We start from the raw sequence: 121896 nt of genomic DNA, 5'->3' as shown, positions 1-121896 counted from the left end.
GAAGTGAGGAGAAGTGAAGAAGAATTTAGAAAGGATAATTACAACACACCTAATCATTAAATAATATCTTTTGAGAAGAAAATGTTTCAATTGTTTTAGTATAACAAAAGGAGGTGTTTAGAATAACATACATTCATTTTAGGACATGAACATCCTTTTACATTTTGTTCAGAATTACTAAATTATCCCTTAGTCCATACGTGTGATAGTGCACTTTTTGAGATCTTTATTTAAAAATCTCAGAAAACGTTCCCCCTCCCATTTTGCACTGTTTCTAGCTAACTAGTAATTCTGTGTAGATAATAAGGATTACAGTTAAAAATAGAATAAAAGAAGAACAGAGCTGATCATTCAAATAATTACATTTGATCATTCAAATAATTACATTGTGCTCAACTGGACAAAAAAAAACCCAGCACATGATTTAGAAGAATTCACAAGTCAGTGTTTAAATAAGCATTTTAGGGGTAAGCCTCCATCATTCTAAATATTTATGTTACAGAAAACATCTATGATTACACCACAGGGAAGATTTCTCTTGCATATCCTTTAATTCCTTTAACATTTTTGTAAGTTTGAAACAAGCTGAACTATTTGAAGTCTTATAGACTTTGGGTCCAATTCCAATCAATCAGATTGAGAGTGCTGGCAATCATATTTTGGGGAACAGGTAGAAAAAAACAAAACAAGACAAAACAAAACATTGGATTGAGTAACTTGGTTACTGTACAGATACTCCCACATAGTTTAATGAAGACGTAACTTTCCTATGAAGCCTACTTAAAAATGACCTTTAAAATCCATTCAAGATAAATAATAAATAAAAAATACTGGGCTTTACAAACTTAGAGACAGGCAAGCACTCATACATGCACATGAATGTACATATACCCCTTCGTCTATCTTTCTGATTTCTCTTTCCAGACTCAATCTTTTTGAAAGGAAAAAAAAAGAAGTCCTAGAAGAACATATTCCAGTGTTTGACCATATTTTACAATGACTTCGTCTCTCCTTTAAAATGCTTCATGCTGAAGACACACTCATTTTGAAAAACTAAATCCCCCATGGAGTACGTAAGATATTAACAAAATCTTCGTCACTTACTATCCCTATACTTAGACCTTCATAGTAATCTTCAAATTCACCATATGACACTTCATCAGACTTGCTGCAGGCATCTTTTAGTGTTTCTAGAAAAGATAATTTGATTTCTTCCTCTGTGGAATGGCCTGTAAAATAGTACTGACTGTGAAACATTCTCCTTAAAAGACTAGTGAAGTGACTGATGATGATAAAGAAATACTTAATCACCTTAGGAAATCTCTTCACAATTTGAAATCTTAGGTCAAACTATCCCCAAAATTATTTAAACATTTTGTTTCATGAATTAGAATTTAATGGTGATGAGTTTAGTACACATTTCAGGCCTTTTTAAGCCTCTGATATGATGTATCTAATACATATAAGCAAAATAAGAGTCACTACTTTAGATATTCTTAGATTTCTTTTTTTAAAATTTTTTTTAATGTTTTATTTATTTCTAGGAGATAGAGAGAGAGACAGCGTGAGCAGGGGAGGATCAGAGAGAGAGGGAGTCACAGACTCTGAAACAGGCTTCAGGCTCTGAGCTGGTAGTCAGCACAGAGCCCGACGCGGGGCTCGAACCCACGAACCGCGAAATCATGACCTAAGCGAAAGTCGGACACTTAACCGACTAAGCCACCCAGGCGCCCCTAGATTTCTTAATATCTTAGAGGACTTGGCTTTATTTCCATTAGAAATGAGAAAAGAAGAAAACAAATAATTTCTAAGATTTATAGGCTGTTAATGCAGTAATGCAATGTGTGAAAAACATCCCTGTATTCAGGCATTAGTTATTTTATGAATCATTTACTCATAATCGCAGTCAGAAAATATTACTGCGAACATAGGATTCAGAGGCCTATGAAAATCTTTGCTGGAAGAACTTTTGCTGGATTAAATCACTATTTTAATCTCTGACATTAAGTAGACTATTTCCACTAAGTTATCTTAAATATGATTAATTTCATTCTACAGGAAGATGCTACTGAGAATCACATCTGTAAAAAAATCATAATTTTTTAGTTTGTTATTTAAGAGAGAACATAAAACATCTGATTCAGTCTGTTCACTCATTTGCTTTTTTTTAATTCATTAAGAGAACAATAAGCTATTTAAATAAGTAGCTTGAATTGTATTGTGGTCAAAGGGAAGAAATGATCTCAGCCACTACCCTCCTTCCTCCACAGATCTACTCCCAGGGTCCCAGCACAGAACAGGGAGAAACACAGTCATTAAGTTTTTAATGAGAGGAGTTGAAAGATGGAAGTAAGCTATAGAAGTGGTCAGGTAATACTCAAAGAAAATAGAGGCCCATTAATACAGGCAAGAAAGGGTCAGAGAAATCTATGTGACTCTCTAAATAATTTTGAAGTCATAATATGTTTCAAAATAACAACCTTCAGTGGAAATACCATTTTAATTGTCTAATGAGATGGGCAAAATTAGGCAAGAGTTGGATCTTTTTCAAACACCAGAGGTTCTCTAAGGGACTTGGTAATAGTTCATTGTAAAGTGCCTTTCACTCTGAAAGTGCTTAGGATACGATGTTTGCTGTCTTTTCTTTTTTATTATTATTTTTTTAATGTTTATTTATTTACTTATTTTTATTTATTTATTTTTTTTCTNCAGGGGAGGGGCAGAGAGAGAGGGAGACACAGACTTAGAAGCAGGCTCCAGGCTCTGAGCTAGCTGTCAGCACAGAGCCCAATGTAGGGCTCGAACCCACAGACCATGAGATCATGTCCTGAGCCGAAGTTGGACACTCAACGAACTGAGCCAGCCAGGTGCCCCATTTGCTATCTTTTAAAAACATGCATGCGAGGGGTGCCTGGGTGGCTCTGTTGGTTGAGTATTGGACTCGGTTTTGGCTCAGATCATGATCTCACAACTAGTGAGTCCTAGAACCCCCAACAGACTTTGCTCACAGAGTGGAGCCTGCTTGGGATTCTGTCTACCTTTCTTTCTGCCCCTTCCTTGTGTTCTCTCTCTCTCTGTAAAAAATAAACAAACAAACAAATAAATAAATAAAAAATAAATAAAAACATGCATGAGAAATAGAGAACAAGTGATCCTTCTATTTTAAAAACAGACTGAGTGAACAAGGACTAAATAAGTATGTTCTGCAGAAATGGTAATATAAAACAATAAAGTGAATTTGTGATTGAATGTTAGTCAAGGATTAAAATTAATCAAGATCTAATATACATAAACATTAATACTTGTTGGCAGTAGAGATTTCCTCCTCTGTTTACCATCTGTACTTTGGGATAAATGAGTTTTAACAGTACTTTTTTAAATAAAAATATTATTTACTTTGTTAATTGTTTTAAAGTTTTTATTTATCAATTTATTTTGAGAGAGAGAGTGCGAGCAGGGGAGGGGCAGAGAGAGACACACACACGCAAAGAACCCAAGCAGGCTCTGCACTGTCAGCACAGAGCCCAAGGCAGAGCTCAAACTGAAGACCATGAGATCATGGCCTGAGCCAAAATAAAAAATCAGATGTTTAACCAGCTACTGAGCCACCTTTGTGTCTCAACATTTTTAAATTTAAATTTGTGTTTCAAATACTCAAGAATTTTATACCTCCTTAATACTCCCACCCAGGAAATACATAACTCATTTGTAACTAACTTTTCTTTTTCTCCTCTTAGAGACCATGAAATATTTTAATGAACAATGTTAAGTTTCTATTATTTTTACAAGAAATATATTTGGGACACCTTATTTCTATTAAAGCTGAAAAATAGCTTTTTCTAATAAATTATTTATGCAAAGTAAAAAAAAGTATTTTCTATAGTTAGGTTGTGCTACAAAAGCCTTAATTTAAAATTATTTATAAATTGTAAACAATCTATATTCCTGAGATGGGTATGTGAATAGATTATAATTTGTAATAAAAGATAACAATAAAGGTTTTTTGTTTCCCTTCCTTAAAAAACAGTAATGGGAGCGCCTGGGTGGCTCAGTCGGTTAAGCGTCCAACTTCAGCTCAGGTCATGATCTCACGCCTCCTGGGTTTGAGTCCCGCGTCAGGCTCTGTACCAACAGCTAGTTTAGAGCCTGGAGCTTGTCTTTGGATTCTGTATCTCCCTCTTTCTCTGACCCTCCCCTGCTCTCTCTGTCTCTCAAAAATAAATAAAAAACATAAGAATATATAAAAATAAAAAAAAGTAATGGGTTTTCCTTTTTTAAAGGCTTTTTATGCCCTGTTAGATCTCCTTAATGAGAATATAAAGACAAGGTATGGTATTTCTTAAACTAATGAAGGCTTACCCAAAAACAAAAACAAAAACAAAACCCTTACCAACAATTCCATGACACCTAACAAAACTAAAGCTACTTAATTAAGATTATTAGAGGGGGGTAAACAAAGAGAAAAACAGTATAGGGTGTTGAAATCACCTAATTTTGAAATAAGTAAAGTATCTTGTTCTTATATTCAGTAAGACTAATTAAAGGAGAAAAGCAGAAAATGACATAGGTTTAAAAGAAAAGATATGCTAAATCCAATTAAATAAGGCTAGAAATTTTCTTATGGCAACTGCAGTTCACTTAAAGTCATTGATAAGCAAATTAAACTATCTTGATTTAAAATGGATTGTTAGAAATTCTTTTAATATTAGAAAAAGGGAAAGTTTAGAATGATAGTATTCTATAGTATTTAACAGTAGATGATCAAAATTATAAGTTAGAAAGAAACTATTCATAAGACATAAATTATACATGGTCCAAAAATATACAAAAATATGTTTAGCCTCTCAAGTAACCAGGGAAATGCAAATAAAATTTGTTTTAGTCTATCAGATTGGCAAAAATTTGTGGTGTTAGCATGGAGGTAAGGTAACTGAATTCTGCAACTAATGGCAATATAATCTGATATAGCCATCTTACAGTGCAATTTGGAAGTATTCATTAAAATTTGAAATGTAGGGGTGCCTGGGTGGCTCAGTCAGTTAAGTGTCTGACTTCAGCTCAGGTCATGATCTCACAGTTTGTGGGTTCGAGCCCCATGTCAGGCTCTGTGCTGATGGCTACCTCAGAGCCTGGAGGCTGTTTCAGATTCTGTATCTCCCTCTCTCTCTGACTCTCCCCTGTTCATGCTGTCTCTCTCTCTCTCTCAGAAATAAATAAAACATAAAAAAAAATTTATAAAAATAAAATTTGAAATGTAGATATTCTAGGTCTTAAAACTACCCCCTCCACCCTGGAAACAACAGAAAATGAGCCTATGCAATCACAAATATGCCTATTGATTTCGTCATTGTTTAGAAATTTAAAGTCTACCAGTAGAAGACTAGCTAGGTAAACTGTAGTATATTGATTTTTAAAAAGAATAACATACAGCAAATAAAAACAAGGTGGCTCAGTGGGGATTAATATGTAAAGGGCTCCAAAAGTAAATTACATAGCAGTGTGTTTAGTGTGCCTTTCATGTTTAAAAAAAAAAACCCCTTCAAGAAGTATTAGATATTTATAGATTTATAGTACATATACAGCTATGAAAATTCATAGAGTAAGGATTTAAATGTATACACATTAAATGATCATAACTGTTACCTCTAGAGAAGAAAGTATAATGAAAAGAGGAGAGTGACTCTGGCCAAATGCTTTCATTATAATAAGAATTCATTTATAAATCAATTATGTAAAATTATAAATCAATTATGTAAAAATTAAAGTCAGAAGAAATATAGTAGGCAATACATCTCTAAAATTACAGATCTTCCCTGACTTATGATAAAGTTATGTCTGATAAACTCATCAGTTGTAAATTGAAACAATCCTAAGCCAAAGATGCATTTAATTCACCTAGTCTACTGAACATTATAGCTTAGCCTCACCTACCTTACATGTGCTCAGAACACTTACATTAGCCTACAGCTGCATAAAATCACCTGATGCCTATTTTACAATACAGTGTTGAGTATCTCAAGTAACTGACTGAATACTGTACTGAAAGCGAATGGCTGTAAGCGTGTGGGTTGTTGACCCTAATCGCATGGCTGACTGGGAACTACAGGTTGTCGCCATTGCGCAACAGCACCAGAGAGTAGTGTGCCGCACGGCGTTAGCCAGGGGAAAAGATCAAAATCCAAAATTCGAAGTAGTTTCTACTAAATGCTTATTGTTTTCACACTGTCATAAAGTAAGAATATCATTAAGTTGAACCATCTGAAGTCGGGGACCACCTGGATGCATGCATGTATTTTCTAGATCCTCAAATTTGGACAGACATATTTGCTCATTACCTGTATACCTCTGTTCCTAGAGATAGACATTCACTTTCTGCTTTAAATCTTCACATGTAAGCAAATACAGTAAAACCAACTCAGAGAACTTGCACATGTAATTACCTGTCCCCTAAATCTATTCTGTTCCAACTCAAATTCCTCACCATCTCCTTAGTAAGAAATAAAAGTTCAATCTCAGTTTATGAAAATCAAAGAAAAAAAATAAGCAGACAATAGACCTATGAATTTTTTTTTTATATTTTTATTTATTTCTAGGAGAGAGAGAGAGACAGCGTGAGCAGGGGAGTGACGGTCAGAGAGAGAGGGAGTCACAGACTGAAACAGGCTCCAGGCTCTGTGCTGGCAGTCAGCACAGAGCCCGACGCGGGGCTCGAACCCACGAACCGCGAGATCATGGCCTAAGCGAAAGCCAGCCGCTTAACCGACTAAGCCACCCAGGCGCCCCTAGACCTATGAATTTTTAAATGAAGGTCAAATGGCTCTTATGTTTCTAGTTTAAAAAATAACTGTTTATTTCCTCCCTTAATAGCCTCAAGTCCACACTTTAAGTTAATATAATTTAAAGATATTACTTTCATTAACATTTTAGAAATGTGATGCATTTATACTCATAATAATTACCTGAAATTACTTGAGGATGCTTCTTTGCACAATAACATTTTCTTATATCTATAAGAGGCACACAGCCAGTTTTGTTGAAATCCAGTTTCATAAAGGCCTAAATAAAGAGAGATGTTATTTTTTTTTCCTATGAACTCATTAGACATGAGAACCTAACTCCCTATTCGGAAGAAAGTTATTTATGAGCTCTAAACAAGCCAGTTTAAAAGTACTAAACTGGTATATGAAGGAAAAAGCATCACGAATCCAGAAAGATATTAGAGCAAGATGTTAGGTAACCTACACTCCAGTATTATTTCTACTACTTCCTGGAATCCTGACATTGAGAAAGTAACCTGACCTCTGTTGCCCTGGCTTTCCTCTCACACTTTAGAGTTGAATACCTTTCTGGTAACTTCCTGCTCCAGAATTTACAGGAAACTGGTAAATGGCCAAGACAAATTACTTTGATTCAAAAAGTAAACATGTAAATATTCATCACTAAAACCAGTGAGAAATTACAATACTTTTTAAATGGCCTGTGTTACTCCATTTTCTAAAATTTAACACTACCTTTTGATATGCCAGTTGTTTTATTGCTCTGCTAATTCAATACAATTTTTAGTATCATAAAATTTAAAATTTATGGAGAAGAGAAGTGGGCATATAGAAACACAAAACCAACTCGAAACAACAGCCCACATTTGCAAGAGTCAAAACTAGAATCAAGTTTGTTTATTCATGATAATGTGTTCACAGAAATATGGTACCTATAATGGGCTGATGATCCGTTTTCCCCTAATTCATGTGTTGAAGCCCTAACCCATCCTATACCTCAGAATATGACTGTTATTTGGAGATGGGGCCTTTAAAGAAGTAATTAGTTGAAATGAAATCACTAGGATGAGCCCTAATCCAGTATAACTGGTGTCAGTATACGACCCAGACAACCAGACTAAGGGTATGAGCACATAGAGAAAAGACAGTCAATCACAAGCCAAGGACAGAGGCCTCAAGGGAAACCAAACCTGCTGACATCTTGATCCTGGACTTCTAACCTTCAAAAGTATGAGACAATAAATTTCTGTTATTTAAGTCACCAGGTCTGTAGTATTTGTTACGCAGCCCTGGAGAATTAATATAGTACTTTATAACTCTACTTTTGTCCTTTATTCACAGCATCAAGATTTAGGAAAGAGACAGCCCTCTAGTTTCTACTCCTGATATTCAAACCTGTCACCAGGACATGTAAAGCACAAATAAATGCACATTTATAAATATTATGTGGCAAATTCACTTAACATAAAGTTTTTGGGTCTTTTGGCCAGCAAATATAAAGATTTTGATATTTTCTATTTCCGATTTATACCTAATGTAATTATTTATATTTTTCTGTACACAATAGCTTTGTTTCTAATATTAGATACATACACATTTTCTATTAGGTACATATACAAAATAAAAAGAAACTATGTTGCTCAAAAGTATGCTCTGAAAATGGCTCCAAGAACCTGAGTAATACTACCTTCTATAAAAATCAAGGTTTCTGTTTTGTTTTGTTAAGTTTTATTTCTTTATTTTGAGAGAGAAAGAGTGTGAGCAGGGGAGGAGCAGAGAGAGAGAGCATTCCAAGCAGGCTCCATGCTGGAATCATTGAGTCTGATGTGGGGTTCAATTCCATGAACCATGAGACCATGACCTGAGCTGAAATCAAGAGTCAGACATTTAACCAACTGAGACACCCAAGCACCCCAGGGGTCCTGTTTTTAATTCCAATTTAACACAGTCATTTTAATCTTCATTTGAATAGCTAAGAGTCATATTATAAAAACCAGAGAAACATCTCTGGTCATCATCCTCAGATAACACGTATTGAACCTTGACAATGGAATAGACATAATGCTAAAACTTTACATGTTTAATCCTTATACTAAGTCTATGAGACAAAACTAAGGCTCAAAGATATTTGATAATAGTCATATAACTAGTCATTTATGGAGCCAACAATTTATGGGACTATTAATTTGTGAACCAAAATTTAATTTCATGTTTTATTTTCCTTTTAAAATCTGTTCCTGGGGCGTCTGGGTAGCTAGTCAGTTAAGCGTCTGACTTGGGCTCAGGTCATGAGTTCAAGCCCCACCTTGAGTTCTGTGCTGACAGCTCAGAGCCTGGAGCCCGCTTCATTCAAATTCTCTCTCTCTCTCTCTCTCTGCCCCTCTCCCACTCATACTCTTTCTGTTTCTCAAAAATAAATAAATGTTTGGGGTGCCTGGGTGGCTTAGTCGGTTAAGCGTCCGACTTTCGCTTAGGTCATGATCTCATGGTTCGTAGGTTCGAGCCCCGCGTCGGGCTCTGTGCTGACTGCCGGCTCAGAGCCTGGAGCCTATTTCAGAGTCTGTATCTCCCTCTCTCTCTGACCCTTCCCTGCTCACGCTGTCTCTCTCTCTCCTAGAAATAAATAAAAATATTAATAAATAAATAAATAAATGTTAAAAAAAATTTTAAATAAAATAAAATCTGTTCCTAAAACATATGTATAAATTATTTTGCTTTATCCTGGTAGATTTGCATTATGTATACGTGGTTGTATTTTGCTAAACCCAAAACAAATGACAGATAAAGAGATTTAAAACATGTTCAATGGTGGGGCGCCTGGGTGGCCCAGTCACTTAAGGGTCTGACTCTTGATTTAGGCTCAGGTCATGATCTCATGGTTCACGGGATCAAACTCCAGGTCAGGATCTGTGCTGTCAGCACAGAGCCTCCTTGGGATTCTCTCTCCCTCTCTCTCTGCTCCTCCCCTGCTTGCACACACTCTAAATACATATATACATAAATACATAAATGTGTTCAATAGTAATTCAATGAAGTTTTAAAATAATGAGCCCTAGGGTGCCTAGGTGGCTCAGTTGGTTGAGAGTCTGACTCAGGTCATGATCTCATGAGTTTGAGCCCCACATCTGTGTTGACAGCTCAGAGCCTGAAGCCTGCTTTGTATTGTGTCTCCCTCTCTCTCTGCCCCTCCTCCACTTGCATGCTCTTTCTCACTCTCTCTCTCATATATAAACATTAAATTTTTTTTTAAAAATGAGCCCAACACCTTATTAAGAGTAACTATTTAAAAGATTTGCTTAACAAAGTTACCTTTCGAACAAATGATTTCCTGTACTCATTCATTTCCCCAATAATGGCACGTTTGAATTCTCCGTAATCAACCTTGCCACTGCCATTGCCATTCAGAATTTGCCATGCAGACTCAAAATCCTAGAAATATTCACACAGATACCACTGTTTCACCTTAAAATTGTATATGACCACAATAAAATTCATCTTAATATATTTTGTTACTACTTTAGCCCCAGGCAAGGTAACAGACTTAATTTAAAACTTCCAAAAAGTTATATATAAACCCAAACAAAAGCACTAAGAAAGCTTGCAAAGGGACTGAGAAAGCTATTTAAAGGAACTCTGTGGTGAACAGTTCTGAAAGTTGCGCACCATTTAGCAGTGGCAATGTCACAAAATTATATTTTAAGTTCAAATCCTCTCTGTACAAAAATGCTTACCATTTACTTGAATTTGAGCATTTGATTATGTTTGATGTATTGTATCTGTGACAATTAAAAAATCACTTCAGGTTCTGCAATGCTTCAAAAGCATTAGGACCACTAACAGTATTTCTAGTCTTCATGTTTCAAAGTACAAAAGATTTGAATGGCTCCAATATTATTCCATTATTCACACTGAAAGGTGTTATTTTCAGTAAAACCTTATGCCAGTTGGTTCATTTTACCGTTGCCACTTACTCCGCTGCAAATGCACAACTTACTAGAATGTTCTATTCACAAAGTTCCTAACATCAAAGAGATTACAGCATGAGGTTTTCTTAAACTGAGGTAAATATACTTTCAATGTTTCAGTCAAGTTGTTAGCTTTAAGTGAGAATGTAAATAAGGTATCTAGCAAGGTGACTGACAAATACGTACTCAAATAGTTCTCTTCCGCTTCCTCCTACATTTTTCAATTAAAAATTCTAATAAGAGAACTACATCTTAAGATGCCCTGTCACCACCACCCCCACACTTTTCAACAACTCCTAATTTGTCTGTCATAATGCCCAGTACATGGCTGACTTTAAGTGTCTGTAAAATGTGCTCCTGAGTTTTAAAATGAGCTTGATGGGGCACCTGGGTGGCTCAGTCTGTTAAGTGTCTGACTCTTGGTTCAGCTCAAGTCATGACTTCACGATTTCATGGGGTTGAGCCCTGCATCTGGCTCTGCGCTGGCAGCGAGGAGCCTGCTTGGAATTCTGTGTCTCTCTGTGTCTCTCTACCTCTTCCCTACTCGCTCTCTCTGTATCTCAAAATAAATAAATAAACTTTTTAAAAATTAATAAAAATAAGATATATTCCCATGTAATTTTCTCATCTAAGGTTCAAACCAACTCTGACTATAGGTACCATCTGTGGATTGTCCAGGCAAAGCCCGTCCATTAGAAAAGTTAAAAGACCTATTCAAAATCACACAGTTGAAGTAGTAACGCCAGAACTTGAATCTGTGTCTCATAAGTCTTGTGACAAGATCATGTGAAGCAAGAGAGAACAATGCAAGAGACTCTTTTATCTGAAACCCTTGAGGTACATGTGTTTCAAATTCACTGTTAAAATAAAACCCAAGTGTAGCATGGCATGCAAGGCTTTAATGTAACAGAACTTTGCTAGGCTTATTTCTCTCCATTCTCTTTTCCTTCCTTCCATACACCTACCCATGTAAACTAATGCATCATCTGTTTACTCGGCACCTGCATATGCAAGGGTCTACTTGAGGTGTTACAGCAGGAAGCTTGAAGCACCTTGGTCTCTTCCCTGATGCAACTCACACCCTGGTTGGCCAGAAAAGCCAGAGAAGACTTCCAAGGTGGCATAAAGAAAATAAAATGGTAAATGGTATAGAGAGGACCGGGGATCACATGGGGAACTCCTTTAGACAGAACTGTCAGTGTCGTGCTCCCAGTAGACAGAATGATGGAAAATCAGCGATGCAAAGGTCCAGTGCGAGACTGCGCCCAGCACAGAGAACGGGATGTGTAACGGCTCTGGTAGGGGTAGGGGGTGTGAGGGTGACCTCTGCGATTCCTAGAACAGACTACACTCCGTCTCCCCTTCATGCCTTTACATGTGCTTCTCCTGTTGCGAAGCCTCGCTGTCTGATCCACACTCCTCCTCCCCTCTTATCTGTTCAGTTCCTCCTCATCCTTCAAAAGGCAGCTCGGCTATACCTTCCTCCAGGAATCCTGTGATCTTCCCTCTCCTTCCCCATAAGCTGGCTTGGAATATGTCCCGTGTGTTCTGAAAGCATTCTCTACTTAACACATACAGTGTTTTGTAATCTTTTTATCTTTCTTTTCCTTTGATTATGAAGACCTTAAGAGTACGGAGTATGTGTTCTCGGAGCGGAGAACAATGCTTACTCATTAGGCTCTTGTTAAATGCAAGAGGGAGGAATGAATATTGAAATTTTTTAAAAATCAACAGGACTTGTAGCTTGATGGCTAACACTGATTATGACACATGAACTACTAAAATCTCACTAGAATAAGAAATAATATCACATAAGAATACTGTTACTCATTGCAGCACATACGTCTTCAGACACTTCTAAGTGGAATATTTTTAGAGCTTGCTTAAAATCTGCCTTATCTAAAAGTCCAGTTCCTTCCTTGTCCAACTGTTGAAGGTATTTTCCCAGTCCAGTCAAAATACGAACACCTCTTTTGTGTAGCTGCTCCTTTAGCGCATCTGTTTAGGAAGAAGAGAGATGGAAACCAATTGTTCCAATAAACAAATGTATCAAATTACAATTGTCTCTCTTGTAAGAAAACTAAAGCTGATGTAAGTGATCTGAGCTATGTGAATATGCAACTAGAGTGTGTGTATGACTGACAAAAGAATTTGGAAAATAGAATGCTTTTAGTACAGTGTTAGATACAAAATCACATGTAAATATACTAGAACTATAGCACCACTGTGTGGTGGAAGTGCTGTATTTTAAGTACACAAAAATAATGGATCACTTTATCAGGATAAAAATAATCCAAATGTTACAAATAAAATCTTAGTTTTTACTTCACAGGTTTCCTCTTCATTTAATGATTCCACATCTTAAGTCTCTTTCCTCTTTCCTATAATTAAAATTGATGCCAAGGCAGGTCACTCAAAAATAACAAGTTCAAAATTTCTAAAATAGTTTGAAATTGTCAAAGCATAACTTACATTTTAAATAGCATCAAGGCTTTGGAATGTTGTCTTATACTTACACATCTCAAGTAGCCCTTTCTTCTAGGAATTTTTGCATTATATTCTCAAGCTCCTCGCATTCTCTTTGTGGGTCAGTGATTACATTTAACATAGTTTGTGCCATCATTAGTTAAGAAAATATAGTTAACTTTACAGAGCAGTTATTAAATACAATAAAACACACAGGTCACTGGATTCAACAGTGACAAATATTGTACTGACCATGTGAGAACAGAGAAAATAATTTACTAACAATAACATCAAGAATATTGGACAGTTCAAACACCAATCCAAGACAACTTTTTTGTAAAATGTTTGTTTATTTTAAGAGAGAGAGCAAGCAGGGGAAGGGCAGAGAGAGAAGGAAAGAATCCCAAGCAGGCTCCATACAGTCAGCACAGAGCCTGGAGCAGGGCTCAAATCCACAACTCTAAGATTAAGACCTGAGCCAAAATCAAGAGTCAGACACTCAACTGACTGAGCCACCCAGGCACATCAAATTTAAGAATTTTAGAAAGTACTAGATAGTATGGGTTTTATCCATGAAATGAATAAAATGTGATTTTTGTAATATACTTGTCTTATGCATTAGATGATAACCTAAAGAGATTTATAGTAGCCTCTTGTAAAAGAAAAAGTGCTAGACTGGGAATGAGATTCATGTTGGGATTCTCTCTCTCTCTCTCTCTCTCTCTTCTCCCTCACCCCTACCCCCCACTACAATCCCTGCCCCATTCCCCTGCTCATGTGTGCTCTCATTCTAAAATAAAAAAATAAAACAAAATAAAATTCTTAAATTCATAATTCATATAATATTATTCAATTAAACAGAATCATTAAAATAGAAGAAATCTTAAAAATATTTTTAAATACATACGTAAACTGCTAAAAATAAGCAAATAAGAAATATAAATCAAGTGCCTTTGTTATAAAATTAAGAAATGTCTGGAAAATACTTTACTGCTTGCAAAGAAAATGGTTGAAGACTTGAGACTGTGGTAATGACCCATACCTTGGATGGCGTTTAAGACAAGCCTGTCATTGGCTTCTTGGCTGGCTATATCCTCAAGTTCCACAGAATCAGCTCTGCAATTGACATGTTCATGATGATAAAAATATATTGTTTTGCAGTTTTGAGAATGGAAACTCTAAGCTCTTCCCTGTTCCAGACTCAAGGAAACTCTCAGAGTTGGAAGAGTGCTCAGATCAAGTCCCACCTCTGCTTGCTGTTTTAATCCCCAGAAGATAAATATGCTAAATCAAGACCTAAAATCCTTAAGCCTCCCAAGAACTACCTTTAAACATTATATTCATTTTGTAGTTACTTCAATGTTCTTTTAAAATAATTAAAACTATAAAACTTAAAATCAGTTTTAACTTTCAAAGTACAAAACGTAAACGTGTGATCTTAAAAGGCCAAAAAAAAAAAAATGCATGCATTTGAGCAATACAGGCATATAACAAAGAAACAGATTTCCTTTAGCCAATTTATGGGATGTGGTCTCTAATGCACATACAGTACAACAATTATTGTCATTCTCATATGCATATAGCACCGAGAAATAATCAGGAAGAATAGCATATATACAGATATATTCTGTGACTTAAAAAATATATTTTATTATATATNGGGGCACCTAGGTGGCTCTGTTGGTGGAGTGTCTGATCTTCATTTTGGCTCAGGTCATGATCCCAGGGTCATGGGATCAAGCCCCAAGTTGGGCTCTTTGCTGAGTGTGGAGCCTGCTTAAGATCCTCACTCTCTTCCTCTGCCTTTCTACCCCTCTTGCTCGCTCTCCCTTTCTCTTTCTCTAAAATAAAATCTGTTTAAAATGTATGTTTTATATAATAAATATTCTGTGATTAAAAAAACTCAAATTCATTTAAAAGCACTTTTTGATTCATAACCCTTTTATTTTCTTTATGTATACCATCAATCCATGAATACTATAAAAGTGTTTAAAAAAAGCATTACATTAAAAATGTGGGAAACACCATAATATTGTACTATAGCCTACCTTTTAAAATTGATCACTTTGGTGGCATTTGGTAAAATAAAGATGATACAGTGCAGGCAAATTAATAAAATACCTTTAACAGGAAATGGGACATTTGATGTCCATTTAACTATTCCCACACATGAAGTGTATTTGAGTACAATATAGCACATAAAGGAGACAAATCTATGCTTTGTTTTTCAAAATATAAACCTTATCTTAAATCAAAATGCTCTAGGATAGAATATCATTTTAAGATCATACAAAATAGTATTTTCACTTACTTTCAAAATGACAAATGCATATTTTACTTACTTGAGAGAATCCAAAGCTTTATGATCAATATTAGTGATTCGAAGTATAAGTAATGTGTTTTCTTTTATGCTTTCTGGAAGTCTGGGATGATCAGAACTCAAAAATGTCAAGTTTGCACCCTAAAGAAATTAACAGATGAATTTTTAAAATGTTTTTACTGTTTATTTATATTTGAGAAAGAGACAAAGAGAGAGACAGAGCAGAAGCCAGGGAGGGGGCAGAGAGAGGGAGACACAGAATCTGAAGCAGGTTCCAGGCTCTCAGTTGTCAGCACAGAGCCCAACGTGGAGCTGGAACTCACAAGCTTTGAGATAATGACCTGAGCTGAAGTCAGACGCTCTACCGACTGAGCCACCCAGATGAATTATTTAAAGCTAGAAAGTATATAAGAAGTAAAATACAACTGATACTAATTTTAAATATTCAATTCTGATTGTATGTGGCATAGCGTACTTTTATACTATAAGAAAGTATGTTTAAAGAATATTTAGAAACCACACAGGCTTCAGTTAATAATATTGGAAATGAAGGAAATAATTTCCCAATCAATCTCTCAATTAGAACAATCTTTGATTTAACACCTAACGTGAAAAAAGAAGAACTCCAACTTTTTATAAGAGTGAGAGGGAGAAAGGACGGGTATTTAATTATGACATCCCTAAATTCAGAAATAGGACTCTTGATTCACAGAACGATGTACTGCAAACTGATGAACTGTCATGGATCCATCACCCTCCTTCACCTGGTCTTTTGGAACAAACACTACATAAATGTAAAACTAATTGTAATCTAACTGGAGCAGCAAGGCTTTGGTGAAAAAATTCTTGCCAAAAATCTCTAATCCTAACTGAGAAAATTATTATTTTAATTTCTGAGTTGCTCAAATAAATATGGTCAAATATGGACAAACACAAATTAAAATAAGGGGCTTAATCACCTCTCTTGCAAGTAAAGGAAGAGATTTCTTTCCTTTTTCCTGGAGTATTTACTTTAAAAACTTGTAACTACGGTATTTTCTCTATTCTTTAAAATGTATATAAATTCTCTTGAAATGATTATATTAAGCAATGAAAGAGACTATATGATATGTGTAGTAGGGTAATGCCTATAAGCATATGTATGTATACATATACGTGTGCATGTACTTCTATGTGTTCTAAGTCAGGACATCCAAAGCACACTTGTGAGTTAACGTATGTGGGTGCACTTTTTATGCGTGTGCGTCTGGGCACATGTGCATGCTTATATGAGTATTATCTTAACAGCTAGCATTAAAATTTCTTTCAGGGAGTGTCTGGGAAAGGACCTTGATGAAGCACACAGAAGTGAAAAGGTAAGTTTCAGAATAACACCTGGAAGACAGACAAGACCTGCCCCTACTCTCTCAAAAAAGGAAGATAAACCCAATATTCCTGCATACAGAAATGGAAGATTCTCAGAAGAGCAAGAGGTGGAAGGAGTCAGAAAATGGAGAGGACCTATACCATGGGAAATAGTTAAGGGACCTATTTTTAAGAATAAGAATATCTATTGTAAGTTGCTTACACTGACGAAATATAAATCTCCCTCTATTAGGCCCTTCAAAATGTCTGCCACACTAAGGATCATACACACACACACACACACACACGGTTTGTGTGTGGGTTCCCTCCCTTTCTTTCCTACTTTCTTTCCTACATCCTTCCATTCCTCTCTCTCTCTCTCCCTTTATTCTTTTATCTTTCTTCCTTCTCCTCTCCACCCCATTTGTTTCTTGGAAATCATAAAAAGGAGCAGAGTTCTACATCTGGCTCAAGTAATACAGAACACGGATAGTGGGGATAAATCATACACTACACTAAATCATTAGAGCATCAGCAGCTCAGAGCAAGAGGTAACTTTAATTCTGGGATAAACATGAAACGTTCTTTCTGCAGGTTGTGAAATGGGAGTTGGAGCTGATGTTCTCTAGATATCAAGAGGCAAGCTACACTGACATGTTTAGTATATTTATTTAATCCAAGTTTAAGATGTAAAGTTTTTCCTCACCTCAACTCCTCATGTAACTAGTCACAACATCTTACTGATTCTGCCTCCTGGAGACTTTAAATTTTTTTTCTAACTAGCTTCATAGCCACAGCCACTTGTCTCATTCAGATTGCTACTACCTCCTTCTTAATTAACATTATTCAATCCAATATGGTTCTTTCTACTAGTCTTCAATCCATTCCCATATTGTAAGTAGAAAGATCTTTCTAAATCACAAACTGAATAATGTCAGCTCTCCTCATTACCATCACCTCTCATCTTTCAGTGACTCCCCAATATATTTTAGATAACTCTTTGATATAAGGCTGCTCTCAGGTGCCTGGGTGGCTCAGTCAGTTAAGGGTCTGACTTCAGCTCAGGTCATGATCTCATGGTTCGTGGGTTCAAGCCCCATGTCAGGCTCTGTGCTGACAGCCAGCTCGGAGCCTGGAGACTGTTTCAGATTATGCATCTCCCTCTCTCTCTGACCCTCCCCTGCTCACGCTGTCTCTCTCTCTCTCTCAGAAATAAAGCATTTAAAAATTTTTTTTAAATTTAAAAAAGGCTACTCTTAGCAAGCTCTGATTCATCTTGTGTCAACTCTTACATCGAACTAAAGTTCAGCCAGACTAACTACTTCCAGGTCTCCAAATAAACCACATTCTCTCATGCTTTTGTTCTTCGCATGAGCCGTCTCAACCCAGAAGTCTGTCCCTATCCTCCCCTATCTACTTATCCCAGCCCAGCTAACTCCTTTTCTAGGTCAGTTTTGGGTTTCCCTCCATGCAAGTCAGGAACGGACTTAACTCATTCACTGTTGTATCTCCAATGCTTATACTAGGAGTATATATGTGTTATGTGGATGGTCACTGTCGGTCGTGCTACATTTGAGATACTATAAACTTAGTAATTTAAAATTTAAGAGCACTAGGGGTACCTGGCTGGCTCAGTCCATAGAGTGTGTGACTCCTGATCTCAAGGTCATGAGTTCAAGCCCCATGTTTGGCGTAGAGCTTACTTAAAAATAAATAAATAAATAAATAAATAAAATTTAAGAGCACTATGCAAATTGTACTATTACCTAAGACGAACCTATTCTAGGGAACCCTTGTTATATGCCGTAAGTCAGTAGTTGTGTGAAGTGGGGAAATCACAAGGAGGGTAAGCTAACCACCAGATATATGACATGGAGAAAAACATGCATCTTCAGGAGACAAGCCTACATTATGTGGAGCATTATTCCTGGTACTACTGAAGTAGCCACTTACCTAGTGGTACATCCTGAGGGCTTTTAAAAGTACCAAGAGACAAGCTCTCCCAAACTTGTATTGCAGATGTGTGGAAATGGTATCGTGTTACAGGGAATAAATGCTATGCTTACATTCAGGCCACTGGGATCTGGACCTGAGAGGCAGAACCTCCTGGGAAAAGATCAACCATTAGCCACTCTCACAAATACCCCTGCTCTGTAAGGAATAGAGGTAATAAACTGAAAGCCAGAAACTCCGTTCCTCCACCCCCACAGAATCCCACAAAATTCAACATCTGATATTAAAACATTTGCATACACACACACTCAACTTACAATATAGAAATCACCAAGTTGGTATTGTTTTCCTTTTCTTCGTCCACACTGATGACTATAAATGTTTTTTTGAATGAAAGGAAGCACATTTGTCCTAGAAGTTAAATGACAAAAATGTAAAGTTAGTCAGCTTCTCTCAGAAGTCATCATCTTGAGAGTTGTAACAATGTTTTATCGCATACCTATTTTTCCCAAATTGCCGATATTCATAAACTGTTAGGGACTGGTCGTGAGTAAAAAAGAACCCAATCAGCTCTCTGCAAGCATCATGTCCATTTCTAGAAAAACAGAATGATATTAAAGATTTTCAAATAGGCTCATTTTCAAATTAAACAATAAACCAGAATTTTGTATGTTAAAGAAGAGCATAACTCTCTTGAACGTGTGGCAATGCGCAAGGGTTATGGACAGCTACAGGCGAAACACGGCCTGGCTTGCTGAAGTGTCAAGTAAGATTTGGATGGGGAAAAAGCTTTACCTTACACTGATGTGATTATAGATCCATTACAATGTAGATTACTATTTTGACAAAGACTTTTAAGATAAAGTGAAAGACCTTAAAATATGTTGAACTTGCAAGAAGCCACTCAAGGATAGACACTTATCATTTTTGTCATTGATAGAAAGCTTAAGGGGCACGTGGTGGCTCACTCATTTAAGCATCCAACTTTGGCTCAGATCATGATCTCACGGTTTGTGAGTTCAAGCCCCTCATTGGGCTCTGTGCTGACAGCACAGAGCCTGGAGCCTATGTCTCTTTTTCTCTCTGCCCTCCCTCTCTTGCTCATGCTCTGTCTCTCTCTCTCTCAAAAATAAACATTAAAAAAAAAACTTTAAGAATAGAAAAAAGCTTAAAATCACTAAACAAACATGATAAATTTTAAAAACACACTTCACCTTTAATATACACAAAGAACATCAGCATGACGTATGATTGGAAGTTTATAAGACAGAGATATTTGAGAATCATCTTCCTTCTCACTTTCCTGTATCTATCAATAATCTACTAGTAATTTAAGCCATTAGGAGAAAATAAAATAAAGCAGCTTACATAAAGGTTAATCTTTAAATGGCCTACTACCCTCTACTCGTAGTATACATCTTCAAAAAATTCACTTCTCAGTTCCTTTTTGAAAGACATTTAAAAATCACTTTTTAAGTAACTTCTAATTAAAATGTCTTATTTACATGTTCCTCATTCCTATAATTTTTGCAACATATTAATATATATTACCTAAAATGTTCATTCTAAATTCACATTTTTCATTTAAATGTGACAAATCTCTAACTAATCTCATTATTCTTATTCCTATTTGAAGAGAATATTGTTTTTATAAATGTAGAATTATAAGTTTAATAAAATCACAATTACCTTGATACGATCCTACCATCAAACTGTACTTTGTGAGAAAGCACGGTTTCAGTTAATGTAGAATGGGTTCTTATCCTGTTAAGAAATACATTGGTCAATAATTATTTTAAAGTTACCTACACTTAATGTAAATGATGAAGTACAAAAAAAAAAGTTATGTTGGTATTTTGAAATGCACACAATGAAGATGAAGTTATAAACCTCCCCCCCTTTTTCTGAGTGCTCACTGAGGCTTACTCAGAGGAAATAACCCGGAGAGACAGTGTACAACACGTGAGTGATTTCTGTGTTGAACTATTGTACCAAAGTGTGACACAAATAAACAGAACATTTGTAACTGGTCCTACCTGCAGCTATTTCTAACCCTGTTCTCATATGCCTCCCTCCAACCATATAAGTTGCTTTTTTACCTTATTTCCATTAGAGGTAAGTAAGGGACAAAGCTCTGCCAGTAACTTCCAGGAAAGACTTTCTTTTATCCTGGTAAGAAAGTTGCATAGGAACCGTTCCTGCCTGTGAACGCGGCAGGGATGAGATGCTAGGAGCCGCTGTAGCATCAGGCAAGCACGTCAGAAAGGCCAATAATCTCTTGAGGAAGCCAGCCCAGAGCTGCGTCATCACTGAGCCACTGAACTGAAACCAGCCACTACCTCCAGGCTACTGGTTATGTAAGAAAAATAAATCCTGACTTACTTAAGTCACTATCAGTCAGGTTTTCAGTCACGGGCAGCTGAAAACATTCCTTACCAACATAACAGAAGAGTGTAAAGAGTGCTGGAGGTGGCTCCAGCCTTGGGAGAGGTCTTGCTCTGGGGCCTCAGGCTGCTCATTTAATCTTATGGCCTTCGGGTAGCACAAAATGACCTCAGGGAGATTGCTAGTCCTAAAATTCTGTTTAATAATATGAAATAAAACACAAATGTCCACACATTGGCACCCTACAACTAGTAATCTCCTTTATATTAAGAAATTTGAAGATTTGGTGATGTGTCTTTACTCTCTTTCCTAAATTATTTTATGGCACTCCAATAAAGCTGCAGGTATAATGAAACTGCAATAATGTAAACAGTAAGTAAGTATATGGGTCATCAGAATCTTGCAAAGTAATGCTTCTATAAAATCTAAGTCTCTGTGAAAGGCAAACAGGATACAGACAACGAGAGCTTACGGACCGAAGGATTTTGTGAACACAGAGTGGAGCCATGAAAGATTGTCATCTCAATTCAATTTAATCCATTAGTAGTAATGTGTATATTGAATGCTCACTACAGGCCTAAAAAAATTCTAAAAGTCGAGAAAATAACAGCAATAACAGCCACTATTTATTGAGAACTTCCCAGACATCAGTCATTATTAAATGTACTTAAATGTGCATTGGTCCATTCAATGCTTGCAATAACTCCATGAAGTAAATACTATTATCCCATCTTACAAATAAATTTTACAGAGTCATATAATTAGTGTATGACAGAGCCCAACCTTGCTCATAACCGTTATATTGTATTGCTTCTCAAAGAGGAATAGATTTCGATTTAACAGTGACAGGTTGAAGTAATAGCTTCATGGAGTCTAGAGTGTCCATGAAACGATAAAAGAGGTAAATAAGACATTTATATTATAAATGCAAAGTTCTATTTTAGGGTTTTAGGTATCCAGTAAGTAGTACCAAACACTTCCCTCTACCCAAGTTCTTCACCAATACAAAAAAAGAATCAGGCAGATGCAGATCAAAATATGAATTTTATTACTGATATAAAGCTATTGGAAACCATGGTTTAGGAATGAAGCAACAAGCTAACATCCTTAACACTAGAATGAAAAACCCACTCATTCCAACTAGGGATCCTGCAAAATGTAATGCCTTGAGCAGCATCTGCAGGCAGCTGGCTCCCAAGGAAAAGGGATGAGGAAGGGCTGCCCTACACCTGTCTATCCCCCCGTCCAACTCTGTGAGGCAGAATCCTCTTCTCCTTCTCCAGGAAGAATGAATGACGGAGGATGAAATCCATAAATTCAGTAATTCTAACTAATACCCCCATAGTACTTTTCACTGATCTAGGCTCAATCTAAAATTTATATTGAAGGGGGGTGCCTGGGTAGCTCAATTGGTTAAGCATACAACTTCAAGCTCAGGTCATGATCTTGCAGTTCATGAGTTCAAGCCCAAGTCGGGCTCTGTGCTGACAGCTCAGACTAAAGGCTGCTTCAGATTCTGTGTCTCCCTCTCTCTCTGTCCCTCACCCACTCGTGCTCTCTCTCTCTTTCGCCAAAAATAAACATTAAAAAATAAATTAAAAAAATAAATTAAATAAAGTTTATATATATTGAAGAGGAAAGGGCATAGTATATCAAGCCAATATTGAGGGTTAACAACATACAGGTATTTACTCTAATAGAAAGCAATACCAATTAAGACAAGATGATATTGGTGCAGGAATACACAACAGGGAGATGAGACTGAAGGAAAAGTCTAGATACCAACCATGCATTTATAATAATTTGATATATTAGGATATAAGCAGCATTACAAGTCAGAGGGACAGTGAGTTTGTGATAGGCAGAAATGTCCTAAAGATACACAGTACACTAACAATAAATGGAAAGATCGATGAACTGGTCTACATAAAATTAGGAACTCCTATTCAACAAAAGACACAATCAAGAAGATGAAAAGGTGACCACAGAGGAGGAAAAGATCTGTCCAACAAATATTAACTGAAAAAGGACTTGTAACAAGAATATATAGGTAAGTTCCACAGATCAATGCGAAAAAGATAACCCAAAAGACTCAAAGGAAAGTTTCATGTAAAAGGATCTCTATTTCACATCAGAGGATACCGATACACACCCATAAGAACTAAGATGAGGGGCGCCTGGGTGGCTTAGTCGGTTAAGCGTCCGACTTTCGCTTAGGTCATGATCTCACAGTTCGTGGGTTCAAGCCCCGCGTCAGGCTCTGTGCTGACTGTCAGCTCAGAGCCTGGAGCCTATTTCAGAGTCTGTGCCTCCCTCTCTCTCTGACCCTCCCCTGCTCACGCTCTCTCTCTCTCTCTCTCTCTCTCTCTCTCCTAGAAATAAATTTTTTAAAAAAAGAAGAACTAAGATGAAAAACACTGACAATACTGAGCACCAGTAAAGATGTAGTGAACTAGCATCCTCTTACTGCTATGGGTAAGAGTGCTAACTGCAGCCACCACTCTGAAAAACTATTCAGCGGTAGTTTTTAAAGCTATGCATACTGGATGGTCCAGCAATTCCACTTCTAAGTATGTACTGAGCAGAAATGAGTACATATGTTCATCAAAAGGCATGCACCAAAGTTCATATAAGCACCACTGTGGAACAGCCAAATGTCCTTCTACATCGTGAATAAATAAATTGTGGCATATTTATATACAATGAAATACTGTACAGTGAGAATAAAAGACAACTACAAATAACAACATGGATAAACTCATAAACATGTTGAGTAAGAAAAGCCAGATACATAGTATCTAAATTTTGTGACTTCAGTAAGGTTATAAAAGGGCAGTTACCATCTATGATACCAAAACAGAGACGTTACCCTGTTATGGCAGAGGAAGTGGATAGTAACTGGGAGGCAGCACAAGGGAGTTTCTGGGATGCTCGTAATGTTCTATTTCTTGATGTAGGAATTTGGGACGTGAGTACTGTTCAGGTTGTGGAAATTCCTATGCTGTACACTTAAACTGTATACACTTCATGGACATATACTTCATTTCAATAAAAGTTTACTTTAAAAAAAATAAAACGTTGAGGGGCACCTGGGCGGCTCAGATGGTTAAGCATCTAACTCTTAATTTCAGCTCAGTTTATGATCTCACAGTTCGTGCGTTCAAGCCTCGAGTCGGGCTCTGTGCCCACAGTGTGGAGCCTGCTTGGAATTCTCCCTGTCTCCCTCTCTCTGTGACCCCCACCCCCCTCTCAAAATAAATTAATAAACTTTAAAAACAAAAAGAGAAATTTAGATGTGTTAGCTGAATAATGACCCTCCAGAGTTGTTCATACCCTGCACCTCAGAATATGTAAATATGTTACAATTACATGATTTGATAAAAGGGACTTTGCATGTGTGATTCCAGATCTTGAGATGAGGAGATTATCTGAAATTATCCAGCTGGATTCAAGGCTATTTCCTTTATGAGAGGAAAGCAGAGGGATATTGTGACGGCAGAAGGGGAATGTCAGAGGGATAAAACCCAAGGACAAGCAGCCATTGCTGCCTTTGAACACGGAGGAAGAGACCATTAGCCAAGGACTAACGGCAGCCTCTGGAAGCTGAAAGAGACAAGGAAATGGATTCTCTCCCGAAGCCTCCAGAAGGAAGCCCCGTCAACACCTTGCTTTTAGGCTTCCGACCTCAAGAACTGTAAGAGGATGAATTTAAGTTGCCTTAAAAGATTGTCTGTGGCAATTTGTCACAGCAGCCACAGGAAATTAGTACACAATACCTTTGAGTATTTAAAGGTATGGAAACAGAGTCTTCCAGAAAATAAGAATGAAACAAAAGACAACAGTTCTAAAGAAGTACTTCTTGGCATGTCTAGCAGTCAGAAAATATGGAAGCATTGCTGCAGGGACTGGTGGATTTTGTGTCTCTTGACACTGAGGCAAACCATCACCCATCAGTGAAGCTGCTGACAAATTTAAGTGGACTGCACCCCAAAACTGTGAAAGGTCAAAGATTTCATAAGCTACAACGTAAAAGGCAAAATAATAATAATAAACTTTTGAACAATACTAGCTTTGAATACATTTTATCAATGAGATTCAGCACATACAAATGTCTCAGTTATGATATTGTATATTGTCACATATACTATCTCCTAAGGTTGTAGAGCTTATTCCTAAATTACTAATAAGGAACCTGGAGTGCAAAGTATACCCCAATATGTTAAAGTGGCAGAACTCCAAAAATTCCACTTCTCTTTATATAGAAAAACGCAAAAGTAAGCCAATAAAAAGGTCTTTTCAGTTAGACACACAAGGACATTTAAAAAAAATTCATTTATGGGCCACCTGGGTGGCTCAGTCGGTTGGGCGTCCAACTTTGGCTCAGGTCATGATCTCACGGTTGGTGCGTTTGAGCCCCGCGTCAGGTTCTGTGCTGACAGCTAGCTTATAAGCAGTGGAGCCTGTTTCAGATTCTGTGTCTCCCTCTCTCTCTGACCCTCCCCTGCTCATACTGTCTCTCTCTCTCTCTCTCTCTCTCAGAAATAAATAAATTTAAAAATTTTTTTAATTTTTTTAAAAAATTCATTTATAACATACTACATCCTCATTTGATATAAGTGAAGTCTTCTTACTTAGTTTCATGTAGCGTTCTTTTCCTAAACCGAAGAGGTGTTATCTTTGAATCTGGAACGATACGAACACTTTCTTGACTCTCAGAGGTTAAGTTTTGTTCTGGATCACTGATTACAGCCCTATACAGGAAAATACAAAGTCTGACAATTCAGTGTGAAAACACACCACTCTACCATTCACATATGTGTAAGCAGCTGGAAAAGCTCAACTACAAATGCAAACTTACACTGCTATCAGAATTATAGATTTGCCAAGTACTGAACGAATAAATTTAATAATTAAAAAATACTAGCCATAAAAATGCGAACACTACTATCAATCCTTTTTCCATAAATATTACCTAAAAATACACTGAAAATTTTGAGAAAACTCTGGGCTTCGTGTCTCTATGTTTATTTATTTATTTTGAGAGAGAGAGAGTATGCACAAGCAGGAGGAAGGGCAGAGAAAGAGAGAGATAAAGAGAATCTCAAGCAGGCTTTATGCTATCAGCACAGAACCCAACTTGGGCCTCGAGCCCATGAACCATGAGATCGTGACCTGAGCTGAAATCAAGAGTCAGATGCTTGGGGTGCCTGGGTGGCCCAGTCAGTTGAGCATCTGACTTTGGCTCAAGTTATGATCTCATGGTTTGTGAGTTCAAGCCCTTGCTCAGGCTCTGTGCTGGCAGCTCAGAGCCTGGAGCCTGCTTCGGATTCTGTCTGTCTGTCTCTCTCTCTTTCTCTCTCTCTCAAAAATAAATAAACATAAAAAAATTATTTTTAAAGTTAAACATAAGTCTTCTTCCTTGAAGACTTCCTAGACTATTCCAGCCTTTTCTGAAATCCTGCCATATGTACATATTATGATGCAATTTGGCACAGCAGGTATTTAAGTTTTACACAGTTTTCTAAGAGTTATGAAACCGGAGATTAAGTTTAAAGTTTTTAACAGTCTCACAGTTCCCACACTGTGCACCAAGTTACCCTAGGGTGCCGCAGGGAATTCACTGGGACTATGTGGGATATTTTTAATTCTTGAGGGAAACAGTGATACTTGATATTTGCTGGATATTACCTGAGCCACTGGCTCAAGGTAATTCAGTCTCAATAAGAGATCACGCTACAATGATGTCAAAACGTTGCAAAGCAGGGTTTTCTACAGTTGCTGTGATAATAGCAAGTGCCATTTTTAATCAATAGTGAAGGTGACAACATCCTACCCATTTCTAAGGTTTGAGGGATCAGGCAGTGCCCCAAAAGTTGCAAACAAGTAACTGCGGCTATCTAAGAATGAAATAAAAATACTTTCTCTTTCAATTTATGTGTGTTACTTTTTCAAATGGCCATTAAGTTGTGATGAAGTAAATACTTAAGTCATTTAGACAAAAATACTTAAAAATAGAACTGTTGGGTATTTCTACTGGCCTAGGAATGCTATGAAAAAAAATCACTAGCATACTATGAGTGCAGTCAACAGAGAAAGTTTGAGAACCTCTGAGTTAGCCACTTGTTGACTAAGGATAAAAAAAATTAATGAAAACTTTCTGAATAGATTTCTATTACTCATGACTAACTCTCACCTAGATAAGTGGTCTATCATCACTTGCTCTGCAACAGTCTGTTTCTTCTTCTCTGCAGCCACAATTTCCTGAGAAGAGAAAATTTTTTTTAATTTTGTGGTCCATAAAGTAGAACAATACTATAGTTAAGACAAGCTTCCAAAATATACATTAAATTTCCAACTTCTTTCTTAAATATAGATTACTATATCCATCACTAATAAAAAAAAATCTCAATTATTTAATCTAAAAATACCTTTTATTTCCTAAAAAGTAATGCACTTAAATTTCGGTAGAAATCATCAGAGATTTCCATGCACAGCCTCTGGGTTTCACGGAAGCTAGAATAAAGGAGGAAGAGATCATGGTGTCCCTCTCCTTGATGGATGCCCTTTAACCTGCTCCAAGAATAATGCCAACCCTGACACAAAAAGAGTTTGTTCTAAAACTATATGTAGTAGTTGAAGTTAAAACTGATTTGGGATCATTCAACACTATATCAAAAATCTAAAAGTAAATATTTTTAAAAAGTCTCCCATCATTAAAAGGATAATAATGTGTCTGTGCATATAATCCATTACTCAATTACTGGTTTGATTAAACTATCTTCACACTATCTTTTGTTTTTCCAACTCATTTGAAAATATTTTTACTATATGTTAGGATATATCAAATTGAAAGGTTACTAATCATTCAATTCCAAACAGATTATAATGTAACTATATTCACTAAAAAGTTTCTTTTGAAGAGTAAAGAAAATAAGTTAAAAAATTAAGGAGTCAAAATAAAGCTTGTTCTATTTTTACACTGTAAATTACTGTCATCTCCCTTGATCACTCTAGTAAATGGAATCAAGTACAATAACATTGTTTATGATAGAGGCTTCGTAACCTTAGGGAGAGCACTGCTCCATTTGAAACTAACACAAAATTTAAATAGAATGACTAAAGGCATATCATAAAAACTACTAAGAAACTTGGAAATTTGGGCACAACTATTTAAATATTAGTTTATAGTTAAATTTCTTTTTTTTTTTTTTTGGTTTAGTAGAACTTAAGATACAATTTATATATCCAAATATGCCCGATATAAAGTTCACGTCATTTAACATAATGGCATCTGGTGTTATTAAGCTCATAACAATTTATAATGACTTCTGTTTAGTAATAAGTGTTAAACAGCAGTTAAAAAGTTAGAACGCTTGTGGTAACTTACAGCTACAGCAAAGTATGTTTTATGTCTAAGGGGGAAGAAAGTGAACACTGACTAAAACATGAAACTATATACAGAAGAGGTCAGCCAGAACAGAGGTATAAAACCCAGCAAGTAAAAGAGGTGAGATTAATGAACAAGAAGTCCAAGCAGAAAGCCCACCTTGAGTGTTGACTTTTATGGTGGCTTTTAGTAGGAAAGGTTAGAATCCCCCTCAGGCACACTGATTTAGAGGTCTGTGTAAATAAAAAGCAGATCAGAAGCAGAAGCCACACTGATTCAAAGGATCTGATAATGTTGAAAAATGACTAGCAAACTAGAAGAGATGGATATAAAAACCATACATAGGCTCATTGTTTCTGTTATTCAATTATGTAGTTACAAATTTAAAAGTTTCCACCTAGATTTTAAAAATAAATCAGTACAAATGTCAAATGCATTCAAAGTTTACTCACACAAATATTTCCTTGGGGGGAAAACAGGTAAATGAGCACTACTACAATAAAGTAAAATGTACTTGATGCTGAATTTAGTGAATTGAAGTGATTGTGAGTCAAAGAAATCCATTAACATCCAGATGACTTTGGATGAAACCAAACACAACACTCAATAGGCTTTAAGTGTCTGTAACATCCAAGTACAACTTCAGGAACAAATCAAAGCAAGCCTTATCTGGGCTACCATTTTACCTTATAAAGTAGCTTTTTTAATTTTAGGATAATCCTGGTAAGATTCCTTATTCTATTAAGCATAAATATCACAATAATAATAGGCATATAAAATACTGTTTATGTTGTTTTAGTAAAAAAACTATAACAAAGTAGTAACTTGGACATCCACAGAAAATCAGTACATAGTCCAGAGACTGATTACACATTGCTGTCCATTCAGAACATATTAATTTTGGATGATTGTAATCCAAATAAAATATGTATTCACGTCCCTTTCAATGATAATGATAATGTAACTGGCTAAACCTGTAATGTTTCATTACTACTTAGGTTATCTAAACCAGAGTTTTCCCAATTTTGGAGCACCACACACTGGTATTTCATCAATTCATTACTAATATGTCTAAGATATTAAGCACCTCGAGGTGTCTGGGGTAGCCAGTGGACTCCAAGTTCAAGTAGCTTGGTCTGATTACCTCAGGACAGTATAGAAATGTAATCATCTATTTGTACCAGATCTGGCCTAAGCAACACTCATCCAATTGATTTTAAAGAAGATGCAATTTAGAGCTAATATTGAGTGCTCGCTTCGGCAGCACATATACTAGAGTTAATATTGAGAATCTAGAGTTTTGCTTCCCTTTTCCTTAAAAAAATAACTTTATTTCTACACTTTACCTTAACTTGCTGGAATTTCTCTAGCCTTATTTGCTTATCACTTTCAAAAAACTAACTAGGTTACTTTGAAGGCAGGGGTGATGCTAAATAAACCCACTGACAAAACAGCAGCCAACCAACATTTTTAATAGTATAAACTAAATTTTTACAAACTCTCAAAGATTCAAGGCTATTTTTCCACAATAAATATACCACACAGCAACCATTTGTAAAAATGAAGACTCAATTTACACATTAGTAAACATCCACAGCAGTCCAAAATCAATTGTTGCAATTATTTATTCAGTTTTAAGCCTGGAAAATCTTGGAAGGCAAATTAACTTAATGGGTTAACAAGTAAGTAAAAATACTGATAACTTACGGCATCAGATTTTTTCATACTCCGTTGTGCATTGTAAGGGATGTCTGCATAACCCTCCTGTAAGAGGGCTTTCCTATCCAGAGTTGTAAGGTCATCAATGATGGCTTCTTCACCTTGTACACACTGTAAGTGAAAGCAATAAATTAACTCTGGAGAGTTTATACTCAGTTCACATACTTAGCATATTTGTTTTTAACAAAATAGAGTATTAAGTAACCTCTGAACATGTCAATAGTTATTTATGTAGCGGTTAAGAGTATAATCTCTTGACAATCAGATTGCCTATTTGAATCTAGTTCTTCCACCTTCTAGCTAGATGACCTCTCTGCCTTGGCTTACTCGTGTTAATGGGAATTAAAATGGGAATTAATAATAGTAACTACTTCACACACAGATACACACACACAAAGACTAAATGCCCAACACCTATACAAGTATCTGCTATACAGTAAGCATTAGATAAAAGATAGCAACTATTACAACTATTATTGTCCATTTGAGTCTTTGTAAAGTTAATAAAAATGGGCATGTCCACTCTTTCATAAAATGAAATTCAGAAGTACTAAAAGATGGGGTTTATCCTTTAAGGTAAAAGATTCTCTGGGATCCAAAATATAAACACTAAACTTTTCTCTGATAATAAGATGTAATTTTATTCCCTTCACAACCAGCACAAAAATGCCCCAGTAGGCTAGCAACTGCTAAAAATGTAATAGATTTCAAGAGTTTTCCCCTGAGCCACCCAGGCACCCCTACATGTAGATTTAAAAAAATCAAAGCAAAACAGAATTTTTTTTCCAGAAGAAAATACACATATTCTGGCTTCTTCTAAAACTCTTTATTCATATTATAAAAGTATTTACCAAACTTACGGGAAGCTTCGCAAGAAATGCTTGCCAAAAATAAACAAATGCCCTCATCTGAACTTACATTCAAGAAAATCAAAGCTTTACTTTCAAAATATTTTAAACCACTTTGTTGCAGCAAGTAAAGCTTGAGCTTATAGAAATCTTCAATCTATTTTCCCAACATTATTATAGTGATCTAAATATCACATAGTAGGACTTACAAATATATGGCCGGATGCTATAGGGCTGTGGAATTATCCTGCCTATGATTATAGACATTAGATTATTATATTTGTATACATCTGTTTGGATCTTGGAAATGTGTCTTAACATAAAAAAAGACAAATAATCCCATAACTTCTGTTACTCTTTCCACCAAACACCATGTGATGTTTTTAGTTCAAGATAGTTCCTACATGGATAGCTGATATGCCATATCTACTTATAATTTAATCAATTCTTTTTTACCTATAAAAAATGTTAAGCTAATAGAACCATCAAACTTCCCTGAAAATATATTATTCTTAAAAAGTTAACTATTATATCCAACTATTCTCTCTTTTATGGCCAGTAGTATCATAAACAATGTTTCAAAAGCTTTCTTTCCACAATACAAGGTTGACCTTTCCAATATGCTTATGAATAGCCATTAAATATATGATGGTTAGTTTGCTCTCATATTCATGAATGTTGAATTTACACCTAATTAATATTAAATAAAAACATAATGTTAACAATTCATGATGTTAAAAAACACCTCCCAACATGAGGCAGAAGAAAATCATGGAGTGAGGACAGTTTTAGAGTAAAATGGGGTCACTGCAACAGCTGTAATCATTTTTCAACTTTAAAATTTAGACCGTGAGGGCCACTTGGGTGGCTCAGTCGTTTGAAGCACCCGACTCCAACTCAGGTCACGATCTCACATTTCGGTTCGTAGTTTCGAGCCCCGTGTTGGGTCTCTGTGTTGACAGCTGGGAGCCTGGAGCCTGCTTCAGATTCTGTGTCTCCCTCTCTCTCTGCTCCTCCTCCTCTCGTGTTCTGTCTGTCTGTCTGTCTCTCTCTCTCTCAAAAATAAATAATTTAAAAAATTTTTTCTTAGACTATGAGACCAAGAGAGTTCAAGTTAGCCACATCAAAAACAGATTTAATATTGTCTTATCTCCAATCCCAAATTAATGAAAAACTAACAGAGAAAAGATGACTAGGTCATATGGCTAGAGATTTCACATCTGAAAATAATAATAAACCTTTAGAGTTGTTCTTAAGAATAAAGTAGTTAATGCAAGCAAAATACTTAAAAAATAGTTCCTAGGACACAGAAACAAATGCTGGCTAATATACTGACTATGACTAACAGCAAGACATACCAGACAAAAAGATTTCTCTGATACATGGAATTTCTTTCTTTTTTTTATTTCATCAGAACTTCATGAAGTCTCATACATTACCTTGTCATCTACCTTGTTTCTTGGAGACTGTTGTGTGATATCTGGTATTGTCTTTTCTGCATTTCTCTGACTATACTGTTCATATCCTTTTTTCATTTCAGTTTTATGTTGCTGATATTTTAGTTTATGTTTGCTTGTTGCTTCTGGCAAGTTTTCAGGTATTATGTCTTGCTCCTAGATATAAAAATAAAAAGTATGTTATCCACCAGAAAAAAAAAACAGAAAGAAATAAAAATAATTATTAATTTTCCTTATTAACATGAACAGGTTTATCATTTACCTTAACATTTATGTTTAAGAAACAGACCATTATGATCCATGTGCTAAACAGAGGTAATATTTAAAACATGTAGCTCATACAGCATCACTGAGAAATCAAAGCAGGTAGAACTGCTCCGAATGGGCATTGGTCATAAATACCAGGAAGCCTGTCCCTTGTTTCCCAGCTGAAGATCAGTTCTGGTTCTAAAATAATTTGAGAAGACACAAATTAACTTTCCTTTCTTCTTAGGAGTTTTAGGTAAGCCTTTTTCTTCTGCCTGAGAAAAATTCCACTGACAGTCCTTTCTTCCAGAATAATCCTAGGCATTAGAGATCACTAACACTAAGAAGCACTGTTTGCCGTTTGTAGAATTTCCAATTTTCTACCTGCTGCTATTGCTTGGTTCCCGGCCATATACCATGGGAGTAAGCAATAACAGAGTCAGTGGATAAGAGAAATCTAAAAGGAGTACTAAGCAAACACAAGGACATACATATTGGCCCAAAGAGGGATAGCCACTGCAAAAGGAGGCTAAAGCCAGCACAACCCTTAGCAAGTGTTGACAATATACAAGTCTAACCTAGAGGATAAAACAAAGTTTCAGGGTAAAAACTGTAGCAGGGTACAGACCAGGATACTATTGGTGTAATTTATCCAAAATGAGACTGAAGAAGACATGAATAGAACCAGCCACAAGAGAAAGACTAACCAAGAGAGAGAAGCAAGTCTTCCTCATAGAAAACCGGCCAGAACTTGTGTTCATAACGTGAAATACAACACTAAATACTGTTTGAAGTATAAATATGTCCCAAGGAGATACCTTGGAATAAGAATAGTTTCTTTATTTTTTAAAAATTTTTTTAATGTTTTATTTATTTCTAGGAGAGAGAGAGAGAGAGAGACAGCGTGAGCAGGGGAGGGTCAGAGAGAGGGAGATACAGACTCTGAAATAGGCTCCAGGCTCCGAGCTGGCAGTCAGCACAGAGCTCGACGCGGGGCTTGAATCCACAAACTGCAAGATCATGACCTAAGCGAAAGTCGGTCGCTTAACCGACTAAGCCACCCAGGCGCCCCGGAATAAGAATAGTTTCTTACAGTTACTCCACAGCATACTAGTTGTCCAAAGTAGGAATCCATTTCCAAGAGACAAATCACATTGTTAAACGAGCAAGATCTGATCTAATATTCTACCGTATTTTTTAAATTCCTGGATTCTCTATTAGGATAAACTTGTACTTCACTAACTTTCATAAGACATTTTAAAAATATCATTTCCACGTGAAAAAAAAAATGCAAAACAAAGTAAAATTATTTCAGCAACATGATCGTTGGGGATGTTAGTATATCAAATATTTAAACTGGACAAAATGTAGACTGAACATAATGAAATTTCCGGACTAAATACAGTGCTTAAATGCACATTATAATTCTGAGGGTTCGTAATAAGAAATAAACACTAACCAGTTCATTTAGATGATGCTGAGTATGTGGTATTTGACATGGTGTGACCCAACTAAGAGCAGAAGATGAATCTGGTGGGTTAAAATGAATATGCGCAGTACTAAGTGGGATAAATGAAAAACCATCCTAAAATAAAATTAAATAACATTTATTATGCGCTATGTGCAACATTGTGTTCAAATGTTTATTATAGTAAATACAAAGTAAAAATTACCTCCTCGTCAGAGTCAACAAGGCTTCCCAAATCAAGTCGTGGAACCCTGAAAGAAATAACCAATGCATCCCATAACTTTTTAAAATGAGGCTTTAATAGTTGCAAATCACATATGCTACATCTTATTTAAAAAGGTACACTAAAGCCAGTGGTGGGCTGTACCTACCAGCTGTGAAAGGCTTTTGTTAAATAAATGTTCAGTAGTTTTTGAGCTAGTGGCTAACAAAGCATTATTAAAAATAAAATTATAGGGGTGCCTGGTTGGCTCAGTCAGTTAAGCATCCGACTTCAGCTCAGGTCATGATCTCACGGTTCATGGGTTCCAGCTCCACATTGGGCTCTGTGCTGACAGCCAGCTCAGAGCCTGGAGCCTGTTTCGGATTCTGTGTCTCCCGCTCTTTCTGACCCTCCCGTGCTCATGCTGTCTCTCTCTCTCCCTCTCTCAGAAATAAATAAAACATTTAAAAAATTAAAAAACAAAATAAAAAATAAAAACAGAATTATAAGGGCGCCTAAGTGGCTCAGTCAGTTAAGAGTCCAACTTCAGCTAAGGTCATGATCTCATGGTTCGTGAGTTCGAGCCCTGCGTCAGGCTCTGTGCTGACAGCTCGAAGCCTGGAGCCTGCTTCAGATTCTGTATCTCCCTCTCTCTCTGACCCTCCCCTGCCCATACTCGGTCTCTGTCTCTGTCTCTCTCTCTCAAAAATAAGTAAAACATCAAAAAAATCCTTTTTTTAAAAATAAAATTATGAAAACTTATGATTAAATAAGCTATATTAAAAACAAAGGTAATAAATATTTGAAGTCGTCACTTCTTAATGACTTTACTGTACTTCACTATTATCTATGTTCTAGAAGTTTACACCTATGGTATTTGTGTGGTAGTATAATGGTGTGCATCTCTTTCCAAGTCTGTGTTCAGTGATACTACACATAACTTGAAATCAGCCACAGTGGAATGACTGACACAGAAATTGGCAAATGTTATCAATCAGGACCTAACTTATTATTTTGTTGATTTCTAAGACTAAAAACAATAGTGGAGAAGACATTAATGGTACAGGTTAAACTTAAAAAGTGTATCATACCTGCAACTGGCCATTGCGAATCAAAAAAAATTGAGGAAATACTGTCCCAGTATTCAAAACTATTACTTAAGTCAAGAAATAAATCACTCACGTCATGTTACAATAAATGAAAATATCAACCGTATTCACAATGGAACTATACTGGTTCATCAGCTGCAGACACAAGAGTTCAGCAGAAAACAAAGAAAGCATTCTGTGAGAATCAATTGGCTACATGGAATTTCCAAAAGAGAGTTTATATATTTTATTGGTATTTGTAAATTGCTTGCTATATATCCTCCATAGTGGTAAAATTTATAACCAACTTAAAATATGCTTAAGTTTATTTAATTTATTAAGTTCTATTTTCTAATAAACCCTGTAGTTTAAAATACTTGAAAGAATATAAAACTCATATTCTTCCAAATTTTAAAAGGTAAAAATGTACACTATAAAACATAAATTAATGTTGTCCAGTCCAAAACTAAAATCATTTAAATAAGATGAATAAATTGTCGTATTTCTTAAGATAAGGTTTAAGCCACAGACACTTCTCATTAAATTCATTTTGACTATCCCAGTTTTGAAATTCAGAACTTCATATATTTCTTTAATAAATTCATTTAACTGAAGTTTCTAAATAAAACAACAGTTTAACTTTTTCAGGAAAATGTAAAAATATTAGAGAAAATAAAAAACAAGAGAAGTTTTACCTTCAATCCTATCATCCTACCTTCATTTTGGCACAGAAATTTTCAGGTCATCTACATGCATATCAATTTTTTTTGTGGTTCACAATCACAGCTACATATAAAATTTTGTATTTTTTTTTCCTTGTTAACATATTATAAGAGTTCACCCATTGAATAGCTCAAATGTGAAGAAATGTGACTTACACAGGTAGGCAAGGATTCTGGATTGCCCATGATTTGGAAGTGCGTCCTTGCTTTAATTAAAAGAAGAAAAAATCAGTATGTATATACATTTTATTTCTATTTTAAAAGATAAGCAATGAGTCAATTCAGTAAGGCCGATTATTATTTTCTCAGAAACTTCACAGAAGAAATATTTATTAAGGCTTTCCCCACTATGCTTGAGACACAGAGATAGATGATAAGCAACATAGACATTACATTCAAGGGTCACATGGGTGGCTCAGTCTGTTAAGCATCCACCTCTTGATTTTGGCTCAGGTCATGATCTCACAGTTCGTGGGTTTGAGCCTCACATTGTGTTCTGCACTGACAGCACGGAGCTTGTTTGGGATTCTCTCTGTCCCTATCTCTGCCCCTCCTCCACATTCCTTCTTTCTCTCAAAATAAATAAATTTTAAAAAATTACATTCAGGACTGAGCTTCATCACTCTAATTGACCAAGAAAGAGAAAATAAATTCAATTCAGTATAAACTTTACAAATATGGCATTGTTTCAAATACTATTCTAATAAAAAGCTAACATGTAGAAACTGAAAATCACAAAATTATCAGTTAATTAGAATACATATGTATATATAAAATACAGGTGACCCTTGAGCAATGCTGGGGTTAAAGGTACTAACTACTTACCCCCACCATACAGTCAAAAATCCACATATAACTTTTGACTCCCCAAAAACTTAACTACTACTAGCCTACTGTTGACTGGGAATATAAACAGTTAATTGACACATATTTTGTATGCTATATGTACTATACACTGCATTCTTACAATAAAGAAAGCTATGGAAAATAAAATGTTCTTAAGAAAACCATAAGGAAGAGAAAATACATTTATAGTACTATACTGTATTTATTGAAAAAAATCTGCATATAAGTGTACCTGTGCAGTTCAAATGAGTTAAGGGTCAACTGTATATCTATAACACATACATCATAGCCTAAAGTAGCAACACACTTCTATCACATATCAAAGATTGTCTTAATTGTACTTGGGAAACATCATGATATCATCTAACTTAGGAAGAAAATCTAAATAGGATATAACTATAGTTGTGTCATAATCATCACCATGATTATCCCCCAGAAAGTCTTTTATTTTGAGAAATAGAGAGAGAGTGCACAAGAGCAGGGGAGGGACAGAGAAAGGAGAGAGAGAATCCCAAGCAGGCTCTTTGCTGTCAGCACAGAGCCTGATGCAGGGCTCGATCTCAGAAACATGAGATTATAACCTGAGCCAAAATTAAGACTTGGGCACTTAAACGACTGAGGCACACAAGCACTCCTGCCCACTGCAGAAAGTGTTTTAATGGACCCCAGAAAGTGTTTACACTTAAAGACAGTCTTTTAAAGTCATAGGCCAAAGGGCACCTGGGTGGCTCAGTCGGTTAAGTATCCAACTTCAGCTGAGGTCATGATCTCATAGTTTATGGGTTTGAGCCCTGCATCGGGCTCTGTGCTGACAGCTCAGAGCCTGGAGCCTGTTTGGATTCTGTCTCCCTGTCTCTCTGCCCCTCGCAGCTTGCACTTTGTCTTTCTCTCTCTCTCAAAAATAAACATTAAAAAATTTGTTTAAGAAAACAAAACAAAACAAAAGTCATGGGCCTATTTTACAATGGCAGGTTACCTTTCTTGTCTAATTCCAACAAAACTGTGCTAGCCATTCCAGAATAAAGATAAATTACAGTTTATAAGTCCCTGGACCAGGGATTGGCAAACTATGGCCCACCTCTGTCTTATAAATAAAGTTTTACTGAAACACAACCACATTCATTTATTTATGAACTGTGTTCTCATTACAACAACAGAGTTAAGTGATTGCAACAGACAACAGCCCATAAAGGCAAAATTATTTACTAGCTGGCCCTTTATGTACTTTTTTAAAAAAATTTATTTATTTATTTTGAGAGAGGGAGACAGAGAATCTCAAGCAGGCTTTGCACTGTCAGCGCAGAGCCCAACACAGGGCTTGAACCCATGAACCACAAGATCATAGCCTGAGCCAAAATCAAGTCGGAGGCTCAACTGACTGAGCCACCCAGGAGCCTCTAGCTGACCCTTTATTTAAAAAGCTGAGTAACTCTGTTATCTTGTCCTTTTTAAAAATACTTTCTTTTTTTAGAAGCTTTAGGTTCATAGCAAAATTAAGTGGAAGGTACAGACATTTCCTACATATCCCCTGTGATATGATGATTTGTAAGAAATATACATATGACAAAAACAGATTTCCCGTATATATTTGGGGTTGCTCAATTCCTTGGCTTACAGCTCCGAAAACCTTTGGAATTTTCTCAATGTTGACAGAAATACATGTCTTTTGTTATGCTAATTAAGTGACTTTTGGAAAACTCCCAAAGATGAGGGCTGGTCACCAATAAAGCCAACCTTGTGATTGGTGGTTGGACTTTCAGTCCAGACTTCCAAGGAGTGGAGAAGAGGGCTAGAGGTTTAATCACCAATGGCCAATGATTTAATTCATCCTGTCTATGTAATGAAACCTCCATAAAAACCCAAAAAGACAGGATTCAGAGAGCTTCCAGGTTGGTGAACATGGAGAGGGCATGGAAGCTTCATGCCCCTTCTCCCATACCTTGCCATACACATCTCTTCTATCTGGCTATTCCTGAGTTACATATTTTTATAATAAACTGGCAATCTAGTAAATAAAAGGTTTCTCTGAGTTCTCTGAGCCCCTCTAGCAAATTCATCAAACCCAAGGAGGAGGCTGTGGGAACCTCTGACTTACATAGCCTGTAGGTCAGAACTACCAGTATCTGAGCATCAACATGGACTCGGCATTGGCATCCTGAGTCGGTGGAAGTCATTGGAACTCCCAACCTATAGTCAGTCAGTCAGAAGCACAAGTAACAACCTGGGCTTGTCTGAAGTTGGGGGAGGTGTGCAGCCTTTAAAACTGAGCCCTTAACCTGTGAAACCTAGTGCTATGTCTGGGTTGATAAGTGTCAAAATTGAGTTGACTTGTAGGACACCCAACTGCTGTCAGAGCATTGCTAGTTGAAGGTGCTGGAATTGAAACTGGGAGCTCATACACCAAAAAAACATATGCAGAGCCTTCCCCATTATTAATGTCTCTCACCAGAGAGGTACATTTTTTACAACTGATAAACCAACATTCACAAATTATTATCACTCAAAATCCATTGCATTAGAGCTCCCTCTTAGTGTATATTCTATAGATTTAGACAAATTTGTAATAACTTGTATACTGTCTTTTTCACCTTTTATTTTAAGGTACTTCTATATTACCCCTTAAAATCATGTTTAAATCAATAGAATAGTCCATCTAAAGGTTGTGCCATAATTTATCTAGTATTTCTCAATTGCTACATACTTTTCCAATATTTTTTCATTATTTAAAATAACACACCCTTTAAAAAATAACTTTTTTGTGTGTGAGTTTTTCTATATATCAGATTATTTCCATAGAATAGATTCCAGGAATGCTAGTATTTACATCAAATCTTTTGAAAAAAATTATAGGTTAATACACACCGCCAATCTTGTTTCCAGAAATGTGGCACCAGGGTTTTTTTGGTTTTGGGTTTTTTTTTATGTTTGATTCTACAGAATTTCAATTTAGACTGGTCATTTTCTAAAGAACTTAATATATACATTTCAATCAAATGCCTCTGCATTCCAGAGTTCAATTCCTAAAAGTTTTGCAAAGACGTGATGATTCCTATGTAATATCCTGCTTTTCTAATTACTTCAAAAGCAAACAAATTAACAAAGTAGATTTTAAAATGGCAGCATGAGTCAATATCAATAAAGAAACTTTTGTATTTTTGAAACGCTATACACCTTGGGCTAATTTTTCTAATGTCACTATTACAGTGTAAATTGAAATCAATTAATATAAATGATAATTAATACTGTGAATTATCATTGATGTTTTGGTCAGGAGTATCTTTTTATTTTATTTAGTCTTTATTTCAATTCCAGTATAGTTAGCATACAGTGTTATATTAGCTTCAGGTATAATATAGTGATTCAACAATTCCATACATCACTCTGTGCTCATCAAAAGTGCTCGCCTTAATCCTCATCACCTGTTTCAGCCATCTTCCCATCCACTTCACCTCGTGTTACCAGTTTAGAATGCACCAATTCTAAATCTGAGTATTTCAATATTATATTTTTCCTCTAATTTAATAGAGGCATAAAAGTATATCATGATGTTAATTTTCATTCCCCTGGTTATTAGTAGGGCTGAACAAGTCCTTATATCCTTATCTCCTACACATATTTATCAGTTGTTGGTGCTTGTAATGATATTTGTTTTTTGTGTTTTTTTAATGTTTTTGTTTATTTTTGAGAGAGAAAGACAGAGCATGAGTAGGGGAGGGGCAAAGAGAGGGAGACACAGAATTTGAAGCAGGCTCCAGGCTCTGAGCTATCAGCACAGATCCCAACATGGAGCTTGAACTTGTGAACCGTGAGATCATGACCTGAGCCGAAGTCAGATACCTAACCGACTGAGCCACCCAGGAGCCCCTGTAATGATATTTGAAGCATTAAGTACTCTTTTTTTTTTTTTAAGTATACGTCATTTCTCACTTTTAATTCTAGCTTTTAGAGCACTCCAGAAATGGTAGCTAATAGCTACAAAATTAAACCTGTGCTGATAAACCTGAAGAGACAATAACCTGGATATCTAGGATTATTTTTTCCTTCAGGAACAAGAACTCTGAGATAAATATAAACTTGTTCCCTAAGTCCACCACTAGCTGGACCTTCCTAACATAAAGATTAAAAGAAGGTATAATTTGAGCAGAAAATAGGCATCCAACTCTTGATTTTGGCTCAGGTCATGACCTCATGGTTCATAGATTCAAACCCCACAACGGGCTCTGTGCTGATAGTATGGAGCCTGCTTTGGATTCTCTCTCCCCTCTTTCTGTCCCTACTCTGCTTGCTCTCTCCCTCAAAATAAATAAATAGAGTTACAAAAAAATTTTTAAAGAACTTAAATCTTGAGCTTTTCTTAACAACCAGGGAAAAAGCTGAAGCCTCCATAATATGGTTATCAGTGAGAAAGGCAGAAATACTTGCTATTTTGACAAGAAGAGCTGCTTTGATTCAAATTATCAAATAATTCAGATTTAACTCATATTGTGATGAATCATAAGAAACCCCAAAGCACTATCTCATTCATATAAGGGAGACAGCTAAACGCAGAGTAAAGAGCACAGATCCTGAAGTCAGAACTGAAGTTCAAAATCTTGGCAACTCACTTAATCTCCAGGATCCACAATTCTTCCACTTCTAAACGCAGGTTAGTAACAATATATACCTCAATAGTGTGTTATAAGAATTAAGTGATAAGTTATTGAAAGATTTATTATGGTGTCTGGACAAGCAGTAGGCATTCAATATTTCGAATAATAAGAATAGCAAGGAAATATAAATATACATCACTTTTTCATATTTCTAAACTAAAATTTATATTTGCCCAATTCTGTGGTGAAAACAAGAACAAAGCAGCTGTAAATGTGTGCTTAATCAATGATTTATATACACAATGGTGATATTATGAAGGTTTACAAACAAAAGTTTTCATAGACGCCCAGATTCTCTTCTTACCTAACACAAAATGTATGCTGATATTCTCTTCTTCTTTCTACTAATATTATTTCTTATATTTTCTATAGATACACAGATAATTTTTAAGATAATGACATGAAAACAATAATAAACTTGATTTTTAAAAATAAAACAAATTCAAGCAATGACCAACTTTTCAATTGAATTCTTCAAATCTAGAAAATATGGACCGTAAATATTTCTAAGTATAAGTAGTCATAAAAACATGAAGAAAGGAGGCAGAAAATTATTTAATGAATCATCCTACAAGAGGAAAACTTTATAGCACACGTACTGGCAGCGGCTTCTTTCTTCCAGGGAATGGCTGAATTTGACTCGTAGGAGAAGCAGCACCTCCTTTAACCTCTAAATCCATTCAAGTTCACGTATTTATCCTGCAGTATACTTTGAAAAGGGCAAAACGCATACAAAATGATAATTCTTACTTTAATTTTAAACAAGACATGCAAATTGCATACTATTACTACTACATGGAAAGAAATCATGTGGTTAATCATTCTTACTTCTTTCACTCAAATCAACTTTTTCTGGGGTGATTACATTATGTGGGGCAAATGCTAGTCCAAATAGTGTTCCCCCAAAGAGGCCCATGCCCTAATCAGTGGACCCTGTGAATACGTTTACCTTATATAACAAGTAGGACTTTTCCGGTGTGATTTTGTAAAGGATTTTGAGATGTGCAAATTATCTTGGATTATCTGGAAGGCCCAATTAATCATCAGCATCCTTAGAAGAGGGAGACAAGATGATCAGAGTAAGAAAGAGAAGGTGTAAGAAAGACAGCACAGCTCAGAGAGGAGTGAAGATGCTACAGAGCTGGCTTTGCCAATGGAGGGAGAGGTCAAGAGTAGTCTCTGCAAGTCTGAAGAGGCAAGGAATGAATTTTCCTCTGGAGCCTTCAGGAGGATCCAGCCCTCCTGGCATCTTAATTTTAGCTCTGTGGAGCTCATTTTGTACTTCTGACCTCCAGAATTGTAACGTAATTAATGTATGTTGTTTCAGACCACTAAGTTTGCGGTAATTTTTCACAGTAGTAATAGAAAACTAATGTGTGTACTAATGCATCTACCAGAAAGTGATTTAAATTCATCTTCTTTACTCTTTTCCTAAACCTTTAGGAAGGAGTTTTAATTTTGCCAGACCAAGCTCATGGAAAACCTTGTTATGCAAACAGTATTCTTTAATACAAAGAACAAAACAGAGTGGATGGTCCAATTAGTAATTATGAGACAACAGGTAAAAATGCATGTAAGAAAATGTTGAAAATCATCAACTTGCAAAGTTGTGCAAAACAAAAATCAGATGGATAGCTCAGTCATCCAAATTTTGAGTATTTTATTTCATATTTCAACCTTAATAATACTGAGGATATGTTGTTTAACAATTCATACTTTCTTTTTCTATTATTAGACTTGGATATATTTTAATAGTAATTTTTAAGGAAAGATAGCATGGCATAATGCCAGCATAGAGGTAGACAGACTGACATTAAAATCCTCATGTTTTGATACTTTCCCATAATGTAAGCTTGGTTATGAATTTTATCTTTCTGAGCCAATATTTCTAATATGTAAAATGAGTTCAATGTTAGCACTTTTCTCATCTTCCTATATATGGAACACGGTTACTCAATTCATGGTATATTCAATTCATGGCCATCATTAGTATTATTATTAAAATGTAGTTTTACTGCACACCCATTGAAATCCTCTTACTGAAAGATATCCCAGTTCTTCACTAATTTATCTACAAGGCTTCCTTTACCCCATTTCCATAGCCCCCTCCCCTAAGACCCCATGCCCTAAGGCTAGATTTCTAATGTAAGAGTAAAATCAGGAAGACTATTAACCAACAGTAGACATATTCTGAAAACATCACAATATTAGATTTGATAATAATTTGGCTTTTTTGCCTGAGTTATCTTTCACAAGTAAGCAACTTTTTTAAAAATGGTTATTGCTTTGGTGGGGGGAAAGAAGGCTGTTATTTGCTTTTAACCACATCACAAAGGCTGTTGTATCTACCATGATGATTAGCAACCAACAAACTCAAATTAAAACAGGAGTGCTAAGCAGTCAGCTAAGTAATTTTGTCCACACATCAACCACACAGTTATCTATACCTTAGAAACCATCATAGCCAGGAGGATTAGGAGGAACTTGACGGAGGAACAAGGGGGAGAAGAAGGGAGGAAATGGTGGGGGAAAGGGAGAGAGGCAAACCATGAGAGACTCTTGAATGCTGACAAAAACTGAGGACTGATGGATGTGGGGGGGAGGGGGGTATGGGCATGGAGGAGGACACTTGTGGGGTTGAGCACTGAGTGTTATGTGGAAACTAATTTGACAATAAACTATTTGTAAAAAAAAAAAAATAAAAAAAATAAAGTTTATCGCTTGAAGGCAAAAAAAAAAAAAAAGAAACCATCATAGCCATTTCAAATCACTATAGGTCACCTTACATCACCATAATTCATTTGCAAATAACAAAAACTACAAACTTCAAATACTCCCTGTATTTCCCCAGGCTTACAGTCATTACTCTTGACTGTAATGAACTCTTTTCATGCCTCTAATAAAATGTCAAGACCACGAAGTTGGATCTCATACCCCTAATATAGCAGATACATAATAAATATTTATTTAGTCAATAAATTAATGCATAGTCAAATACCTGTTCACATTTTAAACTATTCTTAGTTTCCCTTCTCTGCACCTAAGTGACATAATCACAATGCCACATATAAATGCCACATATAAATATGACATGATCACAATGCCACATATAAATTCTGTCTTCAAACAATATATACAACATTCAAGGCATGCATGGTGGTTATTATTCTTTACACTATACTGTAAGACTCATAAAGGCAAGACTATGGCTTTGCTCACCTTGCACTTAGCAGAAAGCCAAGAAAGCAGTAGGAACTTAATAAATATTTGTTGAATAGATGAATGCAGTCAATTCACATGAGAGTTATTTCAGAATTAGGTAGCATACAAATGGTTCATTCAGATATAACAGGAGTATTGAAGGGCCAAGCCATCATATGGGGAACACTCCAGAATCTACAGAATTAGAGCAGTCAAGCTCTTGACACCTTATGTCAAAGAATCTTAAGATTTAGACAGGACTGCAGAGATGAAATAGCTCAGTCTTCTGATTTTCAGACTGAGGGATCAGAGACCCAAAAATGGGGAATTTTACTTTGCCAAATTTATTTGCCAGGTATTACTGAGTATGAATTTATACCGGTTTCAGACCTCTTTCTAATACTACCCCCTTGCTGGTACAGGTGGGAAGAAAGAGAGGAGAATTAGCCACAGAGACTGAAGAAGATCAGAAACCTAAACCTGGTGGCAAAAGAATCAGAATTTCAAATAAATGGGCTGTGAACCGATCTTTAGAATGCACACCAAAGTCTGTCCAAACCGATCTTTGGAATGGGAATACCCAGTTGGGGTATATTGGGGAGGAGAGGTGGCAGGAGCAGAGAAAAGCACTTCTGAATGGCTCCCCGGAATTGCTGCAAGTCAGGAGATCCTAGAGCTGGCATGTCATGGATGTTGCTGACAGACCCAAGTCTTGCCATATTATCTTTAGTGCTACCAAAAAGAACAGAACTCACCTCCCACTCTTCTCATTTTTTAAGGATAATTATTTCCAGTTGCAGTTATCACCAATTCTCTCTTGGTTAGTGATATCAGTGACTATAACTTGCTTCTACCAAATCAGAACATAACGGAGAGCGAAGCATAAATTGATCAAATCCATCCCATAATCAAAGAGAGCGGAAGATTTAGTATTTAACCTCCATGCAGGTGAGGACCAAGTTTATCTAGGCGCCCAGGCGATAAGAGACCGAAGTACCTGAATGAACCTCGCGTCATTCTTCAGTTCAAACATAGTAATTGTCCGTACACCACTCCCCCTCACCCCCCGCCCCCACAAAGGTTAAGATTATGCATTAACACAAAGTACCAGAACTAATGCTCCGCCCTCTCCCTACTCGAGATTCAAGGACTGGGGTGGGACACTCCGGACAGCCAACCTGACTTGACCCAACAAGTTAGGTAAAGAGCAGGTCCGGGGTGGAAAGGCTGGAAGAGGTATCACCTGGGGCGAGTCCACCGAGAACTCTCCTGAGACAGCGCCAGACAGGACAACTGGAAAGGCACAGCTCCGGATAGACTCCAGCAAGCCCGGGCCCGCGTCTGCAGGTTGCCTAGCAACCGGCGTCCCCGTGCTGGGCTTCCAAACCCTGTCTCAAGTCCAAGGAAAAGACCATCGGCCCAAATTCCTCGCTCCTTCCACGCCACCTCTTGCCCTATACTGAGTGGGGTAGTTTCTCGGCCAACCCGGCCAGCGAAGCAAGCAAACAAGCAGAGGTACTCACCAAAGCAAGGTGCCGAAATCCTTGCGGCGGCCCCCGAGTCGCATCCGGGGACCCGTTCCGGGGTGCCTCTAAATCCCGGCGGGGAGCTGGAAGAGGATTCACTCACACGGGCTCTTCCGGCGCAAAGACAGGACCAAAGCCCGGCCGGGATTCACCACTGCCCTGGTATAATTCTTTTAAGTGAGTTGTTTAACATATTTTATCCAGCATCTGCCAGGAGTTCAGATCCCAGAGAGATATTATGGGGGGCTGGGGGGAATTATGTTGTAATGCTCACTGTCAAGGAACTTGCAATTATTTATTTTTTTTTATTTAAAAAATGTTTTTAATGTTGATTTATTTTTGAGAGAGAGAGAAACAGAGCATGAGCAGGGAAGGGGCAGGGAGAGAGGGAGACACAGAATGTGAAGCACGCTCCAGGCTCTGAGCTTTCAAGCATAGAGCCTGACATGGGGCTGGAACTCATAAACCAAGATGAGAGATCTTGACCTGAGCCACAGTCAGCTCTTTAACGACTGAGCCACCCAGGCGCGCTGGAACTTACAGTTATTTAAAAAGACAAGATGCAATATAGTATTATACAGAGATACATAGATATAGGTACATAGACATTTGGATATCTAGAGATATAAATTAAAATACTGATACAATAGAAAGGGAACAAGACTAGGAATCAGGAAATTTTCATTTACTCTTTGCTCTGCACACAATATCTTTGGGCATCAACTCCTCATCAATAAAAGGAAAGTTCTGATTTGAGAGATTTGTTGGGTTCCAAACAAGATAGGTGCACATAGGGGTCCAAAATAAAACTGAAACCTAAAGAAATGACCAAAACAAGCAGTTTTTATACTTTTTGGGGGGGGAAAGAAACAAATCTGAGGAACTGACAAAACAAAGAAAACTTAATTTGGGGAGTTTAGTAAATTATCATTCTAAACAGAATTTGGGCTGGAGTAGTAAATTAATAAATAAAAAGTAACAAGCGTTGTTTATATGCCCTTCTTGGCTTTTCATTTCTTTTTAATTTCTTCTCTGAGGATAAGAATGTCTCCTTATATCCTGGGATAGAAACGGTACCTTTCACATGGGAGATTTATTTTTTGCTTAGTGGAGACAAAGCAGGGAGCAAGTCAGAGCATTGACTGTTTCTTAAGTAACTTTTATTTAAAATAATTAATATAACAAAGTTGCACGTTTTGGGGTGGCTTGCCTTTGGCCCCTACATATAAATTGTACTTTTTTTTGCCAGTTTTCAAAACAGTTCTTCACAAAAGTTCTGTTGCTATTACATCCAGTTAATATCCTTATACACAAAACAATACTAAGTTAGCCATGTGTTAACCTATATTGACAGATCCAAAGTAACCTGCATTTGAAGATCAGCAAACATCCATTGAACACCTACTATCTGCAAATATATCCAGTGTTAGAAAGAGTAGAGTGTATAAGCCAACCTAGTATTGCTTTTTTAATTGAGTCTAAAATATTTATTGAGCCTTTATTTATTATGCATCTGATGAATAAGATAGTTCCTAAAGAAGCTTACATTGTATACACCATTATTAGAAAGTTAAGGAGTGCTCATTTCCTCATTAACTCAGTCAATAAATATTTATTGAAAGCATAAGTGTTCAGCAGCTGCTCTAGGTGCTATAGACATAGCAACAAAGCAAATAAAACCACTGTTTTAGTGAAAGTTAAAATCTGAGGCGATAAACATTAAATAAATGAAGACTATCATCTCAGGTAGCAATTAATGTGATGAAAAAAATTTAACATGTTACTGGGATAGACATTGACAGAGTTGTAGGATCATGTATGGCTTCATTGAGGGGAATTCTGCAGACAAATGTAACAGCATGTGCAAAATGCTTGCAGATAGAGCATCCTTGACAAGCTGATGGATGTGGCTGAGGCCAAGTGAACCAATGGAGAATGTAGATCAGGGGGCAGAGAATAGCCATGGTCAGATTACATAGTGCCTTTTGAACCAAACCTAGAATTTTGGATTTTATAAATGTGACTAGAATCATTAGAGGATTTTGAAAAGAGGGGAGGCTGTGATACTATGATTTATGGTAAGAAATATATATTTGATCTTCCTCCAGGTTTCTGGCACAGAGCTCCTAAAACCCTCGGTATCTTCTTAAATGCTGAGAACAATGAAACTTATTTTGTTATGATGATGAGGTGACTCTTGGAAAGTACCTAAGTAAAGAGGCCAGTTGCCTAAGGAGCCAACCATGTTATTAGAGTTGGAAGTTTCCGTCCCATCCTCAAGCCTCCTAAGGTGGAACAGGGGCTACAGGTTGAATTAGTCATCCATGATGAAGGAGTTAATCAATCATGCCTCTTTGGATAAGCCTCCATTAGTGCCTAAAAGAAGAAGCTTCCCAGAGCATTCTGCTTCCAGAGTGCAACATAGAAATTCTTCCTGAGTTTCTAGCCCTCAGACTCAAGACTCCAACATCAACTCTTACCTGAATCTTCAGCTTGTCAGCTTGCCTTAAAGATTTTAGGCTTTCTAGCACCCATAATTGTATGAGCCAATTTCATTAAAATCTATGTGTGTACGTGTGTGTGTAAAAGAGAGTGGGTGGGAATATATGTCTATTAGTTTTGTTTCTCTAGTAACCCTGACTATCATAGAGGGGAAAATAGAAATAAAGTAATAAAATATAGGATCATGAGGTGATTTAATGACACACAATTCCTTCTCATTGGAGTACTTCATAAAAGGAGCTAATGATTAGACTCTTAAAGGATTCACTTATTAATTTGTTCATTAAATATGGAACTTTGTGGAGATGCTGGGGATACAGTAGTAAAAATAATAATAAGCAATTCCTGGCTTTTGGGGCTTACATTCAATTGCGGGAAGAAATGCTAATGTAAATAAGTAAGTTACATGTGATATGAGGATAAGGGTTATGGGGAAATATAAGGCAGAAAAACAAACCAATAGGGAGTGATAGGTATAGGCTGGGTAAGGGAAAATACCACTGTGAGGTATTTTGAAAAGATGAAATTTGAGAAAATACTTGAAAGAGGCTGTAAACAATTCCTGTAACTTTCTGGGGGAAAGAGTTCTAAGCAAAAGAAATGAGCAAATGCCCTGAGGCATCAATACCTTTTTTTTTTTGGAGAGAAAAGGAAGGGAAGAGAAGCAGGAGATGAGATAAGAAAAGGTCTCCTTGTTTAGGGCCCTGAAGGCTATAGTGAGTGCTATGGTTTCAGGGTGGTGGGTGCTGCCTTGAGAATAAATTATGGGAGGTTAGGAGCAGGGGCAAGAAGCCCCACCAGGAAGCCGTTGCAATTATCCATGAAATCAAGGAGTACCCTTTCAAATGCTGCGCAGTAGTCAAGTTCTGAAAATATAAAGACAAAGACAGCAGAATTTGTCAAGGGACCAAGCCTGGCTCCAAAGTGGGGGTCTGAGCAATCAGAAGAATGAAACTGTCATTAACTGCGATTAGGGAAGATTGTGGAAGGATCCCTTTTTAGGGTGTGGGATGTAGGAAGCTCAGTTTGGACTGTGTAAGTAATGCTAGTCCCATATATTACAATTCTCCATCAGCAGAGATAGACGAGACATATTTTCTCTACTGCTAGGTAGAATTTCCATTAGGATCCTTGTATTTTTTTCCCCATTTTATATTTTAATTTTCTACTTTTTTATTAAAGATTTTATTTTTGAGTAATCTCTACACCCAGAGTGGGGCTTGAACTCACGACCCCGAGATCCATGGACTGACCCAGCCAGGCACCCCCTAATTTTTTACTTTTTACTTTAAAAAAGTTTATTTATTTTTGAGAGAGAGAGTGCAAGCAGGGGAGGCACAGAAAGGGGGAGACAGAGGATTCGAAGCAGCTCTGTTCTGACAGCAATGAGCCCAAAGTGGAGTGCAAGACCATGACCTGAGCCAAAGTCACTCAACCAACTGAGCCACCCAGGCATCCCTACTTTTTACTTATTAAAAATGGTAAATGGAGCACCTGTGTGTCTCAGTCAGTTAAGCCTCCAACTTCAGCTCACGTCATGATTTCACAGCTCCTGAGTTCAAGTCCCACGTGGGACCCTCTGCTGACAGCTCAGAGACTGCATCTTGTTTTGGATTCTGTGTATCCCTCTCTCTCTGCCCCTCCCCAGCTCATGCTCTGTCTCTCTCAAAAAAAATTTAATTTTTTAGAAAAATGGCAACTAGTTACATCAAAGTGTTTTTTTTAGTGGCAAGATCTATCGACTAGAATAGTCAGTAGATATAAATATGTATTTATGTGAATTAAATGCCACTATAAACAACTTCAAATCATCAAATAAAGATATTTATTTGAACACAGAAATACTGGGAAATGCCATTTTGTTGTCACACAAAAAAATGCTGGTTTCTTATTGAATAACAAATGATATAATGGATTTAAAATATTAAGTCAAATGATGCCAACTAAAGCGGTCCTTTATCTGAAGTTTACTAGTAACCAAACCATAGGTCTGTTTCAAACTCAAATATCAAGAATGTAAGAGGAACTACTTAGCCACACCTCTCTATTTTTATCTCTCTAGGCAGTCAGTCAGCAAATGAGAAAACAAATGCAAATTATTAAATGTTTGACAAAGAAATAATTTAGGATCACACTGTGTGCAGTATACAAGCTGCCTATTCTTGACTTATTCCCTCTTTCAGGAGATATAGGCAGTATGATGCTGCAGTTTATTTAAAACAATAAAAAAAGCTATACCTGAAAAACGAGTCTGTATAACTAATACAGACTTTATTTAATTTAAGATAGGGTTTGGAATGGTCCTGGTCCATTGTGAGCATCTAATACATACTGTCTTTTTACATAACACCGGGCCGCCTACATGTTGCCATCTGGATCGAAACTGAGGCGCTCACCGCAGTGACTCTGGATTGGGTCCGCAGAAAGCGTTCTGGTTAAAACTATGCACCAGACGGCGACTCAAGGCTTTCTCCTGTAGCGAAGCGCTTTGACAAAGGCTACTCCTGCTGCCTGCCATGCCCCGCGCTCTGGCTCTGCCCTCGGGGAGTAGCCGGCCGAGCATCCCCGCGCTGAGCTCGAGCTTGTGCTGGAGGATGGAGCCACCGCAGAGCGTGGTCCCCACGGGGCCAGGGAAGACTGGCCGAGCCGTTACTGGTCCACGCAGTCAGAGCATCTTCTGCATCCCGCTATGGTTCTGCGGAAGAAATTGAGTTGCTTATGGACGTTAGGTCTCTGCCTGGTAGCCAGTAAATCGTCTGCCAAAGTCCCCTCCATCACAGACCAGAAATTTAAAGACAACAGTGTCGAGGCTCACAACGAAATGCGCGGCAAAGTCTGGCCCCCCGCGGCGGACATGAAACACATGGTGAGAAAGAACCCCGGGCTGGGATCTTATTTCCCTGGTTCATCCTAAGGTAACTGGGGGATAAATGTGATGGACCGATTTATATGAGTTCAGAGTGGACCTTCAGGATGCAGTTAAGAATCATACCTTGGCTGGGCTATCCTCCAGGGTAGTGATAGGGGTGAATGAGAAGGGAAAACTTAAAGCTGTATCTTGCCCAGGNGGGGGGGGAAGGGGGGGCGGGAAGAGGGGAAAGGATTAGGGTGGAGGAAGGGGAATGGGGCGTGAGGGTGGAGGATGAAGGGTGGTGAGTTAGGAAAGATGGTGCTGGGAGTTGCTTGGTCTTCATCGCTAGGGCTTAATCCATGTACTTGGCAACTTCGCACGGGTTTCCCCACCCGACCCGTTATTTTGGCTAGCACTTCCCAAAACGTATAACCAAGATATAAAAGAACACAGGTATGGAGATTCCCTTGTCCTCTTACCTGTTTTTATATTTTATGAACTCAAGGATGAAACATCACTACATGAGTAGTATTCATTTTTAAGAAATGTTTTACAAGGATGTAAATAATGAAGTCAGCAGTTGAACAATATCAGATTGTCATTTCCATGAAAAATATTATGTGAGGTTTAATTCCAAAAGCATCGAACTGATGGTGTCTTTTGTAGACTTCCATCATGTAGACATTAAGGCAAAAAGAGTACTCTGTTGAAGAATGAGCATCATGAACATTGAATTATTAAAATAATTAATAGAATTTACAATTTTTAAACAAATGCCAGACTATAAATTTTATTACTGGAAATTTTTCTTGCATTGTAACTTTTTCTTACATGTAAATGTCATTATGAAACCATGAATATAAGTCGTGACAGCATAGTTTTGCTTATGTGCTATGCAGATGTAGCTGCATTGTAAAACATAACTATTCCAGCTTTCTTCCTTTCTATCCAACAGATAATAAAATGGAAGTAGGGGCTCCTGGTTGGCTCAGTCCATTAAGTGTCTGACTTTGGCTCAGGTTATGATCTCCCAGTCCATGGGTTCAAGCCTGGCTTCGGGCTCTGTGCTGACAGTTCAGAACCTGGAGCCTGCTTTGGATTCTCTCTCTCTCTCTCTCTCTCTCTCTCTGCCCTTTCCCTGCTCATGCCTCTGTGTCTCTCTCGATCTCTCTCAAAAGTAAATAAACATTAAAATTTTTTTAATAAATAAATACATAAAATGCAAGTATTATAAAATCACAATTCAGGAAATAGCATAATTCAAAACTGCATTATTCATGGGAAAGGATTTTCTGAGCAGGAAGAGGTTCAAATAGGTTTAGGAAACACTGGATTAAAACAAAAAACTGATCTCTTTAATACAGAATTGTTACAATATTTTAATATGTAATATGTACTTTAATCTCTAATAGGTTGGGGTGATCAATGACATGGATTTACTATACAGTATTTTCTCCATACTTACTTGAATATCTTTTTTTAAGGAATATCATGCCATTAAGATGCTATTTAAATATATGTGTATATATTTACATATATGTTCATTCTATAAACACATATATAGGCTTTGTTTTCCAAAAGAAACAATAAAAGGATATACATAAAATTAATTTAAATGTAAAGAGGTAGCTGAAGGAGAAGGGAAGAAAGGAAGAGGGTGGAGAAGACCTGAATGGAAACAAGCCTTCTTTGCGTTTACCTTGTTTTATAGTTTGAGTTTGTAAACACGTAAAAGTTTTTGTTATTTTAACCCTTTACATTTTCTTGTGCTCTTCATTTCTTTGTTTAGGTCCATATTTCCACTTGGTATCATTTTTCTTCTGCCTAAAGGACATTAACATTTCTTATACCTTGCTCTTTTGGTTTTTAATAACATCAGCTTTTTATGTTATAAAAGTATTTCTCCTTACTTTTTTCTCTATCATGCAATTGTATTAACTATATATTTTTTCCAGTTGACCTGAGAAATAACTGGCATACATCACAGTATAAATTTAAGGCATGCAGCATGAGGGTTTGCTTTACATGTCATGTGAAATCATTGCCACAAGAGATTGACCTAATGTCCATTTTCTCACACAGAGACAATTAAAAAGAAGAAGGGGCACCTGGGTGGTACAGTCCATTAAGCGTCTGACTTTGACTTGGGTCATGATCTCATGGTTCTTGGGTTCGAGCCCAGCATCTGGCTCTGTGCTGACGGCTCAGAGCTTGGAGCCTGCTTCAGATTCTGTCTCCCTCTCTCTCTGCCCCATCCCCTGCTCACACTCTGTCTCTCACTCTCTTTCAAAAATAAATAAACATTAAAATAATTTTAAAAAAGAAGAAGAAAGGATAAAACTTTCTCCTTGTGACAAGAACTCAAAGGATTTACTCTCTTAACTTTTCTGTATATCATACAGCAGTGTTAGCTATAATCATCATGATGTGATGTGGGCCAGGAGCAAATAGTCAAGAAAGAATTCTTGAGATGTTTTCAGTGCAAAAAGGTGTTTTTATTAAATCACAGGGACAGGACCCAGGGGCAGAAAGAGCAGGACTAGGATTGTAATACATCTAGATTGTATACATCTAAATGGGGGGAGGGAGGGAGTGGTAAAGACAAAGGAAGTTTCCGAAAGGATTTTCATTTGTTAAAGAAGATTTCCAAGATCCTGGAGATCTGGCTATTGTCAAGCTAAGGTTGCTTTCTGCCTCTAGCAAAGCATTAATATTAAGACAGTTTGAGTTCTTAGAGGAATCTCATACTCTGTCTCAAGTATTTATTGATGGGCTGCAAATCATAAGGAAATTTAAATTTATCTACATTTCTTTTGCCTTTGTTCTCCTCATCAATCATGTTGTACATTATGTGGATAGTGCTTATTTATCTTATAACTGGAAGTTAGCATCTTTCGATACCTTTCGGTCTCCTTAATTTTTGCTAGATATTATCACTATGTGTAGGTTTCTAAGTTGAACTTTAAAGGTGTTGCTGTACCGTCTTCTATCTCCTTACACATTGTTTGTGATGAGAAATCTACTGGATCATTTTCTTGGTTCCCATGTACATCATATGTATTTTTCCTTTGGCTGCTTTTAAGAATTTCTCTTTAAACTTGGTTTTGAGCAATTTGATGCGCCCTAGTGTCTCATGGTTCATGTTTCCTAAGGTTCATTGAACTTTTTGTATCTGCAGATTTTAATTAAAATAGAAAAATTTTACCCATTGTCTATTAATAATATTAGAGACTCCAATTACATGTACATTATACCATTTGAAGTTTCCCACAGTTCACTGATGTTTTTTTTATTTTTTTTCTCATTCTTGCTTTTTCTACTAATTTTAACATCTGTGTCAGTTCTGGTTGGACTTCCATTAATTGATTTTTTCTGCTCATTTTGGGCTGTATTTTCTTGCATCTCTCTATGCATATAATTTCTTACCAGGTACCAGATACTGCTAATTTTACCTTGTTGGGTGATGGTTATTTTTGTATTTCTATAAATATTCTGGACATTTTTCCTGGTATTCATTCATGTTACTTGGAATTTTGATCCATTTGAGCCTTGTTTTTAAGATTTGTTGGACTGGATAAAAGCAGTAGTTTAGGCTAGGAATAAATATCTCCTACAATTAAGCCAAGATCCTTCTGACTACTCTACACAATTCCCAAGATTATGAGGTTTTTCTAGTCTGGCTAGTGAGAAGAGGCACTATTCCCAGGACTGGGTGAGCATTAGGTAATATTTCCCTTATCTTTTTGAGTGATTCGTTCCCTGGTCTTGGGTAGGTTCCTCACATGCATGTGCTAATTACTACTCTGTCAAATATCCAAGCAGGACCCTTTGAACATCTTTGGATTTCTTTTTTTATACAAATCTCTCTCACCTGCTACTCTTTTATAGACTGAAAATTCTCTCAAGGAAGTAAGCTGAGGCTTACCTTAGTGGTTGCCCCTATCAGGAGCACTGGTCTTTCTTTGCCTGATGTTATGTGTGCTCACACCTGCTTTTTCACATATTTTGTTTTTATTGTTTTAAGAGGGAAGGTAAATCTGGTCTTTTGACTCCATCTTGGGCAGAAGCGGAAGTGCTAACTACTGGCTGAGTCTTTAATAGGAGCTTCTCCAGTGTTCAACTACTGAATCATTGAGGAAAATTAAATTCCTCATTTCACACGTCAATTTCTATATTTATCAGAAAATGATAGACTATTATATTGTGTTAACAAACAAATCTTCAAAGCTCAGAGGCAGGCTTTTTTTTCCCATTTTTTTTATTGACATGGCACTGTATTAAAATATACAACATGATTCAGTATATGCATACATTGTGAATTGATTACCACAAATTTAGTTAATGTCCATCACCTCACATAGTTACAATTTCTCTTTCTCGTGATGAGAATGTTTAAGATCTAATAGCTTAGCCACTTCAAATATACAATACAGTATGGTTACATATAGTCACATCATCATGCTTTACTGTACATCCCTCAGAACTTATTTACCTTAAAACTGGAAGTTTGCACCTTTTAACCTCCTTCACCAATTTCAGCCCCCCATCTCTATCAACCACCAATCTATTCTCTGTGTCTATGAGTTTTTTTTTTTTTAGATTCCACATATAAGCAATATCATACAGTATTTTTCTTTGTTTCATTTCACTTAGCATAACTCTTTAAATAATACAGGTTCAGTATCTCACTCACACAAAGTTAATACTGGCTGGACCACTCTCCACATCACTTCTTCTTTGTGCAGTGCCATGGGCTGATTATATCTTGGTTCCATCATGCCAACATGCTTTTCTCAGAGTCACCATTGAGAAAGCTACAGGACCGTACAGGTGTTTTTATAATCAGATCTGGAGGTGATATATGTCATTCCCACTCAGATCCCTCTGGCCAGAATTACTCTGATAACCCTAGCATGCTTGCATTAAATATCTCCAGCACAGAGTGCGTTTATGGTCATCAGATATTTCTTTATTCCTTCTATACCATAAATAAAACAAGTTCAAGGCCTCCTCCAAAGGATAAGGTCCACTATTCTGTTCAGTTACTGAATCAGAGTTTAATATCTCTGAGTAGAATGCAACAAGCCAACAAGGCTGGTTGTGAATACTCTTGGCCTGGTGCCTGGGTCTGTCCTCCACACAAACGATATTCAAAGACAACACAAGACAAGACAACCATAACAAACACTCCTACTGAGAAAATGGAAAAATAAGAACCACACAGAAATCATTGGTTCAGAATGATTATGAAATCTTTAGATAGTAGATAGTATTCATACCTACTATACTGGAGGTCAGAAATTTTTTTTTTTTTAATCAAAGCAGGTAGGAGTTCTCTTGTCCATTGTTTTCTATGGATTCTATCTTCTCCCTCTCAAATGTACTTCCTTATTCACTATCCTCCTTGTCCAAATTGAGTTGGGCATTGGGGAATATGCCTTCTTTGAGCCATAGCCTTCTCAAATTGCTTTCTGCCCGTGGAAGTTTAAGATCCAAGGTATTCACAGGTTTTTTTCACAACAAGTTTACAATATTTTTGGGAATATATCTGTCTCAAAAACTCTGAAGGTCTTTCAGCTGTATGCCCCCAATCAGTTCCAAATACCAATACCTATACTTAAAGTACCAACTGGAGAAACTTTCAAGTCTCTGTTTTCTCATTTTGGTGCTTTTCTTTCATCTTAATGCCAGTTATCTTGAAATGTGAATTTTGGGGAAATGGGTACACCCTGATCTATTCATTTGCTAAGGACTTCTTAATCACTTAAGAAGATATCCTTGGAGTCACATTCTTCATCTCCTCTTTGCCCTGAGCTTTTTAATCACCTGAAAGTTTTATGACATTTGTGTCTCAAAGCCTTTTTAAGATCTCATATCTCATTATATGCTATATAGAAGCAGTTTCTTTTCCATGCCTCAAAAGCCTCACATTTCTTGATTCTAGCTTTTATTTCTTTTCCAAGCTTGCCAGTTTTTTACTCCTAAAATATCCTGTTGAACCCATACTATAAGCCAACAACCACTATTTTGTTTTCCAATCTCTGCTTGGAGCTTCAAGTTCAGTGTACTCATGATCTGCCTCCTAAGTTATAGATAACATTTTTTTCAGATATTTTGGCCCTCAATCACATGGATTGCTGTTATTTCTGCCTCTGACATAAATTTCCTCACTGCTTGCCAGCTAACTGTTAAATTCTCCACATGGTTCAGGCAAGCTTACCACCACCATTTGTGGGCTAAAGGAAGATAAAAATGGAAGCCTACATACAATCTCATTGTTTGCTCAGTAATTAAATCTTTATTTAGTAAAGAGTGTATGGTTTCAGGGGTTTCACCTAACTTGTTCAGATTTCGATTTAATCAGAATAAGTTTGCTTTGTTGTTGATATAATCAGTAACTAAATCTTTACTTCTTCTGAAATAATCAAAACTATTAAAATTAAAAGGCAAAGTTACAATGGATAAGTAATGGTTTTAAGTATTTGAAATTTTTTTGGAAAATTTAAGTCAAATAATTTTATAAATATAAAATTCACCATTCATGTGATCATGTCCATCTAGTGGCCAGTGTAAAGCAATGATGTCATGCTTCACTTAAGTAACATACAGATCTACATTTATCCCTACTTAACAGTAATGGAAAGTGTTACAATTGAAAAATGTCTTCCTTACCCCCCCAAAAATGGAAATATGAAGAGAGAAGGAAGGAAACAGATCTTCAGTATTTCTGCTAAACATTATATTATGTAAGAATCCATTGCTTTCATGCTGCTTTGAAAGATTTGACAAGTTGATCTTTTACCTAGGAGTTAACATAGTTTAAATCTTTCTTGGACTCGGAAGCAGTGTCTGTCTCTTATGTCATCAACAACAGTATTCAGAACCCTGTTTTACCATTCACGTACAAATGCCTTTTGTTTTAAAAACATGTGGCAAAAATCAGACATTCGGCCTCATGGGTCACACTGAAGATGTGTTAAGGTTAGAATGAGAAGAATCTTTCATTTTATAATAGTGTGTGTGTGTGTGTGTGTGTAATATGTGACATCCTATAAAATCTGGGCCCAGAGCAGGGATCCTTCCTATTTAGGTCTCAGGGTGCTTTAAGTATAGATTTTTATTATGGCTTCACTCTACTTTTAACAATAAGTTTTATGAAGCTAAGCTAGGCTGTGGTATAAAATAAACCCTGACATTTTAGTGGCTTAACAATTTAATTCCTTAGTGGCACAAGTTCTAGAGAAGGTGAATTGGATTCAGCCTCTGTTGCTAGGACAAGGGGGAGCCCCTTACCCTGGTTAGCTCATTGACCTGCAGTATGACCAGAGATCCCAAAGTTCTTCATTGGATAATTGCTTTACCAATGTGAATAATAACTATCTATTGATTCTCTTGCTATTCTAAAGTAAGAGGTTATTTTTTTCTCATTTCTTCCCTATATTTTTGTTGAATTAATGACTTTTATTCAGACCACTGTTCTTATTAACTGAAGATCTTTGTTATCCTAGAGGTAACTAGTAATAACACAAATAAAATTTAAGATAACAAGTGTTGGTGAGGTTGTAAAGAAATTGGAAACACTGTACATGGTTAGTGGGTATATAAAATTGTGCTGCAGTTCTGGAAAACAGTGGAAATTATAGTAGAACTACCCTAAGATCCAGAAATCCCACTTCTAGGTATATATCCAAAAATTTGAAATCAAGATCGTGAAGAGATATCTGCACTTCCATGATCACTGTAGCAATACTCACAATAGCCAAGATATAGAAACAACCCAAGGGTTCATCAACAGATGAATGGAAAAGGAAAATGTGATATGTAAATGCAATGGGATATTATTCAGCCATAAAAAAGGAAAGAAGTTCTGGGGTGCCTGGGTGACTCAGTCACTTAAGCATCTGACTCTTGTTTTCAGGCTCAAGTCATGATCTCATAGTTTATGGGTTCGAGCCCTGCATTGGGCTTTGCGCTGACAGTGCTGTGGCTGGGGACGAGGATGTGGGGGAATTGGGAAATTGTTATTCAAAGTGTATAAAGTTTCAGTTATGTTAGTTGAATAAGTTCTAGAGATCTGCCATATAAGCATAGTGTCTATAGTTAACAATACAGTATGGGGCACTTCAAAATTTTTGAAGAAGGTAGATCTCATATTAAATATTCTTACCACAAAAATAAACAAATGACATCAAAGGGACACAAGGAAACTCTAGGAGGTGTTGGTTATGTCTTATACCCAGATTATGGTGATGGTATCATAAGTGTCTGCATATGTCCAAACTCATCAACTTGTACACATTAAATATATAAAGTTCTTTTATATCAATTATATCTCAATAAATCTGATTTTTTAAGTATTATTTTTGTTATTTGCATCATTTCTTATAATCCTTTCAGGAATTTTGGACATTGACTGTATTACTCAGTTTCATTATATTATCCATATACAGCATAAATTCTTCAGTAGCAGACCGACACACGAAAGCATTCTCCCACCTTCAACTCTGTGCACAATATACTGTTTCTTGCCATAGCACTAGAATTGCGCATAGAGGTGAGAATTTCTTCGTAGGTTTTCTTATTCTTCCTTCCACAGAGGAGCTTCTGTGATATGGATGTACTTCATAATATTAGAGCCTGTGATCAGAAGAGCCTGCAGAGTGTATTGGAGTTTAGGCTAGGCAGAAAACAGGTGATTGGGCTTTTTAAAATTTATGTCTAGAAGCATGCCAAAGTCTTCTATTTACAAGTTAAGGCAGAATATTAATAAAATTTTTCCCATAGGGCTAGAGACTTAATAGGAACTTAGTTTCAGGTGAAAGCATTACCAGATCTAAGGGGTCATTAAAATATTTTTTTAGAAAGATTTTTAATTATACTGTTAAATCATGGGAAAACATGAGTTTCATAGAGTCCCTGAGAATTCCAAAATGCAAATAGATTTTTTTAGTTATACACATAGCCAGATAATTATAATTTATACATAGTATGCATGTTTGAACTGGCTTGAATCACATGTTTTAAATTCATATAATTCCTTTGCTTTCAGATATTAATTCCTGCTCTTTCAAAGCTATTGTGTTCCTCATTTGTATATTAAGACTAGGTCTTAATTAGAATGATAGAATCATTTTCTCTTGTACCATACCTGGGGTAGGGGATATCTTGGTACAAGCTATTCTACATTAGAACTATGTGTTAACTAATATATATATTTTTTTAATGTATGCCATATTTAAGCTGGTTTTTTCTTTCCTTTTTTCTTTTAAAATGGAGACACACCTCAATGATTCAGGCAAAAGACTAGGATTTTCACAGGCATAAGAGTAGATAAAGCTTTCCAGAGTTTATAGCTAAGCTGAAATATCTTGGGAAAGGAATGAATTGCTTTATAGCAATAAAGGATATAAATGAGAAGGCCTGGCTAGAAAACATGTGTTTGCTATTGCTAATTTATTGTTTGATTGATTATGGAATTACATCTGTCTTCATAGTAACTGTGAGGAAAATGGAGGCTCTGTTTTAGTGGTATGTATAAATTTTGGAGAAGGGTGGTATATGAGAACTCATCACTCAGTCTAGTCATTTTCAGAAGAGTAAATTACGATTCATCCTTTGGGAGTTGCTGAAGTCTCTTTTGGCTGCTGTAAACAAATATTTTCAGGTAACAAATTTTATAGTTTGAAGAAATATGAGTATCAAAGAAATATAGGAAGTTATCCATTGAAATTAGTAGTATGAATTTAAACCTACAATCTTAAAAAGGAAATAAAATGTCATTTATTTATTTCCATCAAATTACCCTAATTATAATTTTTAGCCCTCACATTGACAAGGGGATTAAAACTGTGATCTCAAACATTCTGGGTACTCCTTTCCCCCTATTATTATACAAAAACAAACAAACAAAAAAAAAACAAAACAAACAAAAAACCAAAAAGCAAAAAACCTGGGGTCTTTGTTCCAAAAGATAGGGGAATCATCTTTAGTAATCAAGTCAATATGATTATTATCCTTCCAAACTAGTCACTATTGTGATGCCAATATCATTACCCTTCCAGGTTTAGACATGCCTCCAACATGGTCCAATGACACAGAAATATTGATGGAAGCTGGGAGAACCATGTTAGATATTCTACTTTCCATAGGCCACCATGCTACTATTCCTTCTGAAATCTTTCTGTATGCTCAAGGCTGTGATTCTAACACTGGCAGTAGCCTCTATTTTTAGCTCCTTTTTTAAAAAGTTTATTTATTTTGAGATAGAGTGCTGGAGAGGGGCAGAAAGAGAGGGAGGGAGAGAGAAAGAATCCCAAGCAGACTCCACACTGTCAGTGCTGAGGCTGATGTAGGGCTCAGTCCCAGGAACCATGAGATCATGTCCTGAGTGGACATCAAGAGTTGGAGTCTTAACTGACTGAGCCACCCTCGTGCCCCTTTATTTTTAGCTACTTCAGCTTTCTGCCATGCCAAAATTCTTGAGGCAAAGAATTACAGAAAGTCTGTATTTGCTGGAATGCCTTTTTTGGAATTACGGAGATAGGAATGGAACATACAATTAGCAAAAAACTTAAGAAAGCATCTTACCGACAAGATGGAGTATAGCTATGTGCACTGTCCCTCCCATTAAATATAGATAAAAACCTCAGATATTATATATAAGACATATATATTTTTTAATTTTTTTAATCTTTATTTGAGAGAGAGGGAGATAAACTGTGAGTAGGGCAGAGAGAGAAGGAGACACAGACTCTGAAGCAGACTCCAGGCTCTGAGCTGTCAGCATAGAGCCCAATATGGGGCCCAAACCCACAAACCACAAGATCATGACCTGAGCCAAAGTCGGATGCTTAACCAACTGAGCCACCCAAGTGCCTCTAGAAGACTCTTAAAGTTGGGCAGTAAAAAAGCAAAGTAGCCAGAGACTCCAGACTCAAGAAATGACACAAAGGTGAGCTCCATATATTTCCTCTTTGACTCCTGAATATCTTGAACTAGATATGAAAGAAGCCTAAAACCCAGAAATGTCAATGGATGCAGAAAATAAAAGCCTCAAGAAAAGTCTGGTCTCTCTTGACAAAGAAAAAGGACAACTTAATAAGGAAGAAATTTTTCTTTTTTTTTCTTTTTTCTTTTTTTTTTTTTTTTGATAACCATCCTACTCTGGACAAACAACCCTCCTATCTTTTTTAGCGAAGGCTAAGTGGAAAGCCTAAACTATCATCCTTGACTGATGCTAGTAAGGTACCCCTCCCACCTTCTCTCTACCAATGTTGTGTCAGAGGAGGCTAAGCAAGGAGGCTTCTAACCCTGATGAGGCAATAATGTGGTGTCTCTTCCCCTCCCAGCCTGGATGGGATATCTGAAGAGGCCAATTATGGACCCTGGACTTGCACACCACACAGAAATAATAAAGTGGCCCTCATCGCCACCTCCCCATAGTGCCAGTGGAGGCTGAGTAGGGAGCTTAGATTTTCATCCTACCTGGTAATAAAAAGGCAACCCTTACTCTCCCAGTGGGATGATGATGTCAGCAAAAGCAAAAGCAAAAGCAAAAGGAGAACCTGATACCCATCTTCTTCCAGTAATAACAAGGTATCGCTCTTACAGGGTTAGTAAGTGGGGAGCCTGGACCTTCACCCACCAATCAAGTGATAAAGATGTGGTGTCCCTTTTCCCCCACTGGAGCAGTATTAGTGAAGACCTACTAAAACAGGAGGATTTAATAAAACCTAGAGTCTCATAACATAAAACTCAAAAAGGCAAGCATGCAATGAAAAATCGCTCATCATACCAAGAACCAGAAAAATCTCAACATGAATGAGAAAAGACAACACCCAACAGATGCCAACACCCAGATGACAGAAATATAAGAATTATCTCACAAGAATTTTAAAGGGCTCATCATAAAAATGCTTCAAAGAGGAATTATAAAAATGCTTAAGACAAATGAAAAAACAGAAAGTATTGGCAAAGAAATGGAAGTTATAAAGAAGACTTAAATGGACACTTTACAACTGAAAAATATAATAACTGAAATAAAACGTCACTGGATGGGGGTGCCTGGCTGGCTCATTTGATAGAGCATGAGACACTTGATCTTGGGGGTTATGAGTCTGAACCCCATGTTAGGTGTAAAGATTACTTAAAAAACAACAACAACAAACCTTACTGGATGGGCTCAATAGTTGAATGAAAATGACAAAAGAAAAAAATCAGTAACCTTGAAGATAGAACAAAAGAAATTACCAAATCTGAACAACAGAGAGAAAATGGACCAAAGGAAAAAAAATGAACAGATCATCAGGGATCTATAAAGCAAGTACAAAATATCTATTCATGTCATTTGAGTCCCAAAAGAAATGGAGAAAGAGAAGGAGAGGGGAGAAAAAAACATCTTAAGAATAGTGGCTGAGAACTTCCAAAATTTGAGTAAAAACATGAACATAAATCTGAGTGAAGCCCAAATATGATGAACCCAAAGAAATTCATGCCAAGATACATCATAATCAGACTTTAGAAAATTTAAGACAAGGAAAAAATTTCAAAGCAGTGGGAAAAAAGCAATGCCTTACCTACAGTAAAACCACAATTTCAAGGTCATCAAACTTCTCATCCAAATCCATGGAGGCCCAAAGCAAGTGGCACAACATTTTCAATTTCAATTTCAATTTCAATTAATAGCTAACTAAGAATTCCACCCAGAGAAGATATACTTCAGGAGTGAGTGTGGAATTAAAACACTCTCAGATTCAGGAGAACTAAGATGATTTGTCATAAGCAGACACACTCTAAAAGAATAGCTAAGGAAAATTCTTCAAACACTAAGATAATGATGAAACAAGACTCTTGGAACATCAGGAATGAAGAAAAAAAGCAAAAAATAAAAGTATGGGTAAATTATTTTTCCTTGATGTTTTCTGAATTATGTTAGTTGAAACAAAAATTATAGTATTGTTTGATATGGCTCTTAAGGCATGTAGAAAAAATATTTAAAACAATTATTGGTGGAGTGAGTGATGAAGGAATGTAAATGGAATATTTCTATACTTCAGTCAAACTGGCAAAATGCTAACACCAGTAGTTTGTGACAAATTACATAAATTATGTAATATCTAAAGCAACCACTATATATATACATACATATATGCAGCAGAGCCTATCAATGCAGAGCCTGATGCAGGGTTTGATCTCACAAACTACAAGATTACGATTTGCACTGAAATCAATAGTTGGACACTCACCCAACTGAGTTGGATGCTCACCCAGATGCCCTGGCCCCTATATTATTTTAAATAAACATAATGAGACATCTTGTTTCATTCCAAATTTGGGGGGGAAGCTTTCAATATTTTACAATTATATAATGATGTCTTGTAGAGTTCTTTCTTTTTGTTTTTGGTATTGGTAGATATTCTTACTCATATTAAAGACATTTTATTCCTAGCATTCTAAGAGGCATTTTCCCTTTTTGACTATGAATGGGTATTCATCTTTCACTTATAATATATTTGTATGACCTGAATTACTAAACTATGAACTCTTGACTTATTTAAAACACATTCAACTGTATTTGCATCTACTGTACCAGGCCATCTGCGAGGTCTTGAAAATACAAAGATAAACTCTGTCATAGGATGGGTACTAAATGTTTCTAAAGCAGAACTAAAAATAATGACTGACTACAAACCTAATATCAAAAAAATCTATATTTTATTAAAATAAATTTTTAAAAAGTTGAATTGATCACAATTGATTAGAATAACTTTAATCCAAGCAAATGTGCATAACTGAATTTCAATTATCTTATCTTTCAGACTTGGGATGATGGTTTAGCAAAGATTGCTAAAGCATGGGCAAGCAAGTGCCAATTCAAACACAACTCCTGTTTACCAAAATCCTACGGATGCCATCCAACTTTTGAGTATATTGGAGAAAATATCTGGTTAGGTGGACTCAGCTTATTTTCACCAACATCTGCTGTTGTTGCTTGGTTTAATGAAACTGAATTTTATGATTATAATGCCCTATCATGTTCCAAAGTTTGTGGCCATTATACACAGGTAAATATTTGACATTTTATTGATTATTTCTTATTTATGCACATTTTGATCAAAAGACAACTTTTTGAGCATTTTCTTTTAAGTGTCTTTTGAGTATGTAAAAAGTACACCTTCATTTGAAAGGTATTTATACTGGGAATAGAATTCTATGTACTGAGTTGTTTGTGTATTTGTTTGTTTTGTTTCTCTTGAGTTTTAAAATCTTACTTGACTGTCATCTTATTTGCATTGTTTCCAACAAGAAATCTACTCTAACCTTTTATTTATTCCTTTATACTTAATGTGTCCTTTTGCTCTGACTACCTTTAAATTTTTTCCCACTATTACAGGTCTCAAGCAGTTTCATAATAATGCACTGCAGTTTTCTTCATGCGTTTTGTGCTGCAGTTTACTGAGCTTCTTGGAACTGTGGGTCTATGGTTTAAATCAAATTTTGAAAAATGTTTGCCATTACTTCTTCAAATATTTGCCATTCTCACTTGATCCTCCCTTCAGAGTTTTTACCCATGTAGGATACCACTTGAAGTTTTTCCACAGCTGACTGACGCTCCCTTCTCTTTTCCTTGATTTTTTTTCTATATGATTAATTTCAGATAGTCCTACTGCTATATCTTATATTAGTTCACTAATTTTTCCTCTTTTTATATCATCAATTACTATATCTAGTATGTTTAATCTTTCATCTAGATTTTAATCACATGAGATAGTTATAGTCATTATTTTAATGTTTTCCCTCCTAATTTGCCATCTATGTTAGTTCTGGGTTAGTTTCAATGGATTCATTTTTTCCTCTTTGTTACCGGTCACATTTTCCTGATTCTTATCCCACTGGATAAATTGTCTTATATTCTCAACTTTGTAAATTTTGCCTTTTTGGATGCTTCATTTATTTATATAACTATAAATATTCTTGGACTGTCTTCTGGGATACAGTTATATCATCTTAACTTTTTTATTATTATTATTTTGGTTCTTGTGAGGCAAGAGTCTTGTGCAGTTTCTACCCAATGGCGCAGAAATGGATATTTTCCAGTGTGGCGAGTAGGAGCAGGCTCTCTTCCTGGCCCTATTTAAGTCTTAGCATTCTTTCCTCTAGTTTTTCTAGGTGGTTTTTTCTCAGGCCTAGGGTAGTTTCTTCACATCCATATTGAAATGCTCTGCTGAATGGTAGAGAGGACTCCTTGCAGCTCGTTATAGTTGTGTCACTATATGATTTTCAGCTTCCGGGTGCTATGTTCCTGCCTCCTTGGTCTCCNAGCCTGAATTTTTCCTCTCAACCCACAGGGGGCATTATCCTATTTTGCCTGATGTCAGTACCTTGAAAAACATTATTTCCTGTTACTTTTCCAAGTATTCTGGTTGTTTCAGTGGGAATTTTTGGTGAGAAGTGGAGGTCACTTTTAAGCTAAGCCAATCCTAAAAATGGCACTGAGCTCCTATGAAGCCCCATTTAAGTGACAGAAAGGGCTGTCTTCTCCAAACTTACTCAACTGTATAAGATGCATACAATGACTTAAATCGAGTCACTTTTATCAGAGGAGCACTGAACAAAGAGGTTAGCATCTTCTATGCTCCCCCTCTATTCACTCTTTGTCCATTAACAGGACATTGTAAGTCTGGACACTCTTCTCAGGAGAGATGTTGTCTGCGAAGAAAATAGTTTGGCTACTGCTGGGAAAGGTGAAAGAATAGAATGCAAATATCAGGTGTACTGACAACAAGCAGAATGCAATACCCCTAATTTGGCATCAAGACCAAGTTACAGCCTTTATATAATAATCTCCTTTGTCTCTCTCCTTTGTTTCCAGGAAAAAGAAACCTGTTCCCAAATAACCTTCCTCCCCTAGCATTGATGCATCAGAACTGCAAGCTCACTCCTCACTGGCTAATTTACACATATGCTTAGATAATTAAGAATAGATGCATTCTTCCTATTGGTTCAGCAACTATATCTTGCTTATGTTCTAAACAAAATTAGCTAAAAACTTCTTGCATTTACTATTACAGATATTCATACTGAAGTTACAACCAATGTTTATATTGTCACATCTAGTCCCTTTAATGAAATCAACACATTTTAAACCTACACATAGTCGATATTTACTTTTACCATTCCCAAAGCCAAAACAGAATCACAACTTAGATACATTAAACAAACAGAATTTTATGGCATTGTCATTTATTCATGAACCAAATTTTTAGACATGGCTTCTTAAAATATATATATACTTGCAGTTGTATGACTTATTAATCTTTTGAAACATTCAAAAGGAAAAAATTCTCTTTAGGATCTAGCTTAATCTCATTTTATTAAGTAGGAAGCTAGCTCAGAATTTATCTATCAGTCTCTAAAGCCACACACATGGTTAGAAGCAAAACTCATTTCTTACTTCTTAATTCACTGCCCTTTTTATTATACTTTGCTGTTTCTCAGGCAACCAAAGAAGCATTAAAATATATTTTGCAAAACTGTTGATTCTGGCTACACTTAGGCCATGGGAAATAGTGACTAGCACATCAGTTTATAAAATATGTTAATAAATTTTGTTAACTGAACTATAAAATAAATGAATTCAGAAAATTCATTTATGTTGTCAAAATCTATTTTAATTTTCTTTGGAGTATTTTGCTTTTCAAATGGAAGAAATCAGTATTCTCCCTTAATTCATTCAGGAAATAGAGAAAAATTCCCTTCTATTATTGTCACAAAGAAAGAGTAATCTGCTTCACTTTTTTCTCTCTCTCCCCATGTCTGGTTTTCTATAGGAGTCTTCTCCTTTTTGAATAACTTTGTTATTCTTCGCAACTAGACAAAAATAAAGATTCACCATATCTGTGTCAGGCATCTTTCTTCGGTAAACTCATTATGTCCTTAATCTCTATCCCTATCTGTCTCTTGTGACTTAACAAAGGTAAGAATATGGTTTAGACCACAAAATTTGAAATGTGATCCTAAATGAAGTCAAATTTTTCTGATAAAAAAATAAAATTTCATTATTGTTTTCATTTACAGTATGATTTTAATATCATTTGTATGATATGCCCATGAAGAAAATTAAAATATATTTCATAAGTCATCTAAAAACTGTAACTGTCTACATTATATCCACCATTTGATTTATGAGAATTAACAGTGAGGAAAAAGTAGTTAACCCTCAGGAAAGCAGACTTAACAAAATAATTGTTTTAAACTTGATATTAAAAATTAAGAAAAAATATAATAAATACTCTACATTCATTTTTGGTAGCATGATAGATTATACCTGTTCCCATAATGCATTGTTTCCATAAAGTTGTTTAACATATTTTATTTTAAAATTCCTTCCCTTATAGGTAGTTTGGGCCAATTCATACAAAGTTGGTTGTGCAATTACAATGTGTCCTAAACTTTGGGACCATGAAACTGCAATATATGTATGCAACTATGCACCTGCGTAAGTTATTTTGCTATTCAAAAGTATGTTAAATTAAAATATGTGTTAAGATTGTTTCCAAAATAGAACCTTAATACTAACGAGACAAGTATAGTTTTGATAAGTGAAGTCTCTCTCTATAGCACTACTCAAAAGAAATACGTTAAAATAGAAGGTGGTGAGAGAATAGTACCTTATGTAAAAAACTGTACCTGTCATGAAATAATTAAACTTGAGAGTGAACATTATGGAAACTTTAAGTTTAAAAAAAAGATAATATAAAATACATTGTCACAGTAATGTCTAAATACCGGGAACACAAAATAGGTTGGCAGGTGCTTCTCTAATGTAACATGCCTGGAATGAGTAAATGATTGAGAATGACAATGAAAAGCACATTTTTCTAGGAAGAGAATGCCATACTTTTTAATTGCCTTGCTGATAACTTTATATGGAAATAGAACATTAGCCCAAAGGGAATCCCAAACAATGAAATATTGGAACTCTTATCCCAATAGATAAGAAGAAAAAAAATCAGTTACTAGTTCAACTCTTTTAACAAAATTTTAAAAACAAAATGTAAGAAAAAATGAAAACACAGGCAAAGAATAAATACACATAATTTACACAAACAATCTGATATGTGTAAAAATTGCTATGGAGAGGTACAAATGTGTATATCTCTTTTGGTAAATTCTATGGTTCAGTTAGAAACAAAACCAAGAATGACAAATACATATCCTTAAAACTTGAGGATCACAATTTTTATAAATAGCAGAGAAATTGCAGAACTACTGAATGCTTATTTATTACCATCCCAAATAGAATACACAGAGAGAAAAAAGAATCCAAAACAGATAAAAAGAGCATCAGTTACCTGTGAGATAAGTTTAGGGAGAAATGGTTTCCTGAAAGACGCAGGGATAGAAAAGTATTTGAAGAAATATGGCCCCAAGCTTTCTAAGCTTAAGGCAAATTATAAACTCACTGACCCAAGAAGGCTAGCAAACCCAGAATCACAAGAAACATGAAGAAAACTATACCAAACTCACCTTAAACTAAATTTCAAAACCACCACTAAAAAAGAGAACACCTTAAAAGCAGCCAGAGAACTAAGACATGTTACATACAGAGGAACAAAGATAAGGATGACAGCGGATTTCTCAATGGAAATAATGTCAGAAAGAAAACAGCAATATCTTTTAAATACTGGAGGGAAAAAAAACCTGTCCACTGAAAATTTTATATCTTTTGAAAAATCTTTCNAACTCACCTTAAACTAAATTTCAAAACCACCACTAAAAAAGAGAACACCTTAAAAGCAGCCAGAGAACTAAGACATGTTACATACAGAGGAACAAAGATAAGGATGACAGCGGATTTCTCAATGGAAATAATGTCAGAAAGAAAACAGCAATATCTTTTAAATACTGGAGGGAAAGAAACCTGTCCACTGAAAATTTTATATCTTTTGAAAAATCTTTTAAAATTAACAAACCACTAGAAATGGTAACCACATGGGTGATACATAGGATGTTTTTCTTATTATTTGATTCTCTTTCAAAGATAATTATTTAATTAAAGATAACAGCAGTATATTTGAGAGTTACAACTACATAAAATTAAAATATGTGAGAACTATAGCATAAAGGTTAAAAGAGAAAAATGGAAGTATATTAAGGTTCTTCTACTCTATGTTAAATGCAATAATTTAACTTGACTGTGATAAGTAGAAGATACATACTATAAACTCTAAAGTAACTACTTAAATAATAAAACAAACAGCTATACCAAAGGCACCAACAAAGCATGTAAAACTAGATTTCAAAATATTCAATTAATACAAAGAAAGGCAGGAAAGGGGAACAACAAACTAATGAGATAAGCAGAATAAATAAAATGATAGCCTCAAACATAACTTGAATCAATAATCACATCAAATGTAAAGGGACAAACACTCAAAAGAAAAGAAAGAGATTGCAAGGTTGGATAAGAAATCAAGAATAAATTATATACTGCCTGCAGGAGCACACTCTATTTTTTTTAAGATTTTATTGTTAAGTAATCTTTATACCCAACATGGGGCTCTAACTCAGAATCCCAAGATCTAGAGTTGCATGCTCCACCGACTGAGCCAGCCAAGCACCTCTACAAAAGCATACTTTACATATAAAGACAGAAATAACAAGAAATAAACCACAAGAAAGAAATCTGTAAAGAACATAAATAGAAGGAAGTTAAACAATATGCTACTAAAAAACGAATGTGTCAAACAAGAAATCAAAGGGGAAATACAAAAAATATACATGGAGACAAATGAAATTAAAAACACAACAATCCAAAATCTTTGGGATGCATAAAAGCTGCTCTAAGAGGGACATTTATAACAATACAAAACTACTGCAAGAAGCAAGAAAAATCTCAAACAAGCTAATCTTTACTTAAAGGAGCTCAAAAAGAAAAGCAAACGGGGAAGCCTAGGTAGCTCAGTTGGTTAAGCATCTGACTCGATTTCTGCTCAGGTCATGATCCCAGGGTTGTGGGATTGAGCCCCTCATCAAGCTCTGCGCTGAGTTTGGGGCCTACTTAAGATTCATTCTCTCTTTCTCTCTCTCTCTCTCTCTCTGCCCCTCCACCATTCGCACTGTCTCCCTCAAAATAAATAAATGCAGATTTAAAAGAGAAAAAAGCAAATAAAAAAACCCACCAAAACAGCAGAAGGAAGGAAATAATAAAAATTAGAGCAGAAATAAACACAATAGGAACTAAAGAAAGAAAGAAAGAAAGAAATACCAAAACCACAATAGAACAAATCAATGAAACCAGAAGCTGGTTCTTTGCAAAGATAAACGAAATTGATAAACCTTTAGTTGGACTCATAAAAAGTAAAGAAAAAAAAGAGGGAGTACTCAAATAAAATCATAAATGAAAGAGGTGAAATAACAATTGATACTACAGAAATACAAAGAATTATAAGAGAATATTATGAAAAATTATATACCAACAAATTGGATAACTTATAAGAAATGAATACACTCCTAGAAACATATAACCTACCAAAACTGAATCAGGAAGAAATAGAAAATTTGAACAGATTGATTACCAGGAATGAAATTGAATTAGTAATCAAAAAGCTTCCAACAAACAAAAGTTCAGAACCAGATGACTTCACAGGTGAATTTTACCAAACATTTAAAGAAGTAATTCTTTGTCTTCTCAAACTATTCCAAAAAAAAATAGAAAAAGGAAAACTTCGAAATTCATTCTATGAAGGTATTACCTTGATACCAAAATCAGATAAAGACATCACAAAAAAATAGAACTATAGGCCAATATCTCTGATGAACGCAGAAGCAAAAATCCTCAACAAAATATTAGCAAACTGAACCCAACAATACGTTTAAAAATCATTCACCATGATCAAATGGGATTTATTCCTGGGATGCAATGGTGGTTCAATATTCACAAATCAATTAACATGATACATCACATCAATAAGAGAAAGGATGAAAAGCATATGATCATTTCCAAAAGTGCAAAAAAGCATTTGACAAAGTACAACATCTATTCATGATAAAAACCCTCAACAAAGTAGGTTTAGAGGGAACAGACCTCAACATAATAAAGGCCATATATGAAAAACCCACAGCTAATATCATACCCAATGGTGAAAAACTGAAAGCTTTTCCCCTAAGATCAGAAACAAGACAAGGATGTTCACTCTCACCACTTTTATTCAACATAGACACAGCAATCATAAAGACAAAGAAATAAAAGGCATCCAAATTGGTAAGGAAGAAGTAAAACTTTCACTATTTGCCAATGTCATTAATCAAGAAGCAACTTGAATGAAATGGAAAAATTCATCTAAGAACACAAATTGCAAAGGATAAATGAAATAAAGGAAAACCACAGAGCAGTATCTCTTATGAACATAGGTACAAAATTATAAACAAAATTTAGCATTTGAATCTGACAATATAGTAAAAGCATAATACACTTTGTCCAAATAGAGTTTATTCCAGTAATACAGGGGTGATGTAGCATTCTAAATACATTCATCACTGTAGTTCACCATAGTAATCAACTTAAAAATAAAGATTACATGATCATCTTAACAGATGGAGAAAAAGCCAAACATTCATTCCTGATAATAGCTCTAAGCAAACTAGAAATAAAAGGGAACTTCCTAAATCTAATAAAGCGCATCTGTGAGGAACCTATATATAATATTATACCAATAGTAAAATATTTTTCCTTAAGGTACCAAAGAGTAAATATGCTAGGCTTTGCATGCCACATACATTCTGTTACCTTCACCTTTGTCTTTATTTTGTTTTTAAAAACCCATTAAGGGGCGCCTAGGTGGCTCAGTCGGTTAAGCATCTGACTTCAGCTCAGGTCATGATCTCACAGTTTGTGGGTTCAAGCCCCTTGTCGGGCTCTGGGCTGACAGCTAGCTCAGAGCCTGGAGCCTATTTCAGATTCTGTATCTCCCTCTCTTCCTGACCCTCCCCTGCTCATGCCTCCCTCTCTCTCTCTCTCTCTCTCTCTCTCAGAAATAAATAAAACATTAAAAAAAACATTAAGAATGTAAAAAAATTCTTTGCTTGCAGACTACACAAAAGCAGGCCAGATTTGGCCTATGGGTCATACTTTGCTGACTTCTGGTCTATGGGTTTATATTTAAAAAAATCTAATGTAATCTATGAAAACCCTTCTAAAATTAGTAAGTAAATTTAGCAATTTTTCAGAATATAAGATCAATATACAAAACTCAATTACATGTCCATATACTGTCAATGAACAATCATAAATTGAATTAAAATATCTATCACTTATAACTGCATCAAAAATATAAATTAGGGATAAATCTGGAAGAATATATAAAAGGCCTGTACACTGAAAACTACACAATATTCATGACAGGGGCATCTGGGTGGCTCAGTTAGTTAGGAGTCTCACTGTTGATTTCAGCTTAGGTCATGATCTCACAGTTTATGGGACTGGGCCCCCCCTGGACTTTGCACTGAGAGCACAGAGCCTGCTTGGGATTCTCTCTCTCTGCTCTCTCACTACCCTGGTTGTGCAACGTGCATGTGCTCTCTCTCAAAACTAATAAATAAACATTTAAAAATATATATCCATGGCAGAAATTAACAAAGACACAATTGGAGAGATTATATCTTATTAATAGATTAGAAGACTCAATATTGTTAAGATGTAATTTTCACTGAATTGTTAAGATGTGCTTTTCACTGAATTATAAATTTAGTACAGTCACAATAAAAATTCCAGATTTTTATTGTAGAAATTGACAAACTGATAATAAAATTCTTATGGAAATGTAAAGGACTTAGTATAGCCCAATCAACTTTGAAAAAAACTTGAAGGGCTAACATTATGTTTTCCAGAATTAGCTAGAAAAACCACAACATTGTGATATTAATGTAAAATTAAACAAATAGATCAGTGGAACAGAATGTAGAGTTCAGAAATAAAACCGTACATACTTGTTCACATATGTTTAACTACTTTTCTAAAAATTCACAAAGAATTCAAATGTAAAAAGGATTTTTAAACAAATGGTTCTGGAAAAGTTTGTCATCCATATATAAAAAACAAAAATAAACTCAGATGTACACAACACACAATCTATACTAATTAACTCAAAGTGTATCACAGACCTAAATGTTCCAACCCAGAACTGTTGGAAGAAAACACAGATGAAGCCTTTGTGACCTTAAGATAGCCCAAATATTTTTAGCTACCACATCAAAACCATGATCCATAAAAGAACAAAATGAGAAGTTGGATTTAATTCAAATTTAAAATTAATGTTATTCAAAGACATAAGAGAATGAAAAGACATGCCCACAAACATGGAGAAAGTCTTTGTAAAGCATCTACGATAAAGGTCTTATATCAAGAAGATGCAATGAACTCTTACAATATTAGGAAAATTTAAAACAATTTTTTTTAATCAAGAGATAATCAGTGTCTACTACAAAAACTTTGTGGCATGCATAATTATATTGGATTCACATCTAATTTGTATTCTATAGAATATTCAAGAATATAACTGTTATGTAGATTAGGGACATCCTATAAAGAACAGTATTAATGGTTTCATTTTACAAAAGAAAGGAGCATAAACTTGGACAAAAATTGTTAGTTTTCCTTTTAAAGATTCATCAGTAAGTGACCAAAACAACATGCATAAATTCATGCACAAAATTAGAGAAATTAATAGCCATTTGGCTAACCAATGATTCTCTTTTTTTACAGAGGAAATTTTCCAAATAGACCCCCTTACACTAAAGGAGTACCCTGCTCGTTATGTGCAGAAGAAGAAACTTGTGTAAAGAAGCTCTGCCGTAAGCAAAAAGAAAAAAAAAATAATAATCATTTTATTCAGAGAGCAAAGTTTCCAGAAATTAATTGTAATTTAAAATTTGGATCCTCAACTGTGTAGAGAATTATTGACAAGATTTGATTGCTGTTATATGATGATATAAATCATTTGTTATAAATTATCATGTTTAATTTTTTTAATGTTTATTTATTTTTGAGAAAGAGACAGAGACAGAGTGGGAGCAGGGGAGGGGCAGAGAGAGAGAGCGCAAGAGAGGGAGAAACAGAATCCAAAGCAGGCTCCAGGCTCTGAGCTGTCAGCACAGAGCCTGATGCAGGGCTCGAACCGACTAGTTGTGAAATCACAACCTGAACTGAAGTAAGAGCCTTAACCAACTGAGCCATCCAAGCACCCCATGAATTAATTAACATATTTAAGCTAAGCTGATCCCTCCTTTCTTCACTGATTATTTTTCCTTTCAAGCTAAAGGACAGAAAGAAGTAGGATACAACTTTGATCCAGTTTGCTACTATACTCAAAATAACTATTTGTTGAGCTGTATTTGTATTTGCTTCTAATCACCTCCTTTTATTAGTTATTAAAATAGTGGCTCATTCAGAAGTAATACATTAATGAATGTCCAAACTAATTGTGATTTAAAGCTGGTATGTTTCTCTTCCATGATCAGCCTTTTGGTTCTCACAACAGAGATTTTTTTTAAGGATAAATACATAAATTCTTTTTTTTTAATTTTTTAAATGTTTTTATTTATTTCTAGGAGAGAGAGAGAGAGAGAGAGAGAGACAGCGTGAGCAGGGGAGGGTCAGAGAGAGAGGGAGATACAGACTCTGAAACAGGCTCCAGGCTCTGAGCTGGCAGTCAACACAGAGCCCGACGCGGGGCTCGAACCCACGAACCGCGAGATCATGACCTAAGCGAAAGTCGGACGCTCAACCGACTAAGCCACCCAGGCGCCCCAGGATAAATACATAAATTCTTGACTGAAAAAGAATTTTGAGTGAAACATGGGAAGAGAGATGACCTGAAAATTTTGAGGAGGAGGGAGAGGAGTAAGAAGAGAAGATTTGGTGCCACAAAAGAAGACACAAAAAGAATGCATGTTAAATGATTCATTTATATAAAGTTCAAAAATGAGGCAAAACTAACCTACATTTGGCATTTGGAGTCAGGACAGTAGTTACCTTTAGAGAAGAAAGAGGAGTTCGTTGGGTAGAAGAGGACACCAGAAGGACTTTCTAGACCTATGCTATGGTTATCTACATCTGTCCACTTTGTAATAATTCATCAGTCTTTCCATTTATAGGTATGCATACTTCCATATTCATGTTATATGTCAGTTAAACAATGAGTTGGAAGTACGGCGCCTCTGAGTTTACATTTCATTCAGAGCAGTTTAAAAAATAAATTTACTGTATATCTCCTATTTGAAAATTAATATTTTTTAATTAAAAGGACATAAAGATAACAATGTTATACTCCTCTTTTTCAAATTTTATTTAAATTCAAGTTAATTAACATATTGTGTAATAATGGTTTCAGGAGTAGTATTTAGTGATTTATCACTTACATATAACACCCATTGCTCATCCCAACAAGTGCCCTCTTCAATGCCCATCACTCAGTTAGTCCATCCCCCCACCCAACACCCCGCCAGGAAGCCTCAGTTTGTTCTCTGTATCTAAGACTCTCTTATGGTTTGTCTCCCTCTGTCATTATCTTATTTTTCCNTTGAAAATTAATATTTTTTAATTAAAAGGACATAAAGATAACAATGTTATACTCCTCTTTTTCAAATTTTATTTAAATTCAAGTTAATTAACATATTGTGTAATAATGGTTTCAGGAGTAGTATTTAGTGATTTATCACTTACATATAACACCCATTGCTCATCCCAACAAGTGCCCTCTTCAATGCCCATCACTCAGTTAGTCCATCCCCCCACCCAACACCCCGCCAGGAAGCCTCAGTTTGTTCTCTGTATCTAAGACTCTCTTATGGTTTGTCTCCCTCTGTCATTATCTTATTTTTCCTTCCCTTCTCCTGTTTTGTTTCTTAAACTTTTGTCTCCCATCATCTGTTTCTTAAGTTCTACATATGAGTCAAATCATATGATATTTATCTTTCTCTGACTTATTTCACTCAGCATAATACACTCCAGTTCCATCCACGTTGTTGCAAATGGCAAGATTTCATTCTTTTCAATTGCTGAATTATATTCCATTGTATATATATCTACCACATCTTCTTTATCCAGTAGATGGACATTTGAGCTCTTTCCATAATTTGTCACTTACTCTCTCTCTTTTTTCTTTTACTACTCCTTGCGGTCCAGTATCCAAGCCACTGTTATTTCTCACCTGAACTAGTAGTTTCCCACTACTAGTTGGAAATTTCCTTCTCCAAATTGTTTTACAGAAAGAAAATCCAGATCAGATTACTTTTCTTAAAACTCCTCAATTGCATCTTACTCCAATTAAAGAAAAATATGACTCTCTTCCAAGGTCAACAAGCCCACACATGATCATTCTGGCTCTTCCTTTGCTCCCCTACCATTTTTCTTGTTATCCTCCCTTTGACACATTAAGATTCATGATCACCATCCTCAAAGACTCCATCCTCTTCCTGAAATCTCCAGTATCTGGATCACCTGTGGGTCTGTTTCTAGTTTCAAGATTGTTTTGTTTTCTCTTGGTTTTGGTAATACACTCTGTTTGTTGGTGTGGTGAATTATCTTTAAAGATGGCCAGTAAGAGGGGCGCCTGGGTGGCTTAGTCGGTTAAGTGTCCGACTTTCGCTTAGGTCATGATCTCGCGGTTCGTGGGTTCGAGCCCCGCGTCGGGCTCTGTGCTGACTGCCAGCTCAGAGCCTGGAGCCTGTTTCAGTCTGTGACTCCCTCTCTCTCTGACCATCCCCTGCTCATGCTATCTCTCTCTCTCTCCTAGAAATAAATAAAAATATTTAAAATAAAATAAAATAAAATAAAGATGGCCAGTAAGAAATCCTCCCCTTCCTATACATATGCCAGTCTTCCTCCCAAAAAAGTGGACACTATTTCTATTCTCCTTGAACAAGGACTTGATATTGTGCCAGTTTGGCCCGACTCTTTAGAACAGACTTGACAACTTGGGCTTTTGTTCTGATGGAAGCTTCCCAGCATTTCAAGAAATCCATTCTCTCCTGCTGGAGAGGTTACACTGAGAGAAGCCTTGGAAGAGGAGACGTCATCTTTCTATTTCAACCCCAACTGCACGCCAGCTGTATGCAGCTGTGTCTTTGAGTCCCGATGACATTATATAGAGCAGAGTAATTGCCTACCAGAGCCAGCCAATCTAGAAATAGTAAGAAATAATAACAAACTGTTATTGTTTTAAGTCTTTAAATTCAGGAAGTTTGCTTCACACCAGTACATTACAAAAACACTTGGTGTATGTCTATTAAGCTTCTTTTAAACATCTAAAAACGTGTAAAACAAAAATGTAGAGTTCTACCTTTTCCTCTGCTGAACAGAGTCAGTGCTATTCACCCTAATCCAACACAATTTAGTCAACGCTGGCTTAGAATTTATGTAAGGTTTGATGTATTTCTGTTTGTCCCTGTTTTAAGGGTGTAGACTTCTAGGGCTTTCCAACGAGACACTGGTGTGTTCAATGTTGCCTTTTCCTAATGGGTTCTGAATTCCAATCCTTATTGCTTTAGCACTTTGAAATTATTGAAAAATCTACTTTGCTTTCCAGAGGTTTTCACCTTAAGATTTTAGCCTTCTGCCCCTCATAGCTTCCAGATTAAACAAATAGTCTGAATACAAAATGGCCATCTCTTAGGCTCATTTCCTTCACCTTTACCTTTCACCCAGATCTTGAACTACTTAATTCTCCAATTTTATATTTCTAGTCTTATAAGATTAACAAAAGCTCCGCTGGCCTCTGTTTCCCAAAAATCAACCTCTGCCTGGGCAAAGCCCAGATTTTCAGCCCTAGACCTGGGCCCAAAATGAACAAATGGCTCCAGAGGAAAAAAAAAAAAAGGTTTCATAACGCCAGCCCATCTCTCTGTGGATCTACAGCTCTGAAATCTTGACCCTCTAGTCTTTGTTGCTCTAGCAAATCTCCAAGGCTCTTAAACATTGTTTTGTTGTACTTTATCTGGATTTTCTAGTTGTGCTCAATGTGGACTTTTGTCAGTCATGACCTTCTACATCCCAAGATTCAAGCAGTTATTAACAATGGGTCTCCAAGACAGCACCACACAGCTGCCAAGGTGACATTAACCTTTGCTATCTGGTAGGAGGTGTTTTCCCAATTTGTTTCTTTTCTAAATTATTCAAAAATTATTTGGCTCTTCTTGGACCTTTGCTCTTGCAAATTAATGTTAGGATAAGCTTATCAATTACACAAAACACCTTGAAATTTTGGTTGGATTTACATTGGATTTATAGATAAATTGGGGAAAGAACTGACATTTTTTCTCTGGTTTCCATTTGCTTAAGGTCTATGATTTTTGGGGGCACCTGGGTGGCTCAGTCAGTTGAGCGTCCGACTTCGGCTCAGGTCATGATCTCACGGTTTGTGGGTTTGAGCCCCGCATCGGGCTCTGTGCTGCCGGCTCAGAGCCTGGAGCCAGTTTCAGATTCTGTATCTCCTTCTCTCTCCGACCCTCCCCGCTCACGCTGTCTCTCTCTCTCTCTCAGAAATAAATAAAACATTTAAAAAAATTTTTTAAAAAAAGGTCTATGATTTTTGATTTGTGCCTTTTCTCTTATACGTTGATCAGTGTTTTTATAAATCCAATTTTTAGTTTTGTTGACTTCCTTTTTGAGAGACATGAGGAGATATCATATAATGGCTAAATGTATAGGTCTTAGAGTCAGAAGGCTTAATTCAGAAAGTGAGTGATTTGTCCTCAAATTAAATAAGTTCTCAATAAGTTTTAGCTATTATAGTTAAGTTCTCATTATTTTCTATCATTTGACCTAGTTTATGTCTTTCATAGCACTAATCACTCTCTGGAATGATAGATTTTATTCGTTTTTATTTATTTTAAAATTGATGTTAGATTTTTCTCCCCTTACTTTTCTGTAAGGAAATTTTATTTTTTCCTGATAACTATTTATACCCAAAGCCTATAATTATGTTCAATCACATAGTAGACACTCAAAAAGTGAATGAATTAACAAAAAAAATAAACAAATGAATTCCTATAAAATTGCAGGAACTTGTTAAAGAGAGGAAAAAAATGAAGAGGGAAAGACATAGAGCAAAATTTGGAGCAAGAGCCACCCCAGAAAGGAATGAAATATTTAATGGAGGGCTCTGGGTACCAAAAAGTCAACTTGAAAGAGTTACATTCTTTTTCAAAGAATTTAAAGGACATGGCAGAGTGTCACAAGTAAAGTTAACTACTTTCTATAGTTTTGTCAAGTTTAGGCTTTTTTGCCTTCCACGTGACAGCTGCTCTAGAAACGTCAGTTGACATGACTGTTGGCAGCGGCATCATATAGATTTTTAAACAATGTGGGATTGGGGAAGGAAGCTTTCATTTTCTTAAGTTAAACTAAGTTTAAAGCCAAACTAAGTTTCCTAAGTTTATTATCTTATTTAAAAGGCCAGAGAAGCAAGTGAATGCCTTTAAATCTATAATTTTTTTTCTATCTTAGGTAATAAAGAACTTGATAAGCCTGAAAGTACGTATCAAACTATTTCAATATTGATTCAATTACTTCTCCCCCTTGAAACGAAATAAAGCTTTTAACTGCTGTGTTTTCTTGACAGAATATCCAAATTGGAGCCCACAAGGGAAGGCACCTCAGCCGATATCATGTAGCTCACTGTGCCTAGTTTCTGTTCTTCTGAAACTATTTTAATTATCATTTATATACAAGAAACATTCTCAGACATGACAATAAACAAATAGTTTATGGCTGAATGTAACTCACATTGGTTTAATTCTTAAAATTTCTACACTCTGGTCTGTTATCTGAGTTGAATGTCTGATTTTAACATAAGACGTATTGTGGTATAGAAGAAGGGTAACAATAAAAAAAAAGGCGTTTTTAAAAGTTACAATTTTATTTATTTTTTAAAGTTTTTTTTTAATGTTTTACTTACTTTTGAGGAAGAGAGAGACAGCGTGAGCAGGGGAGGGTCAGAGAGAGAGGGAGACACAGAATCTGACTCAGGCTCCAGGCTCTGAGCTAGCTGTCAGCACAGAGCCTGACGCGGGGCTCGAACCCATGAACCATGAGATCATGACCTGAGCTGAAATCGCATGCTCAACTGACTAAGCCACCCAAGTGTCCCAAAAGTTATAATTTTACATTGGATCAAAAGAGTCCCATTCTCTAATTTTCTAGAATGTCATTTTAGTTACGGTAGACTTAAAGAACTTTTCAGATATTAGATATTTTCCCTCATATGCCTGTAGTTTCCCCTAAGAACACCAGCAACATTATTCAGAAACAAAATGTTATTAAGTAAAGTATCAGATAGGATATAATGTCATATTATGGTCATAATCAATAGGGAAATGGATGAGAACAGATTAAAAGGGAAGTCAACTAAATTTTAAGCCCTTGGAGATTTTATTTTAAAGTGCATCTTGTATAAAATAACAGGATATAGAGAGTATACCTTTTAAAATCTATACAACTCTAGTATATAGTTAATAACACTCTACAAACCAAAGAATTAGTTAATTCCGGCATTTGTTTTGTCTGAAGACAAAAAAGAAATTCAATTCAATTTGGCTTTAAAAATCAGTTATGTTTAATTGTTCACTCCTGTGGACTAAACTACCTAGATCTTTTTCTTCTCAGCTAAAGCAACCACCAACTTCCTTCTGCTGTAGATATTAAAAACTATTTTTAAATGTATTTTTAACATGACTAATAGTTGTTTTGTTTACATTGCCAAATACCTAGGAATCTCCACATAGCTGGACAATTGTTGCTATTCTTTAAAAAAAAAAAAAAGCCAAATGATCTTATATTTCAAATCTGTTTGTATTGGTCAGGGTTCTCTGCTGAGAGCCGCACCAGCCTCGCTGGATGACAGTCACAGTGAGGAAATGGCAGCGCTTGCACATCTCCTGCCATGAGAAACAAAACTGGTATCTCCTTCTGCTACTACTGGCTCATGTTGGAAATGAGCCTGCTGGTTTTGACCAGGCCTCACAATATTCCAGTGCAGACTGATATTCCCCACACAGATTCCTCATAAGGAAAAGCATATTCCTGCCTCTTCAAAAGAGATTTTAGATGAAAGCACTGTGGATGGTTGTCAAAAGGCTCTTCCTATGGACCTTGCAGATCCAAGACTTAGATAATAAAGGGGGTCAAGAACACAAGAGTTACAACTGAGCCTGGCCCTGAGACAAAGAGCCTAATTTAGAGTTAAGGTGAAGAGCTTAAGTAACGTCATTTTGAGATTAAGGCCTCCATTAAGAGCAACCTCAGGCTGCACGTAGCCCCTAAGCTATTATCAAGATTCAGGTGCTGGGGAGCCTCGGTGGCTCAGTCGGTTAAGCGTTGGACTTTAGCTCAGGTCATGATCTCACTGCTTGTGGGTTTAAGCCCCGTGTCAGGCTCTGTGCTGACAGCCACCTCAGAGCCTGGAGCCTGTTTCAGATTCTGTGTCTCCCACTCTCTCTGACCCTCCCCTGTTCATGCTGTGTGTGTGTGTCTCTCTCTCTCAGAAATAAATAAAAGACATTAAAAAAATTTTTTTTTAAAGAGTCAGGTGCTTAACCAACTGAGCCACCTAGGCACCCCCTTCATGGATTTTTTTTTAATTGATCTTTCTCATGAATAAATAAAACTATCCTCTGATTTGTAATATAATCACCTCTTTACCTCTTCAGACACATTATTCAACCAAAAGCTTATTTCCTTAAATCAGATTAACTTAAATTCTACAGACCACATTAAAAAATGAATTTTTATAGAGTTATATTCACTGATTTTGAAGACATATTTGTCAGAACATTAAGTTGGCACAGCTATAGGAACTTGCAAGTAGTGGTGTTTCTCAGAAAAGGGGGTCTGTATTTGCAGAGCTCTCTATCTACACTGAGGCTGTGAACAGGGACTGGGTAGATGGGAGTACACACTGCCTTACGTAGTGGGGTCTCCCCTCATTAGCAAGCAGAAAAATTCTCAGTCAAGGAACTGTCTTTTCTATTCCTTATGAACACAACCACAGACTCTGCATAAGGTATCTTGGGAGATTTGACATCACTAGCAATTCTTTTACTCTGAGCAGGATCTTTTGCAACCTTAAATAACCCTCCTATTTCACTCAGTTTGCAATTACTAGACAAACTCCTCCAGGTTTAGCCTTTTCAAATAACTGAGGGCAGTTCACTTAGCATTTAAACAGTGTATTTTTTGGAGGGGATCCTCTTGTTCTACTAGACTATGTTTGAAGTTTCCACACATTTGGCTAATCACTTAGAGGTAAAGTGATCACACTCACCAGTCTTAGCTGAGCCAGGTTTATCCCATTCTTACCCTTTGGAAACAATCATGAACAAATGATTTAAACAGCAGTCTCTATAGTTTTTTGGTTATGCATTCTTCTCAGTAAAGATAGATAGATAGGTAGATAGATAGGTAGATAGATAGATGATAGATAGACAGATAGATACACACACACACACATATATATAGTACTATATATATATAAAACCTCTCCACTATATATAACCTCTCTACTGTATATATAGTAGAATGGGAGTGGCCGACAGTCCTGGTTTGCTAAGTCTGAGAATTTCTCTAGGACACAGAAAAACACAGTAAGCCCAGGGCATTCCCGAACAAACCAGGAAGTTGATGACCCTAAACTTGATCAAAGTAAAAATGTATTGGGGCACCTGGGTGACTCAGTTGGTGGAGCATCCAACTCTTGATCTCAGGGGCATGAGTTCAAGCCCCACACTGGGCATGGAGCCTACTTTAAAAAAAAGTATATATGTATCATTTAATTACATGCATTATATGTATTTTTGTAATACAGCAATCTACATCTTAAAATACACAATAATTGAACCTGAAAAGGATGACATAATAAAAAATTAAAAATTAATGCTAAAGAGATGATTACTCCAGGAAGATCATAAGGATCAAACAACTGATACTGTTTGCTTGAACTTGTGCCTTTACAACTATAATTAGTCTGCAATTTCCTTTCAGCAAAACATATGACCATTTTGTAATGGGTGGCTTAGTTAAAACCAGGTAATGTACTCTGTAATTAAATCTACCCAGGTACATGTATTGCAACAAAAGAAATAAACAAACCCCATAATCATCACTCACTGTAGAATTTTCATTTGTCCTTAGGAAAGGCATGTACCACTTTGCCCAAGTCCCCTGTCCAAAAACCACTGGGAACTCAAGTGGAGTTGTACACACTAGATTAGTTCCTTATAAAATTAATTCAGTAAATATGTATTAAAAATGCATAATGTGTCTGACACCATACTGTTAAAAATATATTTTAGTCCTTGTCAATATAAGTAAAAATGAGATAGTATTTATTAATATTAATTTAATAATAGTAATACCTAACACTAAGTAATGTATACCATGTGCCAAGCAGTAAGTGTTTAACATATAATAATTATATAATCCTCTCAATAATCCTGTGAGGTAGATGCTATTTTCTTTTCTTTTTTTTAATTTACTTATTTTAAGAGAGTGAGAAAGAGAGAGCATGAGAGGGGTAAGGGCAGAGAGGGAGAGAGAGAATCACAAGCAGTCTCATCAGCATGAACCCCTATGTGGGGCTCCATCCTACGAACCTTAAAACCATGGCCTGAGTTGAAACCAAGAGTCAGACACTTAACTGACTGAGCTACTCAGCTGCCCCAAGTTTCATTTTTTGAACCACTACTAGATTTAAACATATTTTTATAAGCTGCATTCAGACTTCAAATATACTTTTTGAAAGCTATTAAGATACCATGAAGAATGCTGTCTTTTGGTCAAGGATTCCTAGGAGTTATTGCATACATATAACCTCTCTAAATAAAGACTGACTTCAAGAATACAGAAGTAACATAAATTTAGGAGTCAAATTTTATATAAATATTACCAGGTTTATATTCAATTTTATGGCTAGATAGAGACAAACTGTATTTTGGTTCCTAAGACCCAAACTTTACTTGGAATCTGGTTTTGTACAGTACATCTTACCTATATGTGAAAATAATAGATGCTGCATGAATATTTCCACTACAGTTCCTGGCTTTTTTTTTTTTTTTTTAAGTGTCTGCTCATCTCCTTCATCTATTTTTCTAATGGTGTTGTTCATTTTCTTAGGAATTTTAGTGATTCTTAAATATGCCTTAACAGCACATCAGTGATTTTAATCCTTTGACATTTATCTAGCATATACCTTTCTCAGCTGTCCCCTATTTAGATTTTAATGAACTATAAAGTCCATCCTTCCACTTCTGAGTGTTGAATTTTATTTGTACCATCATTTTGGTTTCTTATAACACTTGTCACACACCATTATCATAATTTTAATTGCTGGGTTATAGAAAAGATCAATTAAGTGAAGAGTGACAGAAAAGTGAAAGAGCAAGAGTAAAAGTGGTACGTCTCTCCAATAACATCTCTACAGACAACAAAATTAGACACATCAGTAACCGTAGACTTACTGTATGATCATTCTCCTTAGGTGTACATAAAAATCTATGTTTAAACTTGCTGGTTTTTATCAAAATCCAAGTACATAATGAGAGTATTATTTCTCTAAAATTTCAAGCAGTGTACATACAGAAACTGAAAACTTAAGTCCAAAGCCATCTGAGATAAGCATAAAATCTATATCCTAAAACTGCTCATATTTTTCAAGTAAAGGCACTATCTCTGTTAGACACAACTGAAAAGTAAATAGGTGTTCAAAAAGAACATCTGCAGCAGCGCTTTAGTAAGATAACTTAGTGATAATTTGTTTTTCACATTGCTTGTAAAGAAATAGATGATTCTGTCAATATCCTCTACCAATTCCATTACCCTCAAGAAATGTAATGTGTTAAATTATATCACTACTTTCAAAATTAAGAACGTTAAAATTTCTTTGAGGGCTAAATAGGCCAAAATGTCAAACAAAAAGTCACAAACTATAAAAACTTAGGAGAAAACTAACATATCTTTTGTTGTTGTTGGGGAAGAAGAATTTCCTTTCCTATTCATGGTCGTTCTAGCCAGACTAAGAATCAAAATGATATGAGACAGATTAACAGGTGAAAATCAAACTTATGTATGTATGGGGAATCCAAACAGACATGGGAATTCCAAAGACAGGCAAAATGAGATATGTATGTCATTCTAAACTAAGAAGAGAAAGAGATCTCGGATCTCAAAGAGAAGGAATGTAATTCACTGAAAAGGGAAAAGAGTAAATGTTTGATAAATGTTTCAGAAACAATGGGACATAGAGGACTTTGATCAAACAGGCTTTGCAAGGTTCCTCCCTGTCAACAATACCTAGTTCACAGTATAATGTAGTAATCTATGGTGATAACTCTCTTCCTAGACAAGGTCCTCTATCTAAATTCTTTTTAGGGAGTTGCTGGGGCGAGGGGTGGGGGAGGGGGAGGGATGTGTAAAGAGCTTTTCCTGAATCTACTGGGTTTTGATTGCTTTTTAATTCAAAATAGTCTTCACACCAAGTGGCCCATCTTGGGGCAGCCTGCCCTTGGCCCCTACAGTACTGATGTACTGTATCACAGTCTGTGATTTTAATACATAAAATGTTAAACAATGAGTAAATAATCCTCAAGTATTACATGTCTCCTTAAAATTTCTGAAAAAATGTATTTTAGAATGTAATGCATTGAAAATACTCCTTGTATAAAATACATGATGTGGACCAACTCATTCACATATCTGAAAGATTGAGTATTTGCAGAACATCCTCAGCAAACCCAACTTCTTTCCACACAACCCAAACTTTCTCTTACTAAAACTAGCTCTACCACTTACTGGCTGGGTAACTTTAGACAAATCACTTGACCTCTTTTTCTGAGTTTTTCCATCTGTAAAACAGAGATAATAATAGTATCTGTTTCTTAAGACTTTTATTATTTAAATGAGTTGATATTTTCCAAACCTTTAAAATAGCACTGTTTCTGAAAACAATGGTGACAATTATACAACACTGTGAATGTAACTGCCACTGAATTTTACACTAAAAATGGTTAAAATGGTAACGTTTATGTTAATGTATATTTTACCACAATAAAAAAATAAAAAATAAAATAAAATACTGCCGGGGTGCCTGGGTGACTCAGTCAGTTAAGCATCCAGCTTTGGCTCACGTCATGATGTAGCAATTCGTGGGTTCAAGCCCTGCATCGGTCTCTGTGCTGACAGCTAGCTCAGAGCCTGGAGCCTGTTTCAGATTCTGTGTCTCCCTCTCTCTCTTACCCTCCCCTGTTCATGCCGTCTCTCTCTCCCTCAGAGATAAATAAAAATATTTAAAAATAAATAATAAAATAATAAATTGAATAAAATACTGCCTGACACAGAGTAAGGATTTTTTAAATAAAGTAAAAAGAGCATTTACTACTCTGCATTATAATTATTTGACGACTCGTCCGTATCACTTTACCGAAAGCTTCATGTGGATAGACTACGTATTTGGCTTGTTCAACATTTGTAGCTCAAACACCTATCATGGACTCAGACACATAGGAGGTCCTGAAGAAATACTCATTACTGAGTGTGGTGTCTGCAATAGAATGGATTGCCTAAGAGAGAGTGATTTCCTTGTTAATGTAGTTATTTAACCAGAAGTATAATGATCACCTATTAATCACGTGTCAAAGCATATGTCCAATACATGGGACTAGTAAAAGTGTCTAAAATTTCTTCCTAATCTAAGATTGCATTATACTATGTATCTTGTGCTTTAATATAGCAATGTTCATAAACAGTACCAACATAATAAAGGAATCCATCTTTTACCAGTCCACCTTTACCCCTAAAGTAGGCTCTGGTTTTCCTGAAACGCTTTTAGCCTTTTCAGACCTCTTGGCATATTTACATGCTTTTTGCCTTTGTTTAGAATATGCTCTGTCACCTGTATGCTTCACCTTCTTGATGTCACATTCTCTAAAAAGGATTCCATGGTCCTCAAAAGGGTTGTTAGTTGTCCCATACATGCTGCAATAGCATTTTGGTTTTGTTTTTATCACATGATCTAAGAGGTACCAATTTGCTAGTTCTCTTAAACTGCAGCCTCTTTGGAAGCAGAGTCTGGGTCTTTCTCAACTATTTAACACATTGCCTGCCTAAATATTTATTGAAAGCATAATGGCATGAATGAAACCAGCTTGTGAGGTCTACCGCTTTTGTGTACACCGTAATTTTTTAAAGCACATTTGTTTGTAGATATTTTTGAGCAAGCAGTCCACTGCCTCCTTTGTGGCAAAATTCTATTCCGGTATCGGTGATTTCAAATATCCCTTTAACGCTATTGAGCACAATATGTTACATGCAAATGTGTACCCCAAAAACAAACACATGCTTTTATTTTTGTGCCTAGAACTTAGATTCTTCAAAGCAGTTTTTCTTTTTTTAAATGTTTTATTTATTTCTGAGAGAGACGGAGAGACAGCGTGAGCAGGGGAGGGTCAGAGAGGGAGACACAGAATCCGAAGCAGGCTCCACGCTAATGAGCTAGGTGCCAGCACAGAGCCTGATGCGGGGCTCGAACCCACTAACCGTGAGCTCACAACCTGAGCCGAAGTCGGACGCTTAACCGACTGAGCCACCCTGGCGCCCCCAAAGCAGGTTTTCTTGAGCAAAATGTTTGGAGGTGAAGGAACCAAGCCAAAATCTGCTAAGACACCAACCATTCTGTCTGAAGGAAAGAAAAGAAAACAAAAAATGAGTTCTTACCTACTGTGAACAAGACAATTTGCCAGAGATGATGAATACTGATATTCCAGTCTGTCTATACTGCACGGGCGAGAAGAAATGTACTTTAACTTCATGAGAGTTTGATGATTCCAAGTCTATGCCCTAAAAGCTGAGCTTTCACTTTTCCATATATTCTGTGGTTCCCACAAAATATTATTAAAACAGAGAGACTGGGCACTTGGGTGGCTCGTGGGTTAGGCGCCTGACTCTCCAGTTCTGCTCAGGTCCTGAGGTCCGTTTGTGAGTTCGAGTCCCACATCGGGCTCCCTGCTGACTAAACAGAGCCTGCTTGGGGCTCTCTCTCTCTCTCTCAAATAAATTTTTAAAAAGAAAAAAAAAAAACTGACAGAAAATCTCAATGAGGAGGTCCACCTCACCTTAAAGAGGAAATACTTTTGTCCAAGAGGAAAATAAAGGGCCGTCCTGAACTATGCTTCTAACTCAACAGACAAGAATGGAACAAAAAAGATTAACTGCCATTTTATCTGCAACACAGAAGAAAACTCATTTCCCCTTGCCTAATTAGAAGGTCCCTCCGACATGTTCATTACTCAGCAATTGGCAATCGGTAGGCAGACGGCTCATTAATAAACGATGACGCATCGTTTGGTGTCAGAAATCAATTCTGGATAATATTCAGCTACACCGGTTTAGTGAAAAGCCTGCATCCATTTAACTCAAGGCTCTTCGGATGGTTCCGCAGACAGCTCTGACGAGTCTCTCCACCCTGCACCCCTCCGGTTCCCGCGGCTCCCTAGGCGCCCTCCGGGGAGAGGGGGGCCCGCTCACCCGCGCGCCCACGCAGAGCGGCGGGTCACGCGGGCAGGCGGGCGCGGGCGCACTGGCCTGTCTGCAGCCGCTGGAGGATGGAGGCCCCAGGGACCTTAGCGCCCGAGCCGTCCGCCCGATCGCTTCCCTGGATGCGAGGGGTCCTTTTGAAGCTGTGGCTGTGTGAACTCTGGCTACTACTACTGGATTCCGGTGTGAACGCGAAACTTTTGCCTCACGAAGAGGAAGTATATTTTATCAATGAGTACGTGAACCTCCACAATGAGCTCCGGGGCAACGTCATCCCCCGAGGGTCTGACTTGCGCTTCATGGTGAGGCTCTAAGGCGGTTGGCGAACCTCCGACAACCCCCTTGTCACGACGCCACCCCTCTCGGCCTCGGAAGCCCTGGCCACGGCGTCACCGAGGCTTACGGATGGCGGGCAACTGCACTCTGGTGTGGCTTTAAAATACGCTTGGGGCGTCTGGGTGACTTAGTCGGTTAAGCGTCCGACTTTCGCTTAGGTCATGATCTCGCGGTTCGTGGGTTCGAGCCCCGCGTCGGGCTCTGTGCTGACTGCCAGCTCAGAGCCTGGAGCCTGTTTCAGTCTGTGACTCCCTCTCTCTCTGACCCTCCCCTGCTCACGCTGTCTCTCTCTCTCTCTCCTAGAAATAAAAAATAAAATAAAATAAAAACATTTAAAATACGCTTAACGTGTCAACACTAAGAAATAAAACCACTGTGTGACACACAGTTATGACCAAGATTTTCCAGAGCTGGGACTGTAGAGGCACTCACCTGAGGGACTGTCTCAATCACCTCGTCCTTGTCCTGGCCCCGATTTTGCATTCCCTTACAATGTTATTCTTGCTTTTTTCCTCATTTTCCCCCTCCTATGTCTATTTTACATCTCATCAACTGTTTCTCCTTCAGTCTGGATGATTGTCATCAGAAATGGCTGCAAAATTTATTGGATAAATATTCTCTTCGTAGGCAATTAGGAGCTTCCAACTTACATACAAATGATATCGCAAGGACTGTCTCCCTAGATAGAAGTCTGTTCTTCCTTCTGGATTAATTCTTTAGACAAATTCAAGAAAAAGGATAGATAAATTAAGGATATGATATTTTTATTTTTATGACATATAGCAATTGCTATTCTAAAGGACTGCACAAAATTAAGCAAATACCAGCAGTGCGTAATAACTTACTTACGCACGGTCATGGGAAGCGATGAACCTAAATACTTATAAACTTCAAGCTGAGAGTTAGACTTCCTGGATTTAAATCCAGGCTCCACAGTTTACTGGCAATAAGCAGCTATTAAGTAAACTACTTAATTTTTTTAATTTACTTTTTTTGTGAATTAGAAACAGCTATCATAATACATCACTCGTGGAATTATTGTAAAAATTAAGTGAAATAATGCATAAAAACACTTAGACCAGTGACTGGTATATAGTAAGCTTGTGATGTGTAAACAAAATGCAAAATAAGACAGTAGGAGGATAGTCCTTGGAGCATTGTTTGCAGGTAGATAACTACCTAAAGGTACCATTAATAGTGGAATGGTAACATTTATTAGCTGCTACCCATACTATGGAATATAATGTAGTTTATAAGACAGGTGGATCAAGTTGTGCTAAAATGGAAAAATCAGAGAAAACTGCAAAGTTGTAGGGCACCTATTTTGTGTATAGTATGAATAAAATAGTGCAAAGGAAAAAAATCACACAATACCTACCTGAAACATCCACACTTGTATCTTATATTTGAATATGTTTGTATGTGTATGTATATAGACATAGAGAAATGTGTACCTAAGCAATTTTTTTAAACGACTATTACCTTTGGGGAGGAAAGTTAGGGGGGGAGTATTCTAAAGGCATGATTTATTTTCTATATTTCCTGTACTTATGTATGATCTAATTAACTAAGAAAACTCTAAGGAAATCTTAGTATTGGTTTTCAGAAATGTTTATTTTCAGATATACCATAACGTGTACAAAGCATTTTGATTTTACAACTATTTTACTGGTTTATCTATGGGTGTTGCTTTTGTTCTTGTCTATAAGTAAACACTGAATTTAATGAGTCTCTAAATAATGATAAAATTACATATTTCTGGATATTTCCAGGGCTAGCCGAGAGACACTATCTTATGATATTTTCTTACATTTCTGGGATTATCCATAAAACTTTACATTTGCCTCTTTTATAGTATTTACCAAGTACTACGTGTTAAAATCTTATATATAAAATATAGAAGAGAAAATTTATGCCAGACTTCATACTTATTTCTCACATTACAATAGTTTACATATACTCAGTATTCAACAAATAGTTCTTAGATGAATATTTTAAATGATTGTATTACTATGTATAAAAGGAATGAGGTTAAAAGTATATATTCTGAATAGACTACATGTAAGAGTATTACAACCATTTGCATCATCTAACAATCTGATTTTTTAATTACAAATATATGAGTAGTCCTTTCCCTCAGGAAATAGTTATTTCATTTATGATTAACTCAAAAGTGTTTTCCCCCATAAAAATTTCTAAAACCAGACCCATAAGCACAAGTACTGTTTTCCTTAAATCTGATATGAGAACTCCAGGAAAATAATTTAGAGAACAATAACAACAACCAAAACTCTCATTATTACTTTGTTTTCTTTGCTCTTTGCATTTTTTTTCAGACTTGGGATGTAGCTTTGTCACGGACTGCTAGAGCATGGGGGAAAAAGTGTTCACGTGAGCATAATCCTCATTTAAAAGAACAAAGCATGGCCCATCCTAAATTTAATGGTATTGGTGAAAATATATGGATTGGTTTTGAAAATGAATTTACTGCAAGTATTGCTATCAGAAGTTGGTATAAAGAGAACAAAAGGTACCATATTGAAAATGACAGTTGCTCTAGTGACTGTTCTCATTATAAACAGGTATCTAATTTTATATTAATTCAATAGATTTCTTAATTGCTTTATTACTAAGTTTTTATTATGTTTAATATTATAAATGAACCCAAATGGTAAGTTACTTCTAATAGAATCAAAATTCTAATTAGTCCTAGATCTTTGAAATGTTTGTAATTCCATCTATTACATGAACCATGCAGTTAAAACATTTCTTTAAATATGTAAATCTCATCTCCATACCCAAAAATGAAAGGTACTTTTCTAAAAGTACCACATACTGGAAAAGGAGGAAACAGCAAATAAAAATTATTTTTAAATTGTTGTCTACAAACATAAGTAAAAGACTGGATTATTTTGCACAGATCAGTATACATACTGTGTATAGCTGATTGATTAAAGCATGTGAAGTGCAAATTAATAGTACTATTTTCCTGTCTCCTATCTAACAGTCCATGTTTACACTCTATGCTCCAAGAATACTGAACTACCTGTTATTTCCTCTACATTTATTATTTCACATATCACATTAGTTATAATCATCTTTTATATAAGATACTGCACTAAGTACAGAGACCTTGTCTTATCCACATGTCATGAATAAGATGTCTCAACATGACAACAACATAACATTATTTTGGTCTCCCATAAATATTTGTACCAAGTATCAAGAAATTATTAGATGAACTTTGAAGCTGATTTAAGAGATGATTACTTTTCAGTCAGTAAGCTCTCATGTCATGTTTTATGCAGAACTTAAAATTTTATAATTTTAAGACATGTTGAACTCATGTCTTTATGTTCCATCAAATGAATCATGTTTTAAAAGATGTTTGTCCAGTTCTTTCTTCTTCTAGAAAGTGATAGTGGTTCTCCATTGTCTTACTCATATCAAAGCCAGACTCCTTAATATGATTTTAATAATCCCAGTAAATTAACCACATCTGCTCCATGATCTACTCCTCTGTTATTTTTTACTCTTTAATTCTGTTATTATAGACATTTTTGTTTCTTGTATTTTACCTGCTTAACTCCATTTCAACTGTTGTAGGCATTGTATTCTCTATTCTTTTAACGTATCACTCTATTTAAGAATCACACTTTTAAAACCACTAAAACTTGGGATAAAGAGAAAAAGAAACCAGAAACTGTTTCTATCACAGAGGTTAACAAGACCAAACAAGTACTTTCCTATTATGTGAAAGTATTAGCCATACAGAGAATTTATGGAATATCTTCAATCGTACTCATATTGTCACTCCAATTCAAGACTTTTTTCCTTTTATAGAAACCAGCTCTTTTATTCATTTTTTTTAAAATTGCAGACCCAGACTCTATTTTATTTTATAATGGCATTTCCTCAACAAAAGAATAGAGAAATGCTGACTGCATTCAGTAACTCTCTACTCTTGTATAGCCTTTCCTTCTCTTCTATAATCTTGATGTTTGTTTTTTCCTTTCTTTGCACAATTTCCAGCCTTCCAAAACTTTTTCTCCTCCGTTTCCCCCTTCCTATCTGCCATAACCTAGAACTCTCAGATTCAACAGGAGTTTGAAAATTGATTCAGCATGTGTGCCTTCCTTTGACTCTAAACCATTCTGGATCAGTGTTTCTCAGACTCTTTATCCTAAAAATACAGTGGCGGAACCTATTAAAGGTTTCTCTAAATACAGTTTGGGGAATGCTTCCCAAAATCTATGATAATTCTCTACCTGCATTCGTACTATCAACAATAGCCAAAGTATGGAAAAAGCCCAAATGTCCATTGACCAATGAATGGATAAAGAAGAATATTAATCAGTGATCAAAAATAATGAAATTTTTCCATTTGCAACAACATGGATGTAACTAGAGTGTATTATGCTAAGCAAAATAAGTAATTGAAAGACAAATATATGATTTCACTCATGTGGAATTTAAGAAACAAAACAGATGAACATAGGGGAAGGGAAGCAAAATAAGATAAAAACAGAGAAGGAGGCTAACCATAAGAGACTCAAATACAGGGATCCCTGGGTGGCTCAGTTGGTTAAGCGTCCGACTTAGGCTCTGATCATGATCTCATGGTTCGCGGGTTCGAGCCCTGAGTCAGGCTCTGTGCTGACAGCTAGCTCAGAGCCTGGAGCCTGTTTCAGATTCTGTGTCTCCCTCTCTCTCTGACCCTCCCCTGCTCACGCTGTCTCTCTCTCAGAAATAAATAAAACATTAAAAAAAAAGAGAGAGACTCAAATACAGAGAACAAACTGAGGGTTGCTGGTGTGATGATGGGTAGGGGATGGACTTAAATGGGTAAAGGGCATTAAGGAAGGCACTTGTTGAGATGAGCGCTGGGTGTTATATGTAAGTGACAAATCACTAAATTCTATTCCTGAAATCATTACTACACTATATGCTAACTAACTTGGATTTAAATTTTTAAAAATTCTCTACCTGCATCCAAATGAAGAATAGTTTATATTCCTTAAAAAGCTTGGTTAAGATTCTTTGTAAATTGAATATATTATTGTTTATAATATAGCAGAATAAATGTTTAGGATCAAATTTTATTTTCTTTGAAATATTTACTTTAGCTTGTTTGGAACACATCTTACAAAATTGGTTGTGCTGTTACTCCATGTGCAAGAGTTGGAAATATTAGACGTGCAGCAGTTTTCATTTGCAACTATGCACCAGGGTAAGTTACTTTAAATTTTAAAAAGAATATTAAAATAAATTGGTAATTTTTAAAGGTTAGGTTTTCCTAACTTTTAATATATTCTTCTAAATGTCTTTGTAAACTGTAAAAGAATTAAATATAGATATTGAAGATTTTATATTGAAATATTTTCAGTTCTATAATGAAATAAGTAATATTTGGGGCATTTTGATTTAATGTATAAATTAGCCAAGTATTACTTACTAAAAAATGTTAACTTTAGTGTTATTTCACAATATCTAGTCTAATTAGCATAGGATTCAAATTAGTTTTTCCCATATTTTATCCCCATATTTGTAATAGTTTATTCCCATATTTGTAATTAAAGTCAAAGGAAATAAGGCTAGATGTGTTGATATGTATATTGTAAGAATTGTTTCAGGAGTGCATCAGTTTTGTAACTGAAAGACACTTTTAATTGACCATCCTTTGCAATTGTATTATATTTGAGGCTAGTCTTATTCACATAAAAAATCATAATATCTCAATGATGCAAGAGTATTAAAAGTCTTCTAGTAAATCTATCCATATGAAACTTGAATTCTTTCCACTGACTTACCATGTGATTATTTACCCTACACTTGAATACCTTCCTCAGACAGGAAATAACTACCTTCAAAAATAGTCTTCATCTCTGGAGAGCTTTGTTGGAAAGTCTGAAGTTTTCTTATAAGTCAAGATGACGCTAAGTAATATTTTATTAAAATATTCAACTAAGTGAGAAAATATCCTAATCAGTAAGTCAAGAAAACAGTAAAAATTAACAACATGCTAGGATTGAGAAAGAATTTCTGCCAAATAAAATGCTCTGGGACTAAACGCAAAAAAAAAAAAAGAACATTGATTACTGGTTACTGATTGTATTCCTCTGGATAGAGAAAATAACAGAACTATGATGTAAATCAAATTAGATTCAGAAAGTCCTTTTTAAATTCTTTCCACTGACAGAAGTTTTGCTGACGTTGAACACAGTCATGCAAAAGAAGTTCAGGATATAGAATCATTACAAAACTTTTTAGGCTTCCTTTCATTCCTATGGACTGAAAGCGTTGGGATGATGTCTATTACACGGAGAAACTTCTAAAAGTTAACTAGTGATTGGTATTGAAAGTTCAGAGAATTGGGTACTGATGTGAGGGAGGGAAGAGATTCCTCTGAGGCACTAGTCGTCATTTATGCACTCAGCAACTCTGTACAAGGCTCTGGTCTATCTACCAACAAGACCAAAAAAGGCTGACCATATTTAGTTTTTAGCCTTGGAAGGAAAATAAACAATAAATAAGTACACACATAAATAAATAATTTTTAATTAGATAATAAAATATACCATAAAACATAAAGCAAGGTAAGCAGATACGGAATAACTAGAATGGAAAACATCTAGGGTACTTTCAAGAGAAAGTAGCATTTGGTCTAAAGATGACTAAAGAATCTTTCAGATAGAAGTAAGAGCATGTATAAAACCTTCGAGCTTGGAATGAGTTTCACATGTTTGAGAAATGAGTAACTGGTTAGAAGTAGGAGTTAAGGTAGAAAGGTGACAGCAATACCAAATAGTATACAATAAGCCATGTTAAAGATTTTGGAATTTATTCTACTGGCTAAGCCATTGGAAAGTCTTAAGCAAGTGAGTGACATTATCTTAACTATGTTTTGAAAAGAACACTAAAGGGGCACCTGGATGGCTCAGTCGGTTAAGCATTCGACTTTGACGCAGGTCATGATCTCACAGTTCATGAGTTCGAGCCCCCCGTTGGGCTCTGTGCTGACAGCTAGCTCAGAGCCTGGAGCCTGTTTCAGATTCTGTGTCTCCCTCTCTCTCTGACCCTCCCCTGCTCACGCTGTCTCTCTCTCAGAAATAAATAGAAAACATTAAAAAAAAAAAACTACCCTTGCTGTTGTGTTAAGCATTGACTATAGGGAAATATGTGTCAAAGAGGAAAGCAGGCCCCTGGGTGGTTCAGTCGGTCAAGTGTCTGACTTCAGCTCAGGTCATGATCTCACAGTTTGTGAGTTGGAGCCCTGCATCAGGCTTTCTGCTATCAGTTGGAGCCTACTTCAGGTGTTCTGTCCGGCTCTCTCTCTGCCCTTCCCCATTGTGCGTTCTCTGAAAAATAAATAAACATTTAAAAAAAAGAAGAAGAAGAAATAAGCCCAATCAGTTTCTATATTGTAGGCTATAGACTACGGTTGTTTTTTTCTTTTTAAGTAAGCTGTACTCCCTGTATGGGAGTACATACATGCTCTATTGACTGAGCTAGTCAGGTCCCTCTAGACTATGGTATTTTGGGTTAGGGTTTTAGCATGTACATTGATTTTCTATTGTTGCATAATAAATTACCACAAATGTAGTGACTTAAAACCGTACCCATTTTTTTCAGTCAAACGGTTCTATAGACTATAAATTCATGCACAGTGTCACTGGATTCTCTGCACAGGGTCCTAAAAGCCAAAATCAAGAACTTGACTGAATTCTTATCTCTAAAACTCTAGGGAAGAATCTACTTCCAGCACATTCCAAATGTTAGCAGGATTCAATTCAATGTGGTTATAGGACTTGGACCCCATTTACTTCCTGGCTTTCAGCCATAGGATGCTCTCAGCTTCTAGAGGCTGCCCACATTTCTTAACACAAAGTGGCCGCCATCTTCAAGTCAGCAAAACCTTCCCATGCTTCTAATATCTGATTTGTCTTCTGTGACCAGCCAAAGAAACACTCTGCTTTTAAAGTGCCTAAATGATTGAGTCAGCTGCACCTGGATAATTTTCCTATTTTAAGGTCAACTGTGCCATATAACATAAATTATTAATAATGGAAATAAAGTTCATGTATTCACTGTCCCGGGAATTATGCAAGGCATGTATACCAAGGGTAAAAGATGTTGTGGTCCATCTTAGAATTTTGCCTACCATAGCATGGAAATTGAGAGGAAATGTCAGTTTCTAGATATATTATGAAGGTGGAGCTAATAATACCAGTTGCTGGATTTGCCTTTAGGGATAAATGGAATACAATAATTTAAAATGATGCATATGTTTTTAGTCTGAACAACTGGGTGAATAGAGATGCCATTAACTCAGATAGGCAAGAACAAGAAATGTGTTTATATTTGGACATATTAGGTAGACATATAAACATGGGAAATGAAATGAATCATGAGAAGTAAAAAGTTCTGTGAAGGCTTGGGATAGGACTCAAGTAGAGGAAACTACTGGTATAAAGGCCCTGAGGTAGAAATAAGTTACAGTCTTGAATGAGATCACCTTATGAGAGAGTGAGTATGGAAACTTAATTTAAGGATAAAGTCCTAGAGCACTACAGTATTTCAGCTTTAGGCAAAGGAGATAGTGAAGTAGAATGAAGAGAGGCAAACAAGATAAGAGGGAAGCCAAAACCATGCTGGTAAGGGTACTTTGAAGCCAAGTGAAGAACGTGAGTCAATATGACCAAAGTGGTTAACTGTATGAGACGCCTCTGAAAAAATGAAAAGCATGAGGAAGGAACGATGACAGTTTCATTTGACAAGATGAAGGTATTTGGGGACCTTAATAACAGCTGTGAATGCAGGAGTATTCCATAACTCTAGTGATAAGATGAAGCTATATGGTAGGATTACTCTTCTTTCCACACACCTGTCCCATAGGCTTCTTTGTCTTGAAATTTCTATCAATCATTTTTCTTTTGATACAAATATTGGTAAGTCTGCCCTGTGAAGGGTCTAGGTTAGAACATATATTAGTCAACTCAGTTCAAGCTTTATTTGATATGTACTCAAAATAGATAGTCATAGCTATCTTTCTTAAGAATAGTTGGTAGAAAAATCAATCCATCACAGTATTATGAAATACTGAGTAAAAATGAACATATGAGCCAAATTGGAAATTAAAATGTATAGTGGGCTTAATGATGGTCCCACAAAAGATAGGTCTAGGTCCTAATTCACAGAACTGTCAATATTAACTTATATAGCAAGAGTGAGTATTGTCTTAACCTGGCAAAAGATGTGATCAAGATAAGAATATTGGAAGGAAGAGCTTATCCTAGAATATTCAAGTGGCCCTAAATGCAATCACATATATTCACATAAGAAAGAGGAAAAGGGAGATTCAACACTAGATACACAGAAGACGAAGAAGCAGCAGCAAAGGGATCATGAAGAAGAGGTTGGAGTGATATATCCATAAACCAAGGAACTTCTAGAACCACCAGAAGTTGGAAGAATCAAGGAAATCTCCCCATGAGCCTTTGGAGGGAACACAGTCCTGCCAACACCTTGATTTTGGACTTCAGGCCTCCGGACTAGGAGAATACATTTCTGTTGTTTTAAACACTCAGTTTATATTAATCTGTTAAAGTAGCGACAAGAAACTAATACAGAATGGAAGAATAAAACAGATTTGACCATAGAGAAAAATAAATCAATGACAACCTTGAAATGTTCCCTCAGAACACAAAGATGAAGAATAAAAATCAATATATATACATATGTATGTGTGTGTATAAGGCAGATAAATCTATAAATTGGTGCTTCTAAAGAACAGAGAAGAATAATTGGAATGTATTAATAGTCAAAGAAAAGAAAATGTTTCTAATCTATAAAAATACTCATATAGGGGTGCCTGGGTGGCTCAGCCAGTTAAGCCTCTGACCCTGGGGGAGCCTGGATGACTTAGTAGGTTGAGCATCCAACTTCAGCTCAGGTCATGATCTCATGGCTCATGAGTTCAAGCTCCTAATGGGACTCTGTGCTGACAGCTCAGAGCCTGAAGCTTACTTTGGATCCTGTGTCTTCCTCTCTCTGTGCCCCTCCCCAACTTGTGCTCTCTCTCTCTCTCTCAGAATAAATAAACCTAAAAAAAAAAACTCATATAAAAATTAAGATAGTTTATAAGGTATCAGAAAACATGAACTGAAACAATATTTACATATACCATTTTCTAGTAATTATCTTCAGTTTCAAAGATAAGATGCATATATTTCTAAATAAAATAAAACAAAGTAAAAAATTTTAAGTATTAATTAGATTAGCCTTGAACTTAGATATTAGAGTGGGTACAAAGATGGCTCTGAGAATTTAAGCTTAAGTGATAGGTAATTTTATTAACTAATCTAGGAAAAGATGTAGTGTGGACAAAAAGGATTCATTTATTTTTGGACATGTTGCATCTGTAGGGGACTGCAGGATCTTTTATTTAATTAAACATGCATTTCTAGTAAGTGCACCAAACACTGACTAGGCAAAAGAATTCCATATTTCTTATACAGTGTTTATCCTAAAAACACTTCTCTGTTGGGAAGGAAATATGTAAAAGAAAAAAAAAGCAACATTAGCCAAATACATGCACATATTTATATTTTAAATAGAAAGGAGTTGTAGAAGCAGGTATGAAATCATGGAAACAATCAGCCTCAATATAGATTTAGAAGCAGTCAGCTTTGGTGGATAGATGATGTGTTTTAGAAGGGAAAAAAAGATGACAATAAACTATTTGTAAAATAAATAAATAAATGGGAAAAAAAGGTCAATAGGGAAGGTAAGACATCTGGGCTTGAGGAAAATGACTTGAACCTAATGCTAAAAGAGGTAAATGATAGTGTCCAAAAGTATTTTGTGAAGAACATTTTCTTTATTTAATAGTTAAGGAAATAGAGTCAGGGAGGTCATGCCATTTTCTTTATTCCATAAACAGATAGCTAGAATATATTTTCCCAGCCTCTAGGAGTTTGGGTGGGACCGTGTGACTGAGCTCTGGCCACTTTCAGACTTAGCTTTTAAAAATTTCCTACATGATCCTTCACATTCTTGATCTTCCATCATCTGCTTTAGTAAAAGATTCAGTTGTCCTAGAGAAGGGCAGAACCACAGGATGAAGTACATGAACCAGTGCCCCAGAGAAAAGCTTTTTTTTACCTCTGTCATCATCTATACTTCCATGCCATGAATCCTGCCTACCATCCCATGGAAATGATGAGGAAAGGTCAGATCAGGATATAGTTTGAAGATGGAGCTAATACTACCTGCTGATTGATTTAACTTTAGGGGTGAACAGAATAGAATAATCAAGGATGCTATCTATGCCTTTAGTCTAAGCAGCTGGATAAATGGTGATGCCATTAAATCAGATAGGGAAGGCTTGCCGGTGAGTAGACCTTGAGGGGAGATCAAGTGTTCTGTTTCAAACACAGTAGGTAGACAAATAAATGTGGGAAATGTAAATGAATCATGAGAAGGAGTTAGTCAAATGAAGGTCTAGGACAGGTTTCTAAGTAGTAAGAACTGCAGAATTTTCAGGATTTGCATGAGATATGTTTTGAGTCGGGGCAGAAATGAGTCGGTTTTGCACGGGATCACCTTGTGAGAAAGTAAGTATGGAAAGTAGAACAGAAGAGACTTAAGGACTAAACCTTACATCACTACAGTATTTCAACTTCAGGCAAAGCATTTATCAATGGAGTTTAAAGAGAATCTAGTGAGGTAAGAAAGAAACTAGAACTGTCCTGGCATTTAAAAAAAAATAACATTTATACTTATTTTCTCATCAGTCTCTTTATTATAGATGAGGTGGTTCTTTTTCTATGGTTTTCTACACACCTCATAATTTATGATTCAATGATATATCATACTGTAATCATTTCAGACATTTTGAATAGAGGGTTAAATATATGAAGTGCAAACAATGCATATTACCATTTGAAGAGATGACTATATGAAGAGCTAAGATAAGTTCACAAGTATTCAGTGACAGCTATATCATATTCAGGGCCTGGCTGTGATTTTGAGACACTATCAATGTTAACATGGATCTCAATTGCAGAGATGTTAAAATATGAAAATATGTGTATCTTAGAATTATGAAATACACTACATAAGTGAAAGATCTATGGAACAATATCTATCTTTACTATATATGATAAAATAAAAGCATGTTATAAAATAACATTTTATTCACAGTTAAGTACAATGATTTCATGTTTTAAAATATTGGCTGTGAAGTACTAAGTTTGATTTTATGAACTATTAATGGTTCATGACTTGCAGTTTGAAAAATATGCCAATTTAGAACACAACTCTTATATAGATGTTTGGCAGTAAAGAGAAGAAAATGAGGTCAGTGTGTAGAGTTGAATGAAAGTTGTTTTTTATAACTTTGGTTGCATTTTTATAAGCTAAAGAAAGCCACCAAAAAAAAGAGAGTGGTAGAATATATTAGAATATACAGAGGAAGGGGGGAAAATTGAAGAGCAAGTTCTATATGGAAAAAAGCAGAAGGAGAGAATTATATGAAAAGTAAGTGTAGAGAAATCTTAGTAGTGAGTATTTTTCTTCCTTTCTTGCTCAGTGGAGCTCATGAGAGTTAATCTATTTCATTGAGCTTTCACAAGAAAAGATTTCAGATTTATTCATACTTTCTGATTCTGTTGTTTGTTTTCTATTTTATTACTTTGAGATATTCAATCTTTTAAGTATTTTTCAGGAATAGAGGCTGTTATATGTTGCTGTTTTTGTTAAGGCATACACATTCTTTTATCTTTAATTCTATTAATATTGACGATATTTACAGTTACATATTTTCCTCTGATTAGAATTTTTGCTGGATCTTAGTATTTTGTATGATACAGACTCTCTCTCATTGCTTTCTATGGACTGCAATTTTAGATCATTTTAATAAAATGTATTTAATACTTGATACATAATCATGATAGAAGACTCAAAGCTACCAAGGAGAAAGCCATGTTCTCATTTCTGTCTTCCAGTTACTCTCCCCAATATTTTATCCTAAAAGATATAATCCGTGCACATACAAAAGTACATCCATCTTTATGTGTGTGCGCTTCTAAAACTCAAACTGAAGCACAGTATACTTCCTGCGGTGTTCACTAACTTTTTTTTTTTACTAAGTAGTATGCACTCAAATGAAGTCTTTTCATTTGAGTACACAAGGAATTTCCAGGGTTTTTAAAAAAGAGTTTTTACAGTTATTGTTTTTTATTTTTACTTAATGAATGTGCAAAAGTTTATTTAAGCAATGCTCTCCATTTGATGAACATTTACACTATTTTATTAGATTCATTTCAAGAAGTAATTATGAAGGTAGACATGTAGTTCTCCTAAGAGTTAGTATCATACTAATATGATTTCATAGTCATGGGATTACTAGGTCAGTGAGAATATGTACTTTTAATATGGATAGATATTACTGAATATTCATCATAGGCACACTATTTTTCTGAAAAAACTTTTTTTACATCAACACATGAGTGTGACTCCTTTTCAGTTCCCTTGCTAACATAATGTATTTTCAAACATTTTGCTATTTACTGCTATGAATTCAGTATGTTTTAATTTTCACCTTCTATGTTACGTGAGTTTAGGTATCTTTCTTGTAAGTTTCAGAAAATTTGGATTTCATTTTCTGGGACCTGGATGTTTGTATACATTCACTATTTTTCTCTTAAGTTCTTGGACTTTTTTTTTAATTATAAGAGTGTTTAAATAGCAAAAAAATAGGCTCTTTCATATAATGTCATTTATAAATATTTTCCCAGTTTGATATTTCATTTTTTACTTCATTTTTAATGCAATTTATTTTTGCCAAAAAGAATTATTTTGTTATTAGAAAAAATGTATCAAGGGGCACCTGGGTGGCTCAGTCGGTTAAGCGTCTGACTTCGGCTCAGGTTATGATCTCACAGTTCATGGGTTCGAGCCGCACATCAGGCTCTGTGCTGACGGCTAGCTCAGAGCCTGGAGCCTGCTTCAGATTCTGTATCTCCCTTTCTCTCTGACCCTCCCCTGCTCACGCCATGTGTGTGTCTCTATGTCTCTCAGAAATAAATAAAAACATTTAAGGGGCGCCTGGGTGGCTTAGTCGGTTAAGGGTCCGACTTTCGCTTAGGTCATGATCTCGCGGTTCGTGGGTTTGAGCCCCGCGTCGGGCTCTGTGCTGACTGCCAGCTCAGAGCCTGGAGCCTGTTTCAGAGTCTGTCACTCCCTCTCTCTCTGACCCTCCCCTGCTCACACTGTCTCTCTCTCTCTCCCTCCTAGAAATAAATAAAAAACATTAAAAAAAAAAAGAAACATTTAAAAAAATTTTTAAAAAGAAAAAATTTATCAGTACTCTTTTTCATGGGTTTTGAGGTATGAGTCATACTTAGACATGCCTTCCCAAAGTATTATTATTCCACATTTTCTTCCAGTAATTCTTTACCTTTTTAACTTTTAAATATTTGATCCACTTTGCTTTAGGACATTATGTAAGCTAATGTAAGAATTCATTTCCCGATTAAAATAACTATAAAGACAAGACAAAACATATAAGATGATTGCCTTCAGGCATTACAAAATAACCAGTGCAGAGCTATGATCTTTGCAAATAGAAAAGAATTTAGTGCAAGCCCTCTATATGCCTTGGTTTTCTCTCCGAGAGAATTCTCCAAACCATAGCCAGAGAAACAGAAGCCAAGCAAAGAATGTATTATTTTCTGCGTAAAGGAAATATCAGTGTTTGTTGATGTTAAGATACCTCATGTTTAGGACTAGGATCCCAAAAAGGAGGGGGCTGCAAAGAAGGACCCCAAAAAGTCTGTAGAAATTCTTTATGGGTTCTCGGTCAATTCCTAAGCTACACATCTCAAGGCAAGATTCTGGGAAGATTAGATAGGAACAATTGCTCGGAAGCTGACAGCCTGCACAGACATTGCACAAGCTGCACAGTGCTAAGAAGACACAGTGGCTGTTTGGGCTCAGCCCAGATGGAGAGATACTGGTCAACATCCTGGGGCCTTACCAAGTAGAGCATAAAATACAGAAAATATGTATACATTTGATTATATAAAAATTTAAAACTAATTTACTGCTAAAGAAATACCATAGATCTAGACAAAGAAAACATAATATACTGGGACAATGTATCTGTGTAGTATACAGCAGAGTTAGTCTTCTTAATTTACAAAGAATTTATACAAAAAAGAGAGATACAGCCCAAAAGAATAATGTGCAGAAGATAAGATGATATGAATAGGTCATTTACTGAAAATATAGTGTGTGTATGTGTATGTATATATGTATGTATGTATATATATATGTATATACACACACACAAAGATACAAGTTCTTGAGAAGATGGAATGGTATTAAAGAGATTAGCCTTGGGGCGCCTCCTGCATGGCTCAGTCAGTTAAGCATCTGATTTCAGCTCTAGTCATAATCTCACAGTTCGTGTGTCCGAGCCCTATGTCAGGCTCTGTGCTGACAGCTCAGAGCCTGGAGCCTGCTTCAAATTCTCTGTCACCCTCTCTGTCTGCTCCTCCCCCGCTTGCACTCTGTCTCTCTATCTCTCAAAAATAAATGAACATGAAAACAATTTTTAAAAAGAGATTAACCTTAGAAGGGAAGAGGGGGCAGTTCTTCAGTTGTATTAGAAAGAAGAAGGGAATAGGTAGATTTGTCATATTTAGTGATAGAAAATTTTTCATGTTCCAATCTAACAGCTATTATGTTTCACTGTGAAGTAGGAGAGACAGATCACGTCCTGAGAATAAAGGGGGAGACAGTGAAGCAGGAATTTTGATGGTTGGGAAAGTTTGAAATAGTTACTTTGGAAAATGAGAGAGGAAGCTGAGTGGAGAAGCAGAATGATTCTCTGCCTAGTCCAATGATTTTTCCCGAGTGGCATACAGCAGCCCTGAAGCGGACATAGAGAACATGGAAAGTAAGATTCTGTCATTTTTTCTAACACTGGGATTTTTTCAGGTAGACGTAAAGGAAAACAGTGCAAGAGAGTTTTAGAATTTTAGCCAGATAATATACAAAGCAATAGACCTAAGCTGTGTAGAGAAGAGACAACAGGATAGATAGGGAGAAAATAGGGGAGTAGATAGACTTGGAGTACCAGTGAACTTAATGGAGAAGTGTATCAGGAGTAAATGAGTGAGCAAGCTGGAAGGATAGGAAGTTACAGTCAGTGAATGGAATGTGTGATTTTGTGAGTTTAGACATAGAGTAATTTTCGGGGATAACAAGATCCAGAGTGTAGCTACAAAAGTGACAGTTATGGAGTACTAGAAAGTTTTGAGATGGTGAAAACATTCAGTAACAGACCAAGTTATTGGATGAGCCATCTATAAGCATATTATAATCATCTATGCCCCAAATTCTAGGACAAGGACAATTTGGGCTGAAAAGGGAGATGGTGATCCAGGTGCTAAAGTTAATAAAGAAGCATGATCAGGGGCGCCTGGGTGTCTCAGATGACTAAGTGTCCGACTTCGGCTCAGGTCGTGATCTCAAAGTTTGTGAGCTCGAGCCTTGTGTTGGGCTCTATGCTGACAGCTCAGAGCCTGGACCCTGCTTAGGATTCTGTGACTCCCTCTGTCCCTGCCCCTCCCCCACTCATGTGCTGGCTGGCTCTCTCTCTCTCCCTCTCTCTATCTCTCTTTCTCTCTCTCTCAAAAACAAATAAACATTTTTAAAAAGGAGGCATGACCAGAAGGAAGATGATATCTTGGGGAGGATTAGAGGATGGTGCAGCTAAATAATATCCATCATAAAAGAGCTTTGTTGGTATTTATCTGTGGTGCCTAGATCTATGGGTGTAAGATGTGGAAGTGAAGGAAAGAGCTGTGACCAACTAAGTCTTACAGAAAGCAATATAAAGGAAGGTAGCTTTGCACATACAGGGATAATTTGAGGCAAAAAAACTCCAACAGAATTCATGCTTTTCTTGACCTTAAATAGGCCCATGTAGTCATGGAGTTTTAGCAAAGAGAAAGATATGAGATGTATCAGAAGGAGAGCCAGATAGGATTGCTAAAAGATAATCTACCTTGCTGCTTATTACATTTTAATTTTGTGTAGCTAATTGGGATAGATCTTTAAGTCTTCTTTGGAAACATATAGAGGTCCAGGTATGAACCAGAAACCAGTGTTGTGGTATTTCTCAATGATACATGGAAGTAGTGACATTGAAAGGAGTTATTGGAGGTGGTCTAGTTATGCTGGCTGTGTGAGATGGAAAAGTCAACACGTTTGATATACCCTGCCATCATTCTGTGAACAATGTTTTGGCAAGATGAGTTTTACATGGAAAACTTGAAAGAGATCAATTTGCCCACAAACTGTAGTTGCTAAATTGTCAATTCATGGTGCTAGATTATCTCTTTCATAAACAAAGTGGTGGCAGATATGAGATTAGTGAAGGCAGTAAACGTTTCTCTTTTTTTAAGTTTATCTACTTATTTTGAAAGAGAGATCGTATGTGCAAGTGANGAAAGAGATCAATTTGCCCACAAACTGTAGTTGCTAAATTGTCAATTCATGGTGCTAGATTATCTCTTTCATAAACAAAGTGGTGGCAGATATGAGATTAGTGAAGGCAGTAAACGTTTCTCTTTTTTTAAGTTTATCTACTTATTTTGAATGAAAGAGAGATCGTATGTGCAAGTGGTGGAAGGGCAGAGAGAGAGGGAGAAAAAGAATTCCAAACAGGCTCCACACTGTTAGTGTGCAGAGCCCAATGCGGGGCTCGATCCCATGAACTGTGAGATCATGAAATCAAGACTTGGACTCTTAAGGGGCACCTGGGTGTCTCAGTCAGTTACGCGTCCAACTTTGGCTCAGGTCATGGTCTCAGGGTCCATGAGTTCGAGCCCTATATCAGGCTCTGTGCTGACAGCTCAGAGCCTAGAGCCTGCTTTGGATTTTGTATCTCCCTCTCTGTCCCTCCCCTGCTCATGCTTGCTCGCGCTCTTTCTCTCTCTCTCTTTCTCTCAAAAATAAGTAAACATTTAAAAAAAAATAAAAAATTAAAAAAAAAGAGTTGGACTCTTAACAGGCTGAGTCACCCAAGTGTCCCTGAAAATTTCTGTCACCACCAGACTTGTGTTCATTTTGAAACAGCATAGATCTACTATAAAATTTGAGGGGTGTCTGGGTGACTCAGTCAGTTTAGCATCCGACTTTGACTCAGGTCATGAACTTGTGGTTCACTAGTTCGAGCCTCATGTCAGGCTCTGTGCTGACAGCTCAGAGCTTGGATCCTGCTTCAAATTCTGTGTCTCCTTCTCTCTCAGGTGCTCCCCCATTTGCACTCTGTCTCTTTCTCAAAAAAAATAAAAAATATATATATATATATAAAGATTTTTAAAAAGTGAAATGAAATGAAATAAATAAAATAAAGTTTGAATAACAGTCTTCTAATGGACTTGGGGTTGGACATGGGTATAAGTTACTCAGTAGGCCACCTAGCTAACATGTCCTTATGTAGGCCTGGACACATGTCCTATAGATGGTAACATATTGAAGGTATGGTCATATATTATTAGTCTGAAAAATGTTCCAGAGGACTGTTCAGTCTTGACTTGGAAAAAGCAAATATCTAAAAATAGAGAAATTTGTCTGCTTCTTCAAGTACTGCCTGGACAGCTGTGAAATTTCAGTGGACCTTCCTGGTTATAGGTACTTAACTGTTGCTTTCTCCTAACCCAGCCCAATATTTCAATTGCAGTTGTGGAATTCGACTACAGATTCAGACTTGATTTAAGCTAAACCTCTCTCAGACTCAGAACAAGAGAAAGATTGGCATGGGACAGTATTAGTCTGCATTTTTGGCCATATAATATAAATAGTGTTATGAAATTCAGTCTTTGAAAAAGAGGGCCATTGTATTATAGCTTGATGTAAATTTATTTATTTTGATTAATTGATACATTTATTTATATATTTATTATTTATTTACTTGCCTTTTTAAAGTTATTCTAGGCTATAGTCATCAGACATTATGATCACAGGGTTATTGGCCGATGCTGCAGGTTTTAAAGGCGGTCTTTGTAGAGAGTAGCGTTTTGCATAGGTTCAAGGTCAGGGGTCGTCCATCCCTGTATCTAAGGACAGAAGTGCTGCTTTTGTATTAGAGACATCTATTTCAGCGATAAAGGATTAGGGCAGGAAAAGTAGGCTAGGGTGTCAGTGAAGGTGAGTAGATTAATTCTTGAATTATTGAAAGACTAGTGTTCTGCTAGGATCTAAACAAAATGATTTCCTCCTTGCAATGACTTTATAGTGGAACAGTGACATTAGAGAAGTGATACCTGACCTGCAAATAACTATAAACCTCTGGATGTCTTTGATGGACTAGAGAGCTTGCCGTTCATGGGTATCGTATACCTTACTGGCTCTCACCAAAAACTTCGGATAAGATATGACTCAGAAATTTGATATTCAGGTTTTTGAATTTGTGTTTCTTAGGTTTCACCCTTCTTCCAGAAGGCCCAGAGTGACTGAACCAGGGGCTTATGTGCCTAACATTTGTTTTTATAGTATCCAACTACACACTGAGTAAAAGAACAATCCTTTTTAAATAACCAGGATTAATGACCCTCCCCTCACTCAAAAATATCATTTCCCTGCCTGTCTTCCTTCTTTCTTAACCTACATCCTTCATATAAGCTTTCCGATTCATATCTACTTTAGGGTCCCTTTTTTTACCTAGCTCTAGGTAACTGATGTAATCATTTCTCACTTCTTCCCTCTGTTCCTTACAATGGATTAAAGCAAAATTTGTAAAATCCTATTTTAATTTATTTGCTTTATATATTTACATATATATTTTTAATGTTTTATTTATTTCTAGGAGAGAGAGAGAGAGAGACAGAGTGAGCAGGGGAGGGTCAGAGAGAGAGGGAGTCACAGACTGAAACAGGCTCCAGGCTCTGAGCTGGCAGTCAGCACAGAGCCCGACGTGGGGCTCGAACCCACGAACCGCGAGATCATGACCTAAGTGAAAGTCGGACGCTTAACCGACTAAGCCACCCAGGCGCCCCTACATATTTTTTTAATTGAGAGAAAGAGATGGAGCAAAGAAATGAGGGCAGAGAGAGAGACAAAGAGAATCCCAGGAGGGGCAGAGAGAGAGAGAAGAAAGAAAGAGTGAAGGGAGGCTCACCTGAAGCAGAGCTCTTGTTCACCTGAAGCAGGCCTGGAGCTCCCCTGATGCAGAACTCTAACTCACAAACCATGAGATCATGACCTAAGCTGAAATCAGATCCTTAACGACTGAGCTACCCAGGCCCCCTCTATTTATGTATTTTTAAGGCAGATTTCTTACTTAGGTAAGCCAAGCAACTGGGTCTTTGGAACAGTAGGCATTTCAGGGTTTTGCAAACTCGTCAGAAAATTAATATATCATTCTATAGAATCTTTAATACATTTGTACCAAGCAGAAAACAATTAATTATAAAACATTCTATAACATCATTTTGAAAGGAAAATTTTGCTACAAACTAAAATGAAAGCAACTTTAACTCATATTTAAATTATACTACTTTGTTTCAAGGACATGGGAATTCATTTCAGAAAAGACTTTTTTTAGGGGAAAATATGAGAAGATTGCTGAAATTTCCAATTTCAGTATTTCCTTGAGTTCATTTTCTTAGTTAAATCACTTTTATAACCTAACTAAAAATTGGTAACCATGTTATTTAAATGATGAGATTTGAGACTTTTTCTAACTAAATGTTTTCTCCTTTTTTGTAGAGGATCTCTGTCGAGAAGGCCTTATACACCAGGAATAGTTTGTGCTCAATGTAGCAGATATGACAGATGCACAGATTTTCTATGCAGTAAGATGAAGAAAATAACTTAAACATAAAAAATCCATAACACATTCTACAAGAAAAATGTAGTGTTAAGCACTAGTTTTTCATTGTCACGTTAATAATGTTCTTTTGATCAGAGTGGTGTTATTATATTATCAAAAGAGGTTTGAAGTCGGTTCATCTTTAGATTTTTCTAGACTGCACAGCTATTTCTGTCCCCTCTTACCCCTGTTCTTGCCCCTGGAGACATACCACAATGTCTGAAAGAAAGAATGAGAATGAACAATTTTCCTCTGAAAACACTGCCCAGTTAATTCCTGATATAGCAGCCTGTTTGAAAATGACTGCTCTAAAGGATAGGATGTTCTAAAATATTTATAAAAAGAAAAGAAGTAAAGTAGTAAATGTTTAACAGCCTTTTATTTTAGCCCCTCCACCCCCCACCCCCAATATTCAAAAGATGAAAGTAGAAAATATGTTTGGTTAAATTTTTCGTTTAATTTTTCCAAACATAAGAGCATATAATCCAAAAGCATAACTACCCCTGGAATATATGATGCTAATAGAATGTGCTAAGGGATAAATTTCAGACACTAAGGGACACAATGTGATTTGTGATGAAGAAACTAATGGATGGTTTCATCATAATGCCACTGCTGAGATGAATCCACCTGACATTTTTGTCCTTATTTCACTTGAATCAAGATGCAGAATCTTGCTCTTTTTCTTTCCCTTTTCACTCTCCTCCTAAAAAATTCAATCCTAAAACCATTAAGTATGTCAGAACAAGGTAGGCATCCACATAGAGGGCCACAAGATGTGGCATATTAGAGCGCAAGCAGAATGACAAGGGATTCATACCTGGTGCAGAGAACTTAAGGGGACAGCCTATGCAGGGTGAGGACAAGGTCCACATAGGAATATGTGGTCTTGAATAAGAGGTTAGAGCCCCTTTGCAATAAAGTGAGTGTCCATCCATGAGGTCAGGCTTGGGTTTTCAGAGACAGAACAGGATGAAGGGATCTCAATACCGAGATGGCTCAGTATGTGGTATATGAGCCCAAGTATGTGGAAGAGAACATCATCATGGGGTGGGAGGAAGAAGCCTGGCATAGAGTATCAGAGACTAAGCAGGTAAGGACTGCATCCATGGAGGAATGGTTTGGCACTGGTTGTTGGAGCCCAGGCAGAATGAGGAAAGGATTTACATAGAGGAGTGGCCTGGCAAGAGGTATTAAAACCTACACAGGTAAGGGGAAGGCCATGTTTATGGGCAATTTTACATGAGGTGTCAGAATCCAAACTAGGTAATGAAAGCTTTAATATAGGGGAGGTGGCCTGCATTGGAGGGGTCAGAGCCCTAGTGGAGTAAGGAGGGACTCTATACACTAGAGAAGCCCAAAGCTGGGTTTCACAATATGAGCTAGGTGGGAGGGGATCCAAGTGGAGGGTCAGCCTATAGGTTGCCAAGTTAAATACAGGATGCCCAGTTAAATTTGAACTTCAGGGTAAACACACACACAAAATACTTTTAATATAAGTATATTCCAAATGTTGCATGGGATATACTTAACCAAGAATTTCTTTGTTGTTTTCTACAATTTGAATTCAACAAGGCATCCTACATATTTTTAAAAGTTTATATTTAAATTTCATTTAGTTAACATACAGTGTAACATTAGTTTCAGGTGTACAATATAGCAATTCCACACTTCCATACAACATCCAGTGCTCACCACAAGTTCACTCCTTAATCCCCATCACTTATTTCACCTAACCCCTCATCCACCTCCCTTCTGGTAATCATCAATTTGTTTTCTATAGTTAAGAGTCTGTTTCTTGCTTTGTCTCTCTCTTTTTTTTCCCTTTGCTCATTTGTTTTGTTTCTTAAAGTCCACATATGAGAGAAGTCATATGGTATTTTTCGTTCTCTGGCTGACTTATTTCACTTAGCATAATACTCTGGAGCTCCATCCACACCATTGCAAATGGCAACATCCTATATGTATATTTACTAAATCTGGCAATTCCACCAGCCTAGTGTAGGGTGCAAGAGTCCAAGTAAGGTGAAGAAGGCACCCATGTAGGAGAGAGAAGAGAGGCAATAATGTAGACTGGACATATATTGAGGGGATTTATCAAGTATACAAATAGATTAAGAATAATGTGGGGCGCCTGGGTGGCTTAGTCAGTTAAGCATCCGACTTTCACTTAGGTCATGATCTCGCGGTTCGTGGGTTCGAGCCCCGCGTCGGGCTCTGTGCTGACTGCCAGCTCAGAGCCTGGAGCCTGTTTCGGAGTCTGACTCCCTCTCTCTCTGACCCTCCCCTGCTCACGCTGTCTCTCTCTCCTAGAAATAAATAAAAAAACATTAAAAAAAAAAAAAGATTAAGAATAATGGGCACCAGTTTTCTCTCTGTCATAGGATGAAGTATAAATACGTAATGGGAGAAAACAAGCATAAATCTTGTGATAAATTGGAATTAGAGGTATTGGAACTTAAGGATTTCAAAATATATAAGTAAACATAGTTGTAAATATTTGTGTACATATATACACGTATATATATTCCCTAGCTCTGAGATGGCTTTGGAGAAATGGCTTCCCACCCCCAAAGGAATGAGCACAGCAAGCACTCAGATCTAGGTTCCAAATTCAGGCCTGCACTAAAAGAAACCCGGGCTCGCTGAAGAAAGGTTCCAGAGCTGGGGCAGGGAAAATATAAGATAAACCCAGACCATCTTTTTATACTTGTAAGCAAAGAAGTGCTCAAAGAGTGATGGGGTCATATAGCAAAATAGACACACAAGGACACAGGTGCTACTTTAAAGGGCTCTGAGTGGTCAAATATGGGACAATTTAAGTACTGAAATAATAATAGTAATTGATTAGAACTCATGGGATACAACAGGAAACTATGATTCATACTAATATAAATTAATAAATGAATAAATTAGAAGTTTGATGAGGAACAAAGTCTTGATAGTTGCAAAGTAACTCCCCATGAAAATATTTAATTACTAGTGGGAAAAGAGTAATTTCACAACAGAGCAGCCTGGCAGACACCGCCATAAAAAGGGACCAATGTGAACATCATCAGCAATGGGAAAAAACAAAAAACAAAAACAAAAAAGCCAACCCTACACCACCTAAGAGGATGCAAGGAGAAAAACACAGCATATCTTCTGTGGTACTCCTGCCAAAGATGTACAACCACATCCAATCACAGAGAAACATTAAATAAGTCCAAATTTCAGATTTGTTGAGGATCTGTCAGCAAAATAGCTAGCATGCTGTCTTCAAAAATGTCAAGATCATGAATGTCAAATAAAAAATGAAGCACTGTCCCAGGCTAAAGAAAATAAAGACATGAAAACTAAATGCAATGCATGCTTTTCAACATGATCTTTTGTTACAAAGGACACTATTAGCACAGCTAGCAAAACACTGAATGAGGTCCAAAGACAGTAGTAATGTTATAATGTTAATTTCCTGATTTTGTTGTTTGTGTTATGGTTATGTAGAAGAATGTCCTTGTTTGTAGGAAATACTAAGTACTCCAAGATATTAAGGTATCATATTGGCAACTTGCACTAAGATGGTTCAAAATAAAAGTTATTTATACTGTACTGCAACTTTTTTTCTAAGTGAGTAATCCTCTTAAATTAAAAAATATTTTTAATGCAAAATCTAAGGAAAGCAAATCAATTTGAAGTTTTTTGTTACAGTCCAGGGGAGAGATGAGATTCATATTGGAGTATTTATAAGAGAAATAGAGATAATGAGACAAAATTAGCCAGTCTTGGAGACTAATTTGATATGATGAGAAAAAGAGAGAGTCTAATATAAATATCATGTTTGGTGCAGTTGAGATATGAATTATATGAAGAGAGGAAGCTATGGAAAATAAATGATAGATTTTGATCATCATTAGCTTTAAATACCTGTTTAACATCTGAGTACATAAGACTAGTAAGCTTAGGGTACAGATCAGGACTCTATTTCAGAATCATTAGCATATAGACAACACTAAAAATATGAAAAAGGAAGTACTCACCCAGGTACAACACATAGAGAAAGAAGAATAGTATGCCAAGAATAGGATCCTGGGGCGGTGGGGGAGGGGATGAGAAACATTGAAAGAGAATGGGGGAAACAGTAAAAGAGGGACAGAAAGAAGAGGATACCCCAGTGTGGCCTTTTATTAAAGTGTGCTTATTGAATTGGCAGTATGGGAGATTGTTAAGTCTGGGTTTCAACATCTGAGCAAGGTAGGAGGGGATCCAAGTGGAGGATTAGCCTGAAGGTTGCCAGATTAAATATAGGATGTCCAGATAAGTTTGAATTCCAGGTAAACAAAAATATTTTTAGTGTATCTCAAATATTCTAATGAAGAACTTAAAATCATTTTGAAAGCAGTACAAGGAATCAAAAATGCAGGAAAATAGTCAGGGATATGGAGGACTTAAAAAGACTAAGGAGAAAATTATAAATAAGCACTGATAAATCAGATTCAACATGTGAATAATTGGAGGCCCTGAAGAACAGAACAAAAATAATAGAACAGAAAATAAAGCTATAGATAGATATACAGATATTTAAAGAAATAATAAAAGTTTCAAAAATAGAAGTTCTTGAATCTAAACATTGAAATGCCTACTGTTGAATGTAAACTGGTGCAGCTATTGTGGAAAACAGGAAGAGTTTCCTCAAAAAGTTGAAAATAGATCACATGATCCAGTAATTCTACTTCTGCATATTTCTTTGAAGAAAATGAAAACACGAACTCAAGTATATGTAGATGTATATGATATGCACCGATACGTTAATTGCAGCAGTATTTACAATAGCCAAGATATTAAACCCATATCTTGTGTCCATTGATAAACAATGGATAAAGAACATGTGATACACACACACACACACACACACACACACACACACACACTGCAATACTATTCAGCCATATAAAAGAATGAAAATCTTGCCATTTGTGATAACATGGAGGGCCCTTATGCTAAGTGAAATGTCAGAAAAAGAAAGGTACAATATGATCTTCTATATAAAACCAGCAAACAAAAAAACACAAAAAACCAAACTTATAGATATAAAGAACAGATTGGTTGGTTGCCAGAGGTGGAGGTGGGTGGATGGCAAAACGGGTAAAAGAGGATCAAAGGTACAAACTTCAACTTCGAGTTATAATTAAGTCATGAGGATATAATGTAGAGCATAGTGACTATACTTAATAATAAGGTATTGCATATTTGAAAATTGCTAAGAGAGTAGAACTTAAAATCTCTCATCACAAGGAAAAAAAACATTTGTAACTACATATGATGACAGATGTTCACTAGATTTATTGTGGTAGTGATTTCAAACTAAATGCAAATATTAGATCATTATACTGTATACCTGAAAGTAATATAATGTTATATGTCAATCATACCTCAATTGAAAATAAATAAATAAAATAAAAACAACCTTGTATAGATTAAAAAAAGAAAGAAAATGCATTCCGTATGCCAGGAAAAAATGATGCCAAATAGTCTCCATTTAGACACTGTCTAGTGAATTAGAGGAAAAGAAAGACTCCCTTAAGCATCCAAACCAAAATGTAAAATAATTCATTAGAGTTTAATAGTCTGGGTTGAATCAAGAAAACAGCCACTTTAAATATTCAGACAATATACTGTTTTTCATAGAATATAAAGCGTAAATGAATGATGGAAACTCTAGAAGAGCACAGATCACAGAAGTTGCCATGAAAAGGCAGAGAAACTGTAGTTAAAAGGTCAGGGAAGCAGACACTGAAGACCTCCTTAGCTTGAAGCACCAAAACAAGTGGTTCTCAAAAGCTTACCAGAAAATTTGAGAATCTTTGAGAAAGCTCTCACTAAACGCTGTCAGTGTTTGGCAGCAAAGCAGACAGTTTCCCATCCTACTAAGAAGCCACTGTGAATCTCACATCTGTTCAGGTATCTGGGTAACGACCACCTTGGGAGAATAACGGTCTCCACTTCTCTTACATTTTCCAAATTTCACTTGCATTCATGTCATTGGCAACTCTAACCTGAAGCTATACAGAGAAAGGGATTCACAGAAAGGTAGTTAGTTCCCAGTTTCAGGTCTGCATCACAGGGTTGATTTTCCATGANTATTGTTATTTTCCAAGGAACCTCCACACTGTTTTCCAGAGTGGCTGTTTTTTTTTTTTTATTACAAATAGTTTGGTGTTAAACTTTTCTACAAGAACAGTCAATGCTTAAAAAACAGTGGAATAATGACTATATCTATATTGTCCTTAATGCTGTACATAAATTTAGACAAACCTATTATTCAAGTACAAGTAGATGGACAAATGTTGTGGGAACATAAAGAAACTTGTGGTGCAGTTCTCATGAGCACTTTCTCAGTAAACCCCTAGAGGATGGCTTTCACCAAAAAGAAGAGATGAATGGAAAAATAAAAGCCGCATTGAAAGAATTATCCATAAGCACTGAATATTCATTGACAAAGATTAAAACAGATTTGAAGTCTGTAGTTATTTAAAAAAGTAAATATGTATAATTGGCAATATACAAAAGATATAATTAATAAAATTTGGGAGAAGAAGAGAAGGTAGAAAAATGTGCTTAATTTCTTCATCTTCTATAGCCAGGGGCCAAAAGATATGATTTAAAACTGATAAATGAAACAATAGAAATATAAGCAAATTTAAATGTATTTAAAAATTCAATCAAGTACGAAAGTAAGAGTGTAATCAGTGAAGATTAGTGATGACAAATGAAGGAAAGTACAAATAAGAAACGTGCTAATTACATCATTGCTCAAACTGATCACATACATGGAATGAAGTAGAGAAAATAAAGACTATGTGGTAAAAGATTTTTTTAAAGGAGCTGTAAAATAGAAATCATTACATAAAATATGAAGTAAAATAAAACCAAGCACAAAGAGCTAAAATAACTGCAAATAATCAGTAGGTCAGTTCATCTCTAAGGTTGTCTGAAGAGTGATTTCTAAATTTTCTTAAGAGTAGTGTTAGTTGCAAGACAAAACCTCTCGGTTGCCATTGGGTTCTCTATGTGTGAGAACTATTATCCTCACTCTCCTTCCTAATGGAATCCAGGCATGATTGTCTGACTGTCTCCGCCCCAGTGAGCAGAGGAAAGAAATTTATTTCCTGAAAAGTATTATGATAGCATTAGGCTAGATAGCAAAAACAATGAGTCCCAGGCTATGGAATTAACTTTGCTAAGAAATGAAGAGCAACTGAAAGCTTCTGAACATAAGAATCGATGAGGAAAACGAGTAGATTCTGAAGATTAATTTGTAATGATCTGGAGGGGAAAAGAGAATGCAGGTAAGAGATACTATAGAAGCCTAGAATGTTAAAGCCAGAAAAATCTTTAGCAGACAGAAGTGAAGTGATTTGTATAAGGAGGCAATGATTCAGAGACAAAATTAGTAATAGAATCCACATGTTCTCATTCTTATACTTCTATGTGCTCTTTAGCAGAGCAGGCTGACTTTTACTAAACAAGAATATATTATATTTTATGATGAGGTACTGGCTGGAGGAGGCATATCAAAGATGGCAGCATAATGCTTGAGAACTAGGAGAAATCATTATTTTTAGAAAAATTATCTTATTTCTAGGGAAAGAAGGAATGTTATATAATTCTTTATGGACTTTCTTTTTCTTTTTAGGTAATGCAGATCGTGACGAAGCCGTATGTATGTATTGTTGTCCTTTATTTCTTAGACAGTTTAACTACTTTATGTGCAATCCAGCTTTCAATTGCTTCTCTATTTACAGATTACCAATATTGGTATCCAAGATGGGAAGTTCCCCGGCCAATTGTGTGTGACCCACTGTGCTTATTGGTCTTCTTTCTGAGAACGCTATGTTTCTCAGTATGTGTCACAATTGTTTTGATAATACAGTCTCGGTTTCCAAACATATTGTTGGAGGAAGAGATACTATTTGCTTCCGAAGTAGTTGAAGAAAAGCCAGAAAAGGTAGAAGGAAGGGAAGAGGGGATAAAGGAAGAGAAGATGAAAATGGAGGAAGAGGACAAGGGAAAGAAGGAAGAGGAAGTGGAGGAAGTGGAGGAAGAGGAAGAAATGGAGGAAGAGGAGCAGGAAGAGGAAGAGGGGGAGGCAGAGGAAGGGGAGGGGTAAGATTTACCTCCATGATAGGACAAAAGTATAATACAGAAAAAAAAAAAAAGGGTGGGCAAGGAATAAAACACACATCTTTAACAAAAAATATTTACAAACCATTACTACAATATGTTTTATTATCTTATACTCATTCAACAAATTTAAGTTTGAAAAGCATAGAAACAAATTTTAAAAACATATATTTTATAGTACATATTATAAGGCAAGCTCTTGGACACTAAGAACAGATAAAGATGTGAGGATAGAAATACTAAAAAAGATTTGACTAATCTAATTAGTTTTAAGATTTTACTGTGCTATCCTTATAAAGGAAGGCATTCCCATTCTCTAAATATGTTTCTATTTCTGTTTTTTAAATACTTCTTACATAGGTTAATAAGTTTCTCAAGTCTTAAGATTATACATGTAATGTGCTTAGGATTATTTCAACTAAGGATAACCATTTAATAACTTTTGGTTTTGTTGTTTTCATCATCACTATTATAGCTGTTAATTGGTAGTGATGATGATGATGGCATGTGATATCAATGTGATCAAGGCATGTGATATCAAGGCATTGAATATCATTATGTATATTTGTACTATGTGCGTCTGAAATGTTTAAGTGATACTTGTACATGCTGTTAGGAGACAAATTTTTATTTCTATTTCATGTTTAATACTTCATCAAAGCCTTGTAATTCTTTCTAGGCTATATAATTTGTTGCCACCAAGGGCAAATAATTGTCAAAAGTTTAATTATTTGTGATTGAGCAACCTGGCTGCTTCCAACTTTATGTGGTAAAATAAAATAAAATTTTAAAAGTTATAAAAGTGTAGTTATTCAATATGTACAGTAAAAGTTCAAAAATTAATAATATAAATTATTTTTTTTATTTTGAAAGAGAGAGAGAGAGGGAGAGAATCCCAAGCAGTGGGGCTCGATCTCATGAACCATGAGATCATGACCTAACCAGAAGCTGGAGCCACCCAGGTACCCCATAAATTAATAAAAAAAATTAGCTACTTACCACATATAGTACTAATAAATGATCTGAATAACAATGCCTAACATAGCATACATCAAATGGTATAAATTCCCATGTTTATTATTATATTAATAGCCTATTCTTAAGTGAGGCAAGATGAGAATTTCACAAAAAAGCCCTAAATATATATATTATTTCTGTGAAGTCAGCTTCCGAAGAAAAGAAAAACTTAGGTACAGACAAGGCCTGGTTCTCTACAGAGATATTTATGAATATTCTCTGATATTTGTATACCACTTCATAGCTTCCAAAGTGCTTTCACATAATTACTTAATATTCAAAACCAATCTGTGGAGTTGGTATTGCTTCTGTCTTTACAATGAGAAGACTGACTTTGGATTTGTAAAGTGTTAACAACCTAGGACTGAGAACAAATTAATTTCTGGACATTCTGATGCATTTATAGGTAAAATTCTTCATGATACCATGTTCAATTCCCACTTTGATTAACTTATGTAGTCTACTTGTCTTAACTGGAGGCAATTTTGCCACCTCCCTTCCAGGGACATTTGGCAAAATCTGGGAACATTATTGAAGTCATGACCAGGAAGGTGCTGCTGGTATCTAGTGGGAAGAGGCCAGGAATGCTGGTAACCATCTAACAATGCCTAAGACAGCCCCCACAGCAAAGAATTATCCTCTCTAAAATATCAATAGTGCCAACATTGAGAAATTCTGCACTAGGCTTATTCCCACTGTGGACGTGTTTAAATATGGATTTATTACATATGTTATTGTATTTCCTTAAATTCTCATTTTTCTAAGAAACCATTATCCCAGTTTCTTTTCTATCTTTATTCCATCACATACCACAAATGGGAATAGTCATTTTGTTATCATGATTCTGTCTCCCTAGTTTGGGGATGATCTGCTGACCACAGGTATTTGGTTTGGGGATCCAGACAGACATTCAAGATAGGTTCTTCTTAGAGTCCTTAGTGGCTCAAGTTTTTATTTTTTAATTTTTTTTAATGTTTATTTTTGAGAGAGACAG

General features: G+C 36.1%; 3 protein-coding genes and 1 long non-coding RNA gene across 5 annotated transcripts; 3 read left to right on the top strand and 1 right to left on the bottom strand.

The window, feature by feature from the left end:
• Nucleotides 1–397: 397 nt before the first annotated feature.
• On the bottom strand, nucleotides 398–42933 carry CAPS2 (calcyphosine 2). 2 transcript variants are annotated; one of them, XM_077770184.1, is made up of 18 exons: nucleotides 42791–42933; nucleotides 42441–42550; nucleotides 36503–36552; nucleotides 34540–34585; nucleotides 34326–34451; nucleotides 32603–32776; nucleotides 30304–30426; nucleotides 27403–27470; nucleotides 25841–25960; nucleotides 20514–20588; nucleotides 19324–19419; nucleotides 19142–19235; nucleotides 15550–15668; nucleotides 14250–14323; nucleotides 12585–12739; nucleotides 10086–10205; nucleotides 6960–7056; nucleotides 398–1229 (listed from the first exon to the last, which is right to left on the bottom strand). In XM_077770184.1, the coding sequence occupies exons 2-18, from the start codon at nucleotides 42519–42521 to the stop codon at nucleotides 1054–1056; spliced, it is 1794 nt and encodes a 597-aa protein (XP_077626310.1). In that variant the 5' UTR covers nucleotides 42522–42550; nucleotides 42791–42933; the 3' UTR covers nucleotides 398–1053. The 2 variants fall into 2 exon arrangements, with proteins under 2 accessions (XP_077626310.1, XP_077626311.1); XM_077770185.1 differs by lacking the exon at nucleotides 34326–34451.
• Nucleotides 42934–46442: 3509 nt separating this feature from the next.
• LOC144236570 (uncharacterized) lies at nucleotides 46443–49141 on the top strand. Its single transcript, XR_013336614.1, has 2 exons — nucleotides 46443–46745; nucleotides 48677–49141. It is a non-coding gene; the product is annotated as an uncharacterized LOC144236570 (long non-coding RNA).
• A 2546-nt stretch (nucleotides 49142–51687) lies between these two features.
• On the top strand, nucleotides 51688–81701 carry GLIPR1L1 (GLIPR1 like 1). The gene is made up of 6 exons (XM_077770189.1): nucleotides 51688–51936; nucleotides 65739–65984; nucleotides 69318–69418; nucleotides 75686–75774; nucleotides 81428–81454; nucleotides 81543–81701. Exons 1-6 carry the CDS (start codon nucleotides 51760–51762, stop codon nucleotides 81632–81634), a joined length of 732 nt encoding a protein of 243 aa, XP_077626315.1. The 5' UTR covers nucleotides 51688–51759; the 3' UTR covers nucleotides 81635–81701.
• An 8869-nt stretch (nucleotides 81702–90570) lies between these two features.
• GLIPR1L2 (GLIPR1 like 2) lies at nucleotides 90571–120651 on the top strand. Its single transcript, XM_077770186.1, has 6 exons — nucleotides 90571–90804; nucleotides 93175–93420; nucleotides 95965–96068; nucleotides 111623–111708; nucleotides 119398–119424; nucleotides 119507–120651. The coding sequence occupies exons 1-6, from the start codon at nucleotides 90571–90573 to the stop codon at nucleotides 119869–119871; spliced, it is 1062 nt and encodes a 353-aa protein (XP_077626312.1). The 3' UTR covers nucleotides 119872–120651.
• Nucleotides 120652–121896: the final 1245 nt, after the last annotated feature.

This window comes from Crocuta crocuta, unplaced genomic scaffold (assembly GCF_008692635.1).
Source record: "Crocuta crocuta isolate KB4526 unplaced genomic scaffold, BGI_CrCroc_1.0 scaffold317, whole genome shotgun sequence".
Classification (NCBI taxonomy): Eukaryota; Metazoa; Chordata; class Mammalia; order Carnivora; family Hyaenidae; genus Crocuta; species Crocuta crocuta.
The sequence above is the reverse complement of the archived record's forward strand: the minus strand, read 5'-3'. Positions and strand labels throughout refer to the sequence as shown.

Coding starts and splice junctions, on each gene's coding strand:
- GLIPR1L2 (XM_077770186.1), top strand. CDS start 90,571: ATGGAGGCCCCAGGGACCTTAGCGCCCGAGCCGTCCGCCCGATCGCTT. Junction 93,421..95,964: donor ACTGTTCTCATTATAAACAG/GTATCTAATTTT, acceptor TATTTACTTTAG/CTTGTTTGGAACACATCTTA. Junction 111,709..119,397: donor ATGCACAGATTTTCTATGCA/GTAAGATGAAGA, acceptor TTTTCTTTTTAG/GTAATGCAGATCGTGACGAA.
- CAPS2 (XM_077770184.1), bottom strand. CDS start 42,521: ATGGATTTAGAGGTTAAAGGAGGTGCTGCTTCTCCTACGAGTCAAATT. Junction 19,236..19,323: donor CGGCAATTTGGGAAAAATAG/GTATGCGATAAA, acceptor TTTAACTTCTAG/GACAAATGTGCTTCCTTTCA. Junction 10,206..12,584: donor ACTTAGAAGTGTCTGAAGAC/GTATGTGCTGCA, acceptor GAATATTTCTAG/GATTTTGAGTCTGCATGGCA.
- GLIPR1L1 (XM_077770189.1), top strand. CDS start 51,760: ATGGTTCTGCGGAAGAAATTGAGTTGCTTATGGACGTTAGGTCTCTGC. Junction 65,985..69,317: donor TTTGTGGCCATTATACACAG/GTAAATATTTGA, acceptor CTTCCCTTATAG/GTAGTTTGGGCCAATTCATA. Junction 75,775..81,427: donor TTGTGTAAAGAAGCTCTGCC/GTAAGCAAAAAG, acceptor TTTCTATCTTAG/GTAATAAAGAACTTGATAAG.